General features: G+C 47.3%; 4 protein-coding genes across 5 annotated transcripts in view; 2 read left to right on the top strand and 2 right to left on the bottom strand.

Annotated features, from left to right (window-relative positions):
• Positions 1-10,700, bottom strand: part of CEACAM19 (CEA cell adhesion molecule 19) — a 14,495-nt gene extending 3,795 nt beyond the window's left edge. For both annotated transcript variants that reach the window (XM_053397844.1, XM_053397845.1), the window contains exons 1-5: positions 10,411-10,700; positions 8,971-9,272; positions 5,932-6,303; positions 1,876-2,065; position 1 (exon numbers count right to left, since the gene is read on the bottom strand). The exon at position 1 is cut by the window's left edge and continues 52 nt beyond it. In XM_053397844.1, the coding sequence (XP_053253819.1) occupies position 1; positions 1,876-2,065; positions 5,932-6,303; positions 8,971-9,022 (615 nt within the window). In that variant the 5' untranslated portion in view covers positions 9,023-9,272; positions 10,411-10,700. The remainder of the gene's footprint in view (positions 2-1,875; positions 2,066-5,931; positions 6,304-8,970; positions 9,273-10,410) is intronic.
• A 17,612-nt stretch (positions 10,701-28,312) lies between these two features.
• CEACAM16 (CEA cell adhesion molecule 16, tectorial membrane component) lies at positions 28,313-33,781 on the bottom strand. Its single transcript, XM_053397849.1, has 3 exons — positions 33,631-33,781; positions 30,946-31,299; positions 28,313-28,492 (listed from the first exon to the last, which is right to left on the bottom strand). The coding sequence occupies exons 1-3, from the start codon at positions 33,662-33,664 to the stop codon at positions 28,488-28,490; spliced, it is 393 nt and encodes a 130-aa protein (XP_053253824.1). The 5' UTR covers positions 33,665-33,781; the 3' UTR covers positions 28,313-28,487.
• A 14,990-nt stretch (positions 33,782-48,771) lies between these two features.
• BCL3 (BCL3 transcription coactivator) lies at positions 48,772-82,282 on the top strand. Its single transcript, XM_053397830.1, has 9 exons — positions 48,772-50,262; positions 52,481-52,646; positions 55,645-55,753; positions 67,890-68,091; positions 69,068-69,156; positions 75,224-75,301; positions 77,820-77,987; positions 78,777-78,897; positions 79,695-82,282. The coding sequence occupies exons 1-9, from the start codon at positions 49,695-49,697 to the stop codon at positions 80,207-80,209; spliced, it is 2,016 nt and encodes a 671-aa protein (XP_053253805.1). The 5' UTR covers positions 48,772-49,694; the 3' UTR covers positions 80,210-82,282.
• Positions 82,283-100,934: 18,652 nt separating this feature from the next.
• On the top strand, positions 100,935-129,244 carry CBLC (Cbl proto-oncogene C). Its single transcript, XM_053397835.1, has 11 exons — positions 100,935-101,706; positions 105,642-105,788; positions 108,297-108,453; positions 113,389-113,510; positions 117,275-117,412; positions 118,329-118,416; positions 119,124-119,255; positions 123,505-123,687; positions 123,793-123,924; positions 126,522-126,677; positions 128,023-129,244. Exons 1-10 carry the CDS (start codon positions 101,372-101,374, stop codon positions 126,648-126,650), a joined length of 1,563 nt encoding a protein of 520 aa, XP_053253810.1. The 5' UTR covers positions 100,935-101,371; the 3' UTR covers positions 126,651-126,677; positions 128,023-129,244.
• The last annotated feature ends 13,543 nt before the right edge of the window (positions 129,245-142,787 follow it).

Here is a 142,787-nt window from a genome sequence, read left to right as displayed (position 1 = left end):
CCTAGAAACAATTTGAACGGGTGAGAGGTTGTCCATTGACGTATCTACATTTCGCTTATGAAGAACGGTTGAGGGAGCAAGGTTTGTTTAGCCTGGGAAAGGGGACTGAGAGGAGATAGGAAAGCCATCTTCAAATATCTCAAGGGCTGCCACATGTAGGAAGGAGCAACCTTTTTTTTTTCTCCTGCTCTGGAGGGTAGGACTCGAACCGATGGCTTCAAGTTACAAGAAAGGAAATTTCGACTAAATATGAGGCAGAACTTTCTGGCAGTAAGAGCTGCTTGACAGTGGAATGGTCTCCCTCAGAAGCTGGTGGACTCTCCTTCCTTGAAGGTTGGAAGGTTGGATCCTTCCTTGGATGGCCCTCTGTTACAAATGCTTGAGATTTCAGCAATGTCTCCTTTTACAAGGGTAAAGGAATACTGAGAAATGATATATAATGAGTTGAAAAAAATGATTAAAAGTACCTTTCCAAAAAATAAACAAAAACAGAGTCCTTTTTGTTGGGGATAATTCAGAGGGAAATTCCCAGGTGTCAAAAAAGACTATTTATGTACGCCACGACTGCGGCCCGTGTCTTGTTAGCCCAAAAATGGAAAATAAGTGAGGTCCCAACCGAAGAAGAATGGCAACTTAGACTGATGGAATGTGCACAGCTTGCAGACTTAACATACAGAATAAGAGAACAAGAAGAATGCATGTTTAAGGAAAACTGGAAAATGTTTACTGAATATATGGGTAAAAATTGTGTTCATTTAAAAACGCTGGTAGCATTAAGATAAATTCAAGAGTGTAAATAAGTTTTTTTAATGTAACAATGGATTACTAAATGGTTTAGTTCATGTAAAATATTCACGGATGTATGGTATGCAAAATGAACCACCGAAAGAGAAGGGAAGTCATTGATTTAAGGTTGTTGGAATGAATATTTTGAAATGTAATTTAGAAAATTCAATTAGATAGAGAGATAGAGAGACAGATGAGAGAGAGAGAGAGATGATAGATGATAGTTAGATAGATGATAGATAGATAGAGAGAGAGAGAGAGAGAGAGAGAGAGAGATGGATGATAGATATAGATAGATAGATGATAGATGATAGATAGATGATAGATAGATAGATGATGATAGATAGATGATAGATAGATAGAGATAGATAGAAGATAGATAGATGATAGATAGATAGAAGATAGATAGATGATAGATAGATAGATAGATAGATAGATAGATAGATAGATGATAGAGAGATAGATGATAGATATAGATAGATAGATGATAGATGATAGATAGATAGATAGATAGATGATAGATAGATGATAGATAGATAGATGATAGATAGATGATAGATAGATAGATAGATAGAGATAGAGATAGATAGATAGATAGATAGATAGATAGATAGAGAGAGAGAGATGATAGATGATAGATAGATAGATAGATAGATAGATAGATAGATAGATAGATAGATAGAGATAGAAGATAGATAGATGATAGATAGATAGAAGATAGATAGATGATAGATAGATAGATGATAGATGATAGAGAGAGATAGATGATAGATATAGATAGATGATAGATGATAGATAGATAGATAGATAGATAGATAGATGATAGATAGATAGATAGAAGATAGATAGGTGATAGATAGATAGATGATAGATAGATGATAGATAGATAGATAGATGATAGATAGATGATAGATAGATAGATGATAGATAGATAGATAGATAGATAGATAGATAGATAGATAGAGATAGATAGATTTCTGCATTGCAGTAGTTTGGACAAGATGACTCCCATGGTCCCATCCAGACCCTACAATTCAGTGGTCTGCCTTCATGACCACCCCAGACACCCAGCCCCTCGTTCCCCCTTACCCCGTGCCTGGGTCCGCCTTCTGTAAGACGAAGCGGTAGACCAGGACAGCTCCGACAGCTCCCGCTAGCAGGATGCCAACCACGACTCCAGCGACAATCCAGCCCAGCATCAAAGGAGGTTTGGTGAGCTCCTTCGCAGGAGGCGGCTCTGTGGTGGGAGTCGTTGGGGGTGGGGGGGTGGTAGTTGAGCCTGGGGAAGAGAACAGACATGGGTGTTAGTACCCAGAATCGGGCGCAGGCATCCCGCCGAGCGACCGAGGGAGCAAGCAAATGCTTGAGAGGGGAAATAGCTTTGTCCTCACAGCTCTCCACAAAGACCCTGCGAGGTAGGTAGGACACAAAAGGGAACATGCTTCCTGAACCTCAAACAGCTGCTTAGAAGATGGTGTCCTTTAGACAAGGGCTGTAGCTCAGTGGCAGAAGCATGGGGGTGCAGAGATTGTGCGAATGAACTTAGTGTAATATGAATTTTGTTTTGTGTCTATGTGTTTGTTTGTTTGTAAATAAAATTTCCTAATAAAAAAATTAAAAATTAACTTAGTGCTCAGCTTATATTTTAATTGCTATTTTGTTAATGTTTTTAATATTGTTTTATAGATTCTAAACGCTGCATTACGTGTTAATCACACGACTTTTCATAACTGTGAAGTTTAGCTTGTTTTTTTAGTGGCTGTTTTGTTAAGTTTTCTTTTATAGATTGCAACTGTTTTGTTGATAATTTGTTAATTATGATATATGCTGTATTTGCGATGCGCCTGCCAACCTAGCAGTTCGAAAGCACCCCTGGGTGCAAGTAGATAAATAGGGACCGCTTACTAGTGGGAAGGTAAACGGCGTTTCCATGTGCTGCGCTGGCTCGCCAAGATGCAGCTTTGTCACGTTGGCCACGTGACCCGGAAGTGTCTGCGGACAGCGCTGGCTCCCGGCCTCTAGAGTGAGATGAGCGCACAACCCTAGAGTCTGTCAAGACTGGCCCGTACGGGCAGGGGTACCTTTACCTTTATTATGTTTTATTATATTATGGTTATTTATTGGTTGAGATTCGTTTGAATAAAAAGGGGCAAGGAAATACAATCAATCAATCAATCAATCAATCAATCCAGCTTCCATGCATAAGGTCTCAGGTTTTAACCCCAGGATCTCCTGGTACGGCTGGGAAAGACTCTTTTCCTACAACCCTGGAGAGCTAACTGCTGTTCAGTGTCAGCTAGAGGGATGGACAAATCCTTTGGTTTTAGTTTCTCATTCCCCACCCTCAGCAAGTCTTAAATTCTGTTCTCCACACGCCCTCACCAGTTTGCAATCAGAAAAGGAAAAGGCCTTCACAAAAATTTGTCAGGTTTTAGCACAAATTTCTCCCAAAACACACTTTTGTATGTTATTTTTGCCTAATGTGCACTTTTTTTGCAGAACAATTTCACACAGAATAATGCCTTTCCGTACGTTACTTTCACCAAGATGTGTATTTTGTCGCATGTTTTATCCTAGTCTTGGTCCTCCATTCGCAAAATTCAGATAAGGGTGGATTGCAAAGGATGGCTGTGTTTCGGTGTGCCTGTGTTCTTCCGGAAAGCGATAATTTGCTAGGTTCATCTTTTAATGCAGACTGATTTCAGTTTCTCCTCCATTCCTAGTGGATGATACTGAGCTCGATGGACCAATGGTCTGACTCAATGTAAGGCAACTGCCTGCAAAATCCCACCATTAAGACGGCCTCGTGAACTCCAAGCGTGGCCAATGGCCCATCTGGAAGGCCCAGATTTCCCCATCACTCATATACACATTATCCTAGGAGTAAATCCTACTGAACTCAATGGGGCTACCCTTGGAGTGGACATGCATTGGGTCCCCCTGTTGGTTGAACTCTCAACTGCATTTCAGCCCATCAACTGATAAAATGAGTGACTTGGAGCGGCCGGTGACTGGGAGCGGCCACCGAAACCACTTAACACTGGCCTTGAAAGACCGACATTGGCTCCCAGTACATTTCAGAGCACAATTCAAAGTGTTGGTGTTGACCTTTAAAGCCCTAAACAGCCTCGGCCCAGTATACCTGAAGGAGCGTCTCCACCCCCATCGTTCTGCCCAGACACTGAGGTCCAGCGCCGAGGGTCTTCTGGCGGTTCCCTCACTGCAAGATGTGAGGTTACAGGGAACCAGGCAGAGGGCCTTCTCGGTAGTGGCACCCACCCTGTGGAACGCCCTCCCACCAGATGTCAAAAATAACAACAACTACCAGACTTTTAGAAGACATCTGAAGGCAGCCCTGTTTAGGGAAGCTTTTAATGTTTGATGTATTACTGTATTTTAATATTGTGTTGGAAGCCGCCCAGATTGGCTGGGGAGGCCCAGCCAGATGGACAGGGTATAAATAATAAATTATTATTATTATTATTCAATCTGTGCACTTCTGCCGGCAACTGAAACCAGGTGTGTGGAACATTTGGCTCACCAGACGTTGCTGAACTACAACTCCCATCTCTCCTGCCTATTGGCCGTGCTCGTTGGCACTGATGGGAGTTGTAGTTTGGCAACACCCAATACAGGGCAATACAGGGTACCTCTTTAGCCCATTAAATATCTTTGCTTTGATTGAGATAAGCCAGGGTTTCCCAAACTTGGGCCTCCAGCTCTTTTTTGGACTACATTTCCCATCATCCCTGACCACCGGTCCTGCCAGCTAGGGACGATGGGAGTTGTAGTCCCAAAACAGCTGGAGGGCCAAGTTTGGCCATGCCTGGTCTACACTAAGGTTCTAACTTTTTTTACAGCCTCATGCTTCTGTAGCTTAGTGAGATGAACTTTTGCCTAGAAGCAAAGGAATGAACAGTCATTTCTTTTGAGAAAAGACCACCCCCAAAATCAATAAATCAGTTTTTGTATAAGTAACTGTATAATAGGCATAGCATGTATACAGGAGAAATAGATTCCAACTTTTACAGCAATTTACTAGCTAGGGATGATGGGAGTTGTAGTCCCAAAACAGCTAGAGGCCCAAGTCTGGCAAACCCTGATCTAATCGATGCGCCAGTTTGGCATTGTGGCAATACTGAACTCTCCGGGTTTTCTGAGAGCGAACCTCTCCTGCCCCTTCCGGGAGATGCCATTGGAAATTGACCTTCTGCGCACACTGAAGATGTTCCTACCACTCAGCTACCGTCATTCAACGCCCCCGTTTGACAGTTGCGTACAAGGAAGAAGTGGGTGGTTATATAACGCTAATTGCGCTTTGAGTTGTGTTATGTAACAGGAGCAAGCAGCCCAGTATCTCCTTGTGCCATCTCCAGCATTCCCAAGTTATACATGCAAACAATAAACAGGAGATCCGGAAGGAACGTCCAGATGACACAACTTCTTTTTGCGGAAGAGAGAAGTCAAAATTCCTTCCCATCCACAATTTTTAAAGACCCCAGAAGAGTATTCTGTTTGCAGAATACTTAAAAGAAAAAATAACAACAACTAAGTGTAAATACCATATTTTTTGCTCTATAAGACTCACTTTTCCCCTCCTAAAAAGTAAGGGGAAATGTGTGTGCGTCTTATGGAGCGAATGCAGGCTGCGCAGCTATCCCAGAAGCCAGAACAGCAAGAGGGATTGCTGCTTTCACTGCACAGCGATCCCTCTTGCTGTTCTGGCTTCTGGGATTCAGAATATTTATTTTCTTGTTTTCCTCCTCCAAAAACTAGGTGCGCCTTATAGTCTGGTGTGTTTAATAGAGCGAAAAATACGCTATATTAAAATGCAAATAGGATTTGAGTGGGGGGTGAACTTTTTGTTTTCCTTTTATGATAAGGTGAAGGTATAAACAGAAATTTTAGGGGGACCACGGAGGGAAGTGTAAGTCATAGGTGGAAAGACTGGTTGCTAAATTTGAAATGTTGCAGAATTGTTTATCTGTTGGGGTTAATAAAAAAAAAAGAGGATCGCTGAAGCTAAGCATTGGCAAATTCTCAACGACGGCCGGAATGGACATTTCCGTGCTGCAGCCCTGAGCCACGGAGACAGGAAACAGGGGGAGGCAATGAGATTGGGAGCGGGAGAGACCAAACACTCACGTGCCAGATGTAGCTCGATGGACCCTTTGAGAGAGCCTTTGGGACGCATGAGAAGCATCACGGTGTAGACCTTGCTGTCATTGGGCCTGACCCTGGTGATGAGGAGGGACCCGTTGGGGAAGCCGAATTCCCTCCCCGTATGTTGCACCCCGTTCCGTTGTGGGTTGCTGTTCCCAGGGAAGTAACTGAAGAGGCGGGTCGAGCCGTCCGTCGCCACGCCTCGGTACCAGTCGATCTGGCGGATGGTGCCTGTCACGTTGACCACGGCAAAGGTGACGTTCTGACCCTCGGCGGGCGTCTCCGGGATGGACACGACTGAGACGCTGCCAATGGTAGCTTGGCTCAGGGGAGCCCACAAGCCCACGAGGCAGGCTGCGTGAGAGGAGAAGGAGGGATGGTCAGGGTAGGTGGCCACAGGTACTCGCAGCATCCTCCATCATCACCTGCGCCCTACTGGTCTGAAAGTTGACCCCCCCCTCGCTCACCTGGCTCAGCAGATGTCTACACCAGGCATGGCCAAACTTGGCCCTCCAGCTGTTTTGGGACTACAATTCCCATCATCCCTGATCGCCGGTCCTGCTAGCTAGGGATGATGGGAGTTGTAGTCCCAAAACAGCTGGAGGGCCTAGTTTGGCCATGCCTGGTCTACACTAAGGTTCTAATTTTTTTTAAAGCCTCATGCTCCTGTGGCTTAGTGAGATGAACTTTTGCCTAGAAGCAAAGGAATGAGCGGTCATTTCTTTTGAGGAAAGGCCACCCCCAAAATCAATAAATCAGTTTTTGTGTAAGTAACTGTATAATACACATAGCATGTACAGTGGGTGCTCAGGTTGCGAACGTGATCCGTGCGGGATGCACGTTCGCAACCCACAGCGTTCGCAACCCGCAACGGCGCGTCTGCGCATGCGTGGGTTGCGGTTTGTTGCTTCTGCACATGCGCAAAGTGCGATTTAGCGCTTCTGCGCATGCGCGACTGCCGAAACCCGGAAGTAACCTGTTCTGGTACTTCCAGGTTTCAGCAGTCCGCAACCCAAAAAAATGCAACTTGAAGTGTCTGTAACCCGAGGTATGACTGTATTATAATACAGGAGAAATAGATTCCAACTTTTACAGTGATTCCAACTTTTCATTTCCCTTTTCCGGCGTGTTTAAGCATAAGTTCACTTTGCTACAGGAAATGGCTTTTTTTGTTGTTGGGGGGAGTCAAAAAGTTACAACCCTAGTCTACACACTACAGATTCAAACCAGCTTCGAACCAGTTCAGCTGCCAGCAGTTCCCAGTCCAGCAGGAACTCGCAGACGTGCAGAACCCAGACGCTAGGGGAAAGGGGCGTAGCTCAGTGGCAGAGCAGCTGCTTTGAGTGCAGAAGGCCCGGGACAATTCTCAGCTTCTCCAAATGAAAGGGACCTTCAGGTGGAAACCCTCAGAGCGCTGCTGCCAGCCAGTGTAGGCAATACTGGTCTGGCGCGGCATAAGACAGCTTCCTACGTTCTGCAGTTGCCAACTTCTCAGCCAGCCCCTGCTGCTGTGTGGTCAGAAGTTTGGCCTACTGACCACAGTAAAATTAGGTCAGGAATTTACCAATCGGGCACCATTTAGGCGTTTTGGGTGGCTCCTATCAGCCCCAGGTTTGCAAAGGCTGAATTAGGTAGAATCGTAGAATTGGAAGAGACCTCCAGAGTCATTTAGTCTAACCCCCTGCGATACAGGTAATTCCAGGGATAATGGTTTTACAGGGTGTTGGGGGGGGTCCTCATATATTTTTTTCACTTACAGTGGTAAGGTAAAGGTAAAGGGACCCCTGACCATTAGGTCCAGTCGTGGACGACTGGAGTTGCGGCGCTCATCTCGCTTTATTGGCCAAGGGAGCCGGCGTACAGCTTCCAGGTCATGTGGCCAGCATGACTAAGCCACTTCTGGCGAACCAGAGCAGTGCACGGAAATGCCGTTTACCTTCCCGCTGGAGTGGTACCTATTTATCTACTTACACTTTGATGTGCTTTCAAACTGCTAGGTTGGCAGGAGCAGAAGCAATAGGAGCTCACCCCATCGCAGGGATTTGAACCGCCGACCTTCTGATCGGCAAGTCCTAGGCTCTGTGGTTTAACCCAAAGAGCCACCCATGTCCCTACTTTGGGACTTGCTGAATTTGGGAAGGCCCTCCCACTATTTTTGCTGTGTGCCCCCAAATTCTGCCCGGATGGCACCATCGCCCATGAATCCACGTGCGCCAGCGATGAGGACTCATTGGCCAGCCGTACGTTGCTGGACTCCACCCCGTTCAGCACTGACCGATTCCCTACGACGCTCCCAAACTCTATAAACTGGAATTGCCAACTTTTTAAACTGACCCCGCTCTTCTGTCTTTAATGGCAGCTTAACATGCAGAACTTAAAACAGGCAAAAGTGTCCCCTCCTTTTGTATCGCCTCCAGGCCAGGGAACAGAAGCACCCTCGACGTTCCACTTGTTAATAGAGCTGCCAGCTTCAGGATTCTTAAAAAAAAAAATTGTCTTTATGTTAGAATCATAAAATTGCAGAGTTGGAAGGGACCCCGAGGGTCATCTAGTCCAGCCCACCTGCAATGCAGGATTCTCAGCTAAAGCATCCATGACAGATGGCCGTCCAACCTCTGTTTAAAAATATCTCCAAGGAAAGGGAATCCACCATCTCCCGAGGGAGTCTGTTCCACTGTTGAATGCCTCTTCCTCCCAGAAACTTCTTCCTGCTGTTTAGTCAGAATCTCCTTGAAGCCATTGGTTCGAGTCCTACCCTCCAGAGCAGCTTGTTACAATAAATAGAATTAATTTAAGAAACCTTTCAAATTGTTACCATAGATGTCCCCTTGAACAATAGTTTGATCTGGAACACTTGGCAGGCAACCATCCCCCGATAATTTTAATATGTTTCAAAAAAAAATTCCTTAAAAGCAGAAGAGCAGGCTGGGCCAGGTGTTTTCTGGTCAGTTGGCAACCCTACATACCAATCCCCTGCCCCCCCCAAAACAGCTGGCAGACTTGTTTGCATTGCTTACTCACCTGCTAGCAGGAATTCCCCAGGAAAGGGGACCCGGCTGCTCAAACCCTGCATGGCGGTTCTTTGGTGGAAGTTGGCCGAAGTTCGCCAAATGACCCCTCCGAGCGAGAAGAACACTTCTGAGGTTAAAACCGAGACTGGGCAATCAGCTGGGCAACCGGGTTTCTTCCTTGTTCCATTCCACAGGGTGGTTTGTCCGCGTTGCTCTTGCGAGAGGATACTGATCCCGGCGGAATCCTATGCCAATTATTGCTTCCTCCTCCTCCTCCTCCTGGTGCCCGTCTGGCCTCTTTGGGGTGCGAGCCTGTGGGGTGGGGGGTGGGGAGGCGGGAGCAACATCACCCAAGGCCAGCGTCAAAGGCACTCAAGCCTGACTCACTGCCTGCCAGGAATGTCCTGGGATATTAAAATTTCAACTGAGCCAACCAGCAGGCCAGGTGTGCTGGCTCTGTGCCATGGCCGGCGTGGGCAAGTTGTGGGGTGAGCTACAAACCTCCCCTCTCTGGGTCCAGACCTCGGAGGGTCCCCCTCCCAGGAATCCTAGCACCCCATGATTAGGTGACAGTGCAGTAGAATGGTTAGGGTACCAAACGAGAGCCGGAGGTGCCGCCACCAGGGTTCAAATCCCACAGCTGAACCATGAAGCTCACTGGTTGACCTCGGTCCCTGCCTCCCAGCCAATCCTCCCTCACATGCCTGTTTTGAAGATGGAACAGAGAGCAAGGGAGAAGGAGGTGTGCTGCTTTGAGCTCTTTGGGAGGAAGGTGAGATAGAAATGCAACAATGGCAGCAATACTCTAAACCTGTAAAGCGGAGTGGGGGGGTCTGATTTTTTTGCAAAAGGAGGAGAAGAAAGGGGGTGCTGTATTGGTAGAATGGGGCAGATTAATACTCCCAACTGATGGTGTTTGAGGAAATTATTATTATTATTATTATTATTATTATTATTATTATTATTATTATTATCAATCAATACCCCGTCTATCTGGCTGGGTTTCCCCAACCACTCTGGGCAGCTCCCAACAGAATATTAAAAACACAATAAAACATCAAACATTAAAAACTTCCCTAAACAGGGTTGCCTTCAGACATCTTCTGAAAAATCTGGGTGATCCTTGTTTTAGCCTTGACATTGATTTATATGCTCCGCCCCCCCAGACCATCTTCCCTTGACCCCCCCCCCCAAAAAACAGGGCCCAGATACAGGAATCCTGCCCACAGCCATCCCTGGGTGGACTCGAACCACCAACCTTCTGGTTAACAGCCAGACCCACTGACCCACTGCACACAGGCTCCGCATATAATTCCTCGCTCCCAGATTCAGCAGGGCTTCCTTCTGAGTTGCGCAGTGCCTGGGATCGGGTTATAACAGCGCTGCACAAACCACTCACCCCTTCTGCCACTTACGTGGAAAAACAAAGAGAATTCTGGTTTTCTCTCACCTTCCGCTGAGGACGAGGAGACAAGATCTGGAAGGGATCTTTCTGCCTCCGTCTTCACTGCCTGAGTCCTCTCCCCTTGTGCTTCTCACCCACACATTCCCAGTCCTAACCCGACCTGACTAGTTAGACGGCAGGGTGACAGAGAGATGGGAAAGGTGGGGCTGGCTGCAGGCATTTGGGTACAGGGAGGTGGAGGGAGCAGGGTGCCTTCCGAGACAGGCAGGGTGTAATTATCTGTTGCACACAGAATCTCCGTCGCAAGCCAGAGCTGCACCGGTTGGATTTCTGCCTGCTGCGCAAAGTTTGCTTGTCAAGAAATCGAGTGTGGGCGCACCATGCTCTACGATAGTGCTTTAAACAGCTGTGGCTTTCCCCAAAAAAATTCTGGGAGTTTTGTCAGGAGAGAGACGAATCCCACAATTCCCCTCATGGAGCTACAATTCATAGTGTTAACGGAGAAATCTGAGGTCTCCCTTGGCCAAAAAACAAGGACACCAGCCAGGAATACCAGAGCAAAACAGCAGCCAGTAGGCTTGGTCTTTATTGAAGACTGTCGTGACAGGACTGCCACCTGCCACAAGGTGGAACAAAATGGAAACCCGGAACAAAAGAGCCCCCAAACTTTTATTAGCTGCTAATCCCCATGTTACACCCCCCCCCCCAAACTACATCACTCATACATCATGGTTACATCATGAAAGGGGAGGTCTGGTGGCAGTAATCTGAGCATCCTGGACCCTGCCCCATGGTTCTCCTTGCCCTCCACCAAACACCCATCAAGTGTTACAAAAGAGATATTTATATTTCCCTGTTTCTCAGCCAAGTTAATCACACCCTTTTGTCTTCATCTGGCTTCGTTATTTCTGGAATGGCTACCTGCCTGGCACTCAGGATGCCAGGGATTATCACTCAGGCAGAGGGACTGCTGAGTAGCTGAGCTCACATGTCTATATGAATTTCTGAAGTTTTCCCAGTGAGCCAGTACACAGATACATCTATCAGTGAATTGTTACAATTGATATCGTGCAGCAAAGGCCCTTTGAATAGATGGGAAGAAACTGCGATGAAGTGTTTTGTGGGGACAAATCACAAAAGTCACAAAAGCGATTGTGCTGATTTTGGTAGTGGGCTGCATGTGCATGATATCTGCTGGAGGGGCAACCCCCCCCCAACCTATACATAAATTCCTGCAACAATAGAGTAGCTTAACAACCAATCTTTCTTCCCAGGGAACTCTGGGAATTCTAGCTCTGTGATGGGAATCTTCTTTAAAAAGTCATGGCTTCCCCCTGCCCCAAAGAATTCTGGGAGCTGCGGTTTGCTAAGGTTGGCGAGAGTTGCTAATAATTCTGGGAGTTAAGAGTTGCAGGAGGCCCCTATTATCTCCCCAGAGCCACAGTTCTCAGAGTTTCCTGGGAAGAGGGATTCCCCCACCCCGTACTTTAAAAAAAAGTGCTGCAAACAGCACTGTGGTGCTGGGAACTTGCATAAATGAGTCACCCAGAGGTTATCCATTGGCAGAGGCGTCTCTGTGCTGGTTAGTCTGGGTTTCTTGGGTGGCGGTTGGGTGCCTTGCCGACTGACCCAGAACAAAGCAGAGAGATGCCAGTTATACACGTAGGCAGTAGTGGCCGAACTGCACTCTGCACTTGCTCAGAGAGATCCTTGTTTATTCTCAGGACCAAATGAGATATGACCTTTCATGCTTTCTCGTGTCTGATGTGTTGGGTTTGCTAAGGGGGCAGAGAGTTGTCAGGAGACCCCATTCCCCCTCAAAGAGCTACAATTCAGAGCAGCTCAGCTATCCGAGCACAATTCAAAGTGTTGGTGCTGACCTTTAAAGCCCTAAACAGCCTCGGTCCAGTATACCTGAAGGAGCGTCTCCACCCCCATCGTTCTGCCCGGTCTAGCGCCGAGGGCCTTCTGGCGGTTCCCTCATTGCGAGAAGCAAAGCTACACGGAACCAGGCAGAGGGCCTTCTTGGTAGTGGCGCCCGCCCTGTGGAACGCCCTCCCATCAGATGTCAAAGCGATAAACAACTACTTGACATTCAGAAGACATCTTAAGGCAGCCCTGTTCAGGGAAGTTTTTAATTTAATGTGTGACATTTTAGTGTATTTTTGGTCTCTGTGGAAGCCGCCCAGAGTGGCTGGGGAGGCCCAGCCAGATGGGCGGGGTATAAATAATAAATAATAAATTATTATTATTATTATTATTATTATTATTATTATTATTATTATTATCAATCTCCCTCCATGCAAAGCTCTGGGAATTATAGTTCTGGGGGGAGAATAACAACTCTCAGGGCCGGGGAAAGAATTGCCGCCATGCCCAGGCAGAGATGGCGCCAATTTTTCAGGCAAGATGACTCCTGTTTTCAGTGAGATCTCGCTCCAAATGGACGTGATCTTGCCCAAAATTGGCATCACCAGCAGCCGTGCTTCTCCATTACTGAAAGAGGCAGCAGGGCAGCTGCAGGCATGTCACCTGGGGACACTGACCGCCTGAGGCGGTGTTTCACCTTACCTAATGGCTGGGCATGCTCTGCTCAGCACCCTTAACAAACCTCCACTCCCAGAATCCTTTGGGTGAAGCTGTGGCTATTTAAAGTGGCACAATACACATACACTCCAACATTTCTCTGAAGGAAATAGGGACATCCTATTCAACAACAACAACAACAACTTTACTATTTATACCCCACCCATCTGACTGGCTTCCAACATATAGAAAACATAATAAAACAGTAAACAGTAAAACAGAAACAGAAACAACTTCCCGATACAGGGCTGTGTTCAGATGGCTCAGGGGTCGGATAAGTCCACACCCTCCAAAATTTCTCCGAAGAAAACAGGGACATCCTAAGGAAAAGCTGGACAACTGATGAAATGCATGCAGCTTGCAGATTTAACATATAGATTAAGAGAACAAGAAGAATGTACGTTTAAAGAAGACTGGAAAATGTTTACTGAATATATGGAGGGGGGAATTGTGTTTATTTAAAAATGCTGGTAGCATTAAGATGAATTCAACAGCGTAAATAAGTTCTGATGGATGTAACAACGGATTACTGAATGGTTTGCAGGGAAGTAATTGATTTAAGGTTCTTTAAATATTTTGAAATGTAAAATAGAAAATATAATTAAAAATATATTAAAAAGGGGGGGAAAGGGGGGACATTCCGGGATCAAATCAGAAACTGGGACAGGTTCTGTAAATCAAGGATGTCCCTGGAAAATAGACACACTTGGAGGGCCTGAAATAATCCCTTGGATGTATACCACAGCTGGGTGAGGATAAGACCACTTTAACACCATGTCTGATTTGGTCCTCCCTTCAGATGTTCCGGGTCTGGGCCTCGCCATTGAAGCCTGCTTCCACAACTTGACATCAAAGCACATACAAGGCCAGGTCAACCCTCACATCTCCTGCCTTGTTCCTCTTTAAGGAGGAACAGAGTTCAGAGGAGCCTCAAAGGTCAAGGCATCCAATCTGCTATCAATGCAGAAAATCTGGTGCTACAGCCTCCCTCGTAGGTGGAAGGAGAGTCCACCCTCTTCCAAGGTCAACTCTACCACTATTAAACAACCTGGAGCATCAGGAAGTTCGCAGGGAGGCGACTTACACTGAGTCAGTCCACTGGTCCTTCTAGTCCATAGAATCATAGAGTTGGAAGGTACGCAAGGATCATCTAGTCCAACCCACTGCAATGCAGGAATCTCAGCTAAAGCATCCATGACAGATGGCTGTCCAACGTCCAAGGGAGGAGAGCCAGCAACCTCCAGTGGGGGACTGTTCCACTGTCAAACAGCTCTTACCATCAGAAATTTCTTCCTGATGTTTAGTCAGAATCTCCTTTCTTTTAACCTGAAGCCCTTGGTTTAGGACCTACCCTCCCGAGCAGGAGAAAACAAGCTTTCTCCATTTTCCAAAAGGACAACGCTTTAGATATTTGAAGATGGCTATCATATCTCTTCTCAGTCTCCTCTTCTCCAGGCTAAATGCACCCAACTCCCTCAACCGTTCCTCATAAGGCTTAGTTTCCAGACCCTTGATCATCTTGGTTGCCCTCCTCTGCCCACCTTCCAGCTTGTCAACATCCTTCTTAAACTCTTAAATCAATGATTTCCTATGCCCCACAAATAACCCAGAGATGCATTTTAAATAAAAGCACACATTCTACTCCTGTAAAAACACGCTGATTCCCAGACTGTCTGCAGGCCTGACTGAGAAGGCGATTCGGCTGCATCTGGCCCCTGGGCCTTAGTTTGCCTACCCCTGCGCTACAGTCTGGGCCGGCCTACACATGGGGCAGTGTGAGGCGACCGCCTCAGGTGGCAGCATTCACAGGACAGCATATCTGGCTTCCAAGGAATGCAATGCTCACAGCCGATGTTGCCGTGATGGCAACGATAGCTGCTTCATGCTCTTTGGAGCCTCTTGGCGAAAAGGAGGTGCTGCTGGTCTCCTCTCACCCTTGTTTCCGACGTCCATCTCTATTCCCTCTTGTCCCTGATGGAAATCTTCACTCAGCCCTTCATCCCTGGCTGGGAGGGGCATCATTTTGTGGTTCGCCTCAGGCACTACAATGCCTCGAGCCAGTTCCTGCTCAAACACTCCTTCCTCAAACACTCGGGTAATGTGAAGCCATCGCTCTGAAGCAACAGGAAAATATTTGTTCCATCATATAATTGACAGCCCATCAGATATTTGGAGATAGCTATCGTGCCTCCTAACCATCGCTTCTCCAGGCTAAACATAGGCAACTTTTTCAAACTTTCCTCAAAGGGACAATATCTCCCGTCCCCTCCCCCCCCTGGGGTTCCTCTGGGCAACCTCAGCATTGAGCGTTTGTCCTGATTTGCTTGCACAAGGGCTACACGGAGGTTAGGCTGTGTCTGGTCATTAATTGAGCATTCTCTCCTATTTGTTTCTGGGGGCAATTATGCGACAAAGAGCATTCGTCCTGCATTCGTTCCTGATTTGCTTATGGGCAGAAGTGTAGCTGTTTGGGGTTGCTGGGGGGGGGTCTATTTCCATTTCCGCAGCAGGGTCCCTGTCTCCAACATCCCAGAGACACCCAATCAGCATGAAAAGGGGAATTTCTGGCCATGGGGAAGAAGCCTTTGCATCGAATCGGTGTGAAAAGAAGTTCATCGGCCTGTGAAGATCGGTTCCTAGAGTCACTCTGCAGATGGCTCATGGGAAGAACAGGGGGGGGGTGATTTGTTCTGCAGGCTCTAAAACTAAGCATTCAGGAACACGCTGGAGACTTTATAAACTTAGAAAGGGAGAGTGGCTGTGCGTATCACAAAGGTGCCCTGCGCGTCTGAATTCCCCACAATACTGAAGGGCCTCAGAAATAGAAATTCCAGCATGCTGTTATCAAAGCCACTATTACAAGACGGATGCAAGGCCATAAGCAGGCAGACAAACAAAGCAACTGTTATAAGAGAGGGAAGGCCATAGCAGGCAGACAAACAAAGAATGAGGATAAGCAAAGAGGGGAAGGATTTGCTGAACCGACAAATTAAACTGGAATACAAAAAGGGAGGTTAGAGGAGGTCCGGAAATTAAGTAAATGAAAGAATGTAATGGAAAGATGGAACTGTTTTTTATTTGTATTTGTATTTGTATTTTTCTTTTTGTAAAATTTTAATAAATATTTTATAAAAAAAACAAAGAATGAGTAAATTAAGAAGAGTTAACCTTCAAAAGGAGAAACATAGAATGCTAGAGCCTGATTGGATAAGAATGTAAAGTCTCACTCTCTGTTTTTTTGTATAGTCTATAAAAAGTCTGCGCACCTTGACTGGGGTGTGCAGATTGCGAGCTGATCGCTCTGCATATGCATTTCAAATAAATCCTGTTGAATCCTGCAAGGTTGGTTGCCACTTCATGTGAATCTGTACTCAGGGGACCCAATAGCAGATACAGACCAGGTCCATCAATACGACTGCTTCCAGAGTACTTGCACGTTTTCCCGTTGGTGATTCCTTCATCCCAGGCTTTGCATGAATTCCGCCCTCAATTTCCCAACTGCAAAATCTCCATTTGAAAGAGGATTTTGGTATATGGCCTCCTTATTTACTTCTTATAAGCTGTTTCCTTTATTAATAATTATTAAGATTTTTCTAATTATAACTGAAATATCCACAAAGTCTCCTGCAGACATTAATCGAAACAAGATACAGGATAAAGGAAATCGTTTATTTGGTTGTTTGTATTGTTGTATGTTATGCTCATTGTATGTTATGTTCATGTTTAATGAGGGTGGATTTCTGTATTGGGGGTGGGGGGTTTATGTTATGTTGTAAATAAAATTTCCAATAAAATTTTGGGAAAAAAGGGGGGGAGAAAGAGGATTTTGAATCCTGGGAGTGGTAGTTGACCCCTCACAGAGCTACAATTCCCAGAACCCTTTAAAAAAAACCTACAATGTTTAAAAGGCGAATATGCCAGGGAACCTAGGCTGCTAGCCAAGCCATCCATGTCTGCATCTGGCAAATGCATCTGGTATAGGAGGAGCTAGCAAACCCACAAAGGAGGCGCTTGCAGGTTTCGTGAATTAATGAGGCAGTTGGCTGGCCTTTGTCTCAGAAAATGCACTGGGAATGTGCAAGAAGGTCACACCCACCTCCAAGCGTTGGTCACCCAAAAAACCAGTTTGTCTGGGGCCGAAACCAGTTTGGCTTGGCTTGCTTAGGAATGCTTGAGAAAGAGGAACTATTGATGGATTCTGCTATGTTCAGATCTGGTATGGATTTGGGGGGTTGGGAGGGCAGAGCTGCTTTGGGATGGATGCTGCTGCTATATCTCTGGGGAAGGGGCACATCACGAGAGACAGTATCGATACGCCATATCTGGCCAAGGGGCCAAAAGAGGCACCATTTCCCGCCTCTGCTTTATTGCAGAAATGTTGGCTCATAATACCTGATTTCCCCTCTGATTTCCACAGATTCTTCCCAGCACCAAATCTTTCAGCAGACCTCTTCCAGAGAGCTGTTTCAATGCAGCTGTTCTGTTTTCAAGTCTCCCTTTTTCCTCTCCTTGGGAGTAAGTCCCAAACCCCAGGGATGCTTCCTTCCTACCAGAGCTGCCTCAGTGAAGAACGCTTCCCCTGTTGAACTTCTGCCTTGCAGGGGAAGGGTTGAAATGCACAGCTGATCTCCTTGATAAACCATCCTAAGCATTATTGGAGGGAATCAGCACCTGTTAGTACTTACTGTACTGTGATCTCTTCTGCCACCTACTGGCTAGGACAGGAATATTAAGTGAGAAATGAAATACAGTGGTACCTCGGGTTAAGTACTTAGTTCGTTCCGGAGGTCTGTTCTTAACCTGAAACTGTTCTTAACCTGAAGCACCACTTTATCTAATGGGGCCTCCTGCTGCTGCTGTGCCGCCGGAGCACGATTTCTGTTCTCATCCTGAAGCAAAGTTCTTAACCCGAGGTACTATTTCTGGGTTAGCGGAGTCTGTAACCTGAAGCATCTGTAACCTGAAGTGTATGTAACCCGAGGTACCACTGTAACAGTAGTACAGTGGACGCTCAAGTTGCAATCATGATTCGTGCAGGATGCACATTCGCAACCCACAGTGTTCGCAACCTGCAGCGGTGCTTCTGAGCACACACAGGTTGTGATTCAGCCCTTCTGCGCATACTCAAAGCGCGATTTAGCACTTCTGCGCATGCACAACTGCCAAAACCCGGAAGTAACCCGTTCTGGTACATCCGGGTTTCGGCGGGTGCGTAACCCAAAAAACGCAACCTGAAGCGGCTGTAACCCGAGGTATGACTGTACCTTGGTTTATGATCTTAATCCGTTCCAGAAGTCCGTTCTTAAACCAAAGCGTTATTAAACCAAGGCGTGCTTTCCCATAGCAGCGGGGGACTTAATTTACAAATGGAACACACTCAACATGTTCTGCTTCCAAGGCAAAGTTCACAAACCAAAACACCTCCTTCCGAGTTTGCAGCATTCTTAATCCAAGTTGTTCATAAACTAAGCTGTTCTTAAACCAAGGTACCACTGTATGCAGAATTAGCTCTAAAGAAAGAGGTTTCGGGATGCTTATGGCAAGTGAATTTCGTTCTTACTATAGGTTTTCAGTTGTTTTACTGATTTTGATCTCTTATTTTTAGTCCTAGCTCACATGTTGCTCTCAGGGGGGGGGTCACAAAGAACCCCACTGCTGTTTGTGCTTGCTGAAATCCCATAACTTTTTATACCACAAATGTTCTAGATTGTTTTTGTCCTGCTTTTGTTGTGCCTGAGGCCCTCTGGAGAGCAGCAATGTGGTGCTGTTGCAAGAAACGTGCTTGCACTCTCCTGCATGTCCAGCACCTGTGTGCTCCCTGCTCACCATCCCAAGAGGGTTAGCATCCAAGAATCGTAGAGTTGGAAGGGACCCCGAGGGTCATCTAGTCCAACCCCTCTCCAAGAAAGGAGAGTCCACTGTTGACATTTCCATTCCAACTTAAGGAACAGGCATGAGATTGCTGCATGTCACATGTCTGTTTACACTCCAGCACAGTATTCTGGGAACTTCCATTTGTGTATAGCTTTTGCTTTTGCTGAGACGCGGGTGGCGCTGTGTGTTAAACCACAGAGCCTAGGACTTGCCGATCAGAAGGTCAGCGGTTCAAATCCCTGCGACGGGGTGAGCTCCCGCTGCTCAGTCCCAGCTCGTGCCAACCTAGCAGTTCAAAAGCACGTCAAAGTGCAAGTAGATAAATAGGTACTGCTCCGGCGGGAAGGTAAACGGCATTTCCGTGCACTGCTCTGGTCCACCAGAAGCGGCTTTGTCATGCTGGCCTCAAGACCCGGAAGCTGTACGCCGGCTCCCTCGGCCAATAAAGCGAGATGAGAGCCGCAACCCCAGAGTCGGCCACGACTGGACCTAATGGTCAGGGGTCCCTTTACCCTTTACCTTTTACCGAGATGACATGAGAAAGAGATGACATGTTTCTTTCTTCTGATTTATGTTTAATAAATCTGTAGCTGTAGCATGACTTTGTTGGGTGTTTGCAGTTTAGTAGCGCAGAGAGCTTGCTGGGGAGACCATGCATTAAAAAAAATAAAGGACTCAAAAATAACTTAAACTAGGTTTTAATAAGAAAAACAAAAACTCCTTTTACACTAAATACATTAACAACCAAACCAGACCCAACCACCAACCCATCCCCCAGGGTAATGGGAGAGCTAGGTGCTGCTCCTTATATACTACACCCAAATGCTGACACACCTTAATCAAATACAACTCAGCAGCACCTGCTATGCTTCACAGCTGTAAAGCTGGGTCTCGTTATCTTACTCTGGCCCTTGCTCTGGCCCCTTAAAGACATACACATCGGGTGCAACAATGATGAACCTTTACATTTAAATAAACCATTCAACATTTCCCCTGCGGTTCATCATTGTGGAACAAAAACATAAAGCATATTTTGTACATGTCTTTCATGTGTAACCTTTGGAAGTGCTTTAGTAAAAATGTCCGCAATTTGATTGTCACCTGGAACATATTCAAATACAATCATTTCGTCAGCAATTAGTTTCTTTACAAACTGTAAACGTAACCTTAAGACTCTAGTGCGCTGCGTATTGGTCTCTGAACACAGGATAGCAAGTCCGCTCTGGGAATCAAGGTAAACTTTTACTGGTAGTGTTACTTGCATCTGTAGGTCTGCAAATACTTGCAGATACCATTCTACATCGCGAGTGGCCTGAACGCATGCACATAATTCACTCTCTGTTGTGGAGAGACAAATAATGGTTTGTGTCTGGGACTTCCATTCAAATGGACAACCGTTATAACAAAACACCATACCTGACACACCCCTGCAATTATTTTGTTCCACTGCATGAGATGCATCGCAGAAAATTTCAAAACCTTTGTCAATACATGTTGTAAACTGCAACCTATAATGTTTGGTGTGTTTAAGGTACATTACCACTCTCTTAAGAGCAGAGAAACATTGTGTAGTAGGCTTTTCCACAAATTTTGCCAGAAAGTGAAAAGCATAAGTTATATCTGGTCTTGAGATTCTTTGAATGAAATTTAGCTTGCCTATAGCAGAACGATACAAAGTTTTGTTAGGAAATGGCTTATCTTCACCTGTAAAGGTGAAACCACACACCATAGGCGTTTCCTTCCCATTTGCATTTTCTAAACATAGCATTTCAACAAGATCATCAATTTTTGCAGTTTGATGAACCAGAAAAGATCCATTTTTGCCTTTCTCAATTTGCATGGATAAGTAATTTTTAGCTATGCCTAATTCCACCACATCAAATTTCTTCTGTAACTGTGAAACTACCTGTTCATATTCCTGTTGCTGCTGCTGCTTCTTCCTCTTCTTCCTCAGTATTATCTATACCATCAGTATCTTGGAAGACAGCAACTCCATTCCAATTTACAGTTTGTATCATGCTTCTGGTAATATGAAATTTGCCAGTTGCTGGTATGTAAATTCTGTACGCCCCCTGCTGGTAGCCCATTAATTTTCCCTGGACACTACGTTCACCCAATTTCTGATTAGCGGGATAATGCATAATTACATCTGAACCCCAAATGCGTAGGTATTTCAGATTAGGGCGTTTTTTAAACAGCTTCTCATAGGGGGTGACATCTAAACCAGAATGATAACTGCGATTTTTAACATAACAAAACGCATTAAGCGCTTCAGCCCAAAAGTCTTTGGGCAGATTAGCATCATGCAGATATGTTTTAACCCCTGCCTGTAGGTCACGCTGCACAACTTCAACAAGCCCATTTTGCCAGGGACTTCGGGGGCAAGATAACTCATGAGTAGTCCCCTGCGCTTCCAGGAATTTCTCAAAATCCTCAGAAACAAATTCCCCGCCCCGGTCAGAAAACAGGTTCTTAATTGGTTTGTTAAAGTGCGTTTTTACCCAGTTGCAAAATGCTTTGTACTTCTCAAATGCTTGGGACTTCTCAGCTATTGCATAAGTCCAACAATATCTACTATACTGGTCTATCAGAGTAAGCCAGTACTTAGAACCTCCTAATGATGGTGGGAGTGGCCCAACTAAATCACAATGTACACGCTCAAATGGCTCAGTTACTTTTCTATCTGAGCACCTACCCTTGCGTGCAACCTTAATCTTATTCTTGCAACAGGATAGACATTGCATAAAGAATTTACATGGTTTTAAGTTGAGGCCATTAACAATATTCTTTGTCTTAATTACATCAGCAAAATTCAGGTGTCCCAGAATTCTGTGTGCCTCGTGGACACACCCGGAATGTGGCCTTACATTCCTCAACCCCTGGCTTGACTGTGCTACTCTGCAATTTATAGGCGATTGGGAATAGGTGCGAAAATACAGTCTATATAAACCATCAGATTCCCGGGCATACAATAGACGTTTGTTCCCATCGAAAAACTCACACATTGACTTTAAGAAACGCACAGTTATGCCTTGACGAACAAAGCACCTTACTGACAATAAATTGTCCACTGACGGGCAGTAAATGCAGTTCGCTATCGTAATGTTTAAAGAGTCAAGTTTAACAGTACCCCTGCCAAGCGACTGCAAGACTTGTGAATTGGCTAAATGTACATTACCAATTTCCTCTTCGAAAGAAATAAACAAGCTTCGATCATTGCAAACGTGCTGAGATGCTCCTGAGTCGATAATAAAAGACTTCCACTTGGCATCTTTAATTCTTTTACGATCTGTTGTCCTAGCATGGAAAACTCGCGGCTCGTTTCTGTCTCTACTAGACGATGTCGGCTGCTGGGCTGACGACCGTGACTGACGAACAGAAACAGGCTTGGGAGTACTTTGCTTTCTTTTGGATCTGCAGTCCTTTGCAAAATGTCCTTGCTTATTGCAGAACCAACAACGCTTGGCAGCTTTAAATACAGTTGTATCACCACAAGTTTGCATATGGCGTTCCTCATTACTTCTGGAAATAGGAGTGCTTATGGCACAAGCCTCCCTTCTATCCAACTCGCCCATTAATCTTGCCGTTACCCCTTCCACAGTTAATTGTGCTGGTGGAACAGCAGATATCTGGCTAGCTATACCATCAAAGTCCTCATTAAGGGAACATAGAATGATAAAAACATACTGAATATCAGGTATGTCCATGTCCCTTCGAATTAATTCGCCGCGTATTGCCTCCAGACGTCTCAAGTGTGCTGCCAAATCACCACCAGGCTGCAACTTCGTCTGGTACAACTGCTTGAAAAACGTCAATGCAGATGCTGACTCTTTTCTAACATGCACTGCTGCAAGACTGTCCCACATTTCTTTGGCAGTTTTCTTATTTCTTATATGGACTACTTGCTGGTCGCTGACTGCCAAATTAATTATCGCCCTGGCTTTTGCATCTCCTTTCGACCAAGCATTAGTCACAGGGTCAGGAGGGTCATCAGTTACATAGGTCCATACTTCTCTAGAGGTCAAAAGCGCCTCCACCCGAAAAGACCATAAACTATAGTTCTCATCTGTTAGCTGTGGGAAGACCAGAGCCTTCTCAGCTTCAGGAACCCGGTCAACCATTCTGGAACTCTTCCAGACCCACAGAACTACGCTAACAGGAGAAGGAGTTTTCAAACCTTTCTCAGAGTCCAAAAATATGCAGTCATCCACTCAGCAGCTGGGCCCATAACCAAAGATGTTGGGTGTTTGCAGTTTAGTAGCGCAGAGAGCTTGCTGGGGAGACCATGCATTAAAAAAAATAAAGGACTCAAAAATAACTTAAACTAGGTTTTAATAAGAAAAACAAAAACTCCTTTTACACTAAATACATTAACAACCAAACCAGACCCAACCACCAACCCATCCCCCAGGGTAATGGGAGAGCTAGGTGCTGCTCCTTATATACTACACCCAAATGCTGACACACCTTAATCAAATACAACTCAGCAGCACCTGCTATGCTTCACAGCTGTAAAGCTGGGTCTCGTTATCTTACTCTGGCCCTTGCTCTGGCCCCTTAAAGACATACACATCGGGTGCAACAATGATGAACCTTTACATTTAAATAAACCATTCAACAGACTTCACATGTCTCACACCTACTTCTGTGTGCGCAGTACACTCTGCTAATAGCGTGCCCAGGCTTTTGAAGTTGGGGCCGCTGATTTACATCGGCGCACGGGCCGATGAATGGAGACGGCACAGCTGGGGTTACCAGCTGGCCGTACGGCCCTCTGCATGTCAACAGGTAGTTTGTTCCACTGTTGAACAACTCTTACTATCAGGAAGTTCTTCCTGATGTTTAATCAAGAATCTCCTTTCTTGTAATTTTAATCAATCGGTTCTACCCTCTGGAACAGCAGAAATCAAGCTTCCTCCATCTTCCACGTGGCAGCCTTTCAGATATCATATCTCCTCTCAGTCTCCTCTTCTCCAAGCTAAATGCATCCACCATCCCTCATAAGGCTTAGTTTCCAGACCCTTGATCATCTTTGGGTCTGGTCCTGACCGGACGGATACTGGAATCAGCAAGGGAGACCCACACGACCTGAAGGTGCTGCTGTGCAATGCCAGGTCAATGATCCATAAGACCACTGCCATCCATGACTTGATCGTGGATGGAGGACTTGACCTGGCATGTGTGACAGAGACTTGGTTGGATGAAGCAGATGGGCCTGTCCTTGCCGCTGCTTGTCCACCAGGTTTCTCTTACACACAGCAACCCAGGACTTGTGGGCGGGGAGGGGGAGTTGCAGTGATTTTTAGGAAGTCATTAGTTTGCACCAGCCGCCCTATTGGGAAGACCCAGTTCTCTGAGTGCATGTTCTGAAAGTTGGGCAATAGGGGCAGTACAGGATTCCTTTTGGTGTACCGACCTCCCCGCTGCACCAAGGATTCCCTGCCCGAGCTGCTTCAGGTCATGGCGGATGTTCTCCTGGAGACACCTAGTTTGGTTGTCCTGGGGGATTTTAACATCCATGCCGACATGACCTTACAAGGGGCCGCTTCAATTTTTTTGCTGCTGCATCACCCTGTTGACTCATGTTCATCTTGTGGTCCACCAAGACCCCTAGATCCTTTTCGCTTGTACTGCTAGTAAGCCAGGTGTCCTCCATCTTATATTTGTGCAGCTGGTTCTTGCTGCCTAAGTGCAGAACCTTGCATTTGTCCCTATTGAAATTCATTTTGTTTGCTTGCGCCTAGTTCTCCAATCCGTTAAGGCCATTTTGAATTCTGATTCTGTCTTCTGCGACCTTAGCTACCCCTCCCAGTTTGGTGTCACCTGCAAATTTGATGAGCGCCCCCTCAATTCCTTCACCCAAGTCATTTGCGAAAGACATCGAACAACACCAGGTCCGTTACAGAGCCCTGCTTGTCATTTTTTTCCAGGATGATGAAGAACCATTCATGAGCACTCTATGGGTTCAACCAGCTACAAATCCATCTAACAGTTACTTTGTCCAGCCCACATTTTACTAGCTTCTCTGCAAGAATATCAGGGGGGAATTTGTCAAATGCCTCAGTGAAATTTCACAAGGGACTCTGCCAAAAACCTTTCTGAAACTTTTTGCTGGAGTCAATACGTGCCAATGTTAGTCTCATGAGAAATGACTCATTGGTGATCTATAGGCTTCCTGAGTCATGACTCTACTTTCGGAGGAAGACTTTGTTGTCTCTGCCGAACCCAATTTTTTCTTACAGGAGGTGACAATTAAACTTTGCTGATAACTGGCGATTTGTGTGCTGAGCTTGGCATTAAGTTCAGGGAATTTACTCATACCTTCAAGGTCACATTTAAAATAAAGATAAGTACCAGGTTCAGGACAGCTCTGAATTTGTGGGATCTCTTCTTTTATCAATATATGCCAACTGCACTGATGCCATGATCTACAGCAATAAACCATAGACACAGTTCAGATGTGCACCCATTCTGACAGTAGCATTGCAGAAGCATCGCAGAACAAATTAACGCTGAACAAATCCACAACAAATGCACTATTAATAAGTCAACAGCATGTTGCAGAACATGTCCACAAGGACATGTCATCACACATATGGCAGATCCTGATTTGGGATAAGGTATTGGGAGATCTTTGCCCGGGGCGGTGGTTTATATCTGCTGCAGGCATGATTCGAACACAAACCACCCTTCATCAACTTTTGCAGCAAAATAACTGCAGTTCTTGGTGGGTTTTGAGGAAAAGCACACGGGGCATTGCCAAGCCTTTCTTTCACAGGCCGCGGTTCTTATGCGCAACAGCTTGGTCTGCTGAGATTGGCATAGGGTTGTGCTTCACGGTCGCGATGAAGATAGTCAATGGCTGGTTTCTGCAGATCAAGCTGCACTTGAGAACATGAGGGCAGAGCTTTTAGACAAGCCTACCTGGGCATCTCAGGGACGCGGGTGGCGCTGTGGGTTAAACCACAGAGCCTAGGACTTGCCGATCAGAAGGTCGGCGGTTCGAATCCCTGCAACGGGGTGAGCTCCTGTTGCTTGGTTCCAGCTCCTGCCAACTTAGCAGTTCAAAAGCACATCAAGTGCAAGTAGATAAATAGGTACCAAAGCAGGAAGGTAAACGGCGTTTCCATGCGCTGCTCTGGTTCACCAGAAGCGGCTTTGTCATGCTGGCCACATGACCTGGAAGCTGTATGCCGGCTCCTTCGGCCAATAAAGCGAGATGAGCGCCGCAACCCCAGAGTCAGTCACGACTGGACCTAATGGTCAGGGGTCCCTTTACCTTTTTACCTGGGCATCTAGAATGCTGGTGTGTTCTTTAGTTTATTGCTGCATTTCATTTTTTGAATGTTTTGTCTGTTTTCACTCATAATTTTATCGATTTGTCCTTTTCGTAAACTGCTTTGAGGTTGTTGTTTGCAATCAAGCAGTGCATATATTTAATGAAATTAAAAATAAATAAACAACAGAACCTAGTAAAAAAGAAAAAAAAAGAAAAAAAGAAAAACCAGGCAAACATGACTGTCCCTTAGTTCAGTGGGGCGGGGAGGAAATCTGTCTGATCCTCTTGGGCTTCCTTGTTCTGCGAGTCCTTTTGAACTGAATCAGTGCAGGGGAAATCCCCTGCTCCATTGTGCTGGTAAATATTTACATTCCTTTTCCTCTCTCCACCCCTCCCCTCCTGCAAGAGGCCAAATCAACTCGGGAAATCTCCAGAAAAGCCCCCGCTGTGTCAGGGCCAACAGATTGTCACGGGGCAGAGGGGGCTGAGTAAGGTTTTGACCCTGAGCAGGGCTCATTAACTTTGCCATTTAAGGGTTAATTCTGCTGATGCTACCGTCAGCTATCCAAGAGGAGTCAGGTGGAGGTGTTGCTTAGCAGCCAGTCATAGAATCGTAGAGTTGGCAGGGACCCCAGGGGTCATCTAGTCCAAACCCCTGCAATGCAGGAATCTCAGCTAAGGCATCCAATGACAGGTGGCCATCCAACCTCTGCTTGAAAACCTCCGAGGAAGGAGAGTCCACAACCTCTCAAGGAAGTCCCTTCCACTGTTAAAAAGCTCTTGTGGCCTGACCTGAGAAAGACAAAACCTTTAGGTTCCTGTCTCCTCAAATCATATGCTGTTTTTGTTCAGTTTGTTCGGGAAAGTGTCGGTTTGGACTTTTCCTCTCTGGACTCTGCCTGAGCTGTTTTAAGTGGCTTTGCCAGCAGGCCCATCTGTCTTGGTCTTGTCTGCACTGACTGGCAGTGGCGGCGCTCCTAGGTTTCAGAAAGCTACCTGGAGATGCCAGGCAGATGCCCAGCTCTGAGCCCAAAGCCCTTCACCATTTAAAAACCACAAAGAATTTCGCCCTCGCGGATGCTGCACCACAAACCCCCTGGAATGCCTTCTCAAAAGAGATTCAGGAGACTCCAGTAGTTTGGATATTTTAGATGGCTGTTGAGGAGGGATGGGTTTGTTCGGGCCTAACCACGCAGAGAGAGAGAGAAAGAATGAGAGAGAGAGATTTTCTATTTTGAACATAGTTTATATACCTTCCTCCAAGGGTGCCAACTTGGGGGGGGGGAATGGGGGGACCCAGGCATGCCCTGCCCTGCATAATCAATCACAAGACCATTTGACTGGCAATGCCCATCAACTTTGGGGGGACACAGCTTTCTCAATTTTTTTGTGGGTGTTGTAAACAAAATCTGCCCTTATTCCCTTATGGGGTACATAAGAGCCCTTATAGAGTCCTTTGTAGGTTCCCTATCGGTAGGAGAAAATAATAGAGGCCAACCAGAGAATATTGAGAAGCAAAGCACCTAGTAAGCCTGATCTTTATTGAACTGTTGCGACAGGGTGCTCCCCTCACTCGCAGGAGAGGAGGAGGAACCCAGAACAATGGTGTGCAAGGCCTTATATGGACTTTTGAAATTGCCACCCTGTAGATCAAGACCACCCCCCCAGAAACATCATACATACATCGCAGAAGGGGTGTAAGTTAAGACCACCCCTCAGATACATCACACCTACATCACAGAAAAGGCGGTCTAAAAGAGAAATTTGAAAGTTTTTGTTTTTCCTGTCTTGCCAAGTTATCTGATAATGCCTTATTTGATTGCCTTTCCTCGTAGTCTGTCCATTCCTTTGAGATGGAGATTACCCAATTCCTGAGACAATGGGAAGGTTGCCTCACCCCCTCCCTCCTTGCAAAGAAAACATTTGGTCAGTTTGGCAGTCAAAATGGTTTCAGGGCGGTCTTCCTGTGCTGGTCCAGACATGTGGCCCACATATCTATGTATGTGCTTGGTTGGTACATTTATGAACATTTACAACCTGCACAACAGGAATGAGGTCCCTCTGGCCCTTTTGATGCTGACTCCAGCTGCCATCAGTCCAGCTGCCATCTGACGGGCCAGAGGGTCTTCATCCTGGCCACAGATTCCCCGGTTCAAACACAACGTCCGAAACACAGCATGCACCTAACACAAACATATCTCCAGGCTGTTTTGAATTACCAGTGCAGATATTTTATTGAGGTGTTCTCCATTAGTGGAAGGCAAGAGGTGATCAGAGATGAGGAAGGGAAGGAGAACCAAAAGGGAAATTCATTCATCTCAAGGGCCAATTCCTTCATCCTTGGAACGAAAGCTGTTGTTCCGTGGGACGGGATCCAGATTCATCAGTCTGCAACAAACAGGGAGAGAGTCAGCTCAAGGGTGGGGAGAAAATTGCCTCTCGCAGAGTTTCCAACTTCACTAACTTCCCTTGAGTTGCCAACTTTTCTACTGGGCCTGGTATAATTTGCACAACTCTTGGTTTTTGCAGATCAAGCTGATGCTAGAGGCAAAAGAGCAGCTGCTGTCTCATCAGTTGGCAACCCACTCATTGTTCCCTGTTCTTGCTCCTGTGCCAGAGGTAGCAGCATAATCCACAGGCAAACCATTTTTGTGGTGCACACACACACCCTTGTACCAACCAGATAACCAGATAATAATAATAATAATTTTTTAAAAAAACCATATAACCAGATACTGTATCTACATTGCAAGCTGCTTTTTGAGACACGGGAGCAAGGCCAGTCAAACGCTTAGCAAAACCAATAGCTGACATGCAATGGCATTTAATACCGTATTTTTTCCTCTATAAGACTCACTTTTTCCCTCCTAAAAAGTAAGGGGAAATGTGTGTGCGTCTTATGGAGCGAATTCAGGCTGCGCAGCTGTCCCAGAAGCCAGAACAGCAAGAGGGATCACTTCTTTCACTGCACAGCGATCCCTCTTGTTGTTCTGGCTTCTGGGATTCAGAATATTTTTTTTCTTGTTTTCCTCCTCCAAAAACTAGGTGCGTCTTATGGTCTGGTGCGTCTTATGGAGAGAAAAATACGGTATTTGTCAGTGGGCAGCTTATTTTGCATCTATTACATTATTATTTTTTTAGCATTAACTTCCTCCAAGGAATTCAGGGTCTGTGTCCCCCGCACTTTACCCTCTCAGCAGAGATCAGTTAGGCTGTGAGTGGCCCCGGATTATCCCAGGCCTGAGTACAGACTTGAACCCAAGTCTCCTATATCCAGCCCTCCAACCATGACACGATTCTCCCTCCCTTTAGCCAAAAAATAGAGAGACAGTGGACAAGGTCAAGACACCCCGGTTGCAAATTTGACATGTGTAATTGAAGTGGAAGGATTCAAACGTTTGTGGGTGTGGCCGAGCGTGCCAGCAAGTAATCGCACAGTTCAAAGTCGGAGCCAGCTCTTTATTAGCAAAACTACAATCTCCACAGACTTGGCTGAGTGTCATGCATAATGAGCACGGCGGCTCATTCCCTGTAGGTCTTACTCCACGAAATTAGTTGTCAAGACTGAAAGTCCCCTCCTCTCCAGGGCTATTTCCAAGCAATCGGAGACTGTGCCTGCATACAGTCAGCCTCTCCCCTGCCCTTTTCATGCCTCTCCTGGTTCTGGGAGACCAGAAGGGAAGGGAGCTTGTCACAGCAGGAGGGGGAGACACCCCTGACTCTTCACCAGCCTGATTCATCTCTGCCTCTTGGCCTCCTTCCTCCTCTGCTTCAGCTTCTTCCTCTGATTCTAGATTTCTTTCTACCATAGCCTCTTCCTGCTCACGTGAATTTTCTAAGGCAGGGCCAGGGACTAGAATCCAGACAGCAGGGAAATGTGATTGTTTGTGTGAACATGCCTATGTTTTTACTATTGGAGACAAAGAGTTATAGCTTCAGGGTCCTTCCCTACTACACCATTTGTGTTGCCCAGTAGTAAGTTTAATTTACAAAATTTTCTGTGCTAAATTGTTTACAGTGAACAGTGCAGATTCACTGTACAGTAAACTGTCTATTATTATTATTGTTATCATTATTATTGGTTTCTATTTTGTTGGTTTGCTTGTTGCCTGCATAGGATGTTCTGTTTTTTTTTTACTGTTTGACATTTTGTTGTATTTTTATACGTGCTGTGAGCCACCCAGAGTGGCTGGGGAAACCCAGCCAGATGGGCAGGATATAAATTTAAAAATTATTATTATTATTATTATTATTAGAAGGAGAAGGAGAAGGAGAAGAAGAAGAAGAAGAGGAGGAGGAGGAGGAGGAGTTTGGATTTGATATCCTGCTTTCTCAATACCCTAAGGAGTCTCAAACCGGCTAACAATCTCCTTTCCCTTCCTCCCCCACAACAAACACTCTGTGAGGTGAGTGGGGCTGAGAGACTTCAGAGAAGTGTGACTGGCCCAAGGTCACCCAGCAGCTGCATGCGGAGGAGCTGGGAAGCGAACCCGGTTCACCAGATTACGAGTCTACCGCTCTTAACCACTACACCACACTGGCTCTATTATTATTATTATTATTATTATTATTATTATTATTATTATTATTCCCTGTTACCTCTTCAGCTTCCGACAGCTCCTTCTTCCCTCTGACCATTCATCCCTCTGTCCCACTACCACTCCCTGGGCTCAGAGCCTTCTTCCCTTCGGGGGGGACCCCAGCTGGTTCCCCCCACCATTCCTCTGCGTTCAAACAGTCCACGACAGCGGTTAAACTCTGAATCACTGCAGATCCTTCAGGCTGCTTCCAGCCTCTCCCCCACCCCCCAGAATAGCCTCGTTTCCCCTTTATGTACTCACTGGAAACTTGCAGACGTGTCAAAGCATCTTCCCATCTTTGACCTGAGCGTCTCCCGTGCAGGGCGATAAAATAGTACTCCCCAGCGTCGGAAGACTGCACGCCTTGGATGACTAGGGCGCAGTCCCTCCCCAGGCTGTGGCGGTCGGTGGAGCCCCCACCCTTGGAGACCACCCTTCCGGCCTCAATCTGGAAGATCATCTGACCCTTGTCGAATCTGTTACCCCGGAACCAAAAGCAGATGGTGGGGTCCCTTATGCCCTGCACAGAAAGGGTGACCGTTTGTCCTACGCGTGGGGTCGATGGGGTGGGGACAATCTGGATGGCATCGGCCAGCTGGAGACAGGAGACTAAGGCTGCAAGACAAGAGGGTTAATTAGTGAAGAAATTCATTAAAAAAGATGTACCGTATTTTTTGTTCCATAGGGCGCACCGGACCATAGGGCGCACCTAGTTTTTAGGGGGGGGAATAAAGGGGGAGAAATTATCCATCCCGCTGGCTGTCTTGGCTTCCTCTCTAGCCACGCGCAACCTCTCCAGCTGGATGGATCCCGCTCGCTGTCTTGGCTTTGTTTTTAGCCGCGGGGCTAAGCAGGGGAAGCCTGAGCTTTCCCCGACCCCAGCCCCCAGAACAGGTCCGGGAGCGGCAGCAAGGTTGTGCGCAGCCTTGCCGTCGCTCCCAGGGCTTGCAGGGCTGGGGGCACGCTCCGAAGGCTTGCGGATAGCTGCCTGAAGCCCAGGGAGCGCAGCAGGAGTTGGCGCTGCGCTCCCCGGGCTTCAGGCTGCAGCCTGCTATCCACAAGCCTTTAAAATCCGCAATCAAAACGAGTAGCAAACAAGTCCATACAGCACAGCAATTAAAAGAGCTTAAACAGAATTGTAAACTGTCAAGCTTGGAGATGCTCACTGGAGACGCTTGCTGTCTAAACAGGGGCGTATTGAGGAGCCGGCGGAATGCCAATACGGATTGGGGCCTCTCGTATTTCAGGAGGGAAACTGTTCCGCCACATCGGTGGAAATTCCCGCTTCTTCGTTACCACAAGCCGATAAAGATTACCCCACCCAGGCTTCCTTCTTTCGCTCCTAACGTTGGCAGCTGCCTTTGGACAATAACTGGATCTCCAGGGATTTGCAGGGGGAGCTTTTCGGAACACAGAGAAAAGACTTATCAATTCTAGATCCAGCTGCAAAAGGCGTGTGCTGGTGGGAACGCTAACACAACATGCTGGCTAATAACTGTTAGTCATTTACTGTTAGTAAATGCAACAGCAGCTACATTATCCAGTGAGCACTGATCCATTAGTATGATCTTCACTAGTATGCATATTTCATTGATAATTATTTGCTGATGAAGACTTTATTCCGAAACAGTTGAACTATTCCAGATGCACTGTCCTTTTGAGACTTTGGAGAGACGTCTTCCTTTGAGAGACAGTTTGGCGTTCCTCGCTATTCATTGGTTGTTTGAATCTCTGTTTGACTCTGATACAGATAACAACTTGCAGTTACTTGTATATTTTGTGAGATGTGTTGTATGATATATACATCATTTTGAAGTGGATTATTCCTATATTTTGAATGAAATCATACCAGTTATATATTTACTAACAGGTTTTTTTTTAAAGCATTTATTAATTTCCCAATAAGAACATCCAATTAACATATCAAATCAAATCCAATAAAAATAAAAAACTAAAATAAAAAAGTCCAATTGTCTTCCAAATTGTGATAATTTTTTGTTTTGCCTTCCCACGGTCTGAATTCCGAAGCGCTTTCAACATCATAGACCTGCCTCTCATCATCATCAATGTTATTTACTAACAGTTATTAGCCAGCGTGTTGTGTTTGCATTTTGTCACATTTTGCAACACAGGGGTTTGTGTTTGTTCTGGTGGGAATGCTGGCAACACTATTCCCGCCCTGAGCTCAGAATAAGGCAGATGCTTGCGATCCTATGCTCCAAATTAGGAGCATTTTAGACCCCAAGATTTCAGGGTCCAGACCTGAGACCTAGGGGCAGCCCTTGGTGCTATGATGGTAGACCCCCAGTGATGTCACAAGGGGAGGCCCCTGGAGACGGAGGTTAATTGGGAGAGGAGAGCAGAGGGGAGCAGACCCTGCAGACTGCTTAGGCCAGGGGTCAGCAAACTTTTTCAGTAGGGGCCGGTCCACTGTCCCTCAGACCTTGTCGGGGACCGGACTATATTTTGAAAAAATAAATACAATGAACGAATTCCTATGCCCCACAAATAACTTTAAATAAAAGCACACATTCTACTCATGTAAAAACACCAGGCAGGTCCCACAAATAACCCAGAGATGCATTTTAAATAAAAGGACACATTCTACTCATGTAAAAACACACTGATTCCCGGACCGTCCGCGGGCCAGATTGAGAAGGCCTACCCATGGTTTAGGCTATATTTTGCAGTCTGCTGCTGCCGGGCTGAAGCTTGCAAGCTTCACGCACAATCTTCTTAATGATCTTTATTTTATTTTATTGTAAGGGACTTTCACCCACCTGGAGATTCAAGCCCCTCAGCTGCCACCTGGAGGAATCCAGGCAAACCTGAAAGCTTCAGGTCAGACCTGGGGGTCTGGTGACTTTATCCTTCTCTCATTACAAGGCTCGGGAACCCTGGTCTCTTTTCTACCCTCCACCCCGGGGGCCCCTTCCCACCTCTTACCTGCCAGGGTCAGAGCCCTGAGCAGAACAGCCATGATGCCTGGGTTGCCTTCTCTGTGGTGCGAATGCCTTCCACCAGGCCGGGGGGCTTATATATTGTGCAGAGGAGGAATTTCCCCAGTGCGGGGGGACATTGCCCAAGAGAAAGGAGGATGGAATGAAAAGTTGGGCAAGATTGAGAAAGGGGGAATGAGAGAGAGAGAGAGAGAGAGAGAGAGAGAGAGAGAGGAGAACTGGACGTTCTTTCAAAGGAAACTATTTCCCCATAGCGGAAAGTACAAACTGGTCACCTACTCGGCTACTCTTCTGTTCAACACCTAATTTGGCTCTTTTGAGAAAGAAGCCGTTTGTCTCAGGCAGGGCAAAGCTATCAAATCCCCACTTTCCCCCAACGGATACGCAAACCAAAATGCAGCCTCCTTTCAAAACGCACCCTTCTCTGAATTTTGCAATGCCATTTTTCATGCCAGGTCGTATGTGCAGAAATGAACTTGCTAGGGTAAAGCGTGCATACAAATGCATACACTGCTGGGAAAATAACATACAAAAATGCATCATGCTGGGGGAGGAACCGCTTTGCAAAATTGTGTGCATTGGGCAGGATTGCATGCAGAATATTCAGGAAAATTGACACTGGATTCTCATGAGAACTTTTTCCATTATTGAATTGCAAACTGACATGGAAATGTGAAGAACTGGGCTGAAGGTTGAGAAAACAAGAAAGCAGCTTTAACCGAAATGGACAGATTCGATCAACTGTAGGGAGGCAGGGACGGGCACAGAATGTCCATTAAATGTCCATTAAAAAGAGTGTGCATGCCAAGGAAAGACATCACCTGTTGGGTTGCTGCCTTACAAGCACAGCTATTAAAAGTGCAGGTGCATGGCTAAGTGCATTCGGTAGAGAGAATCAGCTGAGAATCAGCTTCCATTACTACTACTACTACTACTACTACTAATAATAATAATAATAATAATAATAATATATTTATATCCCGTCCATCTGGCTGGGTTTCCCCAGCCACTCTGGGCGGCTCCCAAAAGAATATTAAAAACACAATAAAACATCAAACATTAAAAACTTCCCTAGCCAGGGCTGCCTTGAGATGTCTTCTAAAAGTCAGATAATTGTTTCTTTACTTGACATCTGAAGAGAGGGCATTCCACAGGGTGGGGGCCACCACCAAGAAGGCCCTCTGCCTGGTTCCCTGTAACCTCACTTCTTGCAGGGAGGGAACTGCCAGAAGGCCATTGGAGCTGGACCTCAGTGTTTGGGCTGAAGGATGGGGGTGGAGATGCTCCTTCAGGTATACTGGACTGAGGCCGTATAGGGCTCTGAAGGTCAGAACCAACACTTTGAATTGTGCTTGGAAATGTACTGGGAGCCAATGTAGGTCTTTCAGGACCATAGCTGTCAACTTTTCCCTTTTCTTGCGAGGAATGCTATTCGGAATAAGGGAATTTCCCTTAAAAAGGGGGGGGGAGTTGACAGCTATGTTCAGGACCAGTGTTCTATGGTCCCCAGGCGTTCTATGCGGCAGCATCCGATGGGCATCCTAATCAGAGCAGACCTATTGAAATTAACTAGGTTCATTCATTTCAATAGGTCTGCTCTGAGTAAGACTGGCATTGAGCCCAACCCACGGCCTCCCCTTTCACCTACAAGCTGGGAAGTAGTTTCGGACAAAGCATAGTGATCAGGGACCAGTGCCCTGATCCATGGACAAATCATCTTTGTCAGCCTGAAGGCCATGGGGGCAACGTTCCTGGGTCACATGTCCACAGGGGGTGTGGCCAGAGGGAAACGTGGGCGGAGACTCTTTTTCTTTCTCCTTTCAAGTGTGCAAAAGTCAGAGGTTTTCTACACATGTGCCTGCCTCTGTGTTCCGAAGCAAGAGGCATTATTGCAGCCCAAGGACACATTCTGGGCTAGAGATGCCCAAATTTATTTGGTCTACTGCCCCCTTTTCAGAAAAATTAATAATACTCAGCACCCCCCTAGAAATCTACCTTCTTTCAGTGAACAAACAGAAAGATGCAGTGACAAATCTGCATTCTTTTATGCATCTGTATTTCTGCCTACAAAGGGACGCAGGTGGCGCTGTGGTCTAAACCACAGAGCCTAGGGCTTGCCGATAAGAAGGTCAGTGGTTCAAATCCCCGCGACGGGGTGAGCTCCCGTTGCTTGGTCCCAGCTCCTGCCAACCTAGCAGTTCGAAAGCACGTCAAAGTGCAAGTAGATAAATAGGTACCGCTCCAGCGGGAAGGTAAACAGCATTTCCGTGTGCTGCTCTGGTTCACCAGAAGCGGCTTAGTCATGCTGGCCACATGACCCGGAAGCTGTACACCAGCTCCCTCGGCCAGTAAAGCGAGATGAGTGCCGCAACCCCAGAGTCGTCCGTGACTGGACCTAATGGTCAGGGGTACCTTTACCTTTACCTTTATTTCTGCCTACAACATAGTAAAGAAAGGCGTTGTTCTAAATAAGGGCACCTTGAAGCTTGACGTTTCAAAATTATCTGTTGAACTCAACCGCAGTAACATCCGTGTTGCACACAGAAAATTAAGATGGCTGATCAGTTCCAACTTGCGTTTTGTGGGTTTATTTGGAAAATAAAGACATCACGACTTTATGTCACACGGGGAAGCACCATTACACAACAGATGAAACATGAACAAACGGTTTTGCAAAATTCTCTTTGCTTCCTTATTTTTATTCAATGCCTCCCCGCCCGCCCCCGCCGGATTGCAGCTGAAGCTACTACCGCCCCCACCCCTGGATCATTCCAGTTCCCCCGTCCCACTTTGGGATAAGACTGTCCTAGTCAATCAAAAGACCCCAAGACAGGCTGGTGATGGCGGCAGGCTGCGGGAAGTCCTGAGAGCCAGACAGAGAAGGCCTGGATCCATGGTTCCTCAGCCTGCTCTAATTCATCCTGTCTCTAAGTCTAAAGGTGTTTCCCCAAGACAAATTTTAGACTGTGTGTTGCTTGAGGTGGAGACCTGCCCTTTCATAGGTCACATCCACACCAGGTATTTAAAGCACTTGGCTCACCCACCCCCCCAAAAAACCATGGGAACTGTAGTTTGCTGAGTTGTAGCCCTGTGGCGAGTAAACTAGAGTTCCCAGGATGCCTTGGGAGAAGCCAGTTGCTTTAAATGCATGATGTCACCACACACAAAGACCATTATAGCAGTGATAGTATTTGAAGCCTGGTTCCTTGTATTTTAACTATGGGAAAATTTTATTTTTAAACAGTGTGCGTCTTTTCACTTTTTTCAAAAGCTAATGTTAATCTGGTGCTTTCCATACGATCACAGCACTCCCCCAGTAAATTTCAATATTTTATTTATACATTTTTCATAATTTCAGTTTCACATTTCATTGAACGCAACCCCACCATCATTGACTTCCCTTCCCCCGTTCCATGGTTCTATTTATTTATCCAGTAAAACTGTATGTTCTAATTTCCTCTTTTTCAAGTTTCTCTTCCCCCCCTATAACTTTAATACTTTAAACTGCTGAATTTACGCTAATAGTGACGATTATTTAATCTTATTTGCATAATTCTTCAGATACTCTGCAAACACTTCCCACTCTACCTTAAATACTCCATCTTCCTGGTTCCTTATTCTGTTATTTTAAATTTGCCAATTCTACATATTCCATTAATTTCACCTGTCACTCCTCCTTTCTTATTCTCTCTTTCCATTTCTGAACATATACCATTCAGGCAGCTGTAACTGTAGAGAAAAACCAAGTTATTTTGATCTGTGGAGACTTCCATTCCTAATATTCCCAATAAGAAGGTTTCTGGTCTTTTTTATAAACACCTTCTTAAACATTTTTTTCTCTCATTATATATCATCTCCCAGAATTCCTTCACATTTTCACATGTCCACCACATATGATAAAAATTACCCTCCATTTCTTGACATTTCCAGCAAATACCCGGCTCTGATTTACACATTTCTTTACTAATTTCCCCGGTAAATTTCAGGGAAAGCACTTCAGTTACTTTACCCTGAGAGTGTCCCAGAGATTTTGTAATATCTGTTTTACTTTTGACTGTACAGGAAGAGCATGCTTCAACCAAACTCTTTTAAGATTACCTGGGGGGAAACCCTGGTAGATTCCACAGCCGTTGCTTAAATCAGCCGCTAGGTGTCGCCATAGCTATCTCCAATCAAAACGTAGGCATAGAAGGGTTGCCACATTCCTTTCCTAGCCATTGCTTCTCTGCCTTTAACAGCAGACAGGTAACCAAAACGATCAAGGGTCTAGACTCTGGAGCAACTCCCCTGTTGCAAGACAACAATTCAAAACGTGCGTGCTTTACATTTGTGGGCATCTCTTGATGCTGTGGTAGGCATCAGATACGAGGTGCCAAGAAAACCCACTGAAAATCATAGAAATGTAGACTTGGAAGGGGGACCCTAAAGATCCTCTAGTCTAACCCCCCTGCAATGCAGCAATATGCAGCTATACCAGGCGGGGATCGAACCTGCAGCCTTTTAAAAAAATTATTTATACTTTTCAAGTTTATACAGTTCATTAGTTTTACAATCAATTTAACATTTCGAAGTTTGACTTCCTTCCCCCTCTTCCTGCAGCTCCTTAAATTGATTTTTTAAATATCTTCTGCATATCCAGATTCATTTAATTATCTATTTTAAATATAAGCTCTTATGAAACTGCAGATTATTACAATAATCCTGCCAATGTTTTCATCTGCTTGCAATTTGTCTGTAAATATTCAACAAACCATTTCCATTCTTTCCGAAAGAGTTTGTTAGCTTGATTTCTTATTCTTCCGGTAAGTTTCGCCATTTCTGCATATTCCATAAGTTTTTGTGTCCATTCTTTCTTTGATGCGACTTCTGCTTCTTTCCACTTTGGGGCAAGTAACATTCTTGCCGCTGTAGTAGCATACATAAATAAATTTCCATACAATTTAGGTAATTCTGTCCCTATAATTCCCAAAAGAAAAGCTTCGGGTTTATGAACCTGCAGCCTTGGTGCTATCAGCGCCGCGCTCTAGACAAGTGAGCTATCAAGGCTGAGACTTGTTTCTCTTAGATATTAACTGCACTGACTTTCCACCATTTTCTCAGAGTCCTTCAATTAACACTGTGAGGGAGGTGTCCATCAATTTCTTTTTCAAAAAATATTTTTTATTAAGTTTTACAATTTTATAATCTTCACAATCAACGTTATCTCAAAAAAGAAAAGAAATATAAATCCCCCATGACTTCCTTCAACTTCCTCTTCTGGTTTTTTTAATATTTACTTCCCCTGCTTGTTTTATTCCACCTTAATATTGCAAACGTTAACTTAAATACTGCTATATTCTTAACATTTTTAGACCATGCTTATTTTCAAAATTCCTCTTACACTTTGTTTTCCAATTTTTACATCTTGATTTCTATATTTGTTTTGTTGATTGCAAGTGTTTTATTACAATGTTTCTGTAAATACAACATAAATGGTTCCCAGTCTTTTTTCTGAAGTCTCTGTTGTCCTTGTCTCTTAAGTTTTCCAGTTAACTTGGCCATTTCAGCATATTCCATCAGTTTGTCTTGCCATTCTTCTATAGTTGGTATCTTATCGTCTTTCCACTTTGGGGCTAGTAATATCCTAGCCGCTGTTGTTGCATAGAAAAATAATTTCTTCTGCTCTTTTGGCAAATCTTGACCTGTAGTTCCGGGAGGTGTCCATCAATTTCAGTGGGTTGTCTCTGAGTAGGTCTGATATTGGACGCAGACGGAGCACCCTGGTGTGATGATAGCTATAACTTACCAGTGTATCTGCAGAGAATTACAGAAGCACATCAAACTCCCTGGAAAATAACTGTGCAGGATTCTGCAGCCTTTAGTCAAGTCAGCCGCTAGGTGTCAGCCTAGCTATTGCCAAGCCAAGCTCCCTGGTTGAAGAAAGGGGTTGCCAACTTTGTTTCCTAATCTTTGCTCCTGTGCCTTAAGCAGCAGCCTGACACACAGCAATTTAGTGTGTGATACAAAGGGATGGAATGGTGAGGAAAACTTAGTTTATCCAGGTGAAACTCTTGTTAAAGGCCAGAGAGCAGGCCTGGCTTTAAAAAGTGGCAGCCCTAAATTAGTTCAGACATGCTCCAGCCAAAAGCTTATTTTATGATGTATTAAGTCAGGGGTTCTCAAAGGGTGTGGAAGGCTGCACTGGTGTGCCAGGAGATGATAGCAAGTGTGGCAGAGAGATTCGAGGACAATCAAAGGAACATTTAAACATTTCAGAGAATTTGCTTGTCTCAAATGAAAGTGTTATGTACTGAGTTGAATAGGATCCAAAAGGCAGCAGTCTGATTGGTCCTAGAACAATAGGATCCAAAAGGCAGCAGTCTGATTGGTCCTAGAACAATAGGATTCAGAATGCAGCAGTCTGATTGGTCCTAGAACAATGCAGCAGTATGATTGGTTGGCAGGAACTACCCAATCATGCTCCAGATAGAAGTGAATCCACAACCTGATTGGCTTACAGTAGAATTCCGGAATTAGCCAATCATGTGCAGCCCATTGTGTAAATAATGTATATAAAGCAGGTACTTTGAGGGGACATTCATTCATTCATTCCTCCTCACCACTATGAGCTGAATAAAGAGCATGAAATCACTTTGCGACTCTGAGTATATTTCAGAAAGGTAAAGGTAAAGGACTCCTGGACAGTTGTTGTTGTTGTTTAGTCATGTCCAACTCTTCATGACCCCATGGGCCAGAGCACGCCAGGCACTCCTGTCTTCCACTGCCTCCCGCAGTTTGGTCAAACTCATGCAGGTAGCTTCAAGAACACTGTCCCACCATCTCGTCCTCTGTCATCCCCTTCTCCTTGTGCCCTCCATCTTTCCCAACATCAGGGTCTTTTCCAGGGAGTCTTCTCTTCTCATGAGGTGGCCAAAGTATGGGAGCCTCAGCTACATTGACAGTTACGTCCAGTCAAAGTGGTACCTCGGGTTACAGATGCTTCAAGTTACAGATGCTTCAGGTTACAGACTCCGCTAACCCAGAAATAGTACATCGGGTTAAGAACTTTGCTTCAGGATGAGAACAGAAATCGTGTAGCGGCGGCACTGCAGTAGCGGGAGGCCCCATTAGCTAAAGTGGTACCTCAGGTTAAGAACAGTTTCAGGTTAAGAATGGACCTCCAGAACGACTGAGGGAGTCGGCGTTTGCCTGCAGACAGCCTTCCAGGTCGTGTGACCAGCAGGACTAAACCGCTTCTGGTGCAACAGGACACCGTGGTGGAAACCAGAGCGTACAGAAACACTGTTTACCTTCCTGCCAGAGCGGTACCTATTTATCTGCTTGCACTGGTGTGCTTTCGAACTGCTAGGTTGGCAGAAGCAGGGACTGAGCAACGGGAGCTCACCCCGTCGCAGGGATTCGAACCAACGACCTTCCGATTGGCAAGCCCAAGAGGCTCAGTGGCTTAGACCCTACCTTGTCTCAAACTAGACTTAATATAGATGAGATTGCCCAGCAAAAGCAAGCTCAGACCTCTCATTGAGTTTGTATATTCTTACAGTACATATGTAAGAGACTCATTTATAATTATATTTTAGGAATGAGTCATGTTCTTAGGTAGCTGCATTGTTTTATGCTTTCTGGGTGTCCCACCATCATATTACAAAGTACTTGTGTTCTATGCTGTAAATCAAGCACTGCTAGGAGTGGTTTCTTTTCGTTTTCCAACGTATTTCTTATCAACAAGAAATTGTGTGTAGCATGAGCAATTTCTAATTCAGAAAAGTGTGGCCCGGAAGAAAAAAGTTTGAGAACTTGATTATCTCCATGACATGTAAAGCTTCTTCACCTGATGTTTTCCAGCATCAAGCTGCGCTTAAAGGCACAGGAGCAACCAAGAGCTGTTTTAACCCATCAGGTGGCATTCCAATGCTAGCATCTAGCCTGGACCGCATCCTTGCTACTGTTTATCTTAAATATCATAATTGGGGGGGGGGGATACTACTAGTAGTAGTACTATTAGTAGTAGTACTAATAGTACAGTGGTACCTCTGGTTAAGTACTTAATTCATTCCAGAGGTCTGTTCTTAACCTGAAACTGTTCTTAACCTGAAGCACCACTTTAGCTGCACCGCCGGAGCACGATTTCTGTTCTCATCCTGAAGCAAAGTTCTTAACCCGAGGTACTATTTCTGGGTTAGCGGAGTCTGTAACCTGAAGCGTATGTAACCCGAGGTACCAGTGTACTGATAATAATACTAATAAATTTGTTTACACCCCACAATTTCCCCCCTGATTCTTCTCAAGGCAGCTTACAGATAAAAACAAGTATCACTGAAAACACAGAAAAACAAATCATTATAAAACGATCTATCTATCTATCTATCTATCTATCTATCTATCTATCTAATCTGTTTTAAAAAAATAATTGCTGTGTCTGTAAAATTCTAGAGGCTTAACAAGAATTAATTAAGTAATTGAACCAGAAAGGAATTATCTCCTGTCTTTTTTTGAGAGAGAGAGAGCTGTATCTGCAACTAATTCCCTTTGGAGCGCTGAACTGGAACCAATTCCTTATGAAAATGAACTTCCCAAACACCGCTTTAATATTTCTTAAGGGAGGCTCTTCTCCAACACGTTGCTTCCTGGCAGGGCCTTGAAATTGTGGAACGGGACTTTCCAAAAGTCTGGCTTCTGGGAAACCTGCCTCTGGGTTTAGGGCAGTCCCAAGGCGGGGGAACAATTGCAGGAACTGCATTCCCCCCTCCTCCTTTATTTGGGCTAGTGGCAGAAGGAAAAACTCTCCACTTTGCCAGTTTTGCTCAATGCAAAGAGCCCTCTAAGCTCCTCCCCTTTCATGTGTGACTTCACTCACCCTCACACTGTTCACTATTTTAGTACAGTGGTACCTCGGGTTAAGTACTTACCGGTAATTCGTTCCAGAGGTCCGTTCTTAACCTGAAACTGTTCTTAACCTGAAGCACTACTTTAGCTAATGGGGCCTCCTGCTGCCGCCGTGCCACCGGAGCATGATTTCTGTTCTCATCCTGAAGCAAAGTTCTTAACCTGAAGCACTATTTCTGGGTTAGTGGAGTCTGTAACCTGAAGCGTATGTAACCTGAAGCGTATGTAACCTGAGGTACCACTGTATTTGCATGGGTCCAAGTCATGGGACTGCCTAGCTGAACACACAAGGCTCCCAGACATGTCATAGTTGTGTGGAAGAGGGAACGCCAGGAGGAGGAGGAGGAGGAAAAGGAGGGAAATGTCATGCAAAGGTAGATTAAAGATACAGGCACACCCCTTCCTTCTTGGCATTACAGACCCCCTGGGTTTGTTTCTGGAAGACTGGAAGATTCAAGACAGATTAAAGAAAGTTCTTCTTCAAGGAGCACATGGTTAAGCTGTGGAATTATATTTATTTATTTAATGCCCGCCCATCTGACTGGGTTTCCCCAGCCACTCTGGGCGGTTCCCAAAAGAAGAAGAATAATGGATGCGGGTGGCGCTGTGGGTTAAACAACAGAGCAAAGGACTTGCAGATCAGAAGGTCGGCGGTTCGAATCCCCGCAACGGGGTGAGCTCCCGTTGCTCGGTCCCTGCTCCTGCCAACCTAGCAGTTCGAAAGCACATCAAAGTGCAAGTAGATAAATAGGTACCACTCTCTGGCGGGAAGGTAAACGGCATTTCCGTGCGCTGCTCTGGTTCGCCAGAAGCGGCTTACTCATGCTGGCCACAGGACCCGAAAGCTGTCTGCGGACAAACGCCGGCTCCCTCGGCCTATAGAGCGAGATGAGCGCCACAACCCCAGAGTCGGCCACGACTGGACCTAATGGTCACGGGTCCCTTTACCTTTTTACCTCGGGTTAAGAACTTAATTCATTCCGGAGGTCCGTTCTTAACCTGAAACTGTTCTTAACCTGAGACACCACTTTAGCTAATAGGGCCTCCCTGCTGCTGCAGCGCCACCAGCGTGCGATTTCTGTTCTCATCCTGAAGTAAAGTTCTTAACCTAAGGTACTATTTCTGGGTTAGCGGAGTCTGTAACCTGAAGCATATGTAACCTGAAGCATCTGCAACCCAAAGTACCACTGTAATAATAATAAGTGATAAAACATCAAACATTAAAAACTTCCCTAAACAGGGCTGCCTTCAGATGTCTTCTAAAAGTCAGGTAGTTGTTTACTTCCTTGACATTTGATGCGAGGGCATTCCACAGGGCGGGTGCCACCACCGAGAAGGCCCTCTACCTGGTTTCCTGTAACTTGGCTTCTCGCAGTGATGGAACCGCCAGAAGGCCCTTGGCGCTGGACCTCAGAGTCCAGACAGAACAATGGGGGTGGAGACGCTCCTTCAGATATACTGGGCTGAGGCCGTTTAGGGCTTTAAAGCTCAGCACCAACACTTTGAATTGTGCTCGGAAATGCACTGGGAGCCAATGTAGGTCTTTCAAGACCGGTGTTATATGGTCTTGGTGGCCACTCCCAGTCATCAGTCTGACTGCCACATTCTGGATTGATTGTAGTGATGGCCAACAACCCAGATGGCTTTAAAAGAAGGTTGGACAAATTCACAGAGGGCTATCAATGGCTGCTAGCCAGGCTGGCTATGGAGGCAGAAGTGCTTCTGAACTGGAGCTGATGGAAAGAGGGGAGAGGAATCTTGAGCTTGGCTTCCCCAGAAACATCTGTTTGATCACTGTGAGAACCCGAGGATCAAACTATTTCTGACGCTATTCATGACCTCTGGGTTGTTTGAAAACAAATATCGGGTGTGTGGTGGAGAGCGAACTGAACTGGGGCAACAGCACAGGTGTGGGAGGGACTTTAGCCTTTTGCTACAATAATAATAATAATAATAATAATAATAATAATAATAATAATAATAATAATATTTATTTATACCCCGCCCTCCCCGGCCAGAGCTGGGCTCAGGGCGGCTAACACCAATAAAAGTAAAAACATAATACGGGGGAAAGAGGGGGGGGAACCAATTTAAAATACAGGTTAAAATGCAATTTAAAATGCAGCTTCATTTTAAAGTAGCTGATAAATCAAGACCATAAGGGGAGGGAAACATAAGGGTCAGACCGAGTCCAAACCAAAGGCCAGGCGGAACAGCTCAGTCTTGCAGGCCCTGCAGAAAGATGTCAAGTCCCACAGGGACCTGGTCTCTTGTGACAGAGCGTTCCACCATGTTGGGGCCAGTGCTGAAAAGGCCCTGGCCCTAGTTGAAACCTAGTTGAAACTTGAGGCTCAGGACCTTCAAAGTGTTGTTATTTGTGGACCTTAAGGTCCTCTGCAGGGCATACCAGGAGAGGCGGTCCTGTAGGTACGTGGGTCCTAGGCCGCATAGGGCTTTAAAGGTCAAAACCAGCACCTTAAACCTGACCCTGCACTCCACCAGGAGCCAGTGCCTTGCTGTAGTTCTGATCCAATTGGCCTCTCTCACACATGCACACACACACATCCCATAGCAATTTGCAAAGGGATATTCCCATTGCAAATAGCAGACATGGGTCGGATTCTGACTAGGCCTGCAAAGGGTGGGGGGTGTCATTGAAGGTTTCCCTCCTCTGCTACAGACCCAATCTGGTTCAGACCCCATATAGACACCTGCTATTTATTTTTGAAAAATAACCACCACAAAAGAGTTGCAAGCCATCCATGGGTCCAGGGGTGAATGGCAAATAATAAATTGGAATAATGATTATAATAATACGTGGTCCTGGGCAGTGAAGGGATCTTTCCTGGTCTAGCCCTCTGATCCTTTTAACTAGGGGCACCAGAGACTGTAAGCATGTAATCTCGAGATGGCTGTCACCCATCCAGTCATGTCTCATGAGTTGAGAACATGTACTGTAAGAACTATGTACTATGTACTTTAAGAACTATGGCAAGTTCTTAAAGAAATGGGAAGTTCTTAAAGAAATGGGAGTGCCTGATCACATCATCTGTCTCCTGAGAAATCTCTATGTGGGACAAGATGCTACAGTTAGAACTGGATATGGAACAACTGACTGGTTCAAAATTGGGAAAGGAGTACGGCAAGGCTGTATACTGTCTCCCTGCTTATTTAACTTGTATGCACAATTCATCATGCGAAAGGCTGGGCTGGATGAATCCCAAGCCGGCATTAAGATTGCCGGAAGAAATATCAACAGCCTCAGATATGCAGATGACACAACCTTGATGGCAGAAAGTGAAGAGGAATTAAAGAACCTTTTAAGGAGGGTGAAAGAGGAGAGCACAAAATATGGTTTGAAGCTCAACATCAAAAAAACGAAGATCATGGTCACTAGTCCCATCACCTCCTGGCAAATAGAAGGGGAAGAAATGGAAGCAGTGAGAGATTTTACTTTCTTGGGCTCCATGATCACTGCAGATGGTGACAGCAGCCACGAAATTAAAAGACGCCTGCATCTTGGGAGAAAAGCAATGACAAACCTAGACAACATCTTAAAAAGCAGAGACATCACCTTGCCAACAAAGGTCCGTATAGCAAAAGCTATGGTTTTCCCAGTATAGAAGGGAAAGCTGGACCATAAAGAAGGCTGATCGCCGAAGAATTGATGTTTTTGAATTATGGTGCTGGAGGAGACTCTTGAGAGTCCCATGGACTGCAAGAAGATCAAACCTCTCCATTCTGAAGGAAATCAGCCCTGAGTGCTCATTGGAAGGACAGATCCTGAACCTGAGGCTCCAGTACTTTGGTCACCTCAGGAGAAGAGAAGACTCCTTGGAAAAGACCCTGATGTTGGGAAAGATGGAGGGCACAAGGAGAAGGGGACGACAGAGGATGAGATGGTTGGACAGTGTTCTCGAAGCTACCAGCATGAGTTTGACCAAATTGTGGGAGGCAGTGGAAGACAGGAGTGCCTGGCATGCTCTGGTCCATGGGGTCACGAAGAGTCGGACACGACTAAACGACTAAACAACAACAACTGTATCCCCAGTGACTGAACAGTAGGACACCTGCACTGAATGCAGAATGTCCCAGGTTCAGGGCACACAGATATCAGAAGAGGAAGAGGAGGAGGAAGAAGAAGAAGAAGAAGAAGAAGAAGAAGAAGAAGAAGAAGAAGAAGAAGAATTGCTCCCGTCAGTCCACTAGCACCAATTCAGCGAGGAGTCTGCCCGCTGTGTCTCTTCACGATTCACTGTTCTGGCCTTGTTTCCTCCCAATCAGCTGCAGACTGGTGTGAGTCGCTGTGCTCTGCTTCCAAGCCAGAGCCACGCTTGGAAAAGCACAGGGAAGCACAGGCGGGCGAGGGCGAGGCAATCTGATTTCCTCACCCTAAAAAAAAGAAAAAAAGAAAGCTTATCAGAGCAGGCCTCCCTTCCTCATTGGCGTGGGCAAAGGGTGCTTCATGTACGGTAAGAAGCACGGTCCCCACCCACGTGATGGGGAGAGCCCTCGCTTGCCCTTCCTCCTGCAGTTCACCTCCTTGGCAGAACTTTAGATGTTCACGCAGAGAGCACTTGGCGCTGAAGTTGGCAGGTTAACCCCTTCGCCTCCAAGGCGGCTACCTCTCCTCCCTCGGCCAGCAGGGGGCTCCGTTTCCCTAGCCGCCAGCGACCTCGCCTGCCCTTTGGACCAATTCTGGGGGAATCCCGTTCAGTTTTCCCCTCCCTTCCCCAACCGCGAATGACTCGTCATTTGCGCAGCCGTTCCGTGCAGCTCCGAAGCGCCGCTGCGCCCTCTGCGTCCTCTGGGAGAACAACCGGATCGCCCCGCGTCCTCCTTTCCAGCTAACTTCGTGCTTCTTCCTGCCAACCCACGCGACGCGGCGCCTCTCCTGCTTCAGCCTGCAGGAAAAGGCCAGGTTGCCACCCAATTTTTCCCCTGGCGAAGCGTCTTTTCTCTCTCCCTCCCACCCCACACCAAAGGAAGCGGCGCGCCTGCGAGAGAGACCTCCGCGTGGCAGGCTGATTTTAAAGGAAGAGGGGCTGCAGGCTGCCACCTTTTCTCCTTCCTCCTGCTCCTGTGCGTTTAGCAGCAGCCTGCAGCGCAGAGATCTGGCTGGCGAAGCTTTTCCTCGCGTGGAGAAAGACGCTCGATCTGGTAGATTTCTCCATGCCAGGCAGAAATCCAGCCCACGAACAGTGATAAAAAGATGGTGCCAACCTTGCCTCGGAGTTATCAAGAGAGAAACGTTATGCCACCGAAGTTAAAAAGCCAATGCTCGTGTGAAGTGGTTTTTATGCTTTGTGAAAAAAATATTATTATTTTAATCGAGGTACAACTTAGAGGCAGGCAGAATTTTAACAGGTGCAGCTTGCCCCATTATCACTATATGCTGGGGAGAACGCTGTTAATCTTCCAGATTTTGTTGGGGGTGAGGGCCGAACCTGAGTAAGTTATGTACAGTTATGCCCCACTACGCCCAATAATAACATATTGTGGGGGCACAAGTAAGCCCTGCCCTGCATAATCGAACACATGACGTGGTGCACGGACCCCATTTGAATGGCAATGGCCATCAACGGGGGCGGGGGTATTTTATTGCTGTATTGTTTTTAACACTCGATTGGGAGCCGCCCAGAGTGGCTGGGGAAACTCAGCCAGGTGGGCGGGGTATAAATTATTATTATTATTATTATTATTATTATTATTATTATTATTATTATTATTAAAGCCGAAGTCCCCCTCGGCCCCAAGGAGTTGGCTCCTATGTAACGCTTAATTCCAAAATGGGCTAATAAGCGATTTACAAAAATCTAAAAACCACAAACATTAAAATGTGTGACTGCACGGCGGTGGGGAGACGCAAGCAATAGCTATGAACCACGGAGGCTATACCCTGCCTGCATGGCCGGAAGCAGGAACGCTTCTGAATACCCGTTGCTGGACAGCGCAGAAGGCTCTTGTGCCTGGGTCCCGCTTGCGGGCATATCACGGGCATCCGATTGGCCATATAGGATGTTGGACCAGATGGGGCACTGGTCTGATGGTCCATCAGGGTTCTTAGGACTGCAGGACCAGTAATTCCAGAACCGAACCTATCCTTAAGTAAAAACCACTGAGCTGCGCAGCCTCATGCATCGCTGGGCGTCTTTCTCTCACACCCCCGGCCTCTTCCCGAGGAAAGAGTTAAGCGCCCCGTCGCCTCCTAGCCCTGGCGAGGGGCGGTCGCACTCCTTGCCCTTCCCCTCTGGGGCGTTCCCGGCTGGGAGGGGAGAAGTCCGGGAAAAGGGCCGCAAAAGCGAAGCGAAGCGCCTCCCCGCCCCCCGATCCCGCTCGCCTCTCCGCCTGGGGAGCTGGCAATGCGCCCTGGGCGCACCTGGCTTCTTTGGCAATGCGCCCTGGGCGCATGGCGCGCAGGGCTCCCCTGGCCGTTGTGCGCCTGCCGGGGGAAGGAGTTTCGAGAGCAGGCAGGCGGCCAAGAAGAGGAGGAGCTGTAGGCGGAACTCCCCCGGGGAGGGGAGGCCGGTAAGAGGCGTCTGTGAAAGTCCCTAGTATTCAGCTGAGCCGACGGGGAAGTCCCGGCTTCCTCTACCGCCGAGGGTGGGCGAAGCAGCGGGTGTCACCGCCGCTCCTCGGGATTCACTCGTGGGCGCCCGCGGGGCACTGAGGGCACTGCCATCGCCACCCGGACCGTCGGGTTTGGGCGGCGGGGGAGCACTTCCAGCCAGGAAAAAGGAAAACAAGAGAAGAGAATTGGCAAGGGACGGAGCGCGGAGACCGGGCGCGGCTTGACTGGTGACTCCTTTCCCCGGAATCCAGAAAGCGGACGAGGAGGGTGCGGGTGGGGTTGTGACCTTCCTGCACCCCCCACCCCACCCCTCGGCTCTCTCCTGCTGCTCTCGGAAAGGACTGCCTGCCGGCTTCCTGAGCATGACACCTCACCCACTGCCCACACCCTGTGAGCAAAGCGCTCAGGTGTGATCACATGGCGCGTCGGTGGAGGTAACCGGGCCATCCAATCTTCCGAGCCTATGGAAAGGGATTTGCAGCGTCCGTCGGAGGGCGCTTGGAAAGCGGCCGCCGTCGGAAACTGAGAGCCTCCCCCAAGCTGCCTTGGGTGAGCGGGTTCCCTGGGGGCTTTTGGTTTGCGAACATGAGCAGGTGATGGTGACTTTCCGACTGCCCACTCAGCAGCACCCGGGAAAGCTGACCAGGTGGACGCCTCCCGCTCCACCAGCCCTTGACCCAGCTCTGGAGCCGAAAGCGAACCCTGCCCGGGAGTCCCTGCCCGGCGACGGCAAGGAGGATTTGGCAAACATGGCCGGGGAGCTACCTGTGGACTTGAGCACCTGGCGGAAAGGGGGCAGCCAAGGCAGATGCATCGCCCCCGACAGAGAGGTTTCTTTGGACGCCTCCGGGAGGCAGTTGCCTACTTCCCGGGAGCCCGAGGAAGCCCCGAGTGCCGTCTGTCAGCCCGGCCCCATCCTTCCAGGAATGCGGAGCACAGCTTCTCCCCAGGCGGGGCTGGAGGGGGAGAAGAAGGCCAAGACGTGCTTGCCCTTGCGGAAACGCCCGTATGTCGTGCCGGGGGCAGATGGGGACGCCCAGGGGCCGCTGGCTGGCAAAGTCCCCAAGACGGAGAGCAGCGAGCTGTGGGGCTCCCCCTTCAATGGTTACCACTCTCCGTATATCTCTGTCAGCTACCCAAGATTCCCAGCTGCCTATTACTCAGGTAAAGAGAAGGCCCCCTCTCTCGAATGCTCTATCCCCACTCCATCTCCTTCCGACAGCAGCTGATTTTTCTACCTCTCCATCCTTAGGGGTTTTTTGCAGCCAACTTCCTTCCCAATCACTTGGCACCCATCCGCTTGCCTTTCCGAGAGTGGCTCACCTGCGGCGCTCTAGATCTTGATGGACCACACACCCCATCATCTCCGGATTGTGTTGGCCAGGACTGGTGGGAGATGGAGCCCCACAACGTTTGAGGGCCACAGGTGACCCACTCCTGGTTTGCATCGTCCCTTTTTTGCAATCCAAGGGCCCCACTTGGTAATTGAGGTGAAGGAAGGGCTTTGGACTCGCCTAAAAGTTTTTTGTTTTGGGGCTGTTTTTTTAAAAACACCCTTTCCCAGCTGTAGGGGTCAAGAAGAGGAAGGCCTGCAGCAAGGAGGAAATGAATCTGTCAGGCAGGTGTGGCAGCCAGATGGATGGGAAGTCTGCGAAACGGGTGAAATGGAGATGTTGGTGCCTGCCTTGGTCCCGAGAACATAATCTCTGAATTGGGAAGTCCCCTTGTGTGCATTGCACCTCAGCCCTGAAAATGCCTAGGTGGCTGTAGCAAGCTGGCTCCTGGCCTGCAGTGAAGAATTTATTTTTATTTTTATTTGGTCCTATAGCACCAAGGTTGCAGGTTCAATCACCGTATGGAACAGCTGCATATTCCTGCATTGCAGGAGGTTGGACTAGTCAGGGTCTCCCAAACTTGGGTCCCCAGCTGTTTTTGGACTACAGTTCCCATCATCCCTGGCCACTGTTCCTGCTAGCTATGGATGATGGGAGTTGTAGTCCAAAAAAGAGCTAGAGACCCAAGTTTGGGACTACATGGTCTTTAGGGTTTCTTCCAGCTCTAAAATTCTATGATTCCATTCCTATTAATTTTATTTCTGCCCTTCCTCCCAAAGGAGCCCAGGGCAGCAGATATAAGATCATTAAAAGATATAAAATCATTAAAACATCTTGATGCAGTACAGGTGCAGACTGGGAAAGATCTCTTGTCAAAAGAGCCTAACTTACCAGGTTGTTGTAGGCCTTGGCGAGCTGGAGCGCTCTGCAGAACTCATGTGCTGTAGAAACGCCTGAAGTATTTTTTTATTTTTATTTATTATGAGTTGTTTGCCATTGGACCAGCTAGTGGCTTGGAGAACGACGAAGCTTCTGAGCACAACAGAAGTCTTCGTCAGGTGTGAGGCCAGCACAGGCGCAAAGTAAATTGAAGCCCTCTCCTCAAGTGGGGAATCCGGACTTCACGGCAAGTTTGGTCAGAATTGTGGCGTTGGGAGAAGCACACCTGTGGCAGCGCTACATGCTCAGGCTTTTCTTCTGCCTGTGGTGCTACTGTGGCCCAAACCGTGAGGTGCCCCAGAGTGTCTCCATCTAAGGAGCATCAATGAAGCTCGCCTCCCTTTGCAACCACTCCCTTCCTTGCTCCCCACTAGATGTGGAAACTCCGCATTACACCTCAGGTGGCAAATAAGCAAAGACCGTCCTGAGATGCAGCGCAAATGCGGCCAGACCGAAACCAAGCACATCTCATTGGATGCAGTCCACATCCGCACAATACATTTAAAGCACTCTTTCAGCACCGTTAACAAACTACAGCTCCCATAATTTTTTGGCGGGGAAGCAGTACAAAGTGGTATAAATAGTGCTTTAACTGTATGGTGCAGATTGGACCCTTTAATTGCCGTTTTCTGCTGCCGTTCCACCCACTTTGACCAGAATGAGGAAATCTGAGCTTCTTAGCAGAAGAACCAAGGGTTTTTGTTTTTTTTGGAGAGGGGCAGTTTCCTCCTCTCTCTCTATTTTTAAAACAAATCAACATTTTCACCCGTGTCTTTGGTTGTTGTGAGGTCTAAAATGCATCTGCGCATACAAATAGCGATAACAAAGCACCCTTTAAAATGTGCTGCCTTTGGAGGAAATAAAATGCAAACTTGGAGCTTTGTTGTTACCCTTTCCGTTTGCGCCCATTCTCTCTGCCACCACTACTGAGGCTCAAAACGGCATTCCTTGCTCCTGAAGAGGCTGGCGACTGGCAGAGCTCAAGGAAAGCCTTCCAGTGAACTTATCAATGAGGGGACTAGGAGTCCCGGACGCCTGGGTTCTTTTAGGGTCGGCTTTGCGTCTCATTCCAACCCTTCTTTCTCTTTTTCCCCACCTCCCCGTTTCAGGTTTGGCCGGCCCCTTCCTCAGCCCTGAGATGTCGCCGCTTTTGCATCCCGTGACCCCCAACCCAGTGCTGAGGGTCCCTACCCCTTACGCTTTCCTCTGCCCCGTGGAGGCCCAGTTGGCCCTAGACGTTGCCACAGCGACCAAGCCAGATGAGGACGGAGACACGTAAGGAGAGGGAGAAGCTGGGTGCTCAAGGGGGGAGAACTGGAAGTGCAGGAGAAGAAGGGAAGGATTGGGGCCTGGCAGGAAGTGGGGGGGGGATGGGGAACTTCAATTTTGAGGGTCGATTCTGAGAAGGCATGTGTGCAATACCTGGGAATTTATAATTAAGCAGCAGCTGCCCAAAGGCAGTTTGCACATGCTCAGAGGACTTCCTTGTTTCTGATTTTCCCATCCCAGTACTGAAGTCTGAGTCATGGGTGGAAGTTGAATCTCGCCTCTAATTCAATTTCCATGGTGGGGCTGAAAAATTTGAGGCATCATTTGAGGAGGCTGAAGAGGGCAACTGCCAACACCCCATATTTCACCCCACATGCAAATGGTTGCTTTGTGGTATCTTTATCTTTATGTTGGTGACCAGCTGTTTGCAGATTCTGGTTGTGGGGAGAGGAACTAAGCAGTTTCCCCTGCAAATGCCATGACCCACCCCAATGTGTTTGCTGAACACATAGTTCTAGCCTCAGTGACTATTGGCGTAATCTGTGAAATGGGCCTGTGCACCAGCCAAGCCAACAGCACACAGCCCCTTTGTTTAAAAAAGGAAACAAGCAGCCATTGGTTATTCTGTACAGACCTTTCTATAAAAAGGAGCATAACTGCAGAAAACACATTTAAAAACACACTTTTTTTCAGGGGAGGGAAAGGGAAGGTAATTTGACTTGGAAGGTATCCAAGAGTTGAGCCTTCTGGAATTTTTCTGCTGTGGATTTGAACCTGGGTCTCCCAGGATGAAGAAATCCACCCTTTGCATAATCAACATGCACCAGCCTTCCAGATGTTTCGAGCCACAACTCCCGCCAGCCTCTGATGTGCAGAATTGTGTTGCCGCATCATGTCAGGGTGGCCGTTTGCTTAGGCAAATTGGGGGGGGGGCGGAGGGGAGAGCCCTGATTAGACACATTCCCGGTGGGTGCAGCCTGTTGGCGGCTGTCCTCCACCACAGTAGCTAGGTTGAGCCTCCATATCCAAAAACAGTCTACCCCACTTCTAGGGCCAAACAGCAGGAGTCTGCCTCTTTCCATCCTGTTTGGTTGGAAGGATCACGGACTTAGCCTAAGATGTACAGGTAACGCTCTTTCCTTCTGGTTTGGGTTTGGACATTTGGAGAGAGAGGCCTCTCCGCCTTTTTCTCCTCCTCTCACTCAGCAGCTTTGTTTAACCGGAGCCAAGTGCAGCTGCCAAAGGGGAATCCCCTACCCAAGCTACACCCCTCTCTCTTACACACACCCTGACTTCCTCCCCGTCTGCTGACGTTTCCCCTGCTGTGTAATTGTTGGCAGTCCTGTCCCTTTTCCTGGAATATGGCGAAGGGGAGAAGTGACCCCTGCCCCTCTCTCCTCCTTAAGCTGCCCCACATCCTTCTGAGCTGCAGAGCCCTGAACCAGGGGTTGTTCGTCTCCTCCTTCCTCTCCGCTGGGGGGGCTGGCTCCTGCGGTGAGCCCTTGAGGCTCCGTTAGCGAGACAGGAAGCGGAGGTCAGGGCTCGGCTTACTGGAAGCCGGTGCCCTGGGAGCCCTTCCCGCTGCCTGTGGGCTTGGCCCCAGACGATAAGGCGGTTTCGTTTCATCACAAGCGGGGAGAGAGGCAGCTTCTGCGAAGTCAGGTGGAGCCCGGGGTGCTATGGGGATAGGTAGCAGGGGGGCGTTGAGACTTTGGACAACCGAGAGCGAGAGCTTTGGCCAGGATTGAAATAGGGAGGGGGCTGTAAGCAGGGAGACCCCCTTAATCCCACTCATGCCCCTTTATAGAGGGTTCAGACCAGGGCCTTGCAGAGCCAGGCAGAGGCCCGGGCCAGGTAGATAATGTGCCCCCCCTTTTTTTACCCTGGGGATAACTGAAGTCTTATAAATAAGTAAGTATATAAATATAATTAATATAATATATATTAAATTTATATATATATAAATAAAGTTATGCTGAAAAATCATTTTATTTCAAGGCATGAACCGTTTCTTCATATAAAGGCAAAATGGAAAATATAGATACTGTGGTACCTCGGGTTACATACGCTTCAGGTTACAGACGCTTCAGGTTACAGACTCCGCTAATCCAGAAATAGTACCTTGGGTTAAGAACTTTGCTTCAGGATGAGAACAGAAATCATGCAGCGGCAGCAGCGGGAGGCTCCATTAGCTAAAGTGGTGCTTCAGGTTAAGAACAGTTTCAGGTTAAGAACGGACCTCCAGAACGAATTAAGTACATAACCAGAGGTACCACGGTATGCAATAGTGCTTTTTAAAAGTACATAGGGAAAAGGATTATTTTAAGTAGAGTGGTACCTCAGGTTAAGTACTTAATTCGTTCCAGAGGTCCGTTCTTAACCTGAAACTGTTCTTAACCTGAAGCACCACTTTAGCTAGTGGGGCCTCCTGCTGCTGTCATGCCGCCGGAGCACAATTTCTGTTCTCTTCCTGAAGCAAAGTTCTTAACCCGAGGTACTATTTCTGGGTTAGCAGAGTCTGTAACCTAAAGTATTTGTAACCCGAGGTACCGCTGTATGTGTTGGTTGCGCTATTAAAAGGCAATATTAAAAACAGCTTAAAACGGCGCCCAATCACAGAGATAAGGTGCGTCCTAAAAACGTACATTTCATGCCATGGATGATTTAGCTAAGATTTCTGCAACTTGCGGGTTGGACTGGATGACCCTTGGGGTCCCTTCCAAGTGTCAAAAGCCCAGGTATAGGGTTTCTTGTATAGTGAAGGTGCTTCTGGGTGCAGGGAGCTCCACAGCTTGGAAGCTGCTGTTCCAATCCACCCCACCTTCAGTCCCCGATCAACTTTTCTCATGTGTCAATGTCCCTCAACCTCAGCCAAAGTGGTGCCTCCAGGTGGCTGATGGGAGTTGTAGTCTGGAAGGCGCCAGGTTAGCAAAGCTTTGCAGACCGGGAGGGGAGGGGTCTCTGGTCTAATGGTGTCGCAGCTCATTTCTCTGTTCCGTTCCAGGCCTCTCCACATTGCTGTGGTTCAGGGGAATCTTCTGGCCGCTCGGCGCCTGATTGCTCTTTTCCACCAGGGGAGGCAAAGCCTGGACACCTTCAACAACCTGCGGCAGGTAAGTAGGAGCCGTGGGGTAGGGAACGTGCTGTCAGTCCATCATCCAGAGAGAGGCAGTGTGGTGTAGGGGTTAGAGTGTTGGACCCTGACCCGGGAGACCAGGGTTCGAATCCCCACTCAGCTATGGAGCTGGTTGGGTGACCTTGGGCGTCACTCGCCCACGGCCTGACCTACCTCACAGGGTTGTTTTTATAGGGTAAAATAGGGAGGGGAGCTATGCATTCTCTTTGGAGGAAAGCAAGGCGAATGGAAATGCAAAAAATAAATAAATCCCACCGTGGCCACCAAGAATCTTAGCACAGAGGATGTGAAGGCAATCATACCTTGTTGTTTGTCTGCAGCACCTGATATTTTGAGGTATAGTGGTACCTCGGGTTACATATGCTTCAGGTTACATACGCTTCAGGTTACAGACTCCGCTAACCCAGAAATATTACCTCGGGTTAAGAACTTTGCTTCAGGATGAGAACAGAAATCGTGCGGTGGCAGCAGGAGGCCCCATTAGCTAAAGTGGTGCTTCAGGTTAAGAACAGTTTCAGGTTAAGAACAGACCTCCAGAACGAATTAAGTACGTAACCAGAGGTACCACTGTGCACTGCTCCTGGACATGGGGTCTTTGCTTTAGCAGCACGTTTGGGAAGACTTGGAGGGCTTCTCCATCCGAGCCCTCACAGCTTGGGGGAGTGATTGCCTCTCTCTTAGGCCGCGGGGAGAAAGCTTCCATCTGTCTTTTCATTCTTCGTACCAATGTGGACGGCCGAATGTTATTGTAGGTCTCAGGCTGGAAAAGTGGGGAGAGGAATCACAGCAACCTGCCTTATACCAAGGCCACATTCACCCCAGACATTGAAAGCACTGCGATACCACTTTAAACAGTCATGGCTTCCCCCAAAGAACTCTGGGAGCTGTAGTTTGTTAAGCCCTGTTTGGAGACCTCCTGTTACAATTTCGCAGTCAATCCTGCTTCCCAAGGAACTCTGGGAATTGTAGTTTTAGCGAATGGAAACAGGTATCTCCTAAAAACTCTCAGCAGCCATAGCAAACTACAGCTTCCACAACTTTTTCCTGGTGTGGGAGCTGTTTAAAGTTGTATCATAGTGCCAGGGGATGACCCAAAACAGTTTGGCACCTGAGGCAGAGCCCAAAATGGCACCTCGCTCCCTGCCAGGGAAGAAGGGGTGAAGGAAGATCAGGAGCAAGGGGGAGGGGAGAGAAAGATGGACATCAGGGCTCTGCCACCCCGGTGGATCTTGCCACCTGAGGCGGTCGCCTCCACTTGCCTCTTGGGTGGGCCGGCCCTACTTTAAATAGTGCATTAACCTTTCCTCTTGGGTGGGCCGGCCCTGGCTAAAATTCTACATCAGGATCTGCTATCCCAGTGGACTCTGCCGCCTGAGGCGGTTGCCTCACCTTGTCTCTTGGGTGGGCTGGCCCCGCACGGTGCTTTAAATGCACAGTACAAACTGGGGCTGAGTCCGTCTAGCTCAGTTTTGCCTGTGCACTGACTGGCAAAGCCGTGGCTCTCCAGGGTTTCAGTTCTCAGCCCTACCCAGAGACGCCGGGGAACGAACCGCGAGACCTTCTGCATGCAAAGCAGAGGCTCTGAACCACGGAGCCACAGCCCTCCCCCGTCCAGGAAGTTTTAGAGCGTGATCAGGTCTTGTGCATCAAGGGAGGGAGGGAGAACAGGTTCCCCCACTCTTCAGGGCTTCCAGTAAAGCTGGGGTATTCTGGATCCAGACCTTTAGAGGCCCTAAGCAGTTAAAGATTTTGGTGCCCCCATATACAAGTTGCAAGGTTCTAATTTGGTTGTATTCCCAAGATGAATGTATTTTTATTTTTTACCAACCACCAAAACACAAACAGTGAAACCCCCCCCCCCTAGGCGGCTGATACATTGGGTATACAATATTCAATAATATACATATTCAATAATAACATATTCAAATCAACCATATGTACGCTTCTCCTTCCACAAGTGTTATTTAACTTTTAACATTTTAATTGCCCCAAATCGTTCAAACCTACTCAAATAATTCAATATCTTCTCAAACCAATCCTCCTCTTTCTCAATGACCTTAAACCCTTTCATTCTATGTATCTTCACAGTTAAATATTCTAAAATTATAATATTCAGTTTTTTCCTCCATTGGTTCACCCCTAACTCTTCTGCATTTTCCCAATTACTCGCTATGACCTGTCTGGCTGCAGTTACCATCAATTTTACCCATTGCAATTCCTCTTTTGTTTTTAACTCAGTATTACTCAGGGTAATAAGAACTATTAATTTAGTTATTTCCACGTTCCTTCCCACAATTCCCAATCTGTTTCCAATCTATACCAATCTGTTTCCAAATTTCGTTAAGATGAATGTATATCATCAACCTCTAGCTGGGATAGCTCTGTCAGTAGAGCAGGAAACTCTCTATCTCAGGATCGTGGGTTCAAGCCCCCACATTGGGCAAAAGATTCCTGCATTTCAGGGGGTTGGGCTAGATGACCGTCAGGGTCCCTTCCAACTCTATGATTCTATTATTACTATTTTGTTGTTGTATGTATGCGCGCATGTATATAGGTATATAATTTTTTTCACTTATTGTGGGAGCCATTTTTTGGTGGGACCTGGTTCAGATGCACCCCGGTAAATCCAGCAAATGGAAAATTTATGTGCTGCCCCCATTGATGCCCTAAGGGCGTCCTTATTTTGCTGAATGGTTCATCCAGCCCTGGGTGAAGAGAGAGTGAAAGAGGAAATTGGGTTGGGGGCAGCAGAGAGACAAGGAAAGGGGTTGTTTTCCTATTACAGGACCCATTTCCTGTGGCTGCTAACATATAGCCTTCCCTCAAGAACTCAACCCTCAAGAGAAAGAAGACCCACACAGATAGCACAGGGATTTGGGCGGAAACCGTGCTCAGAGGAGACCAGGGATCAACTGAGGTTTACTGGGCTTTCGATCCATTCTTCTGCCAAGGCAGGGGGTTCCTGGATGCCCGTACCCCCCCTGTGGAAAGTTGGCGACTTTTAAAATTGGTTATTAACGTGACCACAGACTCGCAGGTCCATCTTGTGAAGCTGTAGTGCCCTGCCGGAGTGAGAGAGCGAAGAGAAACGACTTCAAAATGTCAGAAGTGGTCATTAGGTCCTGTATTGTAGGTTGGGATTTTGAGTCTGAAAAGGCGAAGGGTCATATCCAGGGATAATTCTACTCAAGAGTTGACGCGTTGGAGATATAACAGGCATGGCTCACTCGGGTGCATTAATTGCAATGGGTCTACTCTTGAGGCTACATCTGCACTATATTTTTGATGCCCTGTTACACCGCTTTAGCAGCCATGGCTTCCCCCGCAAGGAATCCTGGGAAACGTAGTTGCCAGGAGGCCCCCGATTCCCCTCACGGAGTGGTTTAGCAATCATTCCCTCCTCCCAGGGAACTCTGGGAATTGTAGTTCTGTGAGGGGGGTCTCCTGACAACGCTCAGCACCCATTAAAAAAACACACCAGTTGCCAGGGTGCTTTGGGGGAAGAAACCCTGACTGTGTAAAGTTCTATCCTATTGCGTTATTGTGCAAATAGGGCCTGAGCAGAACCCACTTGGTTTGGGACCAAGTAGTAGGTTTCGAACTCTGGTTTCCAGGATATCTGAGCTTCCTAATGGTTGGTGCATTTCCCTGAAAGTTTGCGCAATCCTATCTTCCCCTGGGATCCGTCGCCATGGAGAAGCCTTGGGCGTGTTCACCTCAGAGCGGAGGTGGAGAGGTGGCGGCAGATCAGGACCTGCTGAGGGATCAATAAAAAGGTCTTGGGTCTGTTTTGTGGCTCATGAGCTCATGCAGTCATTGGCCTGATGTCCTGAGCCGCCATATTGTTGGGACACCACCCACCTCAGTAACTTAAATTGGACAGGCTTGTCTCCATTGTGGTTTTGGAAAGACTCAGGACTCTTGGTCCCTTCCCAGGATGCCTCAGGGCCTTCCCAGGGCCAGGCTGGGATTTCGAGGCCTCCATGGCAACTGAGGGATCGATCGTATGGTCTTCGGCCCAATGCATCCCTCTCGATTTAGTCTTTGCTCCCAGTAGAGAGCGGGGTCTGGCTATGATAGTGGGGTGCCTTAAACCTGTTGCCACAGTCCAGTGTTTCTCAGACTCGGATCTCCCAGTGTTGTTGGACTACAATGCCCATCATGTGGCCCAGGATGATGGGAGTTGTAGTCCAACAATGCTCTGGTGGGTTTTTCCAGAAGATATTGCTGGGGATCCTTTTGCGTCCCTGGCCTCGCTCTTGTGTGATGAAATGAGGATAAATCTTGATTTTATCAAGTCTGAATCATTGCAACGTGCTGAATGTATGTGGAGGCTCCAGACACAGAATTCAGTTTATTAAAAACTGAGGGCTTTATGTGTTTTTTTAAACCCAAGTTTCTAGCCTTTAAGGCTGAGAAGAAAGGCTTGAAAATTGATGGACAATTCTTCTCTGAAGCAGGGGGCGAGACTTGAGTCGGTTTTCAAGGGTCAGGGTTTAAGTTCACAGGTAACTTCTCCTCCCAAAATAAGCTTAATTTCCGTAATTCACAGAGATCTCAGTATTCAGCATTCTTTGCTACATTTTTTTAAAAAAAAATATTACAGTGGTACCTCGGTTTTCGAACATCTCTGTTGCCCAACATTTCGGTTTTCAAACGCCAAAAACCCGGAAGTAAATGCTTCCGTTTTTGAACGCTCCTCAGAAGTCGAACGGCTTCCGCTGCGTGTATCTGTTGTTTTTCACAATTTTCTCTATTGGATTGGCAGGCTGCCCTTTGCGCCTCAGTTTTTGAACATTTCGGAAGTCGAACGGTCTTCCAAAATGGATGACGTTCAAAAACCGAGGTACCACCGCATTTGGAAAACACAAAACACAACAGAAATAGCATGGGAGCTTGCTGGAGCAAGGAGAAGTAAACTCTTGAGAGGTTGGAGCATGGGTAGGCAAACTAAGGCCCAGGGCCCGGATCCGGCCCAATCGCCTTCTAAATCCAGCCCGCGGACGGTCTGGGAATCAGTGTGTTTTTACATGAGTAGAATGTGTCCTTTTATTTTAAATGCATCTCTGGGTTATTTGTGGGGCCTGCCTGGTGTTTTTACATGAGTGGAATGTGTGCTTTTATTTAAAATGCATCTCTGGGTTATTTGTGGGGCATAGGAAATTTCCCCCAAAATATAGTCCGGCCCCCCACAAGGTCTGAGGGACAGTGGACCGGCCCCCTGCTGAAAAGGTTTGCTGACCCCTGGGTTGGAGTCTCCTATTCCTGAGACCAACCAGGTTGCATCAGGCTTCCTCGGTCAGCTCTCCCACAAAGCAGAGCAGAGATTGTAGTTTAGCAGCGAGTGCGTCTGGAAGGAGACCAGCCTGGCAAAAGCCAAGGAGACAAGACCCAAACCCTGCAGTCCTTGAGGAGTCGTAAGCTTCGAAGGCTTAATTCCCAGCAGCTTCTTGTGCCCTCCCCTCTACCCAGCCAAGGGACTTTCCCTAGCCCTCGCTGGTGGCAAACCCCAGGCAACTTCCTCAAGCGTGTGGCTCAAGAAAGACACAAAGACACTGCACTCAGCAGCACTGAGTCACAACACCAGGAACAACAGGCGGAAGTTGCATATATATATATATTATTTCTAGCATGCAGTTTAGGGTCAAACCATCCTGCAGATAAAAAGCGGTCTCCGAAAGCATGCAAGGCTGTGTGCTTTCACAACCCTCTGTTTCTGTCCCTTATTTTTTGTGCACAGCCAACTTTCGGATTTGAGGCGGGCAAGGTTTTTAAACTAGATTTCTGTGGCAGCCGTAAATCTTTAAAGCAGGCGCGGCCTTGCGCAACGGAAAGGATGGCTCGTGGGAGTTTTGTCTTGTTCACGCCCATCCGCAATCCTCAGACCGCAGGAAAGAGAGTTCCCACTGGCAGCCAAGGAGATGTCTTACTAAATGAAGGCTGCCTCCTGAGTAAATCCATCTTGCATCCTTCCAGCATAGATAGGTTCCGGGTCAAATTCAAAGTGCTGTTTTTGAGCCTTACGTGGGTCAGGACGCCAGTCCTGCAAAGACTGCCTCTCTGCTTATGAAATGGCTCAAACCCTCAGCTGAAGCTCTTCTCTGTGTTCCTCCTCCAGAGGAGGCCAACGCTAGAACGGGGCCTTTTCAGTGGTGTCCCCCCTCTTGTGGAATGCTTAGCGAGGCTCACCTAGCACCATCATTGCTAACCTTAGGGCGCCAGGCAAAAACATTTATTTGGCTTTTAATGAGCTGTGGCTTCCTTCAATGGGTGGGGTGTTCTGTGTTTTAAAAAGATGAATGATATTTTTTGCTGGTTTTAATGTCTGTGTTGTTTTTATTTATTTATTTATTTTTTTACTTGCGTGTTGTTGTTTTTTAATAAAAAAGCGAACCATGTTTAATAAAGAATAATGTTCCTTGTCCCTGCTTGAAATCCCTACCACCCAAGCAGTGAGAGTCCAGAAATTTTGCCTTCCGAAGAGGAAGACTTGCAGCGAAAAGCCCTCTACGGAGATGTCCTGATCTAAAAAGGACTCTCAAAAATGGAAAGTTGAACCTTCCCGCTGCTTTTGATGGCAAGGTTGGAGGAGACACCCTTTCTGGTCGTCTTCACTGCACTGTTCCACTAACTGGAATTTGGTTTTGCTGCCCCCCAACCGCTGCTGTGGTGTGACCCAAATGTTGGCATTATCCTAGTCCTCAAGTTTCTGCCTCTCTGTATTACAGCTTCCTAGTTACCTAGGGTCAGCGTAACTGTTTTGGTGGCAAACCTATACCTCCCGTTTTGCAGGGGAAAAATCCCTTCCAATGTCACAAATATTCAGGATTCCTCACAGCCCATCCACACTTTAATTCCCCCCATGATTCCAAGTCACAGTAGGAGAGTGGGGTGGTTTTTTGTTGTCTTGCTACTTTCCCTGGGAAAACCCCCTCTTTATTGCTGAATCGGAAAAATGTCAATTGGATTTTACATGATCAGGAAACAGCTCCACCCTCTTGGAGCACGTACAAATGTCCCGTGTTTAGATATTTTTTTTCCAGCTAGTAGCAGACATTGCAAACTTGCTTTCTACCCGGTGATCCTGGACCCATCTGTTCCTAGTATTGCCTCATTGTCAGTTTCTCTACTGTAACATCTGGCTTTCCAGGGTCTTGGGGGTGGATGAAAGCTAGTACAGGCTTGTTCCTGGAAATCCTTTTAACTGGAAATGAAAATTCAATCAACCATAAGTGACACTCACTTTTGGCTTCTACAGTTTTGGTTTCTTTTTAGTTTCGCTGGGGCAGAGCTAGCTTCCTCTTGTCCAAATGCTTCCTGGTACATTTTTAATATCAAGATCATAGAATTGAAGTGCTGGAAGGGACTCTGAGGGTCATCTATTCCAACCCCCTGCAATTCAGGAATCTCAGCAAAAGTATCAATAATAATGATAATAATAATAATGATAATAATAATAACTTCTTATTTATACTCCGCCCATCTGGCTGAGTTTCCCCAGCCACTCTGGGCGGCTCCCAATCAAATGTTAAAAACAATACAGCATTAAATATTAAAAACTTCCCTAAACAGGGTTTCCTTCAGATGTCTTTTAAAGATAGGATAGCTGCTTATTTCCTTCACATCTGATGGGAGTGCGTTCCACAGGGCGGGCGCCACTACCGAGAAGGCCTTCTGACTGGTTCCCTGTAACCTCACTTCTTGCAATGAGGGAACCACCAGAAGGCCCTCGGCGCTGGATCTCAGTGTCCGGGCTGAACGATGGGGGTGGAGACGCTCCTTCAGGTATACTGGGCTGAGGCCGTTTAGGGCTTTAAAGGTCAGCACCAACACTTTGAATCGTGCTCAGAAACATACTGGGAGCCAGTGCAGATCTCTCAGGACCGGTGTCATCTCTCAATGACAGATGACCATCCAACCTCTGCTAGAAAACCTGCAAGGAAGGAGAGTCCACAAACTCATGAGGGAGACCGTTCCACTGTCCAATTGCTCCTTTCTTATAACCTGAACCCATTACCCCCAAGTCCTACCCTCCAGAGCTGGAGAAAACAAGTTTGTTCCCTCTTCTTATGTGACAGCCCTTGAGATATTTGAAGGTCTCCCACCCTCTCCCTAGGTATCAAGGCAGATGATGCCATTTTACAAAAGCCGGTGGGGCTGGGAGCAGAACAAAAAAAATACTCTCCAAAAATAAAACCAGGTTATGTATGCGACATCAGCAGCAAGGGTTATAGTGGCAAAACACTGGAAAGATAAAAATACACCCATTAAAGATGAACGGGTAGTCAAATTGTGCGAATACTTGGAGCTTGCGAAGCTGACAGATGCAATAAGAGATAAACCTAAAAAGATGGTGAAAAAAGAATGGGAATGTTTAAATAATTATCTAGGGGATAAGGATTCATCAAGAAAGACCTGGTTATGTTTAGAATGATATCGCATAGGGAAATGTTCCCTAATACCAAGATGGAATGCAGATAGAGAGAATTGATAAGAATAATTATGTGTTGTGACCTTGACGGAAGCGTACAATAGATGAGCCTTCTTGTGTTTTGGCTCATCTTCCTCTTTTATCTCTTCCCCCCCTTTTTTTTCTTTTTTCTTTTCTTTTTTTACACTCCTCCTCCTCCTCCTTTCTTCTTTCTTTTTTCTTTCCCATAATGGCTTATGTTCTATGCCACGTACTTTGATATTTTTTGTAGTTTTTTAGCTTTTTTCATTATTATTATTATTATTAAGCAATTTGCTTTTATAATTTTGATTGCCTATATTTATCTGTATTTTTTTTAAAAAAAATACTCTCCAGTTGTGCCAAATCAAGCCATCCGATGGCCTTCAGCCTCGTCCCATACGGACCCACCTCTACCACAAAAGTCTGGCCAAAAGACTTCCAAACCAAATGCCTTCCGCAGTGCTATGTTAAACTGTGGAACTCTCTCCCACAGGAAAGCTTCTGAAAACCAGTTGCTGGAAGCCACAGGAAGGGGAGAGTTGCTCTTGTGCTGGGATCCTTCTGGGCTTCCTGCAGGTATCTGGTTGGAAAACTTGGGAAACAGGACTAGATGGGCCTTTGGCCTAGTCCAGTGGGCTCTTAAAAGATACTTGGGCTCTGACTTTGGAGGGTCTCTGAAGAAAAGAGCTTTCCTGTTTACAGACTCTGTCTGGAAGCCTTTCCGAGGAAAACAACTGCACCCTACGCAAGTCAGATTGCGGTGAGGGTTCGAGAGAATGTTGCAGTGCCACCAAAATAGGTTTGTGTGTGTGTGTTTGTGTTTGTGCGGAGTTCAGGGGAAAGCGGGCTGCGGATTGCCCTCCCAGCCTCGCTGTCATTTCCTTATCTGTTTCTCATAAACCCTTCTTTTGCACCAGCCCTGTCCCTTTCTGAGAAGCGCCCGATTGCGTCAGCGCAGGCAGGTGCTGGGGGCTGTGGTTTCTTCTGTGGGAACCAGCTGGGTTTCCTCTGGTTAGCTGGCTGCGTAGGAGATGCTGAGTTTGAACCCTGCCACTTCTTCGGTTTCTCTTCTGTGACATCGCCAGCTACAAACAGCTCTGGTGCAGGGAAGTGGGGGGGACCTACGTTCAACTTTCCCTGCAGTTGTTGTTCTTCTGTTACCCAGAAATGACCTGCAACAACACAGCACGATTCCTGTGCACAGACAGCAGCATACACACACACACACACAGTGAGATAAATTGGGAGATAATAAATTATTATTTATTGAACTTACTAGTCGTTCTCCCTCTTACAGAAGTAACCCAGAAGCAATTTACAACAAGTCATTCCACTTTTTCATTGAGTTTTGTGCTGGAAGCGAAGCCTTGTTGTTGTTGTTTAGTCGTGTCCGACTCTTTGTGACCCCATGGACCAGAGCACACCAGGCACTCCTGTCTTCCACTGCCTCCCGCAGTTTCGTCAAACTCATGCTGGTAGCTTCGAGAACACTGTCCAACCATCTCATCCTCTGCCGTCCCCTTCTCCTTGTGCCCTCCATCTTTCCCAACATCAGGGTCTTTTCCAGGGAGTCTTCTCTTCTCATGAGATGGCCAAAGTATTGGCGCCTCAGCTTCAGGATCTGTCCTTCCAGTGAGCGCTCAGGGCTGATTTCCTTCAGAATAGATAGTTTTGATCTTCTTGCAGTCCATGGGACTCTCAAGAGTCTCCTCCAGCACCATAATTCAAAAGCATCAATTATTCGGCCATCAGCCTTCTTTATGGTCCAGCTCTCACTTCCAAACATCACTACTGGGAAAACCATAGTTTTGTTGGCAAGGTGATGTCTCTGCTTTTTAAGATGCTGTTTATGTTTGTCATTGCTTTTCTCCCAAGAAGCAGGAGTCTTTTAATTTCATGACTGCTACTAAGCGAAGCCTTAGTCTGATCCTGAATGTTACTAAGAAGCGAATCCGGTAGCATTCAGCGGAGCTTATTCTCTGTTTAGAGGTCTGTTTTGGATTTAATGTGTGACCGTGGTTTCCTGCTATCTCTCCTAGTTGTGGAGACCCCCAAGCTCCTTCTCACCCCCTTCCCCCTCTCTCCTCCTTGTTTACATGCCAGAAAAAAAGAGACAAGGTGTTTCTACATCCCGAATCAACTCCCCATGATGCCCAAACTCCAAAACTGTGGGATGTTGTTGTTGTTTTTGCTATGGTTTCAGAGTAAGCCAGGTTCTGAAACTGCAAATCGATCCTAACTAGAGTTTAATCAAGCCAAGGTTTCCGGAACATCACAGGGAACTGTTATTAGTTTACAGTTGGAATCAGAAGCTTCCACTCTCATCTTCTCCCGGGACACTTGGCGGGTATGACATTTTATATTGATCCTCAATGGTAGCAGGAGCTGGACCTTCCTGCTGAGTTTTCCATTAATTACCATTTAGGAGGACCCATAAAGAATGTAGACTGTGAACGACCATAATCTACCTGAGAGGTGGGGAATGAGCAATTGGGACCTCTGTTGCATGCACTGTTTGTCGCACAGGGAACTTTTCCAAGCTGGTTTCCAAAAACATGGTTATACTTTTGCTTTGGCATCGTAGCAGCTTTTCTTGTTACTTTGTTTTTTTATATATATAATTTTTTTTAATTGGTTTTACATAATTTTACACATTTTATCTTTAACCCACTTCAAACATTCAAACAAAAGGTTCTTTCAAACTCTCAGACCTCCCTCCCTCCATGGATTCCATATTTAAAATAAAGTATTCTGCATCTTTTACCCTTACCCATCCATTATATATCCATAGCTACCACAACTGATTCCACATTACAAGTGTCGTTATATCCCTGCCAACGACTTTAACTGTTTACAATGGTCTTTTTAATATATTGAAAATTTTACTCCAGTCTTTTAGGAATACTTGATCTTCCTGGTTTCTGATCTTTCCCGTCAGTTACGCCATCAGTTTAGTCTGCCATTCTTCTTCTCTGTCCTTCCATCTCTGGGCTAGAAGCATTCTCACAGCTGTTGTCACAGACATAAAAAAGCTTTTCCTGTTACTCTAAATCCTATTGTCAAGGCTTGCATGACCCATATCTAAAGCAGCAAACATGTACACAATGCTTTGAGCTGCTTCTACGGAAGAGACGCCAACATCCATTTTGATCCATCATGGCTGCTTCAAAGCATGTCTGAAACATACAGCAGCTGCTGGCTTTGACGGATACGAAGGCCTCGGAGGGCCCAGATTAAGAACTTTAGTTATAGTAAAGGTAAAGGGACCCCTGACCATTAGGTCCAGTCGTGGCCGACTCTGGGGTTGCGGCGCTCATCTTGCTTTATTGGCCGAGGGAGCAGGCGTACAGCTTCCAGGTCATATGGCCAGCATGACTAAGCCACTTCTGGCAAACCAGAGCACCACACGGAAACGCCATTTACCTTCCCGCCGGAGTGGTACCTATTTATCTACTTGCACTTTAATGTGCTTTCGAACTGCTAGGTTGGCAGGAGCAGGGATCGAGCAACGGGAACTCGCCCCGTCGTGGGGATTCGAACCGCCGACCTTCTGATTGGCAAGTCCTAGGCTCTGGTTTATAGTAGACCTCTATAAATACATAACCAGCAGCCATCCGCATTCACAAAGAGTTGTTTTTTTTTTGTCCCCTACAAACTCCAGACCCCCTTACACTTGGCTGTCATCACAGCCCAGCCAACTCTGGTGAAGCTGCTGTTGTCTCACGGAGCATCGCCCATGGTGCTGGACCGCAACGGGCAGACCGCCCTCCACCTTGCCTGCGAACACGACAGCGTCCATTGCCTGCAGGAGTTGCTGGATGGGAGCCCGGCCCCTCTGGATCTGGAGGCGCGAAACTTTGAGGGTGAGCGTGGATGAGGAACCGGGGGTGAGGGTGGGGAAATGGGTTGGTGTGTTGATCAGGACCCAAGGATATAACTCCCACCCCACCCCGACCCGCTGCCCTAATGAAATTCGGAGCTTTGATTAACTTCCATACATCGTCACACCACCCATGGGCTGGAGCTTCTCAGTTTGAGCACAATGGATGTGTTATTTGAACCCTGGGCAGCTGAATTTTACTAGTTCTGGGGGTCCCCTCTACCTGTAGATTACTGTGTTCCTGGTAGACCATATGGAAAATGGTGGTCTTGGAGATCAAAGCCAACATCTTCAACTTGGCATGGCAGCTGATTTTGTCATCTGCATAGTATAAATATGAACGGATGAATGAATGAACAAAACATGTCCCTCCTGTTTCAGTCTCTATAGCCACAGCAGACACTGAAACTTTCCTTGACTTTACCCCCAACTCTGCGCATTTATGTTTGGCAGGGTGCGAACAAAGGGCTTTGCACCTTTATACAATATGCTCGTGTGCTTGGGCCCAGGGTCTTTTGCCTCACCATCCCCACTACTGACTCCCTGTTGCTACTCAGCTTTAAAAAAAAAAGTGTCCCCGGATTCATTGAAAAAAATCTGGCAACCATAGTATAAAGTATTCCAAAAATGATTGCAACATAGGATCCTTCGTATTATTATTATTATTATTATCATTATTATTACTACCATACACTTTTATATACTGCTTTCAGTCACAAGGAGACCTTAAAGATATAGCAGTCACAGTCATCTAAATGTAAATCCTGAAATACCATTTTAAACCACAGCAATAAAATTATTATTACTACTGGGTTTTCTACATCATTTTGTTTTGTTTCCCCATTTTCTATTCATTATATGGAGGAACTATCCTGCCTCCATGAGACAGATAATCCTCAGATGTACATTTCCTTCCTTCTTCAGTTGTCTCATTTCTTTCTCTCTTGCTTTTTGACCAGGTTTTACACCTCTCCATGTGGCTGTTGGAACCCAGAATCGTGACATTATTCTGACTCTGCTAGAACATGGGGCAGATGTTGATGCTGTGGTAAGTAAGCGCGGGAGCTGCACTGAACTTTCTCAGAAGACGTCGTTCTGAGGAAAACTGAAAACAGGTTTCCTTTTTCTCACTCCACTTAGAAGAGGAAGGCCATTTCGTGGAATTTTCTCTGAATGTTCTCCAATGTTTGTGGTGGCTGCCATTTCCCTCCCACAATGCCCTGCAACAAAGCTAGGCCTGGGGCATTATGGAGGATGCAAAATAGGGCCCAGGCTACGAACAAACACACACACAGGCCACATTCAAACCATCCATGTAAAGCACTATGGTACCACTTTAAACGACCATGGCTTTCCCCCCAAAGAATCCTGGGAGCTGTAGTTTGTTAAGGGTGCTGAGAGTTGTTAGAAAGCCCATATTCTCCTCCCAGAGCTACAATTCCCAGAGCGGTTTAGCGCTCCATCTCTCTTGCCAGGGAACTCTGGGAACTGAGACTCTCTGAGGGGAGCAGGGGACCCCTCCCAACAACTCTCAGCACCCTTAAGGAACTACAACTCCCAGGATTCTTAGGGGGAAGCCATGCCTGTGTAAAATGGCATCATAATGCTTTACATGGTTTGACTGTGGCCACACACACAGTCTCAGAAGAAGAAAGAAGGAATTTGTCCTCGCCTCATGACTAATGATGAGCCCTACTCCCAAGAAACTGTTGGGGGATTTCCCTTCCTCTGAGAAATTCAGTGAAATCCACCTTCCCCCTTCCAGGAAAAAACACCCCACCCAGTAGTTGCCCACAAATGGAGTGAAGAATTTTGAGAGGACGCCTTGCTCACAGCTCTAATATAGCAGGGTTCGAGAGAACTCTGTCCAGGAGCTGGATAACTCAGTTGGTTAGAGCATGGTGCTAATAATGCCAAGGTGGCGAGTTCGATCCCTGTATGGGAAAGCGGCAGTTGAACAAGATGATCCGCAGGCTCCCTTCCAACTCCATGCAAAGCTGCCTGCGTAAAACTGTAAATTTCAGCAAATGTACATCTGTTTCCATAGCTTGTTTATTTGCTGATACAGTGGTACCTCAGGTTACAAACACTTCGGGTTACAGACTCCGCTAACCGGGAAGTAGTACCTTGGGTTAAGAACTTGAACTTTACCTCAGGATGAGAACAGAAATCACGCGGCAGCAGGAGGCCCCATTACCTAAAGTGGTACCTCAGGTTAAGAATGGTTTCAGGTTAAGAACGGACCTCCGGAATGAATTAAGTTCGTAACCAGAGGTACCACTGTACAGTGTTTTACAAGAGGGCAGGTTCCTGTCCCGAGGAGCTTACAATATAAGATCCAGCGCAATGGCGCTGGGAGAATGGATTGTAAGCAAAGGGGAGCCATGTGCGTGGGTAGGAGGTCTACGGTGTTGTGCCGAAAACTCCGCAGAAGAAATGGCTTTGAGGAAGGATTCTGGAGGAAGCGGAGACAAAATGGGCATCACAGCGTTCCTGGGCAAGCGAGGCAGGGCGGGTGGAGTTGCTTGAGGGCGTAAGAGCTGTTTAGACAGCCGCAGGTGTGGAGAGTTACTTGCTCCTGCAAGTCACAGGGAGAGGCTGCGCTCGGTCATCACGGCCCATTTGCTAGACAAGCCTCTGAACGGTGCCTTGTCATGGCTGTGAGATTTCAACATCGAACTTCCAAATCTCATTGGCTGCAACCTCAGGAGATGACTTGCATGTGAAAATGACCCAACACAGATTAATCACTGCAAGCAAGTTGTTTCCCCCCCACACACACACTTTATTTCCTTAGTATAAGAAGAGCCTGTCTGTTGGAACAAGCCAAAGGCCTATCTAGTCCCACAGCCTGTTCTCACAGTGGCCAGCCAAATAATAATAATAATTTTAGGGACGCGGGTGGCGCTGTGGTCTAAACCACTGAGCCTCTTGGGCTTGCTGATCGGAAGGTCAGCGGTTCGAATCCCCGCGACAGGGTGAGCTCCCGTTGCTCGGTCCCAGCTCCTGCCAACCTAGCAGTTCGAAAGCATGCCGGTGCAAGTAGATAAATAGGTACCACTGTGGCGGGAAGGTAAATGGCATTTCCATGCACTCAGGTTTCAATCATGGTGGTCCGTTGCGCCAGAAGCGGTTTAATCATGCTGGCCACATGACCCGGAAAGCTGTCTGTGAACGAACTCTGGCTCCCTCAGCCTGAAAAGAGAGATGAGCGACGCAACCCCATAGTCGCCTTTGAATGGACTTAACCGTCCAGGGGTCCTTTACTTTACCTTAATAATAATTTTATTTTTTATACAGTGGTACCTTGGGTTACAGACGCTTCAGTTTACAGACTCCACTAACCCAGAAATAGTACCTCGGGTTAAGAACTTTGCTTCAGGATGAGAACAGAAATTGTGCAGTGGCGGGGTGGCAGCAGCGGGAGGCCCCATTAGCTAAAGTGGTACCTCAGGTTAAGAACCGTTTCAGGTTAAGAACGGACCTCCAGAACAAATTAAGTTCTTAACCTGAGGTACCACTGTACCAGGCATGTCCAAAGTCCGTTTTGGAGGCCTAATTTGGCCCGCCTGTCAGTTTAATCCGGCCCCTGTGGCAGTTTATTTCCTGGGGTAAAATCTCCCCCAAAAGCTCAATTTCAATCCTTAAAAAAAACCCTCAACAACCTTGGGGTAAAATCATAAAAATAGCTCAACAACTTCAGTCCTAAAAAACAACAACTTTGGTCGGCCCTCACGAATGTTCACTTCATCAAAACTGGCCCTCTTTGAAAAAAGTTTGGGCACCCCTGATTTATACCCTGCCCATCTGGCTGAGGAAACCCAGCCAATCTAGGCAGCTTCCAACACATATAAAAACATAATAAAAAGTCAGCCATTAAAAACTTCCCTAAACAGGGCTGCCTTCAGATGTCTTCTAAAAGTCAGATAGTTGTTTATGTCCTTGACATCCGAAGGGAGGGCATTCCACAGGGCGGGTGCCACTACAGAGAAGGCCCTCTGCCTGGTTCCCTGTAACTTGGCTTCTCGCAGTGAGGGAACCACCAGAAGGCCCTCGGAGCTGGACCTCAGTGTCCGGGCAGAACGATGGGGGTGGAGACGCTCCTTCAGGTATACTGGGCCGAGGCCGTCTAGGGCTTTAAAGGTCAGCACCAACACTTTGAACTGTGTTCGGAAACGTGCTGGGAGCCAATGTAGGTCTTTCAAGACTGGTGTTCTGTGGTCTCGGCGGCCACTCCCAGTCACCAGTCTAGCTACCGCATTCTGGATTAGTTGTAGTTTCCGAGTCACCTTCAAGTGACTCAAGCCCTCAAGCTAAGCCTAGCCATTGTGGCTAGTAGCCATTCCTAGCCTTTATCCTCCCTGAATTTGCCTGGTCCTCTTTTAAAGCCATCTAAGTTGGTGGCTATCATTATCTCTAGTGGCAGGTAGTTCCACAGTTCGACTATGCCCTGCATGAAGAAGATCATGCTTGATCATCCCCTTGGATCATGTCGGTTACCATTTTCTGAACCTTTATTTATTTATTTTAAAGCACTTATAAACAACTCAGTATTTTTTAAAATCTCTCTAAGTGGCATTCGACTGAAAAAAAATAAATGCTTGTTTGTTTTTAATTCGTCAAAGCAAAAATACAGTACAAAACCAGTAGTCTAAAATCAAATTCAAAACAGGAATTTGGAGAATTCAGATGAATCAAAGTGTTTATGTCCTCTGGCGTTGACTCATGTGCAATACATTTCCATCGGCGGAGGCAGGCAGGGGGTGCTGCAATAAGGTCACCCGCACACTCATCGAATGGTCATCAAATGTCGGGCGATGTACAAACTGATTGAAACAGATGGAAACCAGCCTTTCCCACTCCCCAAAGCTTCCCTTATTTGTTGTACCACCTTCAAACTACCACCCAAACTACTAAGTGCTGTGCAAGATTTTTAAAAATGCTGCAGCTGCTCCCTGCAGACTTGCAAACCTGAACAAGCACACACACAAAAATGATATAAACTACAGTCAGATGTACCTTAAGGGCTGGAGACTGAGCCATCCTTCTTAAACGGAAGCCTCTGGATTCCTTATTCTCAGTTTATAGCTGTGCAGTAACATGCAGGTAAAGGTAAAGGGACCCCTGACCATTAGGTCCACTCGTGGCCGACTGGGGTTGCAGCACTCATCTCGCTTTATTGGCCGAGGGAGCTGGCGTACAGCTTCCGGGTCATGTGGCCAGCGTGACTAAGCCGCTTCTGGCGAACTAGAGCAGCGCACGGAAACGCCTTTTACCTTCCCGCCGGAGTGGTACCTATTTATCTACTTGCACTTTGACGTGCTTTTGAACTGCTAGGTTGGCAGGAGCAGGGACCAAGCAACAGGAGCTCACCCTGTCGCGGGGATTCGAACTGCCGACCTTCTGATCAGCAAGTCCTAGGCTCTGTGGTTTAACCCACAGCGCCACCCACGTCCCTTAACATGCAGGAGTATACTATATATTCTCGTTGGGGGAAAAGGTGAGGGATAAATAAATAATCACACACTCATGTGTGTACAGCTCATTCGGTAAAGCCTGAGGCTCTTAAGCTCAGGGTTGTGGGTTCGATCCCCACATGGGTCTAAAGATTGGACTAGATTAGGGTTGCCATATTTCAAAGGGTGAAATTCCAGCCACAGAAGTTCTTGAGTTTTCTTTGCAAAATCTCCCTTAAAAATGAAGTTTTTGAGCTATTTTTTTAGGGAATTCACCCCCCAAAAAATCAACACTTCCAGCATGGTTTGCCATACACCCAGGTTTTCCCGGACATTTTAAACAATTTTCACCCAGACGGTATTCCTGACATACGAATCCCAGATAAGTCCGGAAAGTTCCAGACGTATGACAGCCCTAGATGACCCTTGTGCTCCCTTCTGACTCTTAACATTTAAATTTATACAGATCTTTATTTTTTTAAAAAAAAAATAAACCACCTTGCATTTTATTGAACTATTCTTGAGGCACAACAGCAGTGCCTAGATACAGATAACAGTGCCTACTGAAAGGGAGTTTGACAGAAAGTGATTCTGCATTGAGGAAATACTGATTGCACCTTACTTAATGTTATCCATCCTACCCCACCCATGTTAAGCCGAATTCAAGCTTCCTCTTTCGTTTGTTGTTGTTTAAGCTGTCATTCCTTCTATGTGCACACACTTGCCGGTGAATGGGTCCATTCGCAGTGTACACAAGGGTGTCGACATATGGCTTTTCCAAAGCGAGGAAGCGTAGTAGGACAGGGCTTGAACGTAGCAGAATTAACAAATATGTTAGGTTTCCCCCCCCCCAACACAGCCACACACCTTTAAGAACAGAAAGCGCCTCGTAATGCAAATCTAATTTCAAAGTCACAGAGCTACAAGTCCCAGAGTTCCTTGGGAAGAGGGATTGATAGTTAAAGCACTCTGGCAATTGTAGTTTTGGGGGCAAAATGGCGGCTCTCCTGACAACTCGCAGCACCAACTGCAGCTCCCCGGATTCTGGGATTCTGTTGGAACAGTATCCTGGTGCTATAAATGTATAGTTCTGGTGGTCCCCCAATTCATTCTGTGCTATGGGCAGGACAGAGGGCAGCTCCGGCCCTCCTTACTCTTTTCTGATGGCCCTCTAAGCTACTGTTTTTAGGACTGGAACGGGTTGGAGGAAGAGTGAAATATACTCGGAGTCGAGAGTGGATTTCATGCGCTTTATTCAGTTCATAGTGGTGAGGAGGAATGGAAGTGCCCCCAGAATGTCTGCTTTATATACATTATTTACACAATGGGCCCCACATGATTGGCTAATTCTGGGATTCTCCTGTAGGCCAATCAGGTTGCGGATTCACTTCCACCTGGAGCTGGATTGGGTGGCTCCTGTGGACCAATCAGACTGCTGCATTCTGGGTCCTATTGTTCTAGGACCAATCAGACTGCTGCATTCTGAATCCTATTGTTCTAGGACCAATCAGACTGCTGCCTTTTGGATCCTATTCAACTCAGTACATAACAAAGAGGATTGTGAATTCCGTTCCATCCTCCCTCCCGTAAACTGAGAACTGATGCAGGATTTGACCAAATTTTTAATCTCGCACCGTTGTGGTTCTCTCCCCACCCTAGGATATTAAGAGCGGGCGGTCTCCGCTTCTGCATGCCGTGGAGAACGATAATCTAGAGATGGTTGAACTGCTGCTACAGGTAAGCTTCTCTCACATCTCTACACATAACCCCTTGTGATCCTTTCGTAAGAGCCGAGCACCCTTGTTCTGTCCCAAATGGGGGTGGGGGGAGCTCACTCGCACATATAAATGAACGCAAACCTCTTGAGGGCTGGCCCTAACATTGGGCAGAGGCGGCGATGGTGTCAGGCGGCAGATTCTGTAGGGCAGGAAGTGGCATTGAGGTGCTGGAGAGCACAGCTGTGTGGGCAGAGCAGCCAGCCTGGCTGGCAGGAGCCGGAGTCAGGAGTATTTCAGAGATAAGAGTAAAAACAACAACAACACCGGTGTCAGTGAGGTTAACTCTTTATTCAAAGAAACCAAAACAGCCCAGGCCTAGTGATGGCAGCAACTCTTCTCAGTACGTCTTGTCCCAACGAGGCAGTTGCAAGGACTGAAGGTTCTTCCACCACCTTCCCACTGCTCCTTTCTCCTTCCTTCCCCAGAAACCAGAGGTAGGGTTGCCATATTTAAAGAAGCTTTTTTAGCTTTTTGGGGGGGAGGGGTAAAAAACCCAGACATTTTGACGATTTCCCAAAATCCCCCCAGGTGCTAATTCGGTTATTGGAATCCCAGACAGGTCCAGGAAATTCTGGTCATATGGCAACCCTACCTGAGGCTCCTTCGTCTTCTCTCTTAATAATAATAATAATAATAATAATAATAATAATAATAATAATAATAATTTTTATTTATACCCCACCCTCCCCAGCTCAGGGCTGCTAACACCAATAAAATCACAGTAAAAACGTAATAGGGGAAAAATAGAGGGGGGAACCATTTTGAAATAGCCGATAAATCAAGACCATAAGGGGAGGGAAACATAAGGGTCAGACCGAGTCCAAACCAAAGGCCAGGCGGAACAGCTCTGTCTTGCAGGCCCTGCGGAAAGATGTCAAGTCCCGCAGGGCCCTGGTCTCTTGTGGCAGAGCGTTCCACCACGTCGGGGCCAGTACTGAAAAGGCCCTGGCCCTAGTTGAGCCCAATCTAACCACCTTGCGACATGGGACCTCCAAAATGTTATCATTTGTGGAGGTTAAGGTCCTCCGCGGGGCATACCAGGAGAGGCGGTCCCGTAGGTACGTGGGTCCTAGGCCTTTGCTCTGCCCTCGTCATCTCTCTACATTTGTGGAATTGCTCTCCCTAGAAAGGCTTGCCTGGTGCCTTCATTATAAACCTTTAGGCGCCAGGCAAAAATATTATTCTTTAACTCAGCCTTTGGCTTATCCAATGCCCTTTTAAAATGTGTGGTGGGGGGGAGGCTATTGGATTGTTCTTGTTTCTATGATGTAGTTTGTATTACATCTATTAAATTTGTATCAGGGCAGTTTTGACATAAAATCACAATATAAAATCACAAAATACATATTAAAAACAAAAACAATCCTGTAGGAAACCCCCGCGTGCCCCCCAACAATAATAAGTTCTGGCAGACCAGGAGAGAGGGGAACTTACTGCAGCAGGAGGCAGGGAGACTCCCTGGATTCTCCAGCAGCCGGCCTCATCTCTGTCTCCTCGTCCCCCTCCTCTCCTGCCTCTGATTCTGCTCTGCTCTCTGCCCCAGCCTCTTCCTGCTCACAAAGCCCTGTTGCCTCCCAGTCTTCTCCCTCCAACCACTCGTAGTCATCTACCACCAGTGCCCTGGCTCTGAGCTTTCTTCCCCTTGGGGGTTCCCCAGCTGGTGCCTCCCACCATTCCTTGGCATCCAGCCAGTCCGTTATATTGGTGCCCTCCAGAGGATGTTGCCCTGCCACTAACAAGGTTCAGCTGCTGGCCTGGTCAGCTTTTGTATGTGAGATGGGCACGGTGGCATCTTGACCTTTGGCTGGGCAGCCAGCTGGCGCTGCGTAGACCCCAGTCCAAAATGGAGAAACAGCCTGCGTGCTTCAGAATTAAAAGGGCTACAAATAATATTTAAGTGGAAAATGCTAATAATAATAATAATAATAATAATAATAATAATAATAATAATAATTTATTTGTACCCCGCCCATCTGGCTGGGTTTCCCCAGCCACTCTGGGCGGCTTCCAACAAAGATTAAAAATATATTAAAATGTCACACATTAAAAAAATTCCCTGAACAGGGCTGCCTTCAGATGTCTTCTAAATGTCAGGTAGTTGTTTATCTCTTTGACATCTGATGGGAGGGCGTTCCACAGGGTGGGTGCCACTACCGAGAAGGCCCTCTGCCTGGTTCCCTGTAGCTTTGCTTCTCACAATGAGGGAACTGCCAGAAGGCCCTCAGCGGTGGACCTCAGCGTCCGGGCAGAACGATGGAGGTGGAGACGCTTATATTTTCTCAAATCTGACTGTGGCATCACCGGATAAATTTCTGCAGTGCCAGTAAACCTAACAGACCTTGTCCTCCAGTGTTTTCCCCAATGGCTTCCTTGGCCAGGGATTTTCTCTTATTGTTAACCATGTGGGAGCGTTAGATTCTCTCAAATCTGCCCCAGCCATTCTGTTAATGTATCTGTGTTTCTCCCCTGATTTGCAGCATGGAGCCAACGTCAATGCACAGTCGTACGGGGGCAACACAGCACTCCATGCGGCCTGTGGGCGAGGGCTTCTGGAAACCCTGCGTCTCCTGGTGCGCAACGGGGCGGACGGCAGCTTGAAGAACTACCACAATGACACCCCTTTGATGGTGGCCAAGAATAAAAGGGTGAGAGGATACAGAGAGAGGCAGAGGAACTTCATGATGCCTCCGTCACAGCTTGGTATTCGGTTCTTCATAAGCTTTCTTCAGCCCGAACATCACAGCGACCGATGCCATCAGGCATCGGCACACTTAGGAACTGCAGAGTCTTCGCAGTTTGCGTGACAGAACTCATCATTTTGGCTAATCTACTTTATTTACATATAAACACAAACGGAACACTGCAACATGGCTCCCTCTCTCTCTAGCATCAGACAGCAAAGAGAAAAAGAACAAAGGACAATAGTCCCACACAGTAACACAGACATCCTGTTTCCGTCACTTCCCACTCTGTGGAGTCAAAACATATACCGTCATGTGAAAGACAACAATCCCATGACTGCAATCACGGGGCAGGAATTCTAACACTGGTCATCCCAGTCCATGGGCACCAACACCTGCCATCTGTTAAGCAATTTTTAGATTGTTCAGTTGACTGCGCATGCGTTATCCAACTACCCTGTAGTGTAGGTCAGTCCTGTTAACCCTGTATCGCCTGAAGGGAAGCCTGAGGCTGGGAGCTGAGGGTTCTTAGTGAGCTCCTGGCAGAGGCGAGATTTGAACCCGCAATTCGTTGCTCACAGTTTCAGCTGCTGCACCGCATTGGGAACTGACAAGTTAGGAAATAGTCCTGGGAGATCTAAAAGGTGAATTGGCACTTTGTAGACATGTCAGGGTGTTCAAGGCGAGATCTTGCGAGCGATCTGAGCAGTTGGGGAATTACTTTTAAATCTCTCCTGCCTCTCCCATCATCAGGTGATTGACATCCTGAGAGGAAAAACTTCCCGCCCTGGGCCGCCGCCTGAAAACATCCGTGAGGGATCGTCGCCAGCAACCAGCAATGCCAGCTCTCCTGGTATCCGACCCGTCCACACTGGTGAGTAACCTCTCCCCAAGTGCGAGACAGCTGCCCATGTTTTCATCCTGCAGCCACCTCAGTCCTGGATTAAAAGGGGTGTGAGAATTTGTATCTGAGGCAACAGATACTCACAACACGCATGCCAGATAGGGAGCGGTGTGCGAGAAAAATTGAGGTCAGGGAGTATCCTGCATGTAGGGCTGAACTCTGCCATTGGTAGATTAATCAACCCAACCTTTAGTTGATTAACCAATGGGGACTTAAAAAAAACACACCAAAAAACACCTCACCAATAACTGACAGGACAGCAAGTTAAGTACAGTCATACCTTGGAAGTCAAACGCCTTACGACTCGAACGTTTGGCTCCCGAATGCCGCAAACCTAGAAGTGAGTGTTCCGGTTTGTGAATGTTCTTTGGAACCCAAACGTCCTCCGCGGCTTCCAGTCGGCTGCAGGAGCTTCCTGTAGCCAATCAGAAGCCACACTTTGGTTTCCGAATGTTTTGGAAGTCAAACGGACTTCCAGAACGGATTCTGTTTTACTTCTGAGGTACGACTGTACACATTTTGTTTTGTTTTGAGGCTATTATGATTTTAATGTATGATTTCCCATAGGAAAATTTTACCCCAATAGCTTTTGCTAAGTAGCAAATTATGTTATGGTTCCTTTAGTATCTCAGAGAAGTGTTGAGGCTTTGGTAACAGGCAAAGCTTAAATTCCACTGAATTTTAAGTTATTTGTCTTTTTTTAACCAATTAAGTTCTTCTGTTGGATTGACTGCATTATTCTCCTCTGTGCTTCTGTCTCCCTTCAGGCTTGCTGAGGGCTTCGCCCGACTCCTGCCCCACCACCCCTAGCCCCGCCCAGACCCCAAAACCCCACAGAGCCGTGCAGTCCCCCAATTCGGCCAATCAGAAGCCCGAGAGCACCGCAACAACCAATGGGCCTTTGACACATGGCACCTTGCCTGGGGTGAAACTGGAAAGGAGCCCGACTCCGCCCACACCGGAGCAGCCAATGGGATTTCCAGGGATGCCCAAATTCTTCCTGCCAGTGGCTGAGAGCCTGGTGGATCCCGCCTTCCACACCACCCTCTACCCTTTTGCGTCGTCCAGCCACAACTATTCGCCACACCACCTCTGCTTCCTTCCCGCCGGCATGCAACATTCCGTCATATCCCTGCCTGCAGCGCCCCAGGCCAATCGGATTCACCCGCGGGGCACGGAGGTGGACCAATCACAGACGCTGCTGGACTCTGAGACCCCGGCAACCGCCGACCTCAAAGGCCAGTGGCCAAAGAGCAGAGACAGTGGTCCTGGCGGCAGCTGACAGGAGGAGTTCGAGGGACCCTGTACACAGAGGGCTTCCCACTCAATGCTGTGCATCACCAGGCAACAAAGGGCCAACTCGTCCTAGACTTTTGCTGCTATGGGTTCCTGACGCGAAAATGGCACTTGTTTGCGGCTTCGGGACCCAGAGGGCTGCAGCTCTGACCGATGAGACTCCTGATCACAGGGTTGTGGGTTCGAGTTTCACGTTGGGCCAAAGATTCCTGCGTTGCAAGGGGGGGTGGACACGGCGACCCTCATGGTCCCTTCCAACTCTACAGTTCTATGACAAAGCTGAGATGATCCTATGGGCTGTGGTGGGCCGGTCAGTTTGACCCCTAACTACAGTCCCAACAGCCTTCCATTTTCAGTTCTTGCCGCTTCTTTGGCTACTACCTAACAGGGCTATTTTTGCACGTTTGGAAGGAGGTGGAAACTGCACACCCCATTAAAAGGTAGCGCTGTAGTCCAAATTTGACAGTGCTTTCAATGCAAAACAGTAAGAGCTGGGAGGCACAAGTTAAAGATACAGTGGTACCTCTGGATAAGAACAGGATCCGTTCCGGAGCCCCGTTCGCATCCTGAAGAGAACGCAACCTGTGCATGCGCGGGTCGCGATTCACCGCTTCTGCGCATGCGCATGACGTCGTTTTGAGCATCTGCGCATGCACGAGCGGCGAAACCCGGAAGTAACGCATTCTGTTACTTCCGGGTCGCCGTGGAGCGCAACCCAAAACGCTCAGCCTGAAGCAACTTTAACCTGAGGTATGACTGTATCTCAGTCTACTCTCCCCACACACTGCCCTTACTCTGCTCAGTAACATTGCCAGCAAGGCCAGAAGCAGCCAAATATTTAAAGGTAGCACCCTGTCTTGCCAGAGGGGGATTTAGGGCACTGCGACTGGTTCCCCCGCACTAGGCTGGAAGCCTAGGGGTTGCCGCAACCATGACAAAATGAATTGAGCACAACAGAGGGTGAGAGGCAGGCGGGCACCGAATTTTGGCCTCTTACAGGGCACCGCTGGAATCTGAAAGGCCAAAATTCACCCCTGATCCTGCCCCCTTCACCGTAGGTGGGGAAGAAGCAGCAGCAGCGGTTTCCAGGGAGAGTGTGTGAGATTTTGCCAATTTCGCCAGCGCCCAACCAGCAGCAGCGAGGCAGCACGACGGCTCGGGAAGTGGGGCTACTTTCCCATCTCGCCTCAGGCGGCAAAACGGGATGTGCGGCCCCAATTGCCAGGTTTCTTGGCAAACGAATTTCAGGAAGTGCAATGGTAACGTGTTGGTGATGGAGAGGGAAGAAGGTGACGCAAGGAAGTTGGGAGGGGGCGAACAAGGGGATTTTCTGAAAGTTTGAGCCCGAGAAAGAGGAATACCGTGTGCATTTTAAGGGACTGAAATACCAGAAATTCCCAGGCGGGTTATTGTCTTCAGAGGAAGTTGTGGAGGTGGAGATGATTAGTCAGGGCAGTGAGATGATTAAGGGAGGGAAGGATGAGATGTGGCTTGCTGGCTTGCTTAGTGGTCCTCCTGGCTATCAGATCTTGCCTGTGAGGACCGACCATCCTTCCTGCCCAGCTTACAAAAGAGATTGCCAACTGGGAAGAAAGAGGGAGTCACACGCAACTTTGTCTCGAAAACCTCCTCCTATGAAATGCACCACTTGAAAAATATCAGGGTTCAATCCCTGATATTTCTGGGCAGGGCTGGGAAAGACTGAAACGGCTGCCAATCTGTGGAGGTGATACTCAGCTAAATGGACCAATGGCCTGGCTTGGTATAAGGCAGCTTCCCCTTCGCTCTTGTTGGTATTAACCCTTGCACTCCCGGGTTCCACCACCAACACCCCTAAAAAAAACCCCACGAAAACACCCAGCAGTGAGATCTCAGATCCTTCCCTTCCCAACCCCCTCCTCCCCTTGCAATCGTCTTGCCAGATGTTCCTTCTCTGCTTCTGTGGGACCAATACTTGAAAAGTACTAGTAGCACCCTCTGCTCATCCCGTGGCAAGAAAACAGGATGGGGAAGGGTCTTTTCCTAATTTGTCAATAAAATATTTTTTCTACTTTCAAAAGCTGCATATATGTGTGTTTTGGGGGACAGAGGGGAAGGCAACACCGAAGGATGGGGGAAAGACCATTGCTAGGTAAAGCAATGGGAATTCTGTTACTTCCTCCAGCTCCTACTGCATAATCCAACACCTCTGCCAGGTGTGCTTACAGTATTGTTACACACCACCCCACTCCAAGTGGTGTGAGGTACCAGGAGTAGTAGTAGTAATAATAATAATAATAATAATAATAATAATAATAATAATAATAATATTCATACCCCGCCCATCTGGCTGGGTTTCCCCAGCCACTCAGGGTGGCTCCCAACAGAATTAATGATGATGATGATGATGATGATAAAAAGCAATAAAACATCGGACATTAAAAGCAGGACTGCCTTCAGATGCCTTCTAAAATTCAGATAGTTGTTTATCTCCTTGACATCTGACGGAAGGAGGGCTGAGTTTGCCTATTCCTGCTGTAACCTCACTTCTCGCAGTGAGGGAACCGCCAGAAAGCCCTCAAAGCTGGACCTCAGTGTCCGGGCTGAACGATGGGAGTGTAGATGCTCCTTCAGGTATACTGGGCCAAAGCCGTTCCTGTTTCCTTTTGGAAACTGAGACACAACAGAGACTGTGGTGTCTTTATCATATATGGCTTATTTACACATACAGTGGTACCTCACAAGACGAATGCCTCGCAAGACGGAAAACTCACAAGACGAAAGGGTTTTTGGGTTTTTTAGTTGCTTCGCAAGACGATTTCCCCTATGGGCTTGCTTCGCAAGACGGAAACGTCTTGCAAGTTTGTTTGCTTTTTCTTAAAACCGTTAATACAGTTGCGACTTGACTTCGAGGAGCAACTCAGCACGCGGTGTGCGTCTCCGTAGGGGCAAGAACGCGTGAAGGCGGGTTCTGAGGGAGAGGGAGCTTTGTTTCGGCGAAAAATAGCAAGGCGCGCACACTTCCCTCCCCACAACTCCCAGTTAGGGAGGCCAGGCTCCGGGGCTCTTCGGACGGGGCTCCTTCCTTCTCCCCCCCCCAGCACCCCGGCGGTGACAAGAGCGCCTGCCCGGGCCCTCCGGCGCTCGCCCTGCGAGGGCCGCCCCTACCTGCATCTCCACTTTCCAACCCCGCGACGTCGACGGCTGCGGCAAGTTTGCCTCTCAGTGTGTGTGCGTGCCAGTGTGTGTTCTCCTCGCCCCGCTCGAGTTAGTCCCGGCGCAGCGCAGGCAGCAGGTGAGTCGCCCTTTGGCAGCGCGGAAGGCGCCGGGCCAGGCAAGGTCAGCTCGGGAGCCACCGGGGACGCGCCCCCGCGCTCCTCTCCAACAGGCTGGATGCGCCCCTCTTCGCTCGTGCGCTTCTGGCTGGCTGGCCGGCTGCAGCAGCAACAGGGGCAATAGACATCCACCGTCGCTGATCCTCCCTCCCTCCCTCCTGCCCGCGGCGGGCGGCTGGCTGGCTGGCGCTCTCGCTTTCTTTCGGGCTGCTGCTGCAGAAGGGATTTTGCACCAGACAACTTTTAGGCCGGTAGGAGTTTTGACTACCGCGACAGCAGCAGCAGCAGCAAGACGGCGCCGACTGTAGTGCAAAGGGTCGGAGCAAGGCGAGCCGAACCGATCCCGGGGGCTCAGGCAGCAACCTCCGTCCCGCCTCCCCCCACGCCCCACGCCCGCCTCTCCCTCCCTCCCAAGCACCCCCCTTTTTGAGGTTTTTGAAGACTTTGGTGATTTTTGAAGCTTTTCCAAAAGTTTTCCGAAACCGTGCTTCGCAAGACGAAAAAATCGCAAGACAAAAAAGCTCGCGGAACAAATTAATTTCATCTTGCGAGGCACCACTGTAAATATAGCCTGAGCCTATAATGAAACATCAACTTCCCAAGAAGTTCCAGCTCCTCCAGGATTGGCTGGATGAAGAGTAGTGGTTAGAAACGCTAGCTAGGGAACACACACACCCCGGAGATCCCAGAGTAGGAAGGCTCAGAGCCAGGGGGTTGTTGTGGGACAATGAGAAGAGGTCAGAGGGAGAAGATTGGGAGGAGGTGCCAGATGCTGAAGGGACAACAGGGCTTAGTGAGCAGGAGGAACCTGTGAAAGGGAGCAGTTCAGACTCCAAGGCTGAAGCAGAGGAGGGGAATCAATACACTGTTGAAGAATCTGGGGGGTTCTCCCTCCCCTGCTGCAACAAACTCCCTTCCCCACTGGTCTCCAAGAATGCACAGAATAATGAGGGCAGAACAGAGCTCAGCAGTGCGCAGGCACAGTTTGAGACTGCTTGGGAAACATCCAGGAGAGGAGTCTTGAAAGGGTGGAAGGCAGCAACCTTAAAGTCCTAGCAACTGCTCCATAGAGGCAAGACCTGCTGGGAAGTGTTGCTGAGTTGTATCTACAAGGTGTGACCGGAAAGTTCGGTGAACGGTCACAGAAATCGGACAGTGAGAAATATTCGAACATAACAATCGGCACTGGAAACACACGAAATGCTCACAATTGTGTACGGAGATGAAGCTGTAAGTCGAAAGACGGCGTACGAGTGGTTGAAGCGTTTCCATGAAGGGCGGCAAACCATCGAAGAGGACCCTCAGTCCGGCAGACCGTCGAGCAGAACAGCTCCAAACGTCAACAGAGTTCGTGAGTTATTGATGTGGGATGATGCGAATGATGGCGGAAGAATTGCATATTCCATGTGAAATCATTACTGAGGTTACTGAGTTGTCCCACCCTCCTTATTCTCCCGATCTGGCCCCACCGGATTTCTTTCTTTGTCCAAAACTGAAAACTGCACTGAAAGGGCGCAGATTTTCCAATGTTTCACATGTCCAAGCTGCTCTGATGAGGGAACTGAAAGCAGTAATAAAAGAGGACTTCTCCAGAAGTTTCCAACAGTTCTATGAACGTTGTCAAAGGTGCATTGTATCAGAGGGGGGCTACTTTGAAAGCCTGTAAGGTATGTACTATCGAATATTTCTCACTGTCCGATTTATGTGACCATTCACTGAACTTTTCAGTCACACCTTGTAGTTTCCTTGACTAAAGAGTTAACTTCACGGACAACAGAGCCACACATCTTTTGTATGCCAGCTTCTCCCATAGACACAGCAAGATCCTTGCTCTGTATCTCAACTTCCTAGGTCACATAAGGCTCTGTACTTAGAGTTTAGCTCTTTTTATCTGCAGAGGCAGGGCCCATTCATACCTATCTCACATGGCTCCTCTGATCCTGTGCTGTGCTAACGGCTCATTACCCCCAGGCTATTGCCTCAAAGGAAATTTGACTCAATTAACTCTTAGTCATGTTGGTTGCCTGGGATTATCATGGTCTGATACTTTAGGAAGTTTGCCTGGATTAATTACCTCTTAACACACGCCAATTCCAGCAGATCAAAAGCATCCAACTGCACACACCTTAATACACATTGGGTCCAGCACCGTTCTAACACAAGCCGTAATTAAATTCTAACACTAGCTCAATCCAGGAATTTAAGGGAGTTGGGTACCCACAAACTCATAACAGTATGCTAATGTGCTGGCTCATCACCGCCACTTGCCTCCCTTTGCAGCTGTTGATGCAATGAGTCTGGTTCATGCAACAGCGGGCTCCGGCTGCGGCTAGTAATGGCCAAGAGCAGAGAGAAATGGTGCGCCGCCCTCCAGGCGCAGTTGGACTATAACTCCCATGAGCCATCATATGTACATTGCCTAGAACAGGGGTGGGGGGAGCACTGACTGGGCAGCCCTGCGAAAGTCATTCCCCGGTTGGAAGTGAGGCATCTGATCAAAGCCTGTATTCTTGATCAAGGTTTATATTTTGATCAGATTCCTGTATTCTAAAAATGAGCTTAAATTCACAAATGTTTCTTTCGAGGCAGGAAACCAGCAGGCAGCTGGCAAGCTCTTAGACAGAGGGCCCCTCTGGTTTATTGCGGTCATAAAAAGGCTGAGGTCACTGACCCTACATATTACAGAATACAATCAAGCTGCAATTAAGTTGGTAAATAGTAAGAATTATTGTGCCTCCCATTAGAGACTTGAGCCACATTTTCATAAGGTTAAAAGGGCAAATAGAAACAGCAGCTGGACTAGGCAAAGCAGCTCTCTGAAACTGCTTTGAAGCTTTAGAGAACTTAGAATTTAGCTTAGCTTTTACTAAGTTCCCTTTCTTCTAAAAAACTATATATGTTATGAAATATATTGGCTTAAATGTAATTATGCAAAGGATTTAGAAAGTAATAAATGTTAGATTCTTATGTTAGATTCTTATTTCATAGAATCATAGAATCATAAAGTTGGAAGAGACCACAAGGGCCATCAAGTCCAAAGCCCTGCCGAGCAGGAAACAACATCAGAGCACTCCTGACATATGGTTGTCGAGCCTCTGCTTAAAGACCTCCAAAGAAGGAGATCTTTCATAGATGGTGTGTGAGGAGGTGAACCCAAGATCTCTGTTTAAGATAAAATTAGAACCATTAGCCATCTGTTTTGCAGGGAATAGGGCAAGAGGGGTCAAAGGTTATCTGGTAATTAAGGTGCCTGGTCGAGGTAAATGTAAGATATAGGACTACTTATTTGCCATTTATAAATAGAAGAAAATATAGCTCTCTGTCTCCCATAAAAGGTAATAGGAAATGGGTGTATCTTTTATGATTGGTTCTAGCAAACAGCCAATAGGAATTTCAACCAGGCTGATTGGACAGAGGCAGCCAAAGGGAGGAGAAAGGGGGCTGGGCTGAGGGAATATAAGTGCTGGCCATCAGGGCTGAAAGGACAGAGCTTTGGTAACCATATACCACTGTGTCTCTCATTTATTTGTCTGACAAATAAATTATTATTTTAATTTCTCTATTGCTGCGTTGAATATTTCATTCCAGCGTTAACCACAAGCAGGGTGCTACAGAAGCTACAGCTGGCAGTCACAAAATGAAACCACCTTCCTCCTCCTGGAATTTGCCATTTAGGGAGAGTTTGCCACAGGAGAATTTAAGCTATCAAACTGTGCACTTAAGGTGGGAGGGAACCCCTTTTAAGTGGGTCCAAAGTGTTGGAGACCAGCTGCTTCACTTTGGACCATTTCAGATCAGGCCCACTTTGCTTTGGAGGCAATTTGTTTACCTCCGGAGCAGGCCGTTTAGGGGCTGCATAGCCCCTAATGGGGATAATATGTTGTCTTTTATAATTAATCCAACTGATTAAGCACTGCCCTGGAATTCTAAATAAAATGATGTGTGACATAAAAATATTTATAATAATAAAACAGGATAAATAAATCTGTCCTGCCTTAGAGGGTTGTGGCAAACTGCTTTCAGCAACGGAAATGTGCTCTTTAAATGCTATCAGTTATGATTAGGACTTTCTACAGGCAGAGTTCCTGAAATATGAAATCCATAAAGGTCACAAACAACAGCAGCGTTGCACAAGTCCAGAATAACTGTGTGGTCTCTTGGGATTGCTCCCTGATGAATTTAGAGTTGAAGCAGTAATGTCAACTGCTTGTGTGTCTGTTTGGACTAACCTTGTGACACCAAAAAGGAAAACAAAAACTCAGGGTAAACAAGACAAGACGTTGTTGCCTTTCTGTGGAAGTGACTGGCACAGGTTCAGAGACCACTGATTCTGCAAAATTCAGTCCTGGCTCCTTCCTTCCTAGAGTAACGCTTGAACGAAGATGAGGACATGACCAGGGTGAAAAAGAATGCACAAACCATGAGATTGCGTTTCGGAAAAAGCCTATCCTAACTTGCTCCTGCCTAGCGCAGTCGCGCCCCAGTGGAATGAGCAAAACTCCTTCAGACTCTCAAGGTGTCAAGAAGGGCTGGTAGCCACATGCCTGGAGGAAGGCGGTCGGCATTCCTTGACGGATGAATCAGCCCTGTGCTCCAAGCTCCGAACATCTGTGGTTGAAGTCAGCAGGGTCTGTGCGTGATGTCATACGGTAGCTCCAGGTGGGGCCATTTAAACTGGTTCAGGGTAGCAACATGGTGCAGTGGTTAGAGTGCTGGGAGACCAACTTTCAAATCCCCACTCGGCCACAAAGCTCATTGGGAGACTGTGGTCTGGTCACTGCCTCTCAGCCTAAGCCGCCTCACAGGGTCGTTGTGGGGAATGAACGAGGAGTTGGAGAGCCATGTACCCCACCTTGAGCTCCATAGAGAAAAAGGTGGGATCGAAATGCAACAACAACAACAGGCTGAGACCCTACTTGCCTGCGGACTGTCTTGCCAGAGTGGTGCATGCTCTAGTTATCTCCCGCTTGGACTACTGCAATGCTCTCTACGTGGGGCTACCTTTGAAGGTGACCCGGAAACTGCAATTAATCCAGAATGTGGCAGCTAGACTGGTGACTGGGAGCGGCCGCCAGGACCACATAACACCAGTCTTGAAAGACCTACACGGGCTCCCAGTACGTTTCCAAGCACAATTCAAAGTGTAGGTGCTGATCTTTAAAGCCCTAAACGGCCTCGGCCCAGTATACCTGAAGGAGCGTCCACCCCCATCGTTCTCCCCGGACACTGAGGTCCAGCGCTGAGGCCTTCTGGCGGTTCCCTCATTGCAAGAAGCCAAGTTACAGGGAACCAGGCAGAGGGCCTTCTCAGTGGTGGCACCCGCCCTGTGGAATGCCCTCCCAGCAGATGTCAAAGAGAACAACAACTACCAGACTTTTAGAAGACACCTGAAGGCAGCCCTGTTTAGGGAAGCTTTTAATGTTTGATGCATTACTGTGTTTTCTTCTTTTCTTTTCACTGCCTGCCTCTTTATTTAGGGATTTTGTCGGGCAACATTAGATGTGCTGTTTAGTCACTTACTGGTGTTTTGCCCCACAGCAGGTTTTACGATGGGGCCATGAATGTATTTGGAATAGCAAGGAGTCCAAATTTTACACAGGATAAAAAGCAACTTCTGCCTGTGCCGTGTTTTCCTCAATAGGCTCTTCCAGCTAAGATATGCCTGATGTTGTGCTAAGCTAAGCAGAGCTCTTCCCAAGAGACTGTCATTCCCCTGACTTATGTTGAGCACTTTTTAAAAATGTATTTTTATTAAAGATTTTCTTGATTTACGAAGGTATGTGCAATGTCTCTCTCTTGTATTTCCCCCCCCCCCACGTAACACTTTTTTTTTTTACAAAAAATACCACAGGTATTCAGTAAGGCTCTTCTTACTTCCTTTTCACCTCTCTCCCCTACTCCTACAGCAAAGAAGAAGAAGAAGAAGAGTTTGGATTTGATATCCCGCCTTTCACTCCCCTTTAAGGAGTCTCAAAGCGGCTAACATTCTCCTTTCCCTTCCTCCCCCACAACAAACACTCTGTGGGGTGAGTGGGGCTGAGAGAAGTGTGACTGGCCCAAGGTCACCCAGCAGCTGCATGTGGAGGAGCGGAGACACGAACCCGGTTCACAAGATTACTAGACTACTGCTCTTAACCACTACACCATACTGGCTCGTTCATGTCGCCTTCTAGTGCTTGCAGTAAAGTCTCACTCGCTGGATCACCCGCTTGCCATGGTGAGTGGGCTTGCATGTCCCTATGACCCTAGTGAGTGAAGCCATCGGGAATCTCGTACTCCCAGCAGGGTCACAGGGAAACCAAAATGCTTGTTTACAAAGCTATTGCACTACCAACCTTACTTATGCTTGTGAAACACGGGCCACTTATAAACGCCATCTCCAACTCCTCGAAAGATTCCATCAACGGTGTCTCCGAAAAATTTTACACATCACTTGGCAAACTAAGACAGGCGAACTAATGCCAGTGTCCTGGAAGAAGCAAAGATCACCAGTGTCGAAGCAATGATTCTTCAACAACAACTTTGTTGGACTGGTTGTGTTGTGCAGATGCCTGATTATTGTCTTCCAAAGCAACTACACTGGTACCTCGGGTTAAGTACTTAATTCACTCCAGAGGTTCATTCTTAACCTGAAACTGTTCTTAACCTGAAGCACCACTTTAGCTAATGGGGCCTCCTGCTGCTGCCACGCCACCGGAGCACGATTTCTGTTTTCATCCTGAAGCAAAGTACTTAACCCGAGGTACTATTTCTGGGTTAGCAGAGTCTGTAACCTGAAGCGTATGTAACCTGAAGCATATGTAACCCGAGGTACAACTGTACTCTATTCAGAACTTAAAAATGGAAAGCGTAATGCTGGTGGTCAACAAAAGTGGTTCAAAGACTCTCTCAAGGCAATTTTTTTAAAAATATAGTATAAACACCAACAATTGGAAAACACTTGCCTGTGAGCGCTCCAATTGGAGAACAGCCTTTACCAAAGGTGTCATGGGCTTTGAAGACACTCGAACTCGGGACACAAGGGAGAAACACGCTAAGAGGAAGGCACAGTTTGGCAAATCCACACCGTGATCAACTCCTGCCTGGAAACCTACGTCCCCACTGTGGAAGGACGTGTGGATCCAGAATTGGCCTCCACAGTCACTTACGGACTCACTGTTAAAACCGTGTTTATGGAAAACATTCTTACTCGGCTACAAGGGAACGCCAAAGAAGAAGCAATAAAGGATGCTTAAGGGAAATTATTCCTCTCCATTCTGACGTAAACTGACCTGATTCCCGCCTCCCAGGTTAATGCGCAAATCGAAATAATCTGCCAGAGTTCAAACTCTGAATTCACCAGGTCTGATAGTACAGTCCTTGGCTCTCAAAATGCACCAACATGTGCATTTTAGGATAATATGCATTTCAAAGAGTTTGAAGGGACCTCAGGGGTCATCTAGTCCAACCCCATGTAATGTAGGAATCTCAGCTAAAGCGCCCATGACAGATGGCCGTCCAACCTCTGCTTAAAAACCTCCGAGGAAGGAGATCGGCAAATGGCGATAGAATGTGGCTTTAAACATTTATTTTTGCTGTGAGTTTTTTCTTTTTCTTTTTAACATCAGCAGATTAATATAAGTACTGGACAGAAGGGACTTTTCAGTGCACACACGTGAGTCTGACACAGACCAGAAATAAAACCACGGTGGCGTTTCACGTGCTAGGACCGCTCAGGTTAAATGTCATTGCACACTCTGATGTGGGAAAGCAAAATCTGGCGGAAATTTTCTCTGGTCCATGCAAGAAGGAAACAACAACAGAGCAATATCGCCCCATGGTGGTTGCTGCAATGTGGTGAGGACATAATCTCTTTTGGGACTCTCCTCCCTCTCTGCAAATATTTTTTGGGCCAGACTCCAAGGTAAGCTGAGAGTAGGGTGGGGTTCCCAGGTGAGCAGATAGCAGCTGGATAGACAGGTACAGCAAGTCACGTCCGCCACCTCTTCTCTTCAAAATGTCAGCCAAGACCTGGGGGAACACTGAGATGGCTCAATGCGAGAAAAGACCCCACTCCCTTTACACCCCAGGTGCACCTGGTATTCAGGCCCGCCAGCGCCATCCCATCGTAAAATAGATCAAGGCGACTTGCAACACAAAATGCAATAAAAAACACACACATACAAATATATGAAACATAATTAAATTATGTTGGCTAAAAAGAGAAACTCTTTTTATTGTGAAGGCCTGTTTTAAAGGCACCGTTTTGTTTTTGTTTTGTTTTTGTATTTTTATTAACCAGGCATGGCAAACTTTATTTTACATAACCACAAAAGTCACATTACAATTCATTAGAGCACAATTTTTATTAATTTTAAAAGACTACCAGCTTTTAGTGCAGTTCCATGCAGTAGCTTCAATACAAGTGTATAGCAACAGACAATATTGTAAGGAACAAAGTTCAGTCAGTTAAAGGGAAAGATTGCAGGGGAGGGTTGTGTGTTTTTTGCAAGAGTAAGAAGAAAGCAAGATGAACTAGGGAATGTATCAAGTTTTGTTTAAATCACTTCTCCACAGCTTTTGCTTTAGTTTATACAGTGGTACCTCGCAAGACGAAATTAATTCGTTCTGCGAGTTTTTTCACCTTGCGAATTTTTCATCTTGCGAAGCACGGAACTGCACCTCTTCAAGCAATGCGCCCGGTTTTAAGAAAAAGGAAACAAATTCGCAAGACATTTTCGTCTTGCGAAGCAAGCCCATAGGGAAATTCGTCTTGCGAAGCAACTAAAAAAACGAAAAACTCTTTCGTCTTGTGAGTTTTTCGTCTTACGAGGCATTCGTCTTGCGAGGTACCACTGTACAAAACTTATGCAACCATACATTGTGACAGTATGTTAGGAAAAAGAGGGGGAAACACTATGGAAAACACTGGTTGAGAATTCTGACTGGAAAAAAAGCACCGTTTTTGAGAGATGTCTGAAAGTAGGCATGGGCGGTGCCTGCCAAACCTCTTGTGGCAGGGAGTTCCACAGGGCAGGGCTCAGCACACTAAAGGCTCAGTCCTTGGTGAACCTCAGGGATATGGGGAACCACCAGAAAAGCCCTCTCAGAAGATGCCCTCGATCAAGGTGGAGCTTGAGGGATCAGATGGTTGTTAAGGTAGTTTAGCCCTTTGTGAATTAACACAAGGACCTTGAACCTTGCCTGGACTACAAGTCCCATTGTCCCAAACCTTTATTCCATGTATCTTGCACTCTTTGCAAATACACCTAGCGACTTGCCTCCTCTTCTCCCGACTCCCAAGGTTTCTGCTTTTATTTTTCTCACGTTACACGGAAAGAGAACGTTTCCCACCCTATAACATTTTTTGGGTGTGGGGAGTTATTAATTGAGGCCGGAGCATAAATAAGCAGGTACAAAGTGTCTTTCCCTTTCCAATCACCACCAACCCTTATGCTTCCGGGAGTAGACAATATCAGAGCCAGGGAAATTCCCTCTCAGAGATCAAGGAAGGTGATCAGGTTCAAAGCCTGTCTGCTGATTTTACCGCAGGTGCCACAGGAATGAATGTGGTGGTTGATCTGTTATGACGGAAAGATCATCTTCTTTAATATCAAAAGCTAAGATTCGGAGCAAAGATTGGGGAAGACCTTGCTCAAACAAAGCTCAGCTTAGTTCCAGAGCCTCTTGTCTTATTAATTCCCTTTTTATCCCATCCTTTTTCTGCAAGGCACTCAGTGTGGTGGCCGTGATTCTCCCCTCCGTATTTTTTCACAACAAGAAGCCTTGTTGGGTAGTACGGATGGAGGAAAATCTCAGTTCTCTTCACGTTTGAATGCAAACCTACTAAACAGTACTTCCTCCCAAAAGTACGCAAATTGAAACGTATCTTTTCTTTGAAATCCACACGCCATGTTTGAGGAAAGCTGCTCTCCAAAAGTAAATAAATGTGAATATTGGCAAAATGGCATACAAAAAGGGCACAACAGGAGACAACACATACCAAGATGCTGACAAGTTTTCGCGAGGACTCTAAAAAAACAACAGTGTCGCACCCCGATGTGGAAATATGAATGGAAAAAATGAGAAACTGAGTGAAACCAAAACTAACATATTGGCCCATCTCTTAGTGGTAGGTTAGACCGAGAGAATGTGTTGCACAAATACACAACGAGTGTTTCCTGGCTAAGTGAGGATTTGAATCTGGGGCTTCCCACTCACAGTCTGACACTCTAACCACTACAGGGCGCTGTCTTAGAAAATAATATGTCCCGCTTGCCCTGCTTCCTGTTTCTTCCAGGGGCCAGATGATACATTATCTTGTCCCCACGGTAGGCCGCTTCTGCAAAGTGAGTAGTGGTGAGTAAGGTAAAGGGACCCCTGACTATTAGGTCCAGTCATGACCGACTCTGGGGTTGCGGCGCTCATCTCGCTTTACTGGCCGAGGGAGCCGGCGTACAGCTTCCGGGTCATGTGGCCAGCATGAGTAAGCATGGCGAACCAGAGCAGCGCACGGAAACGCCATTTACCTTCCCGCCGGAGCGGTACCTATTTATCTACTTGCACTTTGACGTGCTTTCGAACTGCTAGGTTGGCAGGAGCAGGGACCGATCAACGGGAGCTCACTCCGTCGCGGGGTTTCGAACCGCCGACCTTCTGATCGGCAAGTCCTAGGCTCTGTGGTTTAACCCCCAGCATAGTGGTTGCATATTTCCATTGGGTCTGGTTGGGTAGCAGGCATGTAGGGAGGCCACCAGTAGGTGGTGCCAGAGCCAGTGACAGGCAGAGCCAACTCCTCCTGGGTTTGTCCCCATCCTCCACCTGGCAGAGTTGCGCAAAGGTAAGACGGACACTCAGGCCACATGGACGACCAGGACAGATTGGAGAACTGGCCCCAAACCAGCAAAATGAATTTCAATAGGGACAAATGCCAGGTTCTACATACTAAGGCAGGAAAAACCAGCTGCACAAATACAAGAGGGCGGGGCTGGATACTTGGCTTGCCAGCAGTACTAAAATCTAGGGGTCTTAGTAGACCACAAGATTAACATGAGATGCAGCACCAAAAAAAAAGCTAATGTTATTCTAGGCTGCATCAACAAGTCTAGTGATCAAAGAAAGTAATAACACCATTTATTCTGCCTTAGTCAGACCCCACCTGGAGTCCTGTGTCCAGTTCAGGGCACCACAATTTAAGGATACAGTGGTACCTCGGGTTACATACGCTTCAGGTTACATACAGTTCAGGTTACAGACTCCCCTAACCCAGAAATAGTACCTCAGGTTAAGAACTTTGCTTCAGGATGAGAACAGAAATCACGCTCCAGCGGCACGGCGGCAGCAGGAGGCCCCATTAGCTAAAGTGGTGCTTCAGGTTAAGAACCGTTTCAGGTTAAGAATGGACCTCCGGAACGAATTAAGTACGTAACCAGAGGTACCACTGTATTGACAAGCTGGAACATGTGCAGAGGAGGACAACCAAGATAATAATAATAATAATAATAATAATAATAATAATAATAATAATAATTTATTATTTATACCCCTTCCCCAGCCACTCTGGGCGGCTTCCAACAAAATATCAAAATACAGTAATGCATCAAACATTAAAAGCTTCCCTAAACAGGGCTGCCTTCAGATGTCTTCTAAAAGTCTGGTAGTTGTTCTCTTTGACATCTGGTGGGAGGGTGTTCCACAGGGAGGGTGCCATCACCGAGAAGGCCCTCTGCCTGGTTCCCTGTAACTTGGCTTCTCGCAGTGAGGGAACCGCCAGAAGGCCCTCGGCGCTGGACCTCAGTGTCTGGGCAGAACGATGGGGGTGGAGACACTCCTTCAGGTATACTAGACCGAGGCTGTTTAGGGCTTTAAAGGTCAGCACCTACACTGAATTGTGCTCGGAAATGTATGTAACCTGAGGTACCACTGTATACCAAGAAAAAAGCACACCAAGAACTCAGACCAATTTAAGTTTCCGTAGTGGGAGTGGTCCCTACTCGCAAATCAATAGTCAATTGTAACAAAAACTAATCCATTCAAAAGTATGGATTACACAAGGATTACACGTGAAGGTCTTAGTTTCAATCATTGAGCAGAAGTCAGAAGACAATTATGGATCAGAAACCTTCCCGTCGAATCTAACTATGGACTAACATGAACTTATCTCTACTCATAAAAACTTATCTCTAATTCTGTAATGAATTATTGTGTTATACATATCCTTATGACTTTGAGTTTGTAATCTCTGTTTGAGTTTGTAATTTTCTATTTGAGTTTGTAATCCTTGTCAGAACACATACTTTTGGATGGATTAGTTTTTGTTACAATTGACTATTGACTTGCGAGTAGGGACCACTCCCACTATGTAAACTTATATTGGCCTGAGTTCTTGGTGTGCTTTTTTCTTAGCTGAGATTCCTGCATCGCAGGGGGTTGGACTAGATGACCCTCGGGGTCCCTTCCAACTCTGCGATTCTATGATTTCCCACCATATATTTAAAGTACTGTGTGATGCCACTTTAAAGCAGCACGGCTTCCCCCACGGAATAATTGGAGCTGCAGTTTGTGAAGTGCGCTAGGAGTTGATGGGTGAATCTTCGGAGTTCCCCATTAAACAGCTCTCTGTGGGTAACCACGAAGTCAGCTTGCTCTTTGTGTGTCATCCAAATCACATGAAGACTCCCCACACATTCTTGGTGTTACAAAGCACCTGCAAGCTGCCAGAAGAGCCCTTGCATTTTTCTTTTGTTATAAGAATTGTATTTTTTTAATAATAATTTTTATTGAGTTTTCCACATTTATCATAACCACATTTTATTACATTATTCTATAGCCTAAAACTCTTAAGGAAATCAGCCCTGAGTGCTCACTGGAAGGACAGATCGTGAAGCTGAGGCTCCAATACTTTGGCCACCTCATGAGAAGAGAAGACTCCCTGGAAAAGACCCTGATGTTGGGAAAGATGGAGGGCACAAGGAGAAGGGGACGACAGAGGACGAGATGGTTGGATAGTGTCTTCGAAGCTACAAACATGAGTCTGACCAAACTGCGGTAGGAGGCAGTGGAAGACAGAAGTGCCTGGCGTGCTCTGGTCCAGGGGGTCACGAAGAGTCGGACACGACTAAACGACTAAACAACAACAACAAAATAGCCTAAAACATTGTTCAAACAGAGCATCGACCTCCTTCCCTCCTTCTTTCTGACTTCTGAACATCTTTACTAAATTCTTAGCATTTCTATAACCACTTTTTTACCTTCTATCTTCTTTTTACATTTCACCTCATTATATGTAAATCAGTTCCTTACATTCACATTACAAGACATTTCAACTCAAACCTACAAACGTTTTCAGATGTTTACAATTCATATTTTATATGAAAGAAAAATGTTATGAGAATTGTAAGGTCTAAGATATAAAATAAATGTTCATCAATGTACCAGGCAAACACATACATAAATATATAAACCACATGTCTGAAACAGTACAGGCAAATAGTCCTTAAACCATTTTGACTCTCCCAAATTGACCTCAAATGTTTCTAAGCATGGAAGAAGGAAATGGAAAAACCTCCCCATGGTCCCTCCCTATTTATTTAAGTAGATAAATAGGTACCGCTCCAGCAGGAAGGTAAACGGCGTTTCCGTGCGCTGCTCTGGTTCGCCAGAAGCAGCTTAGTCATGCTGGCCACATGACCCAGAAGCTGTGCGCCGGCTCCCTCGGCCAGTAAAGCAAGATGAGCGCCGCAAGCCCAGAGTCGGCCACGACTGGACCTAGTGGTCAGGAGTCCCTTCACCTTTACCTTTACCTTTACAGCCACTCTAGGAGGCTTTCAGCATATATAAAAACCATAATAAAAAAATTAAACATTAAAAAACTTCCCTATACAGGGCTGCCTTCAGATGTATTCTAAAGGTTGTATACTTACTTATCTCCTTGGCTCAGGGGTTGCATGACATCATACCCTCCAACATTTCTCTGATGGAAATAGGGACGTCCTAAGGAAAAGCGGGACATTCTGAGTTCAAATCAGAAATTAGGATGGCTTCTTCTGTAAACCTGGGGCTGTCCTTGGAAAATAGGGACACTAGGAAGGTCTGCTTTTCTTTGTGTTGCCCTGTAAAGAGCTATGTACATTGAAATAATATCAAATGACATAGATTAAAAAGTAGTAAGGAGAATAATGAAAAGCAACCATATTTTGGATAAGTATCAGTATGATAATCTCTTGCATCATGTCCAACTAAAACATCACGAAGCAGCAAAGAAGCTTTCAAGTTCCCTGAAAGATAAATAAAATGGCATTTGTACACGCCTTTCCACCAAAACAGACTCTCAAGGCAATAGGCCAAAAATCAAAAGAATCTATAAGCAAATCTTAGAAGAAATGCAGCTTTCCGTGACTGGAAACCACTGGAGGGGAGAAGGCTCTTGTGCAGGCCGTGCAGGTATAAATAAAAAGAGAATTCGCTGGATGCCTAAGATCCAGGTTAGGGGCTAGTAGTCTTTGGTGAGAGAATTAAAACCACAAAACACGCAGCAAAGGAAAGCGTGGAAATATAGGCTGTTAGACCCTTAAAATATCCTCTTCTAAGTTGCTCCCAAAGTTCCTCTTTTCCCTTAGCACAGAAAGAGACCATAGGCTCGGTAAGTGAAAAATGATTTCCTTACAAACTCTTCAAAGGTCTAATTCATGTGCTTTTCCATGCAGCAGTCAGAAAACACAGGCAGCAAAACTTCGGTTTCCAAGTGGTGAGTGTTTCTAAATTGTTTGTATAGAAACGCAAAGGGCGGCTTGCTTAAGCCACAGAGTCTGAGCTTGGAACAACCAGCATAGACCTCCTTACTGGTGGGGTTCACATGGTGGAATGGAAGAACAAGGAGCTTGTTAACCCTTCCTCCCAAGGTGAGGAGGTGTGGCCTAGCTAAGCCTGATAACCCTTCCTCCCGAGGTGAGGGGGTGTGGCCTAGCTAAGCCTGGCAGGACAGTTTACTCTATGGTCTTAACCCCTTCATGCATTAATTTGACTTGAGCATGCTGGTTATATGAGGCTGGTTTCCCAGAGCAGTTTAACAGTCAATCCCTCTTCCCAGGAATCAGCGGGAATTGTAGCTCTGTGAGGAGAGTAGGCGCCTTCTAACAACTCTCAGGAGTCTTAACAAACTACAGCTCCCAGGATTCTTTGGGAGAAGACATGATACTGTTTTAATGTAGTGTGCAGTTGAGGCCTTAGCTTATGGGCCTTCCAAAGAGGCAAATGCTTGCAGTTAAAGGTCATATAATAATAATAATAATAATAATAATAATAATAATAATAATAATAATAATAATTTATTATTTATACCCCACCCATCTGGCTGGGCTTCCCCAGCCACTCTGGGCGGCTTCCAACAAAATATTAAAATGCCGTAATACATCAAACATTAAAAGCTTCCCTAAACAAGGCTGCCTTCAGATGTCTTCTAAAAGTCAAGTAGTTGTTGTTCTCTTTGACATCTGGTGGGAGGGCGTTCCACAGGGTGGGCGCCACTACCGAGAAGGCCCTCTGCCTGGTTCCCTGTAACTTGGCTTTTCGCAGGGAGGGAACTGCCAGAAGGCCCTTGGTGCTGGACCTCAGTGTCCGGGCAGAACAATGGAGGTGGAGACGCTCCTTCAGATATACTGGACCGAGGCCGTATGCAAAATAGGCATGGTTAAAGTGGCCGGATTTTCTACTGACGGGGGTCGTCTGCCTTGAACGGCTACCCTGCAGCCAGAAACATAACCGTTGAAGGTTTTCCTGACCAAGGATGCAACAGTGCTAGGCAATCCAGCCAAATGGGCGGGGTATAAAATTATTATTGTTGTTGTTGTTGTTGTTGTTGTTAAATATTATTATAATTTCTGCATGCATCTGTTGGAGGCAAAAGAGGCAAATCAGAAAAGCTGGCAACCTTCCCTGCAGTCTTGGCCCCGAATGTGGCCCCCAGGCACTCTGTCCAGCTCTCGAAATTCTCCTCAAGCCCTACCTTTCCCTAGCCCTGCTTAGCCCCTTCCCAAACTCCTCCCCCCCCGGCTAGAAACATTAATAATAATAATAATAATAATAATAATAATAATAATAATACCATACCCATCTGGCTGGGTTTCCCCAGCCACTCTGGGCGGCTCCCAACAGAATTAGAAGCACAATAAAACATCAAACATTGAAAACTGCCCTAAACATGTCCTTCAACTGTGACCATGAAGCCTTTTCGTCGCCCGAGGGGAGGATGGCTGCAGACGTCTCTGTGTGCAGACAGCCTCGCAGGCCTTCGACTTAGGCCCCAGCCCCCACCTCCCGCCTTCCCGTCCCCTCGCCCCTCTGGCATGCGGAGACCCTCCAATTGTCCCTATTTTCCAGGGATGTCCTTGATTTAGAGAAGCCATCCCAGTTTCTGATCTGATCCCATTTTTCCTTAAGATGTCCCTATTTTCATCAGAGAAATGTTGGAGGGTATGGAGTTATCTGACCCCCTGAGCCGTCTGAAGGCAATCCTGCATAGGGAAGTTGTTTTTTTAAAAAAAATGTTTAATGTTTTATTATGTTTCGATATATGTTGGAAGCTGCCCAGAGTGGCTGGGGATAGCCAGTCAGACGGGCAGGGTATAAATAGTAAAATTACCATTATGGAACAGGACGTCCCAATTTCCTTTTTTTATTTTTACTTTTTAAAAATATTCTTTATTATACTTTAATTTACATAGAACTTAGACAATACAATACATAAAATAAAGTGCTACCTCGGGTTAAGCACTTAATTCGTTCTGGAGGTCCGTTCTTAACCTGAAACTGTTCTTAACCTGAGGTTCCACTTTAGCTAATGGGGCCTTCTGCTGCCACAGCACCACCGCCGCGCAATTTCTGTTCTCATCCTGAAGCAAAGTTCTTAACCCAAGGTACTATTTCTGGGTTAGCGGAGTCTGTAACCTGAAGCGTCTGTAACCCGAGGTACCACTGTACATACAATACAAAAATTTACATATATACAAACCCAACATAAACACACGGTGAATATTTATTGCGTTGTTTTGTAATTTGTTCATCTATACGCATTTCATTTTTGTTATTTTACTTTCCTATCCTTTTTCTATACAAATTTTGCTTTACGTTTTCTCCGTTTTCAAGATCCATTCTGTGTCTGCCAGGAGATTCACATTACCCATGTACTTTTTATGGTGTTCTTGCAATATGGCCCACCCCAATTATTCACTTTTCGTGTTGCGTTTCCTCTCAGGGACATCCCTATTTCCATCGGAGAAATGTCGGAGGGTACGCATGCGGCCCTCGGAAGCTTGCACGGGAGCGAATGCGGCCCTGGGAGGAGGAGAGAGAGAGCTGCCGCACCCCTGCTGCGGCCTGCGCAACACACCCAGTGCACAATATGCAGCCGGTAAATATTCAGCAGCGGCAGGAGGTGAATAACCGGAGCACTTTTGCGTGTGTGGGGGGTGCTGAGGGTGAGTGTGCGATGCCCTGAGGCAGACGAACAAGCCTGCTCGGCGCAGGCATCAGCTTGTCCACTCCCGCTGCAAAACTCTCCCCTGTGTGTTGTGGCCAGCCCTGTGGTGTGTTGTCAAGGCCTCGCTCGCTCTCCGGCGCTGTTTGTTGTTTCCTTTACAGGGGTTTGTCAGAGGTTTTTTTCCTCCCCTCCACGTCTCAGCCCTGCTCTTTGGCTCTCTTTATTTCTCTACCTTTCCTCCTTCCTCCCTGCTTTTCTGCATGACGCAAGGCAGTGCCCTCTCAGAAACCTGCTAGCCTGGCTCCCAGGCTGGCACCGGGGAACTCCGGCAAAGGCTGGGCCTCGCCTTTCTCCGATTCCTTTCATCCCCTCGACTGCCATGGAGACGCTTCCCGGGCCGTCCCGGCTGCCTCGCTGGATTTCGGCCCATCGCACCCTAGAGAAAGCTCTGCAGGGCTTGGCGAAGCTGCAGCACCTGGTGGGGCAGCCTCGCCTGGGCCTCCGCAACAGCCCCCCTCACCTGCCCTACCTCCTGCCCCAGACGCACCAACACCTGAGGCTTGTTCGGGAACACTACGGGGCAGGTTTGGCCCAGCTCTGGGAAGAAACCTACTTTCGGGTATTCCTCACCAACCTGCTGGAGAAGATCAAGCAAGCCACCAAGCTCTTCAAGAGGGAGAAGGAGGAAATCTTCCAGGAGGGCTCGGCTGCCAGGTAAACGTCAAGAAACGGGTCAAATCTTTGCACGTTAAAGAGGGCGAATAGTAAAATCATAGAATCGTAGCTTTGGAAGGGACCACAAGCCTCATCTTGTCCAACCCCCAGCAATGCAGGAAATTTTTGCTCAACGTGGGGCTAGGGCCCGCGACCCTGACATTGAGAGTCTCACGCTTTGCCAACAGACCTATCCTAGGTTCTGCAACATCTTGCTAGGCTGCCACCATTTTCTGGGACAAGGGTAGGCGCCAGTGATGGATTTGCGAGCGAGCAAAACTCTATGATACTTTAGGGCCTCCGATTGTGCAGGGTCTCTAAAACAACAACAATAATAAGCTATGTTTTCAAATATTGCAGGCTAGCCAAGTGTCCCCATTTCCCAGGGACAGTCCCAGATTTAGAGAAGATGTCCCGGTTTCTGATTTGATCCCAGAATGCCCCGCTTTTCCTTAGGACGTCCCTATTTTCATCGGAGAAATGTTGGAGGGTATGAAGTTATGTGATCCCCCAGGCAAGGAGATAAGTAAATATACAACTTTCAGAAGACATCTGAAGGCAGTCCTGTATAGGGAAGGTTTTTTAATGTTTTGTTATGTTTTTATATATGTTGGAAGCCACCCAGAGCGGCTGGGGCAACCCAGTCAGATGGGCAGAGTATAAATGTTGTTGTTGTTGAATAGGATGTCCCTGTTTTCATCGGAGAAAGCTTGGAGGGTATGGTACTGCACAATTATGTTTCAGCCGGCTTGTGAGCTTGCAGGTGCGAAAGTTCATTATTTCTGTTTTCTGACAGAATAGCACAGATTTTGGGGAAATAGTTAGTGCTGTGGGGTCCCTCCAATTTGACAAAGCTAAAGACCACCACCCCCAAGTATGGATTAATCTGGCATTTCTGAACTGCAGCTCCCATCAGCACCAGCCAGCATGCCCAATGGTCAGGGATGGCGGCGGCAGTCATTCAGCAACATCTAAAGATCACCCCAGTGGCTCCCCCAGATTTAGGTGCAAGGGCACGCTTTTCGCCTCCCTTCCTTCCCAGGTTGCAAGCATGCTGGTGGAAAGCCGCACCTGTTAGGTTTCTGCCTGGCTAAAGCCCAAGATTCTGGCCAGAAGGAGTTTTACAAACTAGCAACCCTGCTGGTGCTCTGGGATAAGGCAACACTGTTTCTATTGCCAGCTTCTTTCATGGCAAAAACCCTATGAAATAACAACCTGGCTGTGGCTCTATAGGTAAAGGATGAGACTCTTAATCTCAGGATTGTGGGACGCTGGGCGAAAGATTCCTGCATTGCTCGGGGTTGGACTAGATGACCCTCGTGGTCCCTTCCAACTCTACAATTCTCGTATTCAACTAAACAATATGACCAGGGCAGTTTGTTCCGAGCAGCACAAGTTCAAGAAAAAGCTGCATCTGTTGGATTTCTACCTGCCACACGGCAGCTGTTAAGGGAAACAGAGTTTCTGCCGTGGTAAAACACGGAGAATTATCATTTTTGCTAATAATAATTATTACATTTATTACCTTCCCTTCACCAGCAGCGCCCAGGTGGGATACAGCAATTAAAAATTAAAAATGCTTAAAGCAGATTGCAATCACGGGAATAGGGTGGGCCTTGAAAGTATACATCTCAGGTGTGAAAGTCCTGGATTAAAAGTTGCAATAAAGGCTGTGGTTAGTTTAAAATCAAGTACACCTCGAAAGCTGGGGTAGAGCAATATCATTTAGTCCCTGGGGCTCTTTTAGGCTTTGAAACATTGCAACCAGGGCGAGGAGAGAGGGCACAATTCTGTGCCTACATGGAAGGCATTTTTTAACACCATGTCAGGAGAATCTGGACTGCGCCTATAAATCCTGAGAAGCCAGAATAGAAGGAAATCTTGGACCTACGAGCCTTATATGCAAGAAGGAGTGGAGGAGCGGTGTTTTTTTGTTTTGTTTTATTCACTGAAAAATAAGAAAAGTACAAAATTGTGAGTGCACAGGGTAAAGTAAGACACAAAAAAGAAGAAACAAGAAATAGTACCCATGTAGAAAACAAAGCAGGACAACAACAAATATTGTGTACATTACCAAAAAAAAAAAAAGAGGGGGAATTCTTATTGTAGTTAACCAGACCTTATGGTATTTATAAAAACGAAATCCAAATATCGTTAAATTTGTTCATGGCATGCCTACGTTTGCACGCAACTTGTTCATGCATAGTGAGTTTTTGTACATATCTTCAACCCAATCATAAAAGGGGAGCTGCATTTTTTAAAAATTCTCCCTCCAAGAGGGGCGCTGGCGAATTTTAATTTAGATGCTTTGGCAGAAATGGCAACTAGGGTGGTGAATTGGGGGATGGTGGCGGGCTGCGTACATTTAAATTTTCACACACACAACCAAAGAATCTGGGAACTGCGGTTTCTTAAGGGTGCTGGGAACTGTAGTTTTTTGAGGGAGGTGAGCTACAGTTCCCATGATTCCTTTCGGAAGTGTGCTTTCAGAAGTGTACAGCCTCCGCCTGGTTTAACAACTTGACCGCAAAATTCGTCAGGGAATTATTTCATGCTAAGGTGTGCAGATCACGGGACTGATAGCAGCACAGGAGCAGGTGAAAGAAAACAGAGTTGGCCATTTTTTCCCCACCCATCCACCTGCGGCCTCAGTGAACTCTTTCCTCATTTATCAGCCGGTTGCTTAGTAACCAGGGCCTCTCCCCTCCTGTTTTATAAGGCCACAATTGGACCTTATGAATTTCTTGCTGCCTTTTGAACCCATGAGCTGCAGCTTTTTGATCTATAGCAATCTGCAGATAATGTTCTTTTGTCTCATTCCCTCATGGCAGCCTGCTGTTAAAGGAACAGGAGCAGGCCAAGCCTGGCTTTTTTTCTGGCTGTTTGGCAACCCTGTTTGGACCCCGCTGAAGCCACCCACCCAGCCCTTCCCACCGCAGCATATATCTAATGCACAAGCCCCAAGAGGCATCGGGGAGGAAAGCGCTTCACCTGTCATATTTCTGCCTGTTCTGCTGTTGTTAAACGACAACCCATATATTTTCCACATTTCCCCCCTGTCCCACGCAAAAAAAAACAAGCCCTAATGCCTGACTGCAAGGTTGCTTCTTCTGTCCCGGTCGTGGCTTTGACAGAGGCACAGTTCGAAATCCAACCGGTGAAGCTTTGCTGTTGTGAAACCTGAAGGGAAATCCGTTCAAAGCCCATGCTGTTGAATTCTATTATTAGCAAGATGCGGCTGATTACTGCACGGCGTGGTTTTTATGAATGGCGTATTTCTGAACAGCTTTCAAGACTAGGAGTCAATTGGGGGGCAATTGGAATAATAGGACTACAGAGCGGGAAGGGACCCCGAGGGTCATCTAGTCCAACCCCCTGCAATGCAGGAATATCGACTGAAGTATGCATGAGAGGTAGCCATCCAGCCCCTGCTTACAAACCTCCAGTGAAGGAGAGCCCACAACCGCCAACATTTATTTCAGATAAATTACAGTGGTACCTCGGGTTACAGACGCTTCAGGTTACAGGCTCTGCTAACCTAGAAATAGTACCTTGGATTAAGAACTTTGCTTCAGGTTGAGAACAGAAATCGTGTGGCGGTAGCAGGAGGCCCCATTAGCTAAAGTGGTACCTCAGGTTAAGAACAGTTTCAGGTTAAGAACGGACCTCCAGAACGAATTAAGTTCTTAACCAGAGGTACCGCTGTATTGTGAGAAGCAGGAAATGGCTTTATATTTCACACCCGCTGTGCCGATTCTTCGTTGTGTTGTGTGTGCTTGTAAAAATTGCCTCCCCGGGCACCGCTGGTAAATGATTATCATTTGTGCCTACAGCTAAGGCCAGTTGTGTGTGATTGATTGATTGATTGATTGATTGATTGATTGCTTGATTGACTGGCTGGTTGGCCTTCCCCATTTCCCCTTCTCTTGCTGCAGGAGGAATCTCACCAAGCTGTCCCTGATCTTTAGCCACATGTTGGCTGAACTGCAGGCTCTGTTCCCTGATGGACAAGACCGCGGCAGCACCTACCAGCTCAGCAAGCCCGAGGCCCAGACCTTCTGGAGGGAGACGTGGGGTTCAAGGTAGGACCCTCCCTGCAGGTCGCTCAGGCTTGGTACAACAGCACACCCAAACATCCTACTCTTTCTACTTCAACACACCCGTGCCAGATTTAAAAAGGTAAAGGGACCCCCGACCATTAGGTCCAGTTGTGGCCGACTCTGGGGTTGCGGCGCTCATCTCGCTTTACTGGCCGAGGGAGCCGGTGTACAGCTTCCGGGTCACGTGGCCAGCATGATGAAGCCACTTCTGGCGAACCAGAGCAGCGCACAGAAACACCGTTTACCTTCCCGCTGGAGTGGTACCTATTTATCTACTTGCGCTTTGACATGCTTTCGAACTGCTAGGTTGGCAGGAGCAGGGACCGAGCAACAGGAGCTTACCTCGTCATGGGGATTCGAACTGCCGACCTTCTGATCGGCAAGTCCTAGGCTCTGTAGTTTAACCCACAGCGCCACCTGTATAAGCTAAACAAGCTATAGCTTAGGGCCCCACTTTCTTGGGGGGGCCCCCAAAAATTAAAGGGGAAAAAACCTGGATGTACATTTCCAAAATATAAGAGAAAAAAATGAAGTAAAATAAAACCTACATACAGCAACGTTTTTTTGTGTTGTGTAGGCTCCTACGATGTAAGTCATGGGCCCCACCTGCTAGCCTGATCCCTAAACTATCACTGGTTTGCTCATTTCTATATATAGGGCGCCTACATTCTGCTATTTATAATTAGTCGTAGTTTGCACCATATATTTACACCTATTAGTTTTTCATGTTATAGCAAGTTTCTGGGGACTAGATTGTAAGTCTTTGTAAATTGTGTTTCTAAAGGAACTTTTGTTATTGCCAAATGACAATGGGTTTACATTATTAAGTTTGTTATGAATAAAAATCATTTTAAGTTAGAGCTTAATAATTATTTCACTATTAATAGACTTCTTCGTAATTGTATTTCACTATTAATATACTGGGACGCGGGTGGCGCTGTGGTCTAACGAGCTGTGGGTTAAACTACAGAGCCTAGGACTTGCCAATCAGAAGGTCGGCAGTTTGAATCCCTGTCACGAGGTGAGCTCCTGTTGTTCGGTTCCCTGCTCCTGCCAACCTAGCAGTTCAAAAGCACGTCAAAGTGCAAGTAGATAAATAGGTACCACTCCGGCGGGAAGGTAAACGGTGTTTCCGTGCGCTGCTCTGGTTCACCAAAGCGGCTTAGTCATGCTGGCCACATGACCTGGAAGCTGTACACCGGCTCCCTCGGCCAGTAAAGCGAGATGAGCGCTGCAACCCCAGAGTCGTCCGCGACTGGACCTAATAGTCAGCGGTCCCTTTACCTTTACCTTTAAATTGCAGAATATAACTGCAAACAAATGCAACAACTGAGCAGTATGGAGCAGTGCCGGATTTATGTATAGGCTAAGTAGGCTGAAGCCTAGGGCCTCTAAATTTAGGGGGCCTCCCCAGCCCACCCTCCCCCCAGCGGACAGTCTCCCCTCTCCCAAAATTGCAAACCCAAGACTTCATGCGAGGGCAGGGCAACTCAGGCCCAGCAACTATGAGACTTGGGGCCAGCCAGTCGGTCCCAATTTGAAACTCAGGGGCCCAACTTGAAATTTTTTTGTTGGACCCTATGGGGCAGAATCTTAAAGATATAAATCCGTGTACTGGGTCATTTTCACAAGGTTGGCAAAGCCCTTCAGAAATCAGACCTGTTATTGAGTGCTTGTGCAGGTTTGTAAACAGATTTTGATGACGTTTTCTGATGTCCTTTAGAGGAGAAATTGTGAATTGCAGCATTTTAAATACCCATCATCATGCTTGGCATCATTCAATTTTGTTTATAATGCTTTTTCATTTTCTTCTAGTTATGAGAGTGTGAGATTGGGAGCGGCCTCACAAGTGAAGTAGCCTAGGGCCTCTCTTCATCTAAATCCGTTCCTGGTCTAGAGGGTCCTTAACTGATCCTCCTTCGTTGCTGAAACCATATTTTCATTCCCCTTATCTCTCCCCCTGGCCACATTCACGTTTAAAGCACCGCGGTATCACTTTAAACAGTCATGGCTTCCCCCGAAGAATCCTGGGAGCTGTAGTTCCTTAAGGGCTCTGAGAGTATTTAGCCTTTCTCAACCTGTGGGTCCCCAGATGTTGTTGGACTACAACTCCCATCATCCCTAGCTGGCAAGGCCAGAGCTCAGGGTGATGGGAGCTGCAGTCCAACAACATCTGGGGACCCACAGGTTGAGAACCGCTGTTTTAGGAGAACCCCTGTTCCCCTCACAGACCTACAGTTCCCAGAGTTTCCTTGTGAGGAGAGGTTGAATGCTAAACCACTCTGGGGATTGTAACTCCCTCCACAGTTCGTGGCTCCCAGGATTCTTTGGGGTAAGCCATGTCTACCGAAAGTGACCTCGTAGTACTTCGAATGATTGGCGTTTCATTCATTCTCTTGCTATCCCTGGTTGCCCTCGTCTGGGCATGTTCCAATTGGCCAGTGACCCTCCTTACTCTGAATTTGGCCTCACCCTTTCGTTTCTCTGCAGGAGCCTCGTATCCTGGTCTGAATTTCGGGAAGGACTCGATCGGGTCCACCCTGTGGATCCCGGCCCAATGGCCTTAGCCCTGAGATCCACCATCGACCTCACCTGCAATGGGCACATCTCCGTATTTGAGTTTGACATTTTCACCCGCCTCTTTCAGGTACACCTGGGGAGTTGGTGGGACCTTGGAGTTGGGTTTAACCCTGAAAACGAAATGTCTTGCCCTCTTCACCTTCAAAAGGAGCAAAATCGGAATACTTGGGGAGGGAAAACGGAAATCTGTTTATTTTATATTGATTTACTGTTTTATGAAAATACAAAATCAAACGCAAAACGGAAGCATCATTTTGCGAAATATCTTTCTTTATAACATTTTATTAATTTTCCAAAAATAAAAACAATAATAATATTCACAATTAACAATTTCAACCATACATCTTAATTGACTTCCCTCCATTCCCCCTCCTGGTTCCATTTATTTATTATTTATTATTATTTTACTCTTATTCATGCACGTCCTTAAAATCTTATATTCTTTTTTTTTAAAGAATATTTATTAGATTTTCCAATTTTTTAACAAACAAACAAAAACAAAACAAACAAAAACATTAAAAAAGACATAAAGTTCATAAATCATACTTTTAAATAACAAATTTCTCAGACCTCCTCATACTTCTCCTCCTTGTATCCCAATTAAGGTTATTTGTTCAGCAAATCCTTCATTTAAAGCATTACAGCTTATAACGTTACCTTATTTTTCAAACCCTTTTTCCCCCCATCTATGTTCCTTTATATCATTACAACTAGAAACCACTCAATTTCAATCCAACACCATTTAACTATCCTTAATTTTACAGTATTTCTGTAAATAGTCCTTGAATTTTTTCCAATCTTCTTCAGCTGACTCTTCTCCCTGGTCACGGATTCTGCTCGTCAATTCTGCCAGTCCCATACAGTCTATAAAATCTTATATTCTTAATAATCTAATTTTTAAATCTTGTTCATTTTATTACAAGTGACTTTAAAAAGTTCAGCTAATGTAAAAACCTATACACAAAGCTCACAAGGTTATGCTTTAAACATTTCCCTTGTTTAAAAAAAAGAAAGGAAAAAACCAATGTCCTTTTGGGTTTCATATTGTCTAATATGTCCTGCATAGTTCACTAGATTATTTTACCAATCTTCTTTATCTTCTTTGGCTGTGGCTTCTTCCTTCTATGGCCTGTCTTGGCCTGGCATCCACTCTCAGGTGCAGGTCATTTTGCAAAATATCGAAGCAGGGACAAAGAATTGGGTGTGGAGGGCGTGGACAGTAGTAATACGTTCCAGGCTTTTGATATAATAGAAAGTCTATGAAATAAAAACAAACACTCTTAACATCGATATCTGTTATCCCTCCCTGGACAGTGGGGAGGAAGTTTAACACTGAACATGAAACATTTTGCTCTCCTTTGACTCCTCACATTCAAAATAAGCAACGTCGGAATACTTGGGCACTGAAATGTATTTGTTTTATTTTAAAGCATTTATAAACTGCTTAGCATTTAAAAAAACAAAACTCCAAATGGTGTACAATAGTGAAACAAAAAAAATCTTTAAAACAAAAATACAACATAAAACCAAGAAGACAATAATATAATGGTATATATATATATTTTAAACGCAGAATGGGAATTTAGAGGGTGCAAACACAGAAAATGAGGGCTGATCATATGAATCAGAGGAACAGCAGGGCTAATTTTAGGAAAACTGCTCTTGGTGGTCCTATTTTATCTCCATTTCCAGTTGTCATGCAACCCCCCCCCCAAGTTTGCTATTAGAGGGAATATGGCACACACATTCTGTTGTGTTGCCTGTGGCCTTTCTATGTTCAGTGAGGGGAGGTGTTTTCGCTTTAAAAATACCCAGAACGCACTTCCTCCCTGCACCTTTGCGAAATTAAACCGAGCCAAGAGATGGAAACTTTGGCTTCACGCCCACCTCTACTGACCCCCCTCTGCTATCACCACCCACACATGGCAGCCTTGAGTGAGCGATGGACACACACCAGCCACATCCTGCCCTGTGGTCAGCAGCTCTCCTTGCAAGAGGCGCGAAAAACGCAAACGGTGCACACAAGACAAAGATCTTCCATGGAGGGGTGTGGAGGAAGGGGGGGGGACGGATGTCGTGAAGGAGGCAGCCGGTTGTTTGTCAGGTGGAGCCGGCAGCCCTCTGACCCATTTGCAAAGCTCTTGCTGAAAGCTTCCTGCAAGTCAGTTTGCCCTGCCTTCCAAATACTGTGTCCTACATTCTGAGATGGCAAGAAAAAAGCACACCAAGAACTCAGGCCAATGTAAGTTTCAATAGTGGGAGTGGTCCCTACTCAAAGTCAATAGTAACAAAAACTAATCCATTCAAAAGTATGTATTCGGACAAGGATTACAAACTCAAATAGAGGTTGCAAACTCTAACAGAGATTACAAACTCAACTCATAAAGATATGTATAACACAATCCTTCATTACAGAATTAGAGATAATTAGAGTTTTGTTACTATTGACTATTGATTTGTGTTATGTACTGAGTTGAATAGGATCCAAAAGGCAGCAGTCTGATTGGTCCTAGAACAATAGGATCCAAAAGGCAGCAGTCTGATTGCTCCTAGAACAATAGGATTCAGAATGCAGCAGTCTGATTGGTCCTAGAACAATGCAGCAGTATGATTGGTTGGCAGGAACTACCCAATCATGCTCCAGATAGAAGTGAATCCACAACCTGATTGGCTTACAGTAGAATTCCGGAATTAGCCAATCATGTGCAGCCCATTGTGTAAATAATATATATAAAGCAGATACTTTGAGGGGACATTCATTCATTCCTCCTCACCACTATGAGCTGAATAAAGAGCATGAAATCACTTTGCGACTCTGAGTATATTTCAATTTGTGAGTAGGGACCACTCCCACTATTGACATTTACATTGGCCTGAGTTCTTGGTGTGCTTTTTTCTTGGTATATTTAATAACAAGAACTCCAACTTATCCTACATTCTGAGATGGCAAGGCTCAAGCCCCATGTTAAAGGTGCCGAGGTCTGTGAGGAGACCCCCATATTCCCCTCACAGAGCTATAATTCCCAGAGTATTTTAACAGTCAATCCCACTTACAAAGGAACTCTGGGAATTGTACTTCTGGGAGGAGAATAGGTTTTTTCCCCCTAACAACTTTCAGCACAATTAATAAGACACAGCTCCCAGAATTCTATGGGGGAAGCCATGACAGTTAAAGTGGTATCATAGCGCTTTAAGTGGATGGTGTGAATGTGGCACAAGTTTTTGTTAACTGTGGTCCAGCTCCGAGGGCCTTCTGGCGGTTCCCTCCCTGTGAGTAGTGACGTTAACAGGAAACCAGGCAGGGGGCCTTCTCAGTAGTGGCGCCCGCCCTGTGGAACACACTTCCTTCAGATGTCAAGGAGATAAATAACTACCGGTACATAACTTTTAGAAGACATCTTAAGGCAGCCCTGTATCGGGAAGTTTTTAATGTTTGGTGTATGTCTTACTGTGTTTTTATATTTTGTTGGAAGCTGCCCAGAGTGGCTGGGCCAACCCAGCCAGACGGGCGGCTTACAAATAATAAAGTCATTATTAGGGCTGTGTGGTCCAGCTATTGCAGCCTTCAGTTCCTCATGTCATTTCGTAGAGCCCTTGTCAGTGGGCAGAGGTGTAGCAGGTGCCAGACTATAACTCTCGATGGCAGTTTAGGCTGGGTGATATATCAATATATTGCCCAATACCTATTTGAAGTGATATCGGTTTCATAATTTTTGACCTGACAATGTACTGCAAATCATTATGTGTGTCAGGACTGAGTGAGATATCGTCCTAGGCATAATAATAATAATAATAAAATTTATTTACACCCTGCCCTCCCTGGCCTGAGCCGGGCTGAGGGTGGCTAACACCAGTAAAATTACAATAAAAACATAATAGGAGGGAAAAAACTAATTTAAAATACAGGTTAACATGCAATTTAAAATGCAGCCTCATTTTAAAAGTAGCCCATAGATCAAAACCATAAAGGGAGGGAAACATAAGGGTCAGACCGAGTCCAAACCAAAGGCCAGGCGGAACAGCTCTGTCTTGCAGGCCCTGCGGAAAGATGTCAAGTCCCGCAGGGCCCTAGTCTCTTGTGACAGAGCGTTCCACCACGTCGGGGCCAGCACAGTGGTACCTCGGGGTACAGATGCATCAGGTTACAGACACTTCAGGTTCATAGCTGTCAACGTTTTCCCTTTTTTAAGGGAAATTCCCTTATTATGAATAGGATTCCTCACAAGAAAAGGGAAAAGTTGATGGCTATGTTCAGGTTACAGACTCTGCTAACCCAGAAACAGTACCTTGGGTTAAGAACTTTGCTTCAGGATGAGAACAGAAATCGTGCGGCAGCGGGAGGCCCCATTAGCTAAAGTGGTACCTCAGGTTAAGAACAGTTTCAGGTTAAGAATGGGCCTCCGGAGCAAATTAAGTTCTTAACGTGAGGTACCACTGTACTGAAAAGGCCCTGGCCCTAGTTGAGACCAATCTAACCACTTTGCGACTTGGGACCTCCAAAATGTTGTCATTTGTGGACCTTAAGGTCCTCCGCTGGGCATACCAGGAGAGGTGGTCCCGTATGATGCGAGTTGTAGTCCCAAAACAGCTGGAGAAGACTAGATAGACCTTTGGTCTAATATAGGAGGACTTTTTGTATATCAGAGGTAGGGAATGTGGCCCTCCGGACCTCTTTCTCTGGCCCCCAGGGCTCTTTCAGGGCTGCTGCTCCTCCCTAGTCACACTCCCTTCTTTGCATTCCTCTGTGAGTGCTTTGCTTGCCTGGAAATGCCCCCTTAATAATACCTGGATGGAAGACTATGTGTGTGTAGAAGGGAAAATTTGCATCTGTTGCTTGCCCACTTTGCCCATGGCCCCACCCACCACCGGCATGCGGCCCCTGGAAGATTTGCTAGAAGGGGATTTGGCCCTCAGGCTGAAACAGGTTCTCCGCCCCCCTCTCTTACTTTTATAACGGCTCCCGGCCGCTTGCTGATGCCTCTCTCTGCTCCCTCCCCTGCAGCCTTGGCCGACATTGCTCAAGAACTGGACGTACCTCGCGGTCACGCACCCAGGGTACATGGCTTTCCTCACCTACGACGAAGTGAAGGCACGCCTGCAGGCTTACACCAACAAGCCCGGCAGGTAAGATGGTGCCCCCGAGTGGTTCTACCCGAGCAGGCCTCCTTGCCTCACTTAAGAACTGGTTTTCTCAGGGACCCTCCATTTTTTATTCCGGTTCACTTGCACAAAGTGTACACGGCAGTTAGACCAGCTCTGTTCTTTCTCAAGCCTTTGTTCAGATTTGTTTATGGGGCAGTTAGACAATAAGGAGCGTCTGTCCCGCATTCATTCCTTTTTTTTATGTATAATTTTTTATTAGTTTTTTTAACATATCATTTTCAACAGTAATTAAACATACTTTTACATATTATTCAAATTTTTGACTTCCATCAATCCTGTCTGAATATTTTCCAATCTAATCTCTCAGTGTGCATTTCTTATCTTCCCTATTACATTTCCAACTCATAACCAATATCTCTGTCTTTTTCTACTCTGTAACACTTCGTATATTTCTCCTTACAAAACTTCTCGTAGTCCTACTAGCGTAATTTGTTGGTTACAGTTGCTCTTCAAATAATTCATATATTTCTTCCAATCTTCTGTAAATCTCTGGTCCCGCAGGTTTCGAAAACTTCCTGTCATTTTGTCCAATTCTGCATAGTCCATTAATATCGTCTGCCATTCTTCTTTCGTCAGAATTTCTTCTTGTTTCCATTTCTGGGCTAACAATACTCTTGCTGCAGTTGTTGCATATAAAAACAATTTAACATCTTGCCTATTAATGTCCTGGCCTATAATACCAAGTAAAAATGCTTCTGGTTTTTTAAAAAATGTATATTTCAACATATTTCAGCATTCATTCCTGATACGCTGGTGGGCCAAGGTGTAATGGTCTGGGGTCACGGGAGGGCCAAAGTCCCCTTTCTATTTCTGCAGTGGGGTCCCTGCCTCTAGCTTCCTGGAGGCGCCCAGCCAGAATGAATGGGGAGATTTCCAGCCACTAAGAATTCCTCTCACCCTTTGTGCTCATTGGAACCAATCTGAGTGAAAGGAGATGAGTCCATAGCTGTCAACCGTCCCTTATTTGGCGGGAAACTCCCTTATCCCAGCACTGTGTCCCGCTGCTGTCCCTTATTGATGATGTCCCTTAAATTTCCCGGGTTTCAAAGGAAGCAGCTCCTCTCCCTCCCTCCCTGCCAGCCAGCCAGGGAGGAGGGAGGCTCCAACTGTGTTGCTTGGCTGCGTTGCTCACCCAATAAGGAGTCTAAGAACGACTGGGGGGGTGGAACTTGCATGCCTTGTGCCAATCAAATTGGCCGCATTGCCTGGGGACTCGCCTTTGCTCAGCGCTTCCCAGCGGAGAGGGGACGGTGGTTTTCCTTGCTGCATCCCCTTTGCCGGGTTGCTGCGCTATAGGAACCACCGCTTGAGGCTTCGTTTGGCTGCTGGCTGGGCTTTTTGCCTTTGGCTCGGAGGGGCTCAGAAGTTGAACATACCTGTGCTCTGAAAATCCCTTAGTTTGGCTGCTGATCCCTTATTTTCGAGGCTGCTGGTCCCTTATTTTCGAGGCTGCTGGTCCCTTATTTTCAACTCTGTAAGTTGACAGCTATGGATGAGTCGGCCATTGAGGATGGGCTCCTAGGGTCACCCTGGAGAGGAGCTGCAGGAGCAACACGGAGGAGTTGTGGTTCTGTATGCTCCCAAGCTAACCGTTCAGGAACACTGGAAAACACAAGAGGTTTGGGGTTCAAGATAATCCTGAGCAAGTTCTGTCACATACAATGGAACTTCGAGGAAAACGCAACTTAAGGTTTGAAGAACTCCACATCTTGTGCATTCCTGGGATCTTTGTGGGATATTTACACAATTTGTGAGATATTTACACCATTTCCTGCTGATCGTTCATTCATCCTGCATTTTTCTCGTTGCTTTCCTAACCTCCAGAGTCCAGTGTTGATTTGGGGGTTTGGGGACTGGTGGTGGTGGATTAATTGCATTGGGGCGACAGATTGCCCAAATGTGCTCTAATTGCCCAAATCTAATGTGCTCTACCCCTTCATGGATCACTGCCTTGCCGTGGCGAAGGGGCTTGAATAACTCAGAGAAGCTATGAACTATGCCGAGCAGGGCACCCAAGATGGACAGTTTTCCCAGTAGTGATGTACGGAAGTGAGAGCTGGACCACAAAGAAGGCTGATCGCCAAAGAATTGACGCTTTTGAATTATGGTGCTGGAGGAGACTCTCAAGAGTCCCATGGACTGCAAGAAGATCAAACCTATCCATTCTGAAGGAAATCAGCCCTGAGTGCTCACTGGAAGGACAGATCCTGAAGCTGAGGCTCCGATACTTTGGCCACCTCAGGAGAAGAGAAGACTCCCTGGAAAAGACCCTGATGTTGGGAAAGATGGAGGGCACAAGGAGAAGGGGACGACAGAGGACGAGATGGCTGGACAGTGTTCTCGAAGCTACCAACATGAGTTTGACCAAACTGCGGGAGGCAGTGGAAGACAGGAGTGCCTGGCGTGCTCTGGTCCAGGGGGTCATGAAGAGTCGGACACGACTAAACGACTAAACAACAACAAAAACAACAACGTACTCTAATTGCCCAAATCTAAAATCCTGCCTTGCTCTGGAATCCCTTGACAGCCGAGGCACCTTCAGCGAGTAAAGGGAGGAGGAGGAGGTGTGGCTGTCCAACCCCAAGCAAGGACCTTGCTGCTCAGTGGTTAGAGCACCTTCTTTGCATGTCAAAAGTCCCAGGTTCAATTCGTGGCAGCTCCAGGTAGACTACTACTTGGAACACAGGAAAATTTCCTTAAATCAAATTGGAACATTGGTCCATCTAGCATTGTATACACTGACTGGCAGTGGATGTTTTGCATATAATCAAAATAAAAACAACCCCCCCCCCAAAAAAACCACATTTTAAAAGGGCATAGGATGTCAATCAGATCAGCCAAAGGCCTGGTTAAAAAGAAACGTTTTTGCCTGGCACCTAAAGTTATAAAATGAAGGCGCCAGGCGAACTTCCCTGGGGAGAGCATTCCACAGACAGGGAGCCACTGCAGAAAAGGCCCCGTTCTCATGTTGCCACCCTCCGGACCTCTCGAGGAGGTGGCACATGAAGAAGGGCCTCGGAAGATGATCCCAGGGTCTGGGTAGTTTCATATGGAAAGAGGTGGTCCTTGAGATATTGCTGTCCTGAGCCGTTTAAGGCTTCATAGGTCAAAACCAGCACTTTGAATTGGGCCCGGAAACTAATTGGCAGCCAGTGCAGTCAGACCAGGATCGGTGTCATATACTGAAACCATCTTGCTCCGGCGAGCAACCTGGCCACTGAATTCTGCGCTAGCTGAAGTTTCCAAACCATCTTCAGAGGCAGCCCTACGTATAACGCATTGCAGTAATCTAACCTTGATATTACCCAGCTTACCAGCTACCTGGAGAAGCTGCCAAGGATTGAACTCAGGGGCCCTCTGCTTGCAAGGCAGTTGCCCTAACCACTGAGCCATGCTCCTTTTCCCCCAGAGAAGTCCTGCAGAGCTTCTGCCGCACAGTTTGGGCAGCACTGAGCTAGGTGGACAAAGGCTCTGACTTGGTATCAGGGAGTTCCTGAGGACCCTTAGCAGATGCCAGCCAGCGCCGCCGCCAGCGCCAGCTTCTGCTTAAATGCTCCCAGCTAAAAATACTTCTGTATCACCTCCCTTTGTGAAACTCCCCAACCTACCAACCTTCCAGGTCTCTTCCACCCCAGTCTGAGAACCGCCATTCCGTTTGTGCCGCCAGTTCTTAACTGCTGTATTGCCCTGCTATTGACCTCTTGCTGGATCTCTCTCCATCTCAGCTATATTTTCCGCCTGAGCTGCACCCGGCTGGGCCAGTGGGCCATCGGCTACGTGACGGAAGACGGGAGCATCTTGCAAACCATCCCACAGAACAAACCCCTCTTCCAGGCGCTGATTGATGGACGCAAGGAGGGCTTGTAGGTGATGGGGATTGGCGGTGGGGATGTGGTGGGGCCGGAATTGCGGGTGTTCTATTATTGTTACTAATATAACAATACTAATAATGATGATGATGATGATGATAATTTGTTTATTTATACCCCGCCCATCTGGCTGGGTTTCCCCAGCCACTCTGAGCGGCTTTCAACAGAATATTAAAATATAATAATATATTAAACATTAAAAGCTTCCCTAAACAGGGCTGCCTTCAGATGTCTTCTAAAAGTCTGGTAGTTGTTTTTCTCTTTGACATCTGGTGGGAGGGCATTCCACAGGGCGGGCGCCACCACCGAGAAGGCCCTCTGCCTGGTTCCCTGTAACTTGGCTTCTCGTAGCAAGGGAACCGCCAGAAGGCCCTTGGCGCTGGACCTCAGTGTCCAGGCAGAATTATGGAGGTGGAGACGCTCCTTCAGGTATACTGGGCCTTTGAGGCCATTTAGGGCTTTAAAGGTCAGCACCAACACTTTGAATTGTGCTTGAAAATGTACTGGGAGCCAGTGTAGGTCTTTCAAGACCGGTGTTATGTGGTCTCGGCGGCCGCTCCCAGTCACCAGTCTAGCTGCTGCATTCTGGATTAGTTGTAGTTCCCGGGTCACCTTCAGAGGTAGCCCCACATAGAGCGCATTGCAGTAGTCCAAGTTATATTATTTCTTTATATTTCTATACCACCTTTCGTCCAAGAAGCTCAAAGTGTATTCATTTTTATGCAACCTCCCCCCCCCATATATGCAAATTTGCAAACATGCTTCGGTGAGTAAGCTGCAGAGCAAAATTCAGATAACTGCACACATTTTTGTGTTTCAGTTCACATGGTGTTTTTTTGGAAAGGGAATTTGTTAAATTCGGCTTCAGGCAAGACCTGGATTGAATTTCTATCCCATCCCCCTTCTGCAGCTATCTGTATGCTGACGGGAAGAATGCAAATCCTGATCTGGCCGAGTTGACGGAGGTGTCATCCCAAAACCGAATCCAGGTCTCGCAAGTAAGTCTTCTTGTGCTTTCCCCCCCAACCTGAGCAGGTTGCTAAGACTTTAAAATTAAGTGCTCCGAGTATAGGGACAACAGGATAAAAAACTCATGCATGCCCACCTTCATCAAATGCCTGGTTTCCAGCCCCCATATCTGCAGCTTCTAGGTGGGTGCTACCTGGGGACTCAGCTGCATTAGTAAAGAAACAGCAATTTGAATGTGCTATCAACATGCAATACCAGATGGCGCCAGAGAGCAGGAAAATTTAAAAATGTGATTTTCCATAGAGATTTTTTAAATCTTTTGTTAAAATGATCTAATTTCTCACTTATTTATAGCAGGGGGCGGGTTTCCTGTGTTTAGATCCACCCAGGATAGGGGGACTTTTGGGTACTGACATCTTGTTTGTGGCCTACCACTGCCTGGAGAAATCCACCTGGCACCACTTGATTCCTCTTTGTTTTTGCCATTTAAAATGGCAGGTTAAAACCGTTGCGTTTTGCCAGACCTTTGGTGGAAAACAGAGCTTTCACCTCTCCCAAATGTATCCTCCGAACAACCCTGTGAGGTATGTTAGGCTGAGAGGCAGCAACCTGAGCTTCAGGGTTCAGTGAGGATTGGAACATGGGTCTCCGAGTGCAGCGCTCCAACCATTAAGCCACGCTGCCTCTCGTTCTCTCAAGTCGCTATCCCATCCCCCTTTCTCCGCTTTCCCCACAGGAGCAGTTCGAACTCTACTGCCAGGTGGGCTCCACCTTCCAGCTCTGCAAGATCTGCGCCGAGAACGACAAAGATGTCCGCATCCAGCCTTGTGGCCATCTCCTCTGCCGGGGCTGCCTCAACACATGGCAGGTGAGGGCCCGATCCCTGACCTTTCCCAGGCACCTGCCCCTTCGCCCTGCCGGGCTGGGCCTCGCTGCCTTTTGTCATTCCACGTTAAGCATTATGCCACTTTTAAGAGTCATGGCTTCCCTCCAAAGAATCTTGGAAGCTGTAGTTTGTAAAAGGTGTTGAGGGATGTTTGGAGACCCTTATTCCCCTTCCTGAAACTACAGTTCCTTAGAGTGGTTTAACAGTCGGTCCCTCTCCCCAGGGGACTCTGGGAATTTTACTTCTGTAGGCGAATATGACAGTGTTCTTGAAGCTACTAACATGAGTTTGACCAAACGGTGGGAGGCAGTGGAAGACAGGAGTGCCTGAAAACAACAACAACAGGCGAATAGGGGCCTCCTCTCAGCACCCTTAAGGTAAAGGGTCCAGTCGTGGCCGACTCTGGGGTTGTGGCGCTCATCTCGCTTTACTGGCCGAGGGAGCCAGCGTACAGCTTCTGGGTCATGTGGCCAGCATGACTAAGCCGCTTCTGGCGAACCAGAGCAGTGCACGGAAATGCCATTTACCTTCCCGCCGGAGTGGTACCTATTTATCCACATGCACTTTGACATGCTTTTGAATTGCTAGGTTGGCAGGAGCAGGGACCCAGCAACAGGAGCTCACCCCGTCGTGGGGATTCGAACCGCCGACCTTCTGATCGGCAAGTCCTAGGCTCTGTGGTTTAACCCACAGCGCCACCCACGTCCCTTCTCAGCACCCTTAACAAACCTTAAAAATACATCACTATAGGAATTGTGTTGAGAGTTGTTAGGAGGCCTCCATTCCTGTCCCAGAACTACAGTTCCCAGAGTTCCCTGGGAGGAGGGACCGGCTGTTAAACTGGTCAGCGGGCAAGGTCATTCTGTGACAAGCAAACTAAAGTTCCCAGGATTCTTTGGAGGACGCCATGCCTTTTGAAGTGGCAAAAGACTGGATGGTGTGGCTGAGCCCCTTGTTGTTGTTTTCCTTGATGTGCTCCACAAGATGAACTGTCACATCCCGAGCTGGCTCCTCCCTCCATTCCTCTGCTTCCAGCCAGCCCATAATACTGATTCCATCTTGCTTAAGTGTTCATCCAGTCAGTACAGTGGTACCTTGGTTCTCAAACTTAATCCATTCCGGAAGTCCGTTCCAAAACCAAGGTGCACTTTCCCATAGAAAGTAATGCAAAATGGATTAATCCGTTCCAGACTTTTAAAAATGACCCCTAAAACAGCAATTTAACATGAATTTTACTCTCTAACGAGACCATTGATCCCTAAAATGAAAGCAATAAAAAATGTACTGCAGTCACACAATCCGTCAATCAGTAGCTGAACTGTGTTCTACACAGTCACAAAAAAAAGAGCCGCAAGAACAAAAATGCAAAATAAATTACAGAAACACAGACCTCAGTGTAACACTCAAATCGGAAGCGTAACACTCAAAACTGAGCACGTTCGGCCTCCGAAAAAAGTTTGCAAACCGGAACACTTACTTCTGGGTTTGCAGTGTTTGGGTTCCAAGTTGTTTGAGTACCAAGGCGTTTGAGAACCAAGCTACCACTGTACAAGGATGGGGAACTTGCTGATCTCCAGTTGTGGCCAAACTCCGACTCCCATCAGCCCCAGCCAGCATGGTCACTGGTCAGGGATGATGGGATCTGTAGTCCACCATCGTCTGCAGAGCTTCAGGTTCTCTATCCCTGGTTTGCTATTTCTAAATGCGTCTTCTTCGTTTTATATCTCTATCTACGTATCTCCTTTTTGAAATACGGCCCTGAGATTGTAATCTAACCCCCGGACCGCTCGTCAAGCTTCCATAAATCATTAAGAAAATCGTTTGAGACTGGAGACGGCAACACAGGGAGTTGACAAGTTCATCCGCCACGCATCTGGATTTATCAGTTCCATCAGGCTTAATGGCCCATTTGCATGAGCCAGTTCATTAGGATCTCTCTCGCTCTCTTAATTCTCCTCAGCACATTTCGGAGATAAGCTGCTCCTTATCGTTCGGCAGCATAAACCAATTCTCCAGCCCATCGTATTTTAACAAACTCAGAGACTGTGTGTCTCTTACAGGAAGTCAGATTTAAACGAGGGATGGCGTAGTTCAAATTCCCACACAGCCACAAACCTTAGGTGCATGATTTGGGCATGTCGCTACCCCTAGCCTCACAAGGGGTGATAAAAGAGATCGGAAACCACAAACACCATAAAGGAGAGAAAACTCTAAAAAAAAACTCAACCCAGTGAAGACTGAGCGTGCTCAGTATTTTGTTGTTGTTTAGTCGTTTAGTCGTGTCCGACTCTTTGTGACCCCCTGGACCAGAGCACGCCAGGCCCTCCTGTCTTCCACTGCCTCTCGCAGTTTGGTCAAACTCATGCTGGTAGCTTCGAGAACACTATCCAACCATCTCGTCCTCTGTCGTCCCCTTCTCCTTGTGCCCTCCATCTTTCCCAACATCAGGGTCTTTTCCAGGGAGTCTTCTCTTATCATGAGGTGGCCAAAGTATTGGAGTCTCAGCTTCACGATCTGTCCTTCCAGTGAGCGCTCAGGGCTGATTTCCTTCAGAATGGATAGGTTTGATCTTCTTGCAGTCCATGGGACTCTCAAGAGTCTCCTCCAGCAGCATAATTCAAAAGCATCAATTCTTCGGCGATCGGCCTTCTTTATGGTCCAGCTCTCACTTCCATACATCACTACTGGGAAGACCATAGCTTGAACTATACGGGCCTTTGTTGGCAAAGTATTTACTCAGTATTTACTGTTTATTTATTGCATATATTTCCCCACCTCTTTCTCCAAGCAGCTCAAGGGGAACCCGGCCAGATGGGCGGGGTATAAATAATAAAATTATTATTACTGAGGCCGCCCTCCTCATCTGATTCCCCACAACAACCTTGTGAGGTAGGCTGGGCTGAGATAGGCAGTGGTCACCCAGTGAGCTTCATGCCCAAGTGGGGATTTGAACCCTGGTCCCTTCCAGGTCCTAGTCCGAAACTCTAACCACTACACTATGCAGCCTCTCTGTAGCTTCAGCAGCCAGGGAATGCTGACTTGACAGTGGGGGAATTACAACCCGAGGGAATGGAATGGCGCGATTGGAATCCGGGACAGCAGGGCTCCATGCAGCAACACTTTGTTGAAGTTCCCAGTTCTTAACGCTGTTCACATGTGTTGCAAAAGCACATCAGCTGCTGCACTCTCTTCTGCCACTGTTACTACCCCCCGCTTTGGGCAAAGGTGGGGCAAATCTGCCCAAATCGGTTCCTCTCTGTTTCTCAATTTTACAGCCTTAAATCCTGTTCCCCACATTTCCATACCAATTCGCGACTGCTTTATTTAAAACAAAAAACTCATGAAAATTCACCAGCGTTTTATGTGAAGTTCTCCAAATTTGCTTGTATGCAATTCTACGTAATATGCACATTTTCACAATGCAGCTTTCCTTAATATCATGTGGATTTTTTGGGACATTAGCTATGATTCTTGCTAGATGGCCCAGTACGTTTCCGAGCACAATTCAAAGTGTTGGTGCTGACCTTTAAAGCCCTAAACGGCCTCGGCCCAGTATACCTGAAGGAGCGTCTCCACCTCCATTATTCATCCTGGACTCTGAGGTCCAGCTCCGAGGGCTATCTGGCAGTTTCCTCACTGCGAGAAGTGAGGTTGCAGGAAACCAGGCAGAGGGCCTTCTTGGTGGTGGCGCCTGCCCTGTGGAACAGCCCCCCCCCCATCAGATGTCAACAACTATCTGACTTTTAGAAGACATCTGAAGGCAGCCCTGTTTAAGGAAGTTTTAATGTCTGATGTTTTATTGCCTTTTTATTATTATTATCAGTAATTCTGTTGGGAGCCACCCAGAGTGGCTGGGGAAACTCAGCCAGATGGGCAGGGTATAAATAAAAATTATTATTATTATTATTATTATTATTATTATTATTATTATTATTTTATTATTATTATTTATTAAGCTCCCTTCCAACTCCGCAACCATATAATTCCATCATTATTTTCACTAATACATGCAATTTAAAAAATGCACATTATCCCAGCATTTTTGGTACATGTTACTTGGCTGCAAAATTCAGAAAAGGACCTGTTTCATGGGAGGTCTGTGTGCAAATTATGTAGATTCGCCTTTGACAGCAACCTGGGCAGGATTCCACCTCCAAGCTCCCCTTTTGGGAACACAGCCACCCTTGACACCAGCCTGGCAAACTCTAACTCAGCCTTCTCTGCCCCCTAGCTCTCCGAAGCTCATACCTGCCCCTTCTGTCGCCGGGAGATCTGGGGCCACGAAGACATCCTCATTGACACCTTCAGCTACAAAGAAGACAGCGCCAGCCTGGAGGACGAGGGGGACGAGGGGGATTTGGAAGACGTGGAGGTGGTGCTTCAGGAACTGGCCATGATGCGCCAGGAGAAAGAGGTTGGTAGAGCAAGGTGCAAAACCTGCCGGGGCGGGGTGGGGAGTGCAGCTTATGGGGCAAGATCTGGATTAATTCTGCCCTTCCCCTTCTGCACCAACCCTCAGCTCCAGGCAGCAAATGCTGCCCCATCTCTGTGCGCCACCCCCAAGTTGCAAACCTCGGCTAAACCACCAGTGCCACCTCGGCTAAACATGCAGAGGCAGAAGAAGACCCCCCTACCCAGTCCCGACTACCAGGTGAGTGGTACCCAGTTCTTAAGTTTTGCTCTTTCTCTCTCTCTCTCTCTCTCTCAACACCAGGCAAAAGAGCATTTTCCTTTACGCAGTGCATACAGTTAAACTGCGGAACTCCAATTTGGATGGTTTGAAAAGACGATTGGGGCACATTCATGGAGGAGAGAGGGCCATTGGGGGCTGCTAACTATGAGGACTATACACTTGCCTCCATCGCTAGAGGCAAGCCGAAGGAGGAAACAAACCCCACGTTTTTTGGCCTTAAGCTTTTCCTTAAATTCTTCTGAATACTGGAAACCACACGAGAGCGCTCTGGTGCTTGGATTCTGCTAGCTCAGTGTTTCCCAATCTCGGGTCTCCAGCCGTTTTTTGGACTACAATTCCCATCATCCCTGACGACTGGTCTCGCTAGCTAGGGATGATGGGAGTTGTAGTCTGGAAACAGCTGGTGAGCCAAGTCTGGGAAACACTGAGTTAGAGGGTTCCCCGAAGCTTATCTGGTTGGCCACTGTGAGAACGGGGTGCTGGACTTGATGGGCCAATTGGCCTCATTCAGCAAGTTATTCTTGCATTTTGTGTGGAGTGGGAGGTGAAGAGGATGTCCTGGACCAGGGGTCCCCAAACTAAGGCCTGAGGGACTCATTTATCCGGCTGCTGCCACCCGCTCTTACCTGTGCTGTCCTGCGCTGCTGCCCACTTCCGGATTGGAGGAGCACCGGAAATAGCTTGAGTGCATGCGCAAGCGTTATTTGCACATGCACAAGCATTATTTCCTGTGCACATCTGGATCAGAGGAGGCCCATGCGCACCAGCTATTTCCGGTGTTTCTCCGACCCGTAAGTGCGCCAGAAATAACATGTGCGCACGCGTATGGGCACGTGCTCCCCCGCCCTCCGGCCTGATGCGCGATCGGCACTGGAGACACTGGCCCGAGGCCCGAGTTTGCTGATCCCTGTCCTGGACAGTCTGCAGAACTTTGCTTGAATGACTTTGGTGGGCACCATCTAACCCCAGAGCCTGTCAAATGGCAGAGAGGACTCCAATTGCTGCTTCCCCTCTGTGAGGCAGAGAGGAACAATTTACAGTGAAGAAGCACCAGGCAGGGGAGAGTTTACCCTTTCCCCACCCACCATTTCCCCCCCCAAATGAGCTTTCCCTCCAACAGGGGCTCCCAGAAGCAATAATCATTCTGTGAATATGAGGAAAGAGGCCAGGAAACTGCAGGGGCAAAGCCCCAAGGAGAGGCGGGTTAAGCACACCCACCCCCTTGCTGCTTCTCCCCTGCAGATTGCACATTTATGGCGACCGGCATTTGTTGCAGCCCAGAGTGGGTGCTTCCCCCAGCACTCTCTTGTGCACCCCGGAAATGATCTCTTTCAGCTTCTGCCTTCTGGAAGAAGGTACAGGGTTATAAAGACTAGGACTAGCCGCCTGAGAAACAGTTTCTATCCAAATACGATTTTGGTTTTAAACGTTGCTTCAGGATGAGAACGTTGCTTCAGGATGAACGTTGCTTCAAGATGAGAACAGAAATCGCGCGGCGGCAGCGCAACAGCAGCGGGAGGCCCCTTTAGCTAAAGTGGTCTTCAGGTTAAGAACAGTTTCAGGTTAAGAACGGACCTCCAGAACGAATTAAGTTCTTAACCCGAGGTGCCACTGTATAAGGTAGTCTCTGTGGGAGTATATTGTATTTAATTATGGGGTATCAGAGTTTTTAGGGGGCTAACCAGGCTGGGATAGCAGGCTTGTTGGTTTCTGAATGTCTGATGTAGATTTTCAATTTCGTTGTTCTGTATGGGCCAAGGACAATAAAGATTATCGTATCGTATTGTAAACTCCAGGACGTGGGATCGTAGAATTGTAGAGTTGCAAGGGACGCTAAGAGTCATCGAGTCAACTCCCCTGCAATGCAAGGATAAATGTGCTCACAAGCAGTGCCAGGTTTACGTATAAGCTAAACAAGCTATAACTTAGGGCTCCACTCTCAAGGGGGCCCCCAAAAAATTTAAAGGGGAAAAAAGCCTGGAAGTACATTTCCAAAATATAAGATAAAAAACAAATATAATAAAACCTACATTCAGCAACAGTGTTTTGTGTTGTTGTAGGCTCCTATGATGTACCGTATTTTTCGCTCTGTAACACGCACCCGACCATAACACGCACATAGTTTTTAGAGGAGAAAAATCCGTAGGCATGCCACCCGTAGGCATTCCCTCCATAACACACACAGACATTTCCCCTTACTTTCTAGGAGGAAAAAAGGGAGTGTTATGGTGCAAAAAATACGGTAAGTCATGGGCCCCACCTGCTAGCCTGCTCCCTAATAGATCACTGGTTTGCTCATTTTTATATATAGGGTGCCTGCATTCTGCATGTGCAAATGGCTTGAGATACCTATTAGGTCCATAAATTACCATATAGCATATATTCAACACCAAAAAGCAGTGACAATTTGTTGTTGACAAAGGACAGCTGGACATATAAAGGGCCCTGTTGCCTTCAGTAGCTCAGGGCCTCATCCAACCTAAATCCAGCCCTGTCCATGAGTTCCAAACATCATTGGCAGCCAGCTGATGCCAACTCTTTGACTCTCTGCCCAGGCCTCCTCCTCTGGCCACTGGATGCTTCATCGCCCCTTACCAAGTCTCCCCCAGGGCAGCCCCCCTTCAGCAGCACCCTGGGACACCCTGGCAACTTCGCCGTTTCCTGAGGAGCAGCAGCTGAGCTGATTGTGGCTGAGACGGCAGCGGAAACGGGTAAGAGACATCGCCAGCAGATTAATCAACCAGAGACTGAAGTTGATTGACTGAGGAGGGAAGGTTAGGCCGACTGCATATGAATATCACAGGAGAATATGAGACCCGTGCGCTGAATCAAAGCTCCACCTAGTGAAGAGCAGAATGAAAAAGGACAGTGAGAGGAGAAAGGGGGGAAGAGGGAAGGGAGAAATCTGAAAGGCCCTCTCTGCTATCGGAGCAATGTCCGCTGGTGGAAGGATGCAAGCTTCATAAGTTACACAGAGTCCTTCAGCAGAACCTATTTCCAACCATGTGGCGCTGTGGGTAAAACCTCAGCGCCTAGGACTTGCCGATCGCATGGTCGGCGGTTCGAATCCCCGCAGCGGGGTGCGCTCCCGTCGTTCGGTCCCAGCGCCTGCCAACCTAGCAGTTCGAAAGCACCTCCGGGTGCAAGTAGATAAATAGGGACCGCTTACCAGTGGGAAGGTAAACGGCGTTCCGTGTGCTGCGCTGGCTTGCCAGATGCAGCTTTGTCACACTGGCCACGTGACCCGGAAGTGTCTCCAGACAGCGCTGGCTCCCGGCCTATAGAGTGAGATGAGCGCACAACCCTAGAGTCTGGCAAGACTGGCCCGTACGGGCAGGGGTACTTTACCTATGGGTGGCCTTGGGTAAGCATCCGTCTTCTGGCTTCAGCTACCTCGCAGGATCGTTGTGCAGCAGCTGAAACGCACCCCCAAGCTGCTTGGAGGAGCTCCCTTGCTTGGGAGAGCCCCCCTGCAGTTTTTCAGTATATTTTTAAAAAATGCTTCCTTCGTCAACAACCCAGTAAGCTTGGTCAGGCTGAAAGAGAGTGACTTTGAGCTGCCGGAGCCAGGCAGGGTGCAACAAGGATCTCTGCAGGGTGTGCCTGGTTTGTGCCCCCCCCCCAGATTCTGTGCCCAGGGCCACGGGGCCCCCTCCAGCCCCTTCACACCACACCACTGAGATAGGGTATGTGGGTTTTATCCTCTCAACAACCCTGTGAGGTAGGTTGAGCTAAGAGATAGCCATTGGCCCGAGGTCACCAACTGAGCTTCATGACTGAGACCCCCGGGTAAAGGGCGGGATATAAATTCTAATAATAATAATAATAATAATAATAATAATAATAATAATAATAATAATGGCTGCTTGGGGATTTGAACCCTGGTCTCCCAGGTCCTAGTCCAACACTCTAACCACTAAGCCACACTGGCTCTCTAGGGTGCTCCTGGCCAGGCAGCACCTCCTGTACCTGACTCCAAAGCTTCTGCCCTCTCCAGAGCCAACAGAAGCAGCCAGAAGGCTGGATGTCGCCTAACCCATTTTTGTGTTTGCACAGCTGATGCCATCTGCAACGCACAATCTGCTCCACTGGAAGGTACCCCTGTCCCTCCGCCTCGGGCATCGCACCGCCAGCCTGGATTGCGTCCATTGGGGGCAGCAGCCACACAAGACTGAACTTTCCATTGCACTGGTTGTCCCCCACTCTGCTGCTCCCTGTTTTTCCCAGGGGGAAAGACGGGTTTGCTCCTCTGCAACTCTTTGCCTCGCAACCTTGAACCACACGGACTTCCCCCACTAATGACAAAGGACAAAGCCAAGTGGGTCCTCTATTTTTCAGTGACTCCTGGGTGCCTCTTCAGATGGGTACCGGTTTTCCCAGGAGAACGGCACAACCTGCACAAACCACATCACACAGACAGCCACTCCTGCCAGCAGAAAGTCGCTCAGCACTCAAAGCATCGTTGCTGGGAAACAGCGATATCCCGCTCCTGCTGATGCATTGCAAGCACTTCCTCCTTTCCTTGTGATAATGGCAGTGGTGCTCATGCCGTGGGCTCTGACTGGACAGTGTCCATGCCGTCATCGCCATTTCCCAATCCTTGCCTAGCTACGTCATTGTTTGGCAGGCTGCTGGTTTTTGTAAATTGCTCTGATGTCTTGTTTTTTTCCTTTTGGGAGCAAACTCAGAAGGAAGGGTCCAATATATTTTTTTCCAGATCTTCTGAGGCCAGGGTTGAATCTGGCCTGTGTTACGAGAGTTAGTTTTGGTTAGCATTTCAATCTAGCTGTGTGTGCATGATGCTTTTCTTGGTTGAATGGATGCTGTATTAGCCACATCCACAAGGTGGTGTCAACACTCAAGTGATAGAGGCAGCGAATACCACAACTTCAAGTTCGAACTTGTGTGTACACACACACACACACGTGTGCACTTCTAGGGCATTTCCAGACTACTGCTGCTTCCAAGTGGCGTTCATTCTCATGCCCGCATATTCAGGTTGCACTTCTAAAGACGATTGGACTGCTGTTTTGCAGCAGACCTGCTCCCCCCAAAATCAGATTTTATTGCAATAAGGAAAATGATGGGGGAAATCTCCTTGTAAAGTATGAGATGACGATTGCTTGACCTGACGTTGTGCAAACTCCCCTCAAACCAATCAGAATGTATACTCGGTAAATATACATGTCATCTAACCTGCTTGCAAACCTTGTGCAAACAAATCAGGATTGAAAGTGTAATAAACAGGTCGCCTGGAAGCGACCAGAGTCTCCTTTCAGATTTTTAAAGCTTGCATTGTTTATTATGGGTGCTGATGGATGCAGGGATTTTGGGCGAGACCAGGGATTTTCTTACTATTTTTATTTATAAGATAAAGGTATACATTACATGTGGGATGCTACTGTCTTAAAATGTCATAATGACAAGTCCAGGTTTGTTGTTGTTTAGTCGTGTCCGACTCTTCGTGACCCCATGGACCAGAGCACGCCAGGCACTCCTGTCTTCCACTGCCTCCCACAGTTTGGTCAAACTCATGCTGGTAGCTTCGAGAACACTGTCCAGCCATCTCGTCCTCTGTCATCCGCTTCTCCTTGTGTCATTTCCCAACATCAGGGTCTTTTCCAGGGAGTCTTCTCTTCTCATGAGGTGGCCAAAGTATTGGAGCCTCAGCTTCAGGATCTGTCTTTCCAGTGAGCACTCAGGGCTGATTTCCTTCAGAATGGATCGGTTTGATCTTCTTGCAGTCCATGGGACTCTCAAGAGTCTCCTCCAGCGCCATAATTCAAAAGCATCAATTCCTTGGCGATCAGCCTTCTTTATGGGCCAGCTCTCACTTCCATACATCACTACTGGGAAAACCATAGCTTTAACAAGTCCAGGTTACATTACCTTTAAATTTCAAATACAGCGCTGGAAAGTGTCCAAGATTTAGGGTTTCTGCCATTTTAAAACTGAAGTCCCTGCTGTCCCTTTAGCCACACATGAAAAGGGACGTTTTCATGTGAAGCTCCGCCAGCACCCACCCCACCTCAACACCACCCCGCCCCTGGCACTACCAACGAGGAAATACTTTGTCTGCGAAATTCCTCCATCCGAGGCTGCAGGATCTGAGCCTGTCAATGGAACCATGGCCCTGAGATGTGCCCAAAATATCGGGCAGGACATCCGAAGGAGGGGGGAAGCAAAGCAAAACAAAACACTGAAAGGGCAAGAACAACTAATTTCTTGCCAAAAAAAGAGAAAAAGAAAAGGGGCAATGCATTTTGCCTCATATTGCAATTTTTGCAAATGCTAGGAAAAATTGCTAGGAAGAAAAAGGAAGCTGGGGACCTGGAGGTTACAGTTTGTTGGAGGGGGGATTCCACACACCCCCAATAGATGTTCTCCACTACCTTGACCCATGTGGCAATTTGCTCCTCCGGCGAGAGTATTGATCTCGCTTCCCCAGGGGGAAGGAAGAGGTGGCTCACTGGCTCCGGGTGGTTTGGTGAGATCAGCTCCTATTCCGGGAACTGTTGAGAGCACAGATCAATGCTCTGTGGTGGAATGAAGAGCTCAGGAGGCGAGCAGAACAGAATCTGCGCAAAAACAGAGGAGGCTCAGAAGAACCCCCCCTCCTCTGGACCGCCGAGATGAGGTGCTATTATGAGAGGTGGCTTCGTTGGGTGCAACTTGCTTTTCCCCCTCCCTTTCCTTGGGGGGGAATAGCAGTTGTGATCCTGTCGGAGGCTCCTATTGGGCAGTGCCCATGCCATCACCACTCGGGGCTTCTTCACAGGGCCACGCTTAATAGCTCAGTGTCTGAGTGCTGTTGTTTTTTAGGGGGGTTGCCCTGGAGTTTTCCCTGGGGAAACCCTCTCTTTAGCGCTCAACTGGAGCAAACATCAATTTGGGGTTTTCCAAATTGTGGACACATGCACCCCCAATCTACGCACCTGCTCCTCCACTGTAGCTCTGTGAGGGGTAAACCACATTTCCCAGGGGGGTTTTTTGGGGGGAGCAGCAGCCAATAAGGTACAGTGGTACCTCGCAAGATGAAATTAATTCATTCTGCGAGTTTTTTCGTCTTGCGAATTTTTCGTCTTGCGAAGCACGGGTTCAAAAACCTCAAAAAAGGCTACCACTATGAGTTGCTCCTCGAAGTCAAGTCGCAGCTGCACCTCTTCAAGCAATGCACCCTGGGTATTAACGGTTTTAAGAAAAAGGAAACAAACTTGCAAGACGTCTTGCGAAGCAAGCCCATAGGGAAATTCGTCTTGCGAAGCAACTCAAAAAAACAAGTTTTTCGTCTTACGAGGCATTCGTCTTGCGAGGTACCACTGTATAGGACAGCTCTCTAGATCTCCTGTGCTCACCCTTTGTGGCCTAAGCAGAAATTATGCTAATGGCATGGATGTAATGTATATAGCAATCTCTGAGCTTGTGGGGGGCAGGGGGAAGCAAGATCAGGATCCCAGTGAGTGTGGAGGGGGAGTTTAACCCTTTGCAACCCGCTGCCCTGATCCCAGTAAAAGCCACTGCCACCCATTCGCCTTCTTCTCCCCACCTGCCTCTGGCGTTTTACCTGTTAACTTAATTCCATTTCTGCCCCACCTCTCATCCCAGGAGCCCAAGGCAGCGTGTGTGGTCCTCCCCCTCATCTCTTGATGTTTTCCTCACAACAACCGTGTGAGGTAGGTCGAGCTGGAAGAGGCAGCAACTGGCCCAAGGCCGCCCAGCTGAATTTTGGGGCTGAGGATGTGGGATTTGAACCCAGGTCCGACACCCCTAACAGACTGGCACTGGAGGGAGAAGCCTTGATCACTGCCGGGCTGCAGATCTGCCATTTTCCTCCATAACTCCTAACTCTGTTCTCCATCTGAGGCAAACTGGGCGGCGTGTGGGGGATTTAAATAGCTCCTGCCTCTTCTCCCCCATTCTGGCTCCTGCGATCTTATTTTCTTTCCATCCATCTCCCCCCCCCCCGGGCATCCTACACCCACCCCCCAGACGCCACTGCGCCAGCTGTAACCACGCTCCATTTCCCATCCAATTTCCCCTCAGCGAGAGCTGGAAGCAAACAAGAGGTGGGGAAGGACATTAGGGAGGGGTAGGCGATGGATAAATCATTGAGAGGCTTCCAAAATGGCCTCCTCCCCACACAACACAAACCGCACGGGCCTGGTGCGACTGACAGGACCAGGGAATGCATTTATCAGAAACGGGAGTCAAAATTCTACTGCCTGGGGTGAGATACGGGCTGCCACATCCCGCAGAATAAAATATGGCAAGGAACTCAGAGATAATATTGTTGGGCTATTGGGGGGGGGATTATCTCCTCCCCTCCCCTGAGGAAAGCAGCCATGGCTTCCGAGCCTATTATGAATCAGACTAGTCTTGCTGCTGCTGCTCCCGCCATCCATAGGATTTGGTCCAGTTGGCAGGGAGAGAAGAGGCGGTTTCTACGGCAACAGATGAAGTGTCTTGTTCGGACAGTTGATTTCAAGGTTGGGATGGATGGGTGAGTGGGTGGGGGGTTGGGATTTGGGAGGGGGCAACATTGCCGGGAGGGACGCACCACAGAGGAGACTCAGTGAGGGGAAGAGATGGGGTCTGACAGAACTGGGGAGCTGCGGGGGGGCAGGGAGTCAGCCATCCTAATATAGGGCACCGCCTGGGGCTGCTCAACGCTTCTCTCACAAGTTCCTAAGGGAACGTCGGTCCTCACCCAGGTCTCCTTGACGCCTCAGCCAGTGGACAACATCCCAGACTCCCCTTTCCTCCTGTAAGGTGGGCAGGGGGACCTGGAGCCCCCCCCCAATGTCACTGAACTACATCTCCCATCATCGCATGTGGGTTGGGACTGTTGAGTCCAACTATGACTTGGTGGTTGGTGGCAGACGTTCCCCAGCCCTGATGTAAAGGAAGCTTTTTGTCGCAGGCCTGTGTTAAGAGCCCGGCCAGGGAACTGTATATATACCCTCATCAATCATTCTGTTGCATCACTGAACGGGAAGCCTGGATCCAGTGGCGAAGATCCGGCTGCCTCTGCGTGCTTGCAACCTTGCACTGAACTTTGCTCGCCCAATCTCCTGGAAGACGCTTTGTCCCCCAAGTTCTGGGTCACGTGATGGCTAAGCCCCCTGCTCAAACACCCCCAGGAGCCTGTCCCTCGTGGACATGCACACGAAACCCCTCTTTGTCTTTCTCTGCCGTCACACTCAGGCAGTCCCCTGAAAGGCCGGATACTCACCAGCCTTAATAGGGGTTTTCTGGCTCCCTTTGGCGGATGCTGATTTTCTCTGAGTCCATTAAATCGAGCCGGCTCATTAGCCACTCGCTGCAGCTCTTCCCCGCCTGCTGCTCTAACAATCGGAGCAGAGCGGCCCATGTCTCTCCTCCCCCTCCCATGCCTTTGCTTTTAAGGGGGCGATCGAAGCTCCTCACAAGTTTCCTCACTTTCTACTCAATGCAGGAAATGAGCCAAATGAGGGAGAGGCGCTTAAGCACTCATTCCTGCAGCATGCAGCCTGGCTCACTTCCTCGAGCCAGCCAAAGCACCGTAGGCCAGGGACGGGGAGCCATTTTCAGCCGAAAAGGGTGGGGGGAGGAACCTTTGGCACAGGGCTGTGGGGACGCACATGGCAGTGTTGGGCAAAAGCAGGGAGAGCAACGGATGTCAAGTTCACCTTCGCACGGTTGGCGACTTTCTTCACACGCTGAAACATTCCTGTCTATTTTCCACCCAGGCAAGCGAGAGGCCTTATCGGAGCTGAAGAACACATTCCAGGCTGGCAAACACTCAAGGAGGGTGCGGAGGAAGGAGGGCGGGTCAGATGGGGCACCTGCAGGAATTTGTCTAGCGAGCAGCAAGATGAAGCACTGAAAAGAGAGAGCCAGCTAGCCCCCCCCTCTCTCTCTCTCTCTCTCTCAGATGAAGGAAGGAAGGAAGGAAGGAAGGAAGGAAGGAAGGAAGGAAGGAAGGAGCTGGGAATCTGGAGGTTAAGATTTATCCAGGACAACTGCTCCTGAGTGTCTGCACTGCTTTGGACCCCCAAAACAGGGGACAGGTGTGTCCTGGTGGGAGAGGGGGCTGGCTGAGAGGGAGCGTGGCCTGAGAGATTTCCAAAGAACAGAGAGAGAATGGAGTGGAGGGCTGCATTTCACACAAAAAAGGCACACACCAGACCCTCCAAGTATCCATCTTTTCCAGGGATAGACTCCCGGATGTCCAAAGTCCGTTTTGGGGGCCTAATGTGGCCCAACGCAGTGGCGTAGCGTGGGTTGTCGGCACCCGGGGCAAGGCAAGTAATTTGCGCCCCCTAACCCGTGGATTTGCGCCCCCTAACCCGTGGATTTGCCCTAACCCCAGATGTTGCGCCCGGTGCGGCCGGCCCCCCCTGCACCTCCCACGCTACGCCACTGGCCCAACGGTTGATTTAATCTGGCCCCCGTGGCAGTAGATGTACTGGGGTAAAATCCTAAAAAAAGAAGCTCAACAACTTTGAATGTTCACTTCATCAAATTTGGCCCTCTTTGAAAAAAGAAAAAGGAGAGCGCAAAATATGGTCTGAAGCTCAACATCAAAAAAACTAAGATCATGGCCATTGGTCCCACCACCTCCTGGCAAATAGAAGGGGAAGAAATGGAGGCTCCATGATCACTGCAGATGGTGACAGCGGTCACAAAATTAAAAGACGCCTGCTTCTTGGGAGAAAAGCAATGACAAACCTCAACAGCATCTTAAAAATCAGAGACATCACCTTGCCGACAAAGGTCCGTATAGTTAAAGCTATGGTTTTCCCAGTAGTGATGTATGGAAGTGAGAGCTGGACCATAAAGAAGGCTGATCGCCGAATAATTGATGCTTTTGAATTATGGTGCTGGAGGAGACTCTTGAGAGTCCCATGGACTGCAAGAAGATCAAATCTCTCCATTCTGAAGGAAATCAGCCCTGAGTGCTCACTGGAAGGACAGATCCTGAAGCTGAGGCTCCAATACTTTGGCCACCTCATGAGAAGAGAAGACTCCCTGGAAAAGACCCTGATGTTGGGACTAAACAACTAAACAACAAGAAAAACATTGATATAAGTAACCATAAGTAACCATACAATCTTTAGGACATGAGAAGGCAGCCCTGTACTTGGAAGATTTTTAAAAATGTTTATGATGATGATGATGATGATGATTATATATTGGAAGCCACCCAGGGTGGCTGGGGCAACCCAGCCAGATGGGCAGAGTATAAAAATAAGGGCACTTGGAGGGTTGTAAATTCAGAACACAAACCCACTTTGAAAGGCCTTCATCTTGGGCTGTGTCACACCTGCTGCCCGCTGACTGCCACCGGTTTAGGGTCTGGCAGTGCTCAGAGCCCCAATGCTCTGCCACAACTCCACGCAGCAAGGCTGGTCAAAGTTGCCTGTGGGGCAGCGCTTCCTGAATTTCACTTTGACAGAGCTGCATTAATAGCAGGCAGCGTCAATGGCTTCCAACCAGGGATACAGGTCTGTCTCCATCCCTTCGTGATAATGAGCATCCCTGAGGCAGCTAGCTGGCTGTCTACCATTAGGAGCCAGAGAAGGGGCCTAGAGAGAAGGACCTTTGGTCTGACCCAGCCGGAGAGCTCTTTGCGTTGGGGTGAGGGGCTGACTAGCGCTCGCCAGGCGAGACCTCTCCCATATGCTCCTCTGGAGGTCAGGTTGATGCCCAAAGGGAAGAGGAGCTGCCAGATGTCGTCTTGCTCATCTCAGTTTTCACCTTGAACATCCCGGCTCCGTGCAGCACATAGAGAGGACATCCCTGCTCACAGAATACAGTGGTACCTCTGGTTGCGAACGGGATCCGTTCCAGAAGAAGAAGAGTTTGGATTTGATATCCCGCTTTATCACTACCCGAAGGAGTCTCAAAGCGGCTAACACTCTCCTTTCCCTTCCTCCCCCACAACAAACACTCTGTGAGGTGAGTGGGGCTGAGAGACTTCAGAGAAGTGTGACTGGCTCAAGGTCACCCAGCAGCTGCATGTGGAGGGGCAGGGAAGCGAACCCAGTTTCCCAGATTACGAGGCCACTGCTCTTAACCACTACACCACACTGGCTCCAGAGGCCCGTTCGCAACATGAAAAGAGTGCAACTCGCAGCGGCGCGTCTGTGCACAAGCGGGTTGCGATTCGCTGCTTCTGCGCATGCGCGTGACATCATTTTGCGCTTCTGCGCATGCGCGAGCGGCGAAACCTGGAAGTAACCCTTTCCGGTACTTCCAGGTCGCCGCAGGACATAACCTGAAAGAACGTAACATGAAGCGGACGTAACATGAGATATGACTGTACTCCAATGCCACTGCTGTCGTTCTAAGAGAACGAGGGAGGCGTTCGCAGAGAGGTTCAGCAGCTTCCCCCCCCCCTCAGAAAATATCACTGCGTGTGTGCCACATAAAAGAGGAATATATAGCACAAGCCCAGCGCTCATTTCTATGTTATTTGCAAACGGGTCTTTTATTTTTCCCCTGGAAGGAAATAACACGAAAACGAGTGCCAAATTTGCGCCACTGTTGCGTTATATTTCCAAAAGTGGCTTTTACACCGTGTGAAAGTTCAAGTACGTTGCAGAAGTTAACAGTTAAGGAAATGTCGAGAAAATGGAATAAATGGTTGCGTGAAGGCCGCCTTGGGAGCGGGGTGCATTCAACCACCACGTCTCAAAAGACAACGCACATGCTTCTCCCATTTCTGCAGGCACCAGGCGCCCGTGCTCAGGAGGAACATTTTTGTAGGGTGTACATACTTGGAGAATTCAATGCTGAGGCCCGAACAGCACCAGACCCTCCAAGTGTCCCTATTTTCCAGAGACGGTCCCGGATTTACAGAAGCCGTCCCGGTTTCTGATTTGATCCCAGAATGTCCTAAGGACATCCCTATTTTCATTGGAGAAATGTTGGAGGGTAGGAGTTATGCGACCCCCGAGCCAAGGAGATAAGTAACCATACAACCTTCAGAAGGCGTCTGAAGGCAGCTGTGTATAGGGGGGGAAATGTGGTGTTCAATGTTTTATTATGTTTTTATAAATGTTGGAAGCCACCCAAGAGTGGCTGGGGCAACCCAGTCAGATGGGCAGAGTATAAGTAATAAAAATTATTGTTGTTGTTATTATTATTATTATTATTATTATTATTATTATTATTATGGAATAGGAAGTGAGAGCTGCACCATAATTCTGTTCGCCAGAGAATGGATGCTTTTGAATTATGGTGCTGGAGGAGACTCTTGAGAGTCCCATGAACTGCAAGAAGATCAAACCTCTCCATTCTGAAGGAAATCAACCCTGAGTGCTCACTGGAAGGACAGATCCTGAAGCTGAGGCTCCAATACTTTGGCCACCTCATGAGAAGAGAAGACTCCCTGGAAAAGACCCTGATGTTGGGAAAGATGGAGGGCACAAGGAGAAGGGGATGACAGAGGACGAGATGGTTGGACAGTGTTCTCAAAGCTACCAGCATGAGTTTGACCAAACTGCGGGAGGCAGTGGAAGACAGGAGTGCCTGGCGTGCTCTGGTCCATGGGGTCACGAAGAGTCGGACACGACTAAACGATTAAACAACAACAATTTCTATTGGAGAAATGTTGGCAGGTATGCAGCACCATCGATACCCATAGCAAAAACCAAGAATGGAGCATACCCAGGAATCTGCCTAGACAGACCAGGAGTCGATCCAGCTCAGCATTGTAGGCACTGAGTGGCAGCAGCACTCCAGTAATTCCCCCCCCCCCAGGCAATGGGGTTTATTGTGGGTGTTTGTGGCCGGGTACTTTCCACCCCTGGAGACTGACTGACTGGTTGTCAGATTCCTCCTTCTCCTCTGTCTCAGTGCTGCCCCCTGTAGGACTCAGCTGGGAGCGGGAGACCAAACGAGAGTCGGTTGCCCCTGCCTCACATTGGCTCTGGCGCCACCTGCTGTTGGGCTCCCCACTTTCCACCCTACCAGTCCCAAATGCCCACCCCCACTGGCTGCAAAGGTGTGGGTTGGCTGCAGCTCATGTATTGATTTGAAATAAGTAGGGGCTTCTTGGTTTTGACATCCCACTTAAGCTGAGGTCCTGAAGGGAAAGTGTCCTCTGTGTGTCTGTGTGTCACCTCTGAGTGAACCTTCACACACACACACACACACACACACACACACACACACACACACAGCAAAGCACACTCAACCCCTTGCAAGCACTCAGTTGCTAGGGAATTGGAGCTCCATCCCAGGGCTGCCCGCGAAGGGAAGGAAATTCACAGCCGCTCCCACCCAGCCCTTCCGTGCAAAGGGGAACCCAGCCCAGATTCAGGACCACGGTTGCCTTAATAATCAGGAAAAGTCTCTCTGTGTGTGTCTCTCTTGCTCATGAACACACACATGTGCAGGATCACTTAACCCACACAGAAACACCCTTTTCTACAAACCTTTGCTGGATTTCCATGTCTGCAATCAGGACCGCTGAGATTGTACCACCTTGCTTGCGTTTAATTGTATTTTGCATCGATTGAGCAATCAATTGCATTCATATCCCGTCTTTTTTTCCCCCTTTAGGGAGCTGTACGTCCTTCTTCCCTCCTCATTCATTCCCCACAACAACCCTGTGAGGTAGGTTGGGCTGAGATACAGTGACTGGCCTAAGGCCATCCTACATGGCCAAGTGGGGATGTGAACCCTGGTCTCCCAGGCCCTGGGCCGACACGCTAACCACTACACAGCACTGGCTCTCAAGCGACGACACCCTGTTGCCAGCATCCCATGAGCAACTTCTCAAAGCAGAGGCAGTCTCAGAGCGGGGTCTTTCCCCAGCCCAATCTGGAGGTGTTGAGGATTTGAACCCAGGATCTTCTGCATACAAAACAGGTGATCGGCCACCGAACCCTGAATCCCTCCAATCTCCTTGCATGGAGAGGAGGTTGGCATCCCTAGAACTACCTAGGTTGCCAACCTTTCTTGGCAACACCTGCCCCATGACTTAGTGCCATGCTAGGTAAAGATGCGGGTGGCGCTGTGGTCTAAACCATTGAGCCTAGGGCTTGATGATCAGAAGGTCAGTGGTTTGAATCCCAGCAATGGGGTGAGCTTCTGTTCAGTCCCTGCTCCTGCCAACCTAGCAGTTCGAATGTACATCAAAGTGCAAGTAGATAAATAGGTACCACTCCAGTGGGAAGGTAAACGGCGTTTCCATGCGCTGCTCTGGTTCGCCAGAAGCAGCTTAGTTATGCTGGCCACAGCATGTACTGGAAGCTGTACGCCGGCTCCCTCGGCCAATAAAGCGAGATGAGCGCTGCAACCCCAGAGTCGTCTGCGACTGGACCCTAATGGTCAGGGGTACCTTTACCTTTAGGTAAAGATTCACCTGTAAAGCTTCATCTTGTGGGATGGGGTGCTATTGAAGTCAAAGCAGTGACTTTGCTTTTCGCCTGAGCTCTGCAAGTGCAGCTTTTTCCTGCTTGAAGTGCAGAGTGTTTGAGGACCGGGACATTCGCAGGGAAACCAAAATGCTTGTTTACAAAGCTATTGTACTAACAACCTGACTGTATGCTTGTCAAACACGGAACACTTATATATATATTTTTTTATAAAATTTTTATTGGTTTTTTAACACATATTAATAGACAATACAAAACAATACAGAGACAAACAAACATATAAACACGTATAATTTCTTCACATTATTTCTTGAACCTTCTTTCATCGACTTCCCCATACCTCCCTTTTCTGCATCCCTGTTTTGAATCTTTCCAGCAACCCCCAATTTCAACTTATAACACTTTTTTTTCCTTTAAATCCTTTTTCTCATATCCAATTGTTTGTCCCTGCAATTCTATTTTACCTGACCCAAAACATTTTAACACTCATTAATTTTGCAACAGTTCTTGAGATAAACTTTAAATTTCTTCCAATCTTCTTCCACCGTCTCTCTCCCTTGGTCACGGATTCTGCCAGTCATCTCCGCCAGTCCCATGTAGTCAATCACCTTGGTCTGCCATTCTTCCAGTGTGGGTAGTTCTTGTGTCTTCCAGTACTTTGCTAAAAGTACTCTTGCTGCTGTTGTAGCATACATAAAAAACGTCCTATCTTTCTTTGAGACCAATTGGCCCACCATGCCCAGGAGAAAGGCCTCTGGTTTCTTCACAAATGTGCATTTAAGCACCTTTTTCATTTCATTATAAATCATTTCCCAGAAGACCTTAATCCTTGGGCACGTCCACCAAAGGTGGTAAAAAGTGCCTTCAGTTTCCTTACATTTCCACACGGAACACTTATAAATGCCATCTCCAACTCCTCAAAAGACTCCATCAACGGTGTCTCCAAAATTTTTTACATATCACTTGGGAAAACAGGCGAACTAATGCCAGTGTCCTGGAAGAAGCAAAGATCACCAGCGATGATTCTTCAACATCAATTTGGTTGGACTGGTTATGTTGTGCAGATGCCTGATTATCATCTTCCAAAGCAACTACTCTATTCCGAACTTAAAAATGGAAAGCGTAATGCTGGTGGTCAACAAAAGAGGTTCAAATACTTTCTCAAGACAAATCTTTAAAAATGTAGTATAAACACTGGCCTGCGAGTGCTCCAACTGGAGAACAGCCTTTACCAAAGGTGTCATAGGTTTTGAAGATGCTCAAACTCAGGACAAAAATGAGAAACGCACTAAGAGGAAGGCACGTTTGGCAAACCCTCACCGTGATCAACGCCTGCCCGGAAACCTATGTACCCACTGTGGAAGGACGTGTGGATCCAAAATTGGCCTCCACAGTCACTTGCAGACTCACTTTTAAAACCGTGTTTATGGAAGACAACCTTACCAGGCTACGAGTGATCGCCAAAGAAGTATTAAAGTCAATGCAGTTCAGTCCATAAAGAGCATGGCATACCTAATTGTTTGTGGGGAGACAGCAGTGGGGCCATGATTTTCCCTGGGTCTCCTGTGCCTTTAAGAAAGGGCAGCAACCCGCCCGGGAGTCCAGCTCTAAACCCTGCTGCCCAGGAACCAGGAACAGAACCCCAAAAGCTGGCAGCGGGGATGCTGATGATCTCAAGTGCACCAAAGCATGTGCAGAGTGCTGGTCCCCTGTTAAAGAGTTACCGTAAGCAGGTCTCAGCAGAAACTCCCTTGCTTCCTTTTGTGGACTGGTTCAGAAATCGCCAGGCGCGCCGTGATCTTTCTCTCTTCCGCATCTCAGCAAAGGATGTCATATTTAGCACATCGACACAAGCCCCCAGGGGCCAGGGTTGGCATATGTGTGCGCCAACTGTGCAGGGCATGTTGAGAAGATGATGGATAACACCTCTTTATGAAGCGAAGGGAGCTGAGAACGGGCCCCATTAAACACAGGCATATTCCTCAGGCGCCTCAAGCTGGGGATAAAAGACCTTTCAAGGTCAAAGGACACAGGCAGAAAATTCACATCGCTCTCAGAGCTGGGGCTTTTCGAAGAAACTGGTATGCAACATACTTAGAGCACATTCCACCCCCACCCCCCAAAAAAAGATTGCTGCGAGCTGCAGTTTAGCCCTCAGATAGCTACAATTCCCAGCACCCTTAGCAAACTATAGTTCCCAGGGTTCTGGCAAGAGTGTCTTTGAGTGTGCTTTAAATGCCTGGTGTTTATGCAGCCAAATGGCCCATCGAGGCTTTGAGGCAGGGTAAGCTTTATTAGCAACACGGGTGGCACTGTGGGTTAAACCACAGAGCCAAGGGCTTGCTGATCAGAAGGTTAGCGGTTCGAATCCCCACGACAGGGTGAGCTCCCGTTGCTCGGTCCCTGCTCCTGCCAACCTAGCAGTTCAAAAGCACGCAGTGCAAGTAGATAAATAGGCGGGAAGGTAAACAGTGTTTCCGTGCGCTGCTCTGGTTTGCCAGAAGCGGTTTAGTCATGCTGGCCACATGACCCGGAAGCTGTACGCCGGCTCCCTCGGCCAATAAAGCGAGATGAGCGCCACAACCCCAGAGTCATCCATGACTGGACCTAACGGTCAGGGGTACCTTTACCTTTTACCTTTAAGCTTTTTTAATGATTCCAAGTTCTGATGACTTTCAAATAATTCCTGGAGAACTGGCCGCCTTGCTGCTGACAGCAGCTAGACTAGAAACAGCTGGAGGTGGCAGGGGTCACCAAAGGCCAGACAGTTTGACACCCTGGCTAGCCTGAACACAGGGACGTGGTGTTATCAGAGCAATTGCTGTATCACACCCAAGCGAGCGAGAGGCATTGCAGACAGGAGAGAGAGATAAACTTGACATAATACGGTGGTCCTTTATCTCATGCCTCCACGAAGATTTGTGCAAACCTCCATCAAGTCAGATATCAACGGGGAAGAGTTATATTTAAAGGACTGGCCACAGCTTGAGGACATCTGTAGGAAACTTTGCTCCACAGAAAGGACTGTGTCATTGTACCATGGCAACCTTGTTGTTTCCTGTCTTCATTTGGCAAAAAGTTCAATAAAAATAACTCCTTTGGGAGCATGCAGTTCCTAGTCCCGTTTCGTCCCCAATGGCTATTCAGTCATTGCATCCCCATGATTTATTTTAGCAGGCACCCACATGGCAACTTGGGTGCTCAGCTGCCTGGGTGATTTGGCAGGGTGAAGACAATGGCGAGAGACGCAAACATACACCGGGTTTTGGGTGTGATCACCCTTTGCTTTCTGCCATCCACACCAACTTGGCTTGTTCTTGGGCGCGGCGTTTTGGCAAAGATTGCGTGGGACACGCCCAGCCCTCCCCAAATCCCCTGAGAGGTGACGTGATCGCCACCTTCAAGTATCCAAAGAGCTGTTACGTGGAAGATGGAGCAAGTTTGTTTTCTACT

Source organism: Podarcis raffonei, chromosome 8 (genome assembly GCF_027172205.1).
Source record: "Podarcis raffonei isolate rPodRaf1 chromosome 8, rPodRaf1.pri, whole genome shotgun sequence".
NCBI lineage: Eukaryota > Metazoa > Chordata > Lepidosauria > Squamata > Lacertidae > Podarcis > Podarcis raffonei.
This window is presented reverse-complemented; position numbering and strand designations above follow the sequence as displayed.

What these genes read in the sequence shown, in the direction of transcription:
- CBLC (XM_053397835.1), top strand. Translation starts at nt 101,372, where the DNA reads ATGGAGACGCTTCCCGGGCCGTCCCGGCTGCCTCGCTGGATTTCGGCC. An exon ending in AGGGAGACGTGGGGTTCAAG is followed by an intron (nt 105,789 to 108,296) that starts GTAGGACCCTCC and finishes GTTTCTCTGCAG; the next exon opens with GAGCCTCGTATCCTGGTCTG. An exon ending in TACCCAGTCCCGACTACCAG is followed by an intron (nt 123,925 to 126,521) that starts GTGAGTGGTACC and finishes CTCTCTGCCCAG; the next exon opens with GCCTCCTCCTCTGGCCACTG.
- BCL3 (XM_053397830.1), top strand. Translation starts at nt 49,695, where the DNA reads ATGGTGACTTTCCGACTGCCCACTCAGCAGCACCCGGGAAAGCTGACC. An exon ending in CCCAGCTGCCTATTACTCAG is followed by an intron (nt 50,263 to 52,480) that starts GTAAAGAGAAGG and finishes TCCCCGTTTCAG; the next exon opens with GTTTGGCCGGCCCCTTCCTC. An exon ending in CCTTCAACAACCTGCGGCAG is followed by an intron (nt 55,754 to 67,889) that starts GTAAGTAGGAGC and finishes TACAAACTCCAG; the next exon opens with ACCCCCTTACACTTGGCTGT.
- CEACAM16 (XM_053397849.1), bottom strand. Translation starts at nt 33,664, where the DNA reads ATGGCTGTTCTGCTCAGGGCTCTGACCCTGGCAG. An exon ending in CAGGGCTCTGACCCTGGCAG is followed by an intron (nt 31,300 to 33,630) that starts GTAAGAGGTGGG and finishes CTTGTCTTGCAG; the next exon opens with CCTTAGTCTCCTGTCTCCAG.